Raw genomic sequence first — 113,041 nt, 5'->3', positions numbered from 1 at the left:
TGAATCCAACCGATTTTAATTTAAAAATTTCTAATTTTGGAATGTCCGAATCAAATCCGAAATCTGAAAATACCGAATTCCAAAAATTTTAAAAAAAATTTGATTGGAATTGGAATGTATCTGTAAATTTCGATCCAATCCGAATTTCGATTCGAAATTTTTCAAAAATATTCTGATTCGATATTTTCGAAATTATGCCAATTTATTCCATATTTATATTAATATTATATCATTTATTTAGTTTTTTACTATATGTTTCATTAATTTGTTATTTGTTTCAAACATACACATACATATATATTAAAAAAAAATAACTAATACTATTTATATAAACATATGTATATTATAAATAGGCTTATTTACTATTTCACCCCCTGAAAGTAACTTCAATTCTGACTTCACCCCATAAGGTTTATTTTGTATCACATTACCCCTTGAAACTAATTCTCGTATATCACTTTGCCCACTTCTTATTTTTACAAACTTTGAAAATTAATTAAAAATAGCTTTGAACTCAGAAAAATACATGAAAAAATTTCTACGAACTCGTCTTGACTAGTACTAATTAACTATGGGGTCAAGTTACCAATTTTCCATCCGAGTGTTTCCAGAAAATTAAAATACTTTAGACTCTTTTGAAATTCATAGGATAATTTTTCAAACTCCAAAAAATACGAGGTTTGCACTGTTGGTCTTTTAAACAATAACATTACCTTTCTTGTGAACACTTGCTACCCAAAAGACCTCTCGGTCTTATAGGGAAATAAATTTCTCTCTATAAAATAAATTCTAGAAAAATTCAAGAATTTCCATAAAGTCTCGAAAGAATTCTCTAAATCAGGTTTTTGGTAATTTCTAAAATATTTTTGAGAATTCATCCGAGACTTAACGGAAATTTAGAATTTTTATAGAAGGAAATTTATTTTAATTTTATAGAAATAAATTTGAACTTCCCAAATTTTCTGGAAACTCTCAGAGGGTAAATTGATAATTTGACCCTATAGTAAATTAGAACTAGTCAAGACGAATCCGTTGAAATTTTTCGTGTATTTTTCTGAATCCGGAGCTATTTATAATTAATTTTCAAAGTTTGTAAAAATAAAAAGTGAGCAGAGTGATACACGAGAATTAGTTTCAGGGGATAATGTGATACAAAATAAACCTTAGGGGGTAACGTGAGAATTGAAGTTACTTTCAGGGGACAAAATAGTAAATAAGCCTTATAAATATATGTGTTTCATAATAACATAAATATTAACAAAAACACCCACATTTTTTGTACGTGTAATTACTAATTTTTTTTTTTTTTACTAATAACAAAAAGTAACATGAATATTCCAATTTTTTATCTGAAAGTTTCGAAAATGTGATATTCCGAAAAAATCCGAAAATTTCGAGAAATCCAAAAAATTTCGAATTGAAATAAGTTGTTGAAATTCCGATTTTTTGGAATAAAAATTTCATTCCGAAATTTTTTGGATTGGAATTGGAACACCCTATTTCTGATTCGATCCGTCCGAAACACACCCCGTGGACCTCTATATACACCCAACCAGTTATAACTTTACACATGTCATTTGTACACCCAACTTTAAAATCAAACTTATATTTTCATAAAATAATTTAAAAATAAAAAATTCTTAATGGAATTAGCTCAGTTAGGAGAAGATCCAACCATTCAAGTCCATAAAAAAATGTTAGTTGTTTTCTCCTTTATATCTTATTTCTTTTCTGATTCATTATAAGTCTCATAAAATCATAAGCAGAAATGCATAATTATTCATTTTTTAAATCACCTTTTAAGAATCATTTCAAAAAACATTATGAAGAAATTGCACACGAACTTGAGAGCAGTGCCAGTCTTGGAATCTTCACAAAACAAATAAGTCAACACGCAGAGATAAAGAGGAATGGTTGAGGTTATGAATGACGTGGAGGCAGTCATGGGATGCCTAAAAATCAGATTAGTAATCAATTCCCAAAAGGAAGTTGTGAGTTAAAGCAGGTGATTAATTATGGTGTTGTTGATGGTTCCCAACCCAGGTACCTCATTAATTTCCTTCCATGCATTTCAACCCTGCCAAAATTGCTGCTCCAAAATTATGAGGTTTGCCTATTGCTATTGGCTTATTTGGGATATCATGTGGGTAGGCCGTAGGCATCATTTGACCCTATTTAATGGAATGGTGCAACTTGTATGGCATGGCATGTGTGGGGCAGTTGGTGATGGTGGCTCTAGCCTTCCAATGTAGTTTAACTCTTGCCCAAAAATAAGGGGTGTCACCGTTTCTTCCAATTCATAGAAAGAATCATAATGTCAAAGAGGCTAAGAGCAATTTTACTAGAGTTTAACCTTCTTTATGGAAGAAAAAAAAATGACCCAATAGGATCTGTAACTGTTTATGTTGTTTTATACTCACAAATTAATGGTTCTCAAAAAAATATACATATATTAACAAATTAATGGTATAATAACTAAATTTGTTTTATACTAAATATTACTCACGAAATAATGTGTCAATATACATGTTAGTATTTCACTTATAAATAAATTAGATTCAAAATGATACAATTTGAACACATAATACATCTTTAGTGAACAAAATTTAATAAAGAAATTTTGTTGTATGGCTCTTATACTAATATTGTACTTGTGTCAAAACTACCTCATTTTGGGGTATATAATTGAACTTTTTGGAAAAATGCTAAACACTCCCTTGCGGGAGCTTCTCTCAAAAAGAAATTCCAGGCGTTTGAATTTTGCTTTTCGATCCAAACCGAACAAAATTTTGTAAAATCCAATTATATTTGAAGTGAGTTCGCCTGTTTATTTATTTAATTTTCTGGAATTTGTATAATTATTTTTTGAGATTTTGTATGCATTCATTTCTTGTACTAGTGTATTAATTTTCAACATGCAACATGTAATAAAAAGACATTTGCATAAGTAATTTTGGAATTTAACTACAACTAAAATACGACCAAAATGACTATTTTGTTCCACATCGCCTTTTTTGCCCATCAGGGCTCCATTTTGTCTTTTATGTAACTGACCTTAAACTTTCTGGGTTTTAAGATTTATAATAAAAAAGAAAATTAAATGAAAACTTAAAACAACATTATTTTGGACATAAGGCTCCAAAAATACAAACAGAAGATTTGGACTCACGATAAAGAAATAAGCTGTCTTTCCTCACAACTCACGTTATGACCAATTCCTATACACGGGAAATACTACCAGAGAGAGAGAGCGAGCGAGGGTCTTTCCAAATCTGCCCACTTTCTGTGTATAAATAAGAGAGAGAGAGAGAGAGAGAGAGAGAGAGAGAGAGAGAGAGAGAGAACCACCCAAAAATCTGTATGTCCACATTCATGTTAACCCGTCAAAAAAAATACATAAAAGTACATACAAGGCAACGGAGATTCAAGGCTTCCATAACTTCATTGTGCAGTCTTCACTATATGTGGCAAGAAGATTCCTGTGAGGATGATGAGTGACACCAATTACATCCTTTTCATGGACCTGCAAATGACAAGAAAAAACACTCTAAAGTTTGAGTTCTTGACATAGTTTTAGTCACGCAGAAAGTAACATAAGTGCATTTTTCTGAGCCCATATATAAAGAACGCCTTCCATGTGCAGTCAAACTAGGCAAATCACCAGCGGTGCAATCCCAGCCGTCCAGACACGCACCCATGGGTGGGGAGCGGTGCAAGTCCCATGACCAGGAATGCCTGGAATTAGACTGGCATCCTATCACTCCTCTAACCCTAAGAGGCATGAGTGAAAAATAGCAGGTTGTCTGAAATTTATCACCAAAAACCTAACATATAAGTGCAAGCATTTGGAAAGATGTCATCTGTATGCTTACAATTATATGTAGATGACATTGGCCAAACTGTTATCAGCCAGCATGCAGAAAGATGTCATCAGATATCTCTCTGGGTCTTCTGACTGAGATCAGGCATAAAAAGATATCATTGGCCCGCCATAAAGGACCATACTTCAATAAGTGAAGCAACCAAAGCTGGTTGGAAAGGCTAAAAGATCCTGGTCTCAATCAAGTTTGGAAATGCTATTTTAAGTCAACCAAGGCAAAATCACCACTACATGCTATAAGCTATCTTCTAATGTCATTTGGCTCAATTTAGAGCAGTACCCACGTTTAAGAAAAACTGTATATGTATTCTTGATTATTGTTTGCGCAGATATGGAACAATTAGAGCAATCAAAATCCCTAGTTCAATACCAACTCAATCTCCATTAACAAAAGGCATACCTTCATTAGATGCTCTAGTTTACCAGATTGGTAACTGAAGCAGTACATATTCCTGCATAGAGATCAAATATTTTATCAGAGCTAATGATAGAATATTAAGTATGCCTAATGCTGATGATCACAACAAAAACAGGTAGCATCATTTTTGTAGTTTTAACTGTTGCAAGTACACATTGGACCTCCCTTAGAGATAAAAGGTACATATTGGACCTCATACTATTATTAGGACAGCAAAAATTTGATAGAATGAACGGATCCAGAAAAAATACGAAAAGAAGAAAATAGGGCTATTGAAGACAAGTGTAAACAGTGCATAAAATATCTTACGCTATGTTTGTTTCAAGGAATTCAATTCTAAGAATCTCATACCTATTCCTTGGAAAGGGGTTTTCAGACACCCAAAAACCCAACATTCTCATCCCAGTATTTGAATTGTTGGAAAGGGAAATGTTTTTAACAGGACAAGAACTGAAATTTATTTTTCATAACCATAAATATAAGGTATAGTTGTCATTATAATTTATTATAAAGCTAAAACTAGGGAACGAGAATGGGAATGGGAACCCACCTCTTCCCTTGGGAATACAAAACCTCCATTCTGTGGGCTTTGGATACCCATGCAAAGGGCAAATCAATACCCATTTGCACTTAAAGCAACATGGGAATCTCATGTAACCATTCCCGAGTACAACCAGAAGACAAATACAGCATTAAATTTGCAAAAATTTCATTCATAAAGGGGAAACATGCATACACAGAGATATATTGTATATAAGAATGCATATTAACATAAACCAATTTAATTAACAAATGGAATAAGAGCGTGATGAAAATTCTATATCTGAAGTTATATGTAATACCTGTCTTCACCAACACAGTAAATCCATTCCCCTTTCGGTGATACACAAGCTGCCAAAAAATCTCCACCTTCTCTTTTACCAGATGAAAAGCTCTTCACAACCTAAAACATAACAATCAGAAACAATTTTAATTAAAACAAATTCACTTGCACTCACCCAACAATGAACTCTGAAATAGATTACGAGTAGACAAGAATATGCCCATTAATACACTTCCCCTCGCCCCTCCCCCACCTCTTCTCATTTCACTAAAGAACTTCTGAATATGGGGTTTTGGCTCAGGTAATTTGAGATTTTATCTTCTTACTGGATTTAACATTGTATGTAAGGAGGGTGGGGGTGGGACGAGGGGATTTAGAGAAGAGGAGAGACCAAAAAAGAGGTGGAATGGGATTGAGCCAATGAGGTAGGTTCTAGTTACAATGTGAAAGACATAATGTCCTCCAACATGTTCTTCAGCAGGTTTCTATGTAAAATAAAATATCATGACTTAACATAAGTCACGTAACTTCAACATAATTCCTTTCTCATTACAGCTAAATTGAAAATTCAAGCAATTAAAATTCATACGATCAGACTAAATTCTCTTATGATGACACATTCCATCATTGCACATGTATGATGTACAAGGAGCTGAAATTACATTTCATGGAAGTAGCACCTAACTTTAGATAGAATAGAATACATAAAACTGAGTATTCTTGTCAACAAGACCTCAGGAAGTTTTTTTTTTTATTAAATCAGTTGAAACCAGCCTCACTAAGAATTAGATAAAGATATGAGAGTCCATAGGGTGATTAAATAAACTGCAGCTACAAATCAACCTTTATATTTCTCAGAAAAAAAAAATTATTTAAAATGTCAACTATACCAGTTAAAATAATAAGTAAGATAGGGTAAGGCCTTAATAGATGGTCCAGCTCCAGTACCAAATACATTGAAACAAGTTAAACAAAAATGTGTAAATATAAGTTTTCTTGCATTTGGTATAAGAAATATATACCTGTCCTTGAAGTGTCATGATATATATTGATGATGTCTTATTGCATACAATGATGTGATCGGTACTTTTTGGGAAAAGATGAACAGAATTCACGGAAGCATCACCTCCCTAAAAGTCCATAAAGAAGAAAAGAATAAATTAGATACAAAAACAATAAAAGAAAAGCAAAATCTCAAAGGCAATGAAGTTAGATTGCTCAAGCTCATAAAAGAAAATGCATAATAATATCTTCTTAAAACAAAAAGGAAAAAAGAAAAAGTGTATACCCTTAAAGGAGGAGGTGGTTTAAATGTCTGTAGACAGTCAGTAGTCTTCAAATCCCAGACCTATAAACAGAAATGTTCTGTTATGCCCCAAGAAAATGGAAAGGCTTGCCCTAACAACAGGGTCCATCAGAAAATACATCTCCCAAGAAACTTGCCTTGACTGTGCAATCACTAGATGCGGTAATTATACGAGCTCCATCACTTGTAAAGATTGCATCATTAACATAAGATGAATGACCACGAAATTCTTTCAACAACTTCCCAGATTTTAAGCCATGGATTCTACATCAGAACATGCTTAACTTTAAAATCATAGTGATCCTAAAATTTAAAAAAAAAACAAAAAAAGGAGATGCATGTGGCAACCAATAAGGTTACCAGTGATGTATAACTGTTCTTTAACCACTATATTTCACATGGATGTTGTATTAATAAAATAAAAAAAGATAAATAAAAAATAAAATAAGAATGGCAACAAATGCTGTACCACTCAAGGAAACATATGCAACTTTATGTGAAAAAAATTAATAAAACCTTGCAGAGCTGTCAAATGATGTACTAAGTAACTGAGTTCCATCCCGAGAGAAGGAAACACTGGTGACACCCTGTGAATGTGCACGTTCAAGACGGCGCAAGCACTGACCAGTCCTAATACGCCAAACCTGATGGGGAAATAATAAGACAAATTAAGCTTAGCTTCATAGCAAAAGGTGAATGAAGTAAACCAAAGTTTTGGGGGTCAATCAATCTTTCTACCAACTAGATCATAAATCACTTAAACCTACAACTTGAAGTAGACGCCAGAACCTAACATTAAAAACTCCATTTCTCACTGCTCATACAATTTTTTTTTTTTATCAGAACTGCTAATAAATTTTTTGGAACTCCTAAGAACACCATATTTACACAAACTTTTAACAATGACATGTAAGAAAATAATGGCACACAGCTAACAAATGCTTACAAAGTAGTAGAACAATCATAAGTGCCTATAAGAGTAACTATCTTAAACTAACATGAGTTTTTAAAACAATAAAGCAGCTGTCCCCATATTTTTCTCAGACATCTAAGCAAACCACAACTTAACGAGTCACATTACTGGTGCTGTTGGAAGAATTAGAGGGGCACTGGTCAGGGGATGTGAAAAGTATCCCCGAACAGTAACTTGGTGTCCAGGAAAGTTAAGTGGGTAAATGAAGGGGAACTCTGACAGTATTTGAAGGAAAATGTGGTAGTCTCATGGTTTCTTATGGGTTAAATAACACAAGTAAAACATATAGTGGATACTTCAAGGACTAAAAATAAGGATTTTCCCATGTCCAAGAAAACACAAGTAGAACGTACTTTGATCTTTCCATCTTGTGACCCAGATGCAATCATTTCTGAATCTCTGCTAAAATCAACACAGAGGACAGGATCGTCATGCATCATGAAAGTTTCCTGCAAAAAGTGATAGCATGTCAGAAGTGGTAACATAAAAATGATCACCACATGACACTTTTTCAAATTCTAGTATGAAGGGGAGATTGATAGAAAAAAAAGAAATTATAAAAGGGAGGGAAAGAGTGTTTAAATAATGGAGGAAAAAAAGGAAGAAAAAAGACCAAGGCTTATTCTCATTACGGCAACTTTTATCTGGGGTATGTTTCGATAGGAAACAGAACAACCTTACTAAGAAAAAGAGGGAACACAACATACACAGTGAACAAGACATCCACCTAAAGAAGACTCAAGCAAAACAAGAAAAGAACAGAAAAATACATATCATAATCGATTGACACCGGTTCAGCAACTTTTTTATATGATTTCCTTTTTACTCTAATGTCATAATAATTCGCATAAAGTTTAGCAAATTTCATGGCAATCTTAATATAAACAAACATCCCATCAATAAGATTCAATTTCTAGTATTAAAACATATAAGGAAAATACTATATTTAATGCAGTGCAAATCAAATGATTAGAGATATTGGATCAACCTAAATTTTCACATAGATGAGGTGCATGACCAGAACATTATATCTGACAGTGGGATCAACAAAAAAGAGAAGTTATTTAGTGGTGTAAGACTAGCTAGTATTATACCAATGCCAATTGATCCCATTATATTAGACCGGCGAGACGCCCACAAAATAGAATTAAATAAAAAAAATTAAAAAAAAGGACCCCACTGAAGTCCTTTGGTTTGACTCAAAAGGGATTCAATTTTAAATTAGGAAAAGAGCCCACAAAATCATGGGTTTCATTCCACAACCGAATCCCAATTAGCCAAACCAAAAGGGCTTTGGTTTGGTCTGTAAATTTTAAAATCTATATATATCTCATTCATTTGAAGATTTTTCACGTGTGTGTGTGTGTGTACATATATTCAAGAATATGACATGTGGCCCAGTTCACTAGGCTACTGCCATCACGGAGTCCACTTAGGCTGTTTTTCACCCATAACCTGTGACCTCCAGGTCATAATGGAACAACCTTACCTTACTTCTGAGGAATCTTGCCATTGAAATGAATACATACACACACAGATATGTATATATATATATATATATATTCAAGAATGTAGTAGTATCATAAATATTTTGATCAATAGACTTAGACAAGAAAAAATACTCACGTCAGCCTGGTACTGAAGGTCCTTCTTGAGTTTCCCACTTATGTAATCCCATACCTGGTAGTGACACAAATGTCAAAAAATAAAAATGCATTCATATTTCGTCAGATAGTTTCATCATTAACAAAAGCATCCCAAACATATATACCTCAATAAATCCATCAACAGAGCAGGAGATAAGAAACTGGCCATCTGGTGAGAACCGAGCACATTCTGCATGACTTTTCGTCCCAAACTGCAGCAAAACACAATCAAACAGATTAGAACTTCAAAACAAAAGGTTACAAATAGGAAAAAATTATAAGGATAAGAAATGGATTGTAAATTGCAAAGGGAAAGAAAAAGCTGAAGAGTTTAAGAATGTGTGCAGTGCAGGTACGTGTATGTGTGTCGTTTCCATCATTCATAGGGATTTCCTCATTTCCATGTGTTATCTGCCACAAATTCATTTTTCTTCCTTAGGATCCAATTATATGCTTAACACCAGAAAACATGTGTTTGAGAGGTCAATGGAAGCGCTGATAAATTCATTGTAACAGTATCATCGATAAACATTGCTGTAATGCTAGAATTTTTACATAAAAATGCATGCTTAGTACTTGGTAGTTGGAGAAGATTAGATGAATGCTCGAAGGATGAAGCATTCTACTTGGTAATTAAGTCGACTTTTTGGGGATTCCCCCTCTCCCCCCCCCCAAAAAAAAAATATAATGGACGAAGATGTTATATTAATCTAAGTTATCTAACCACTAGTTGTTCACCCACCTAGGCATACTGTTAATTAACTTGTCACTGTGCTTAGAAAAAGTAGTGCATTATATGAGAGATAATGAGCGACAAAATTGACCTACTAAAGCTTGATAGGAACAATCAAAAAAGCATTTATCTTGATCGGATTCTTAGAAGGATGTGAAAACTCCAACAGTTTATTAAAGCAATCTATCAGACTTAAAAAGGCAAAAGTTGATAATCCTTGTTAGGAAACGGGAGACACAAAAAATTTGACCAATGGGCCAATGGAAAAGTGCTTCAAACAGAGGGAGGAAAAAAATCCATATTACAGGTAGAGGAGCTGATTTTTATGCAGATTTTGACATATTAGAGGCCATAAGTCAATATGGATTATGGCTAGATTGTTGTTTCATGTGTAGTTAAGTTTTGAAAGCAACCCTGAGGACTAAATTGCTAGTTGTGTCCAAGATCCAAATAATCAGGCGCTTGAGTTAGTTTTCATTGGTAAGGTGCAAAATATTTAAACTTTCTCTACGCCAATGCATTAAGAGAACTACAATCTAAAATTTTCTGTTAAATATTTTGTTTAGTGTAGTCTCCATTCCTAAGATCTGATTTAAAATAAAGTTCAGTATCCAGACTAAGAATGCACAAGATTAGCAATATGCAGTTCATCATTCCTGAACCAATAAAAAAAAACTGTCAAAATGAATATTATATATATGTGTAAATGTATATGTATTTCTTGCCTTTATTGTATGTGAAATAGTTGTTGGATACAAGTCATCTACATCCTGTTTCATAGCAGCTGTTCCTCGAAATAAGTCAAACTGTGTTCCTGGAGGAAGTAATCCTGAAGAGAGAGAGAGAGAGAGAGAGAGAGAGAGAGAGAGAGAGAGACAATTAAACACATAAGTGATCCTATTTTTTCCTGATAGGAAGCTGATTAGGATATGCTGATAGAAAAAGAACCAATGCAAACAAAGTGAACCAGAAGTCAACCTTTTTTACAGGAAATTGATAACTTATATGGATAGAGAAGGCTAATACATGTACAGAGAACGAGCAGTGCACTTAACAAAAAGCACTCAAACAAGGCTGAGTGTAAAGTTGAAAGTATACCCAAAACAATAAAAAAACCAATCAACAAGCAAATAAAATACAGCCAAGCAGAACACAACATCCTCAGACACAGCAGCTTCCCAATCCAAGTTCAAAAGGAAGAACGGTCTCTAAACTTGGAGAACACCGACACAAAAGCAAGGCCGAAATCTAGTCTTGTCCCACAGGAAATCCACTGCCTCACCATCTTTATCTTCAAAAAGTAAACTGTTTCTTTTTGGCCAAGCCACCCAGAAAATAGCTGGCGCAGAGCACCTCAACAGCGCCTTAGCCTTCACCCCACCACCAAAGGCACAAAACCCCTAGACATATAAAGAATCACAAGAGGATGGTACCACCCAACTCACTTTAGCACCTTAGGCTTCAACCAGCAGTCCACTTTAACTAAAACGCACAAACAAGAACTGCTAAAAAGAACTAATTCTGTTGAACCATTCTGAAAAGAACCTCCAAAATACATCTGCTATAACCTCCTACCTCTGTAGCTTCTCTGGTCTTTTTGCAGCAAAATACTGCCTTATCTGATTGAAAAGATTTCAGAGTGACTCTGAACTCCAACATATTAGAGATAAAGCTATTTGTAATCTTCCCCATGAATCCGCTACAGTTTTATAGTGCACATCACTACCTTAGACCACTCCCCATACTTTAAGCTGTCTAGATAACCTCTCCCCTTCCGCAAAATCTCCTTATCTAGCCGGTTGATTGTAATTTTCTGTTACCATAGCCCTAACATTGATACTACCACCCCAACTGTACTCTGTAATTCTTGAACCCCTAGGATTTCCCCTCCTTTAGTATACCGATAAGCAAATTTTTGCATCTCTGTCCAACCATCCAACCTCCATCCTTGTGGCATAAAGACTTTCTTGAGCCTTCATCAACCCAAGTTTAGATATATAACTATTAAAAGTGCCTCTTTGATTACTTTATCTCTCCACCCAGATACCGTAGGAACTACCTCTATAGTTTCTAAAGAATCTGGCATGGATCGTAACTTGTGCTACCTCACTGAGACATTCTCCAAGCCAAGTAGCACAACCTAAATCAACTTTCATGGTGTAACTTCTCATCTGTTCCTCTCAGTAAATTTTATCATCCCACTTTATGAATCCTTATCAACTTCCACTATGAAGAATTTATATTCTATTCCTAAGATCCCTAGCTAAGTTTTTGTACCTCAGGTTCTCTCCTCTCAGTTCTCTATTGCAAAATTATATGACTTGAAGTGTGTCTAAATGTCTCTTTTATTTTTTGGGACAACTGAATACTACGTATCAGATGAATCTAGCTATATCACATAATCTTTCATATGCATAAGTGATCCATCAAGATAAAACATTATGCAACAAACTATTAAAAGATAGACATGTCATAGAAAGATACGTCAGGCTACATTGGCAACAAATCTTCCTCTCTCATCTAACATTATCGGAGGAAAAACTTGTTCCAATGGTACTTAAACTGGAATGCATAAAGGTCCAAACAGTTTTAGCAGCCATGAAGAACTATATCTAGATGAAATGAAAATTACTGCAAATCTCAAAGAGAGGAGAGAAAGAGAAAGGTGAAGAAGAGAGAGTAAAGCAGAAAAAAAAAAAAAAAAAAAAAACATTACGTAAAATATCCACAAGAACATAATTGGTTGAAGCTTCTTTCTGCCACATAAAAAATAACCAAGCAAGCAAAATTTGCAAAGGTTCACCTTGGTGCTGCTGCCACTTTAGAGCCTGACCAATTAGAGCCATTAATCTTGATGGTGGCACCACAGTAACTTCTGCAGCTAGTGCTGAGAATGCAAGGGAATATAAAATTCATCAATGAAACAGAAATTGCAAAGCAAAAACTTCAAAAACATTTACTGTGATCAATCCCTTTTCTATCTGTCTTTTGTCAGATTTCAGTGTCTGATACCTCTGACTGTAGCACACATTTATACTGTTCATATCCAGGGCTTTTCCAACCATAAACAGGTACAATGAAAACAATAAAAGGAAATTAGAAAAATCAGTAATACGAAATCTTTACTTTTCTTATGTATCCATTGTATGACATTATGCAAATTTTTAATAGTATTTTCCAGTTCCTAGAAGCTGTTAAGGCTGCAGCCATTCCGGGTTTCTTCCCATGAAACTATAAATTGAGCCTTCAGCTGAAGATTGAAGCCAATCCAAATTATGTCATTTTTTTCATTGTTTCATTTTTCTCCTGTTAGTTATGTACTTTCCAAAAAAAATCATTTCCTTCAATAAACCTTATCTCTAATTATAGAGGGAAGAAGACATTAAACCTGATGCATTCTTCAAGATTTATAACTTACTGGAAACATTTCTAACTAAATTTGATGACAGTGAGAGGGGAGATGGAGTAAAACCTTGAGCAATTTGCGTGCGCCGTTTCTCTTTAGTTGATTCTTGATAAGCCTGTAATAGACAACATAACCTTTAAATCTTTATTCGAGCATCAATCTTAATGAATTGAAAGCAGAATATACTCCAAGGGAATGGAGTCACTGAAAATAAATAATAGTCAAACAAAGATTCCAAGTGAGCCAGCAGCAACAGAAGGTGCACCATTTCATTAACCTTCAATTTATATTGGTGGCATTACAATGAAAAGGACAAAACTCTGATCACAACATAATCATTTTGTTTTTTCTCCAGCTCCAGCTGTATATGTGAGGTACATCATCAATTTATCTCATCTCTAGATTGACAGCTTCATGGGGAAAAAGACCATAAACGATTTACAAGGAAAACATGGTCAACTTTGTTAATAGTTCTGTAAAAGTAGAAACTAGGAACTGGAAGAGAAAAAAAAAGGTTAGGGCTCTTTAGATGGCTGTTTTCTGATGTAATGTTTCGGCTACTTCCTGATGTGGACTATTTGTCCACAGAGTAGTAATATTTTAGAAGCTTTTTAGGGAATAAAGAAAATTAGTTTCTATTTTTAAAAAGAAAACGAAACACAAGTATATTAATTAAGGAAAACTGACAGACAGTGGACCAGAGATCCACCATTGTAAAACAGCTAAGAACTACAAAGCTACAAAACAAAAAAATACAAATTACACCACATATACCCTGGCTAAATTTTAACACCCAGCTGCCCTCCAATCTAAATAAACAACGGGAAAAGAAAGATCCCTAAATTATGTCGTAACGGATGCCCAAAATCAGACTTTCTCCCATAGCTCCTCCATTTCTACTTCCTTATAATCTTCAAAGATTCTCTGATTTCTTTCCAGCCAAAGAACCCAAAACACTACTAACACCATGCATCCCCATTAAACTATAGCTTTCTTTCCCCTCCCGAACACTTTATGCCTTTCACATAGGAGAGGGAAAGAACTCCTAGAGATTACCCAACTCCTAGTGCTATTGGACAGGAGAGGAACACGGTCAGAACTTTCCTCCCCTTTTTTGCACCAATGTGGAGATAAACACGTATTTGGCCTTCTTCTTTGCATTAAGTTGCACGTATTAAGTATTAACCCTCCCATGCACCACAATGCAAGCAAACATCTTAACCTTGGGTGGAACTTTTGCCTTCCTTATCTGCCCCTAAGGCTGAAAAGAAGAGTTGTCTGCATTATCACTCAAATATCTACCAGAAGAGTTGTCTTTTCATTGGTTAAATAACTTTTTCTAACTAGTGCATGTATTGAAACTGTAATTGATTCTCTCTTAATTCATCTCTAACGGGTGTTACTTTAACCTTCTCATCTTATGAACATGTTTTCTAACTTCCTAGCATTCTATCCCATATAGCATGGCTAGTGTAATAGTTGTTCCATAAAATTTACCAGTCAATTCTAAAGGTACAAGATGATCAAACAATACGCTAGACACACTCCTCCATTTCACCCATCCTGCTCTGATTCTAAAATTTACCTAGAGTTGTTTCTACTACGGTCACAGCTCCATCATGCATTGCAGAAAAGAGGGAAATTTTATTTTTACTTGGGATTATGTAGCTCACTATCCAAGAAATGGAACTTCCAAACCTCATTCATCAAATTTTTGGGCATCTTCAATTAGCAGGATCACAATGGGTCTTTTTGTATGACTTTGATTTCAGGGGTTCGAGTATCTTCTTATTTCCAATTGCTGTTATTTGGCTCCATTGATGTGTTGCATTAAATGATTTGATCCTTTTTCTCTTGCTTCTTTTGCATGCTTCCGTATACAAGGGCGCAGGCCCTTTTTATGTGGTTTCTTCAATATAACCTCTTCCAGAAAGGGGAAGGAAATAAAAAATAAAATCTGACAAACATGTTTTTGGCAGGACCCTGTGCCACAGAGTTCTAATAGCAGATAGCAATAAAGAGAAAAAGGTTGAAATTCTATATTGTTATGACAAATATGCAATAACTAGTGAATCAAATAATCACACCAAAATTTTCATACCTCATTTGGATCAAAATAAGTTCTGACAAGGAGATGCTCAAGCCGCAAGTATCTTTCAGGTTGTTCTTGCTTCATTACACCCATCACCTGAGTTTGTCTTAATATAGCACGAGCTGTATCTAATTCTCGAAGTTCAATCATTTCCAGTACAATCTACACAATTTAAAAGGGAAAATCATAATGTGCCAAGCAGAAACATGACAGCAACAAATTACTTTAATGTTAATCCATTTAAATTAAACTGCCATGCAAGTAGAGCAAACTGAACCTGACAGAGGTATCATTGGGCTCATACCAACATTGAATGGTATTGTAAATATATCCGAAAGTGAAAGGACTGATGTTAGACTTGCAATTTACATATATAATGGTAAGTATTGCTACACACCTGCTCGTACAAATCCTCCAATTTATTTCTAGGAAGCTTAAGTTGAGCGACTTGAGGCAAAATAGCATCCCACCTTCCACTATTTATATCAGCAACAAATGTTTCAACGCTATCGACAGTGTTCAAAGACACCTGGCACTCACTCTGTAATGTATGAAACGTTTGGTGCAAGGAATTCTCTTTGCAAAATTGAAGCACAATCTTGATGACGCTGAAAGAACGAAAACAGATTTACCACGTCTAATTTTCTAGTACTTGAAACCGTATCAACATATGCATTCTTACTCAAATCTTTAGTGAACAAGCGTCTAAGGCATTCAGCTAAAGCCAACATACTGGAACATAGTAAAATATATACAGTGCAACCAAAAGAAATTTAACCCAGAAATTTCTCAGGCATTGTTTTACTTTGAAACGAACCCAATTTTACTTAACTTTAGTTCTAGAACCCACACCCCCGTTTGGTTGCCAAGAAAGTGAGAGAGAGAGAGAGAGAGAGAAGAAAGTAGAATTAAAACATTGAGCCCCAGAAAACAGAACTATATTGAGTTTATTTCTCATGGCTGTTGCAGCTGGCTGGAAAGCTGAACCACACCAAAATCATAATAGGAGGTTCTGTATTCTGTCTCTTAATTTTCGAGAACTTTTCTCAGCAACCAAACAGGGGAAATTGTAATCAGTGTAACAAAATATTATAATTCGAGCATTTTCAGAAGAATACATACTCTCGAGCTTCAATTTCTAAGGTAGACATCTTCTCTGTAACTGAAAGTCGAAGTTTGAGTGAGAAAGAAACGGAGAATGACACAGAGATTAGGGTTTACACTTTACAGCAACGTCCCCGACGGAAAAGAACAAAAGAAGTAACAATTGAAACAAATGGGAGGAAGTTTGTGAAAGAGTAATAAGGGTTAATTACATCTTTGTCCCTATCTTTTGGCCCAATTTTGAAATTGGCTTCCACATTTAAATGTTGGAGCTTAAGAATGGGTATGAGATTCTATTCGGAAAAGTTTGCAAAATGACCCGGTTTAATCTTTTTTTACCCTTACCTCCCAAAATAAATATTTATGACCTTTTTTCCATGTGCAATATCCATTATACCCCTGATATAAATACATCCTCACTTATGCTGTTATGCATTGTAGCTTTTTTTTTTAGTAGTACTAGACATCCCACATTTATATACCATAATTTTATATCATCTTATGTGGTAATTTACATGGCATTCATGCATTGGACACTAAAAAATAAAAACAAAAATCCAAAAAGAAAAAGAAAAACTTTATCCAATAAAATAATGACACGTAAGATGGTATAAAAATATGGTATAATAATGTGGTAAATATAGCATTATTCTTTTTTTTCCTTTATTTCACTGTCATCCCAGTTTTTCTCTCCCACCCCAATTGAGATCATAGTTGAAGATCTAAGAAATTTGAGTCAATGCTACTGAAATCCATTAATATCATGTATTTATTTTATACGGCTTTACACTTAGAGGTGTCCCAAACTTAAATTTTATTGGATTTAAAAAATTCAATGAAATTTAGGTGTTCCAACTCAAATTTTAGTAGATTCCAAATAAATCAAAGTGTTTCCCAACTCAGATTTTAATGGATTCCAATGAAATCCAGATGTCCTTAAAAAGTCATAAATTTCATTAAGTGAAAGATTTTATCATTTTAATAAATTTGGATGCATTTTTTACATATAACAAATTTCATAAAAATTTTAGTTAATTTCATTGAATTTTGATGGATTTTAAAATTCATAAAAATTTCAGTCAATTCCATTAGATTTTGATGGATTTTATGAATTTTAAAATCCATAAAAATATGAGTTGGAGACACCCTCTTAGATCTTGGGTTCATGTTTGCATGTAGACCTTGCTCTTGCATATATATAAAGGCCCTCGTTGAGTTAGATGGAGATGTCATTGAGGGCAGTGTATCTAAAATCGTACATTAAAGCGTCCTCAGTCTTATAATTTTTAATAAAATTCTTTGTTATCCGAAAATATTAGACAAGGTACTTATAATTCAATATAACAGTTTTGTTAGCTTAAATGAATTCACATTAATCCTAACAACAACAAATTAATATAGCAAGATGATTTAATACCAAACCACACCATAATATTCTTCTATTTATTAATAAATTGCAATACAGGTGTACTTAAGTAACGACACTAATATTATACAATATTACAATATATTGACATACATGTGATATTGTCAGCAAACCTAGCTAGCTAGATAATTATTAATACAAATGCTCATAGAGTTTTCGTTACTTGCACCACACCTTCCAATAAGAATTCTAATCATTGCTACTTCAAAGCAAAGCTGCTTCCTAAAATTGAAATATGTCATTTGGTATGGTTAGTGGATATGGGTCATCAGAGGCCATTGGTATAAAGTTAGTAACTCCAATGTTTTCTCCAATCTACAGAAATGTATAAATATATTTAATGTTAGTAAATTGAACAAAAAAAAACATACGTACATCTTCAGCAAAAATAATCCTCAACAAGATTTTTGATTACCTTGTCTTGAAGGTACTTATTTGCAGCTGTCAGTATTCCTTCCTTCAAAACATGAAATTTAATTTTTTGAGAAAATATAATATAATAAACCAACTCAATAATTAAAAACTTGTAAATCAATTAAGCTAATTAATTAAAAGTTGAGGGTTAATAAATTCAATTAACTAAGCTAAAAAGCCTAAAATTAAAATACGGCATTGTTATTATATTGTCTGAGTCAAATCTAAAATACTGATTATATAAAAGCTTATTCAAATATGTGATAAAAAGTAATAGTCTCATAATTGAACATGTGAGGCTGTTTGACCAGAGACCAGTATCTTGTGTATAATTGATCTTTATGATAATATCTCTTATATTACAATGATATATGGATTTCATTAAAACAATTTATTTACACACTGTGGAGTGCAAACTCACCGAATTCCTCAACAGCTGGATCTCTTGGAACAAAATGTCCATCTGTAATTATTTGACCACTTAGGTATAAGTTAGAATCAATTTAACTTATATAACATGAAAAAATTAATATACAAATATAACTGATGAAAAATATCATACGTACCTTTGCCGAGCGGACATGGTAAATCCAAATCTCAAGATGTTTTTCAAGCACTTGTAGTTCATCCAAGGTCATTGTCCCAGCACCTCCTCCAAACATACAACTGTAATTTTGTCATATATATAGTAATCCAATTCCATTAAATATTTATTTAATTTGTTGTTATATATTGTTAACAGAGTCAACTTTGATTTCAATTAACTTACAAAGAAAAGCTTATGAAGTAGATTCTACCACAAAGACACTTATTTATTCTTTTGGTTGCTGCTTGTTATGCTTTGAGTCATTGTATGGAGTTAATCATATATAAGATGATTGTTGGACTTGAAAAGGAAATTAATTGAATAATTTCAGATTTGGTTGAACTTAATTTTGATGCTTTTGTGATTAACACAGAGGAGATTCAAATTAATTAAGCTTGTCACCGACCCTCTTTTGAAAGGAATTCATCCCCCTTGGTGAATCCGTCAACTTGTTAAGGCTAGAGTGCTAGACATCCAAATTCTTTTTTCTCAAGCACAAGAGTTCACATCACAGCATATCTGAAATTCTGAATGGTGTGAAGGATTAGTTAGCCAGAAGTGGTCATTCTTGTCTAAGCGCTCATATTCGGACTACGAATTTTCCGTTTTTTTAGTGAATTTTGAAATCGTTTTATGATCAACTAAAACATGCGATTTTTTGTGTGTTTTTTTATACTAATTTACTATAAAATGAATTCTATTCCATGGTTGGTATCCAATTAGGTAGCCTGATAGAACAAGTTTGTCTTTCCCAATTTTCCACTTAAATATAATTATGAAAGCAAAAGAATTAAGGGTTTTTTGTTTTCATCAACGACATTAAAGATGACTTTATTTGTCAAATTCCGACATTCATAGAATACCAATACTATTCTCCCAAAAAAAATGGCAACTATATAGTCTATATGTAATTTGAAAAATCATATAGAGGTGAAATAAAAATAGAAAAGTTTTTAAAACAGTTTTGAATCGCAATTCGCAACCAAATGGAGCTGAACTTATTTATTGAAATCTGAAATCAGTAAAATACCATAATACCCTTTCCCCAAAGAAAATTGTACCTATATGTAATGTGAAAAACCATATGAGCAACTAATTGCTGCGCCCGAAATCAAGCCAAACCTTTTAGTAGTGGAGGCAATTTTCTTTATATATAATTAATGTGGATGTGCAGTAAATACTACTTATCATTGATATAAGATTCATAAGAATAAAATAAAAAATAGTATCGTGATGAGGTTGGTTTCCGTTTATAGTACCTGAGACCTTTTTGCAGTGTTTCAATCTCCTGCTTTAGCAGGTTAATCTCCTTTTTTGTATCCTATACCAATAAAATAAAAATTTAGAAAATAATAAATTCCACAATCACAAATTTTTGTTGTGAGAAATTTTTCATCCATATTACAATATGTTAATTGATTACACTACGTAATAGTGTTACGATTATATAAAATAAATTTTTGCCATCATAATAACAATGAAATTTTATTTTATTTTTTATGTATAAATATAAGGATGTAAATATCATTATTATTTATTATAAACTTAAAATTAAGGCATGGAGATTGGGGAACGAGAAACCCAACCTTATCACCTAGGAATGCAAAACTCTCTTGGAACAAATTTAGATACCAATGAGAATTAAAAGTACCTGATTTTCTAGCCTTTTTATATTTGTACTTACTGAACATGAGATTCTTACACCCTTAAATTCTGAGATTCTTAAAATTTAAACCTTATAAACTACTGCCGTTAATGATGCTAAGAGTAAAATAGGAGTTAAAAAAGACAAAAATTTAATGGGTTACTTTAAGAATTGTAAGCTAGCCCTCCCATGCAGCCCACACCGGATCTTTTATTTTGATGTGGTCGAGTAATATAGACTTATCCGAAACCTTATAAAACCCTAAATTTTAAACTCTTCTAAAAATTTCGTTCAAATCATATTAACTAAATTTTGTTCAAATGATACTTAAAAATGAAGTTCGTCTGTTGGGAAATTTAGCTAAAACTTTATGATAATTTAAATTAAAAACTCATGAAAACTCGCTGAGTTATTAATAATTTAAGAAAAATATGTCTGATTGGGTTAATTATATAGTCCAAGGGTCTAATCCAACAAGAAAAAGTTATTGGACTTTTGAAGGGTACTCAAGATCTAATTTTTCCATATAATTCTGTGTAATTTTCTCTTTCAGATTGCCAAATAGGACCACACATTGAGACATTGAGACATTGAGGATGCACATTTTAATCCCTAGTTCAGAGTGTGTCACATACTCACATGTACTAAGTAAACCATAAACTATTATGCCCGGACCTACGCAATAGCAAACATATAACCTAGGGATCGAGTCTAAGCACAGTAAACTTCAAGCTGTACTTGTTAGGCAATTAGAAGCAAACATGTAGTCTAGAGAGTTAAGTGATTGTGATTCTATGTGCTACTCTTGGTTGAAGAGTTCGTGCCAAATATATACCGCACTATTTAATTATTTATATAACTGTATAATATATATGTCAAACTATCTTATAAAAAAGAATACCATTTATAATTTTACCGGAAAGCAAATTTTACTGAGTGCTCGAAATGTATACAACCCCACGCATTAGAAAAGAAATTTCTAATTTATATGATTTATGCAGACAAAACCACATGCAACATATATTAATATATATATATATATAGTTGAAAATCAAAAGCGAACCAAAATCTTATAATTTTCATTGATGGGACAGACATCAGATGATCATCTGACAGACATGAGACATCTCTCAATCTACTACTTTCGAAGTATTTAATGGTCTAATAGCGATTCCCGTAACTAGGTGTCAAGACTTTAAGCCTTAGAAAAAAGTTGTGATCTGATAAACATTTATTGTATGTGTATGTTTGCATTTTTTTTTTGGGCTTCAATTAATTTTGTTATTCGATTTCTTGTAATGATTAATTAATTATTTATAATCAGCATCTGATGCTACCTGCACTAGCTTTCTGAATAATAATTATATTCGTTTTATACAACTTTTCGTGCCTGTGATCGAGGCTGCTAGCTGAGTTCTCGAGAAAAATTTATAATGCCTACGTGTCATTATACTGTCATATCAGGTCAGAATAATAACCCTACCCAAATTTTCTTCATGAGCTATATTATATATGAAGCAAATCTTTTTTTTTTTTTTTTTATATATATAAAGCAAATCACTGATACCGAAAAGAGGAATAAAAGGGCAAAATAAAATAAAAAACAAGTAGCAGAGGTCTGAGAGATGTATATAGTACCAGAGTTTGTGTTTCTATGACTTGTTCAGCCTGAGACATTCGGGTGGGAACCGTGGGATTCACCTTCATGTACTTCTCAATAAGCCCTTGCATGGTTCTAGCGCAATAGCAAATAAGAAAGCAAGCAAGTAATTCAACAAGAATATTGTTAAAGCTAGCTAGCTTTCAAAAAATCGAATAATTAAACATTATTTTTAGAAAAAAAAAAGATATTTATATACTAATAATGGAGTATGAAATTCAACAATACATGAATATTTAGAGATATTCTTACAATCATTGTATATAACATTTTTTTTTTTTTTTTGGGGCCAAGTATATAACATTTCTTAATCAAGAGAAACTTACCTATTTTTTATTATAAAGGACGTGATATCACAAATAAAAAAGAGAAAAAAAAAAAAGAAGAGAGAGAGAGAAAAGTTTTTTTCTTTTTATTTCTCTTGTCTTTGATGTCACGCCTCTTATAACAGATACATTGCAAGTTTTTCTATTTCATGGTCATATATAATTAACATCTATTAGCCAAAAGATATATGATTGACATCTGACAGATTGAGTGTAAGAAAAATTATATACAACGATATGTACAAAAATTGTTTGATCATTCATCGTAAATTCTTTATATTCTTAAGCGTATTAGATGATATTCTAAAAAAAAAAAACAAAAGAGTACTAGATGAACACATAGTGATTAATCAAATCAATCATGCATTTGAAACTACGAAATACAAATGTAATTTGCTAAAGAGAGAGACCCTTTGGTGGCTAGTTCAAAGAGCTTTCCATGGGAAGAGAAAATGAGAAGTCCAATATCTGCATCACACAGCACAGAGAGCTCCTTGGCCTTCTTCAGGAGCCCTGCTCGTCGCTTGCAGAAGGTGACCTGCCGGTGCACTGGGTTCTCGATCCTCTTCATCTGAACCTTTCCACGAGCCATATCGATCGATCAATCGACTACTCCTCACTACTTTTTGCTAAGATTATGATCGAATATGGTTTGAGTTGGTGGCTGTTTAATTTTTCTGTGCAGACAACCTCCCACTAGTTTGAACTAGCTTCGAGATTGCCGCTAGACCTTCTCTATTGGAACTTGTTGGAGTCCCGTTTGAGTCTAAGTATGGAGCTTGGGTGTTCAGTGCCTTATATACCTCACGTGGATTCTCTTCTATCTCTCTCTCTCTCTCTCTCTCTCTCTCTCTCTCTCTCTCTCTCTCTCTCTCTCTCTCTCTCTCTCTCTCTCTCTCTCTCTCTCCTGTCCATAAGAATATTAATTATTATTCGTCACCTACCTTTACAAATCACTAAGCTTTGTTTAAGAATTAATTCTGCTTAATCCCTCACATAAATAAGCTCGATCTCTCTTTAATTAAGTATCATGCTCTCTATCTTGGCCAAAAAAAAAAGTATCATGCTCTCTATCTTTAACAGAATTTTAATCCACTACCCCAAATTAAATCGCATTAGCCCACATCATGATGACCAGCAATGAACATGGTCACCATGGTTAGCCCAAGACTCTAAAATTTATTTCATGGACAAAGCGAGTGCTGCCATGAACCTAGGGACGTCGCACTTGTTAGACAAGTCAGGTTGCAAGCCTAGCTCAACCTGCACACATAATCGGGGTATAGAGGATTTGAACTGATCAGGACTTTCTACAAATAAGGGTTTATCACCTTGTTAGACAACTATTATATCTCAAAAAGTTAAACTGTCAATAATAAGTTAACAATATATATCAAGCTAACAAAACTACTTATATATTATAGTTGGATTATCGTGTCATATTTTCGATCTGTATGATACTAATCCAACTAGTTGGCAAATCTTGAGGTACGCCCATCTCGAGCCTCATGTACAACCCCATGGTGTATCATGCATACTATGGTCCATCTTGAGTATCATGCATAACGACTCTACTTTGGGTTGCCTCATTTATCATGTGTTTGCTCAATCTTGAATAATGTGTGTACCAACCGAATCGTCAGCTGTGATACCACAAATCAGCCTATGTAGACTCACTATTAATTATGATCCAACATCAATATTGTTCTGAACTAAACTATTTAGGTCCAAATAGACATATCCAAGTGTGGAGTTTAATATATCTTGAAAGACTTCAGTGTAATTAGTATGAGAGAGACTTGCTATCCCCGTTATTGGGGATGTGGCATCACTTCTCTCTCTCTCTCTCTCTCTCTCTCTCTCTCTCTCATGCCACATCCCCAATAACGGGGATTGGCAAGTTATTTCCAATTAGTAGTGGCCGGATACCAACCTACTAATATATTATAACTTATTGCTTTCTAATTTGTGATTAACTCCATCCCAATTATGACTCCCATGTAACCGCCCAACATTAACGAATTATTGAATCCTCTCTTGTTAGGGAAGTGGACAGTACTCACTTATATTTGGAAGTGATGAATTAAGGATAGCAGTTGTACGTAACTTGTAAGCACTCTGAAAGCACAGATCCGAAGCCTCACTCTACTAGCTTGCCCCTTACATATATGTATTTAATTAATATAATATATTAGCCTTAGCTGATGTGTAGGTCAACATGAGGGTATGGCCCTCACTCTGGATTTAGTATCCATAGGGAGACCATACAAAACACTCTCGATCAGGTGAAGGAAAAGGTGTATTGTGTGAGACAGTTGATCGAAATCTAGTCAGCCTGCAATATGTATGCCTTTTTTCATGTGCAGCCCATAATCAATCTCTTAATGAACCAATGAGCTGCCCATGTTGGATTGTTGCTTTGCTTAGCTTTTGCCTCTACTTTTTCCCATATCCCCTGTCCTTCCCTTCACGCATTGCCCTTTTTTTTTTGTGACAAAACCCTAATTCCACTGCTTGAACTTTCCAAGCTTATTAAACATTTTGCTTTATCCTTCAACTTTTTTTTTTTTTTCAAATTAAAAAACCTCCAAAGTCAGGTCAGCCTTCTCCACTGTCTCAGTATAACCTTTTCTTTAATTTGTTAAGAATTTCGTTATTGTTATTGTTATTTTTTTCATCTTAACTTTGAAGCAAGAATCTTGTCAAATCCGGGCAACACGTTCAACAAAATTCATAAAAGAGATTTTCTCTTTGACGTCTACGATCATAGGCTGCATGAAGGTACTTAAACTGCCGACACGTGGATGCATATAGTTCTTTTGCATAGGATTCCAAAATCTTTAGTTAACACACTCACTAAGCCACTTAGGTTTCAAAAGTTAAAGTCCACGGCCAAGAGAAATAAAGACTAAAGAATGCCTCTAGGCAAAAAGAGTTTGTATTAATTTTTCGATTTTTTTTTTTTTAATTCAAACTCTTGTGCGTATGAACTCATGAGAGTGTTCATCATCATTTTGGATTTTCCTGGGAAAGAAAAAAAGTGAATCCTTATAGAGCAGTTTAGTAACGTTGTTAATTCATTAATTTAAAGATAAAGAGGAAAAGTTAAAACAACTAACTTGGTTACATTTATTAATCTGCTAGTTGAATGAATAGAAGCATTAAGTATATTGAAAAAGCATTTTTAGACATAAGAAGTAGACCGTTCTGATTATCAAATTACAATGCACAACAAGTTTTTATTTGGCCCACTCTACATTTTAGTTTGATGGTCGATTAATTAGAATGATTTATTTTTTAAGTCTCCATTCAACTTTAAGGATCATTCATGAAAAAATATTAGACAAATCAAATACTAAGTAATCATGTTATTAAATGGTGATAATTTCAATGTTTATAAAATCATTGTGTTCGTCTGTTATTTTGTCACAATAAAATGTCTTAATTAATTAATAATTTCTAATTTGTATAACTTTTTGTAAAGATGATTATTGAATGAAAACTTATAAAGTAAATGGTTTTATAATGCAGAGCGAATCCCACAATTAATCTTTTCAATAAAATCATTCGATCACTTAAATAAACTTATTTAAGATATTCTGTAGCCATACACTCTAATTCTTTCTTCAAAATTAATTTTATAACGAAGCTAGGCATGCAACTCTATCACTTAGCTAGGGTGAGCACCGAAAAAAAAAAAATTCTATCACTTAGGGTAAAATTGTAAGCTTGTGCATATCCGTATTTATAGATTAAATAGAAACTTTGTTGAGCACTAGTTCCACTTTAATTGGGTTAAGCATCTATGCACTACTCATGAATTAAAAAAAAAAAAAAATGGCATCTATGCACTAAAATTACATATACCCATTGGATTTTTCCACTTAACAATTTAAGTTTTCGAGTTTGATATTCAATTTGGTATGACACCGTATGAGCCACCAAATTAAATGTAGATTAACTCAATATGAACCATATATATATAATAATTTTTAATCATCTAAAGAGAAACCACTTAATTGTCACATTTATAATTAAAAGCCCAATTAGAAAGGTTTCATGTGAGAAAATGTTGAGCACTAGTCTCACATTAATTAGGCTAAATATGTAATTAATAAAGTTTTATGTATTCATTCGATTTCTTCACTTAACAACTTATGCTCAGTCATCCAAAATTGGAATCACTTGTTCATGTGCATGTACAACCCCCAAAATAAATGCCGGATTCTACTTAATTGGGAAATTACGATGAGATTTGTTGAGCACTAATCTCACATTTTGGTTAAAGTAAAGAGCATCTCCAATGAAGGAAGGTGTAGCAAACATGCATACATGTTAGAAGTGCATACCATACTAGATTTTGGTACCTACTCAAGATAACAAATTTTGCTACCCATTTATAGCATATAGCAATTCTACTGTGGAGAAAGGTAGCAAACACATGTTAGAAAACTCGTCATTGAGCGAAATAACTCTCCAAAAACTTAGTGGCCAAAAACAAAAAACTCTCCAAAAACTGAAACAACAACTACAAGTACATATATCAAGAAATTAATTAGCACGAGATTTTATGAGGTTTTACCGGCATTGGTGAGAGTTCCATTAATTCACAGGCGAGCTACTTTAGGCCGGGGATCGAGCGAGACATGTGGCCCCACTTTAGTCTTTACCCAAGGCAGCCCTCTCTTAATTCTTATATATTTACAAAAGAGTTAAAGGAGTAGAACAAAGATTTGCACTAGGACATTTAGCTGTACGTTACACCTGTTTTCTTGTTTAGAATTTTTGGAACTTCAAGTTTGTAATCATAATTTTTGTAGTTTTAAATCTACAAAGTTTTAAATAAATATATATTACTTTATTCCCATCATGCACATACTTATGCATAACAAATATAAATTTTACCTGTAGTTAATGATTTTTTTTGTCTATTATAAATTTAAAGAACTTTGTATATTATATATAGTGCGCTTTGTGAAGTAAATCTGTGACTCCGCCACTAATTCATTGGTTCCATTAACAAAAGAAGAAAATTACAATTGAATAGGAAATAACATTTTCCACACTCTTAGATAATCTCTCTTCTCTTAACCTAATTCTCAACATAAAATTTCACTACACATCCAATCTCTCAAGCTTGCAAATCTCACTTAAGAAACCCTCAAATTCTATTAAATATCTCTCGCAAGAAGAGAATTCTCTAACCTCGATCGGATGCTAAGCAATTACAAATCTGTTTATAGGCTTACTAAAATGTACCCTAGCTAGAACACAAAATAGGAAACATTATAACTTTGAATTGATATTCCATGAGTTTTGAGCCACAAACCTAACAATATGGTGGACTGATTCAATATTGAAATACCAAAAAATGAGTAATACTAATGCTCGATCAAGAATCCATTACGACTGATGCCTACAATTCCGAAGACGTACAGCCTAAACAACGACCATGACCAAGAAAGAAGGGAAAATCTTGCTTTGCCTTTTTCGTAGCCTACTATTTCTGGTCAAAGGGATGTGAGCACTGAAATCCAATGGATGCAAAGAAAAGCCAAACTTTGTGGGATTCTCGATGAAAATGTTGACGGACAGAAAAGTGCAAATTATATATATATATATATATTATAATATATAAAACTATTTTAAAGCTAACTAGTTAGTAAGTTAATACAAAACTACCACCATGTTGAACCCCATATATATAGCCACTCTTTTTTGTGTTTTAGGAGCCTCGTTGGACATTGATGCTAATAATTTGTTGTCACCAAACTTTTCAATTAAAGGATTTGAATTGCATGGTAGTCTCTGTAATTTATGCTGACTTCCAGTTGTGGAACAATTTGCCTATGAACGACATGTTGTTACGCCCTATAACCAGTTACAAGAAATAGATTATTCAGAGGGCGCTTGGTACATTTCTAATGAATTCAGTTTTTTAATATCTGAATTTTGGTTGAGATGTGTACTTAGCTTCCATCTCGGTTAGGATTTATAACAAAACTACCAACTTTGGCCAAACACAAACTCGATTTTGTGGCATTTGGTGAGGTAGCCCAACTTCCTAGAAGGGTTGTAGAATTGCCCCTCTGCAACCAAATTCGATCCCCTCATCCACCTAACAAAAAAAAAAAAAAATACAAACTCTTGTGTGTTTCAATCAGGGCAAATAACCACTTTGTCCCCATAGTTTGGCTCTTATTTCACTTGAGTCCTGCAGTTTTAATTTTTTAGTTAAATAACTTAAATCTTTGTAGTTTACTTTTTGTTGCAATCAAATCTAAAATTAAAATTTTGTCTAAATTTTAAATGATGAATTACTTTTGTTAATTGAGGAGTGCAAACTGTGCAACTATTTAAATTTTTTTGACCGTTTTGCCCTTCATTCACAAAGACTAACGGCCCACGTGATCTCTGCATAAATATTTGAACGTGCGGATCGAATTTTAGTTTTGGACCTGATTGAAAATTTGAAACAGAAAGTAAACTATTGAGACTTCATTGAAAACATAAATAAAACTACAAGACCCAAGTAAAAGAATGACCAAATTACGAAACTAAATTGAGCATTTGTTCTAACTGAATTAATTATATCAATACTAAAATACTAGACATTATGATAATACACCCTGGCTCACTTTAATAGTCTTCCATTTTATTTTTTTTCGATGGATTGTCTTTTACTCTTTCCTGCATATGAAAGATTTGAGTTCACATAGTTGATTATACTGAATTAATTCAGTATATTAAGACTTTATTCTTTAAATTCTTTTCTCTTTTGTTTGTTTTTTTTTTTGTTTAAGTCCAAAATTGTCCCTTCCCAGGTATCTTGTCAGGAAGAATGCATCAATACAATATTATCAAAGAAAGTGAAGAAAGCATACAGTATATTGAGCATGATGCACGAAAGAATAAACCACAAAAAATGAACATGCGCATTTCCACTGGCACATTTGAAAACTATATAATTTTAGACAGCTATAGTGTGAGGTGAGAAAAATGTGTGAAGTGACACATTTGGAGCTATTCTCTATTGTGCAGCCTCGTGAATAGCCGTGGTCATAATTTGTGGAAAGCCGGAGCAGCCACATTAATTAAATATTTAGCAGTTGTACTTTTTTTTTTTTTTGCCCAAAATATTATTTTTCCACAACGTTTAGAAGATTACAAATTTGAATTCCCGTTCTGCCATAATAAAAGAAAAAAAAACTAAAAATTCACTTACTTAACGTTGCATATATTATCAACAAACCCATTTAATATTAATGATAATTAAACTATATCTGTCAAATCAAATATTTTTTGCTCCGTAAAACTCATTTAATATTTAGTGAGCAGTAATTTTGATGCAAAAGCAACGTTATTTTCTTCGATAGATTCCTAATCCATGAAAATTAAACATTTTAAAAACTCAGAATATAACCAATTGTCCAATAATTTGAGATATATTCCTTAAGCATAGTTTAGTGATGTAACACATCCACGGGGAATGGGGATCCAGCTAGTGTCTAGTGGACCCAAAATTCAATTTAATTTTTATAACATAATTACAATTTTTTTTTTTTTTTCAGCCGCGGCCCTTGCAGAAGAAAGCGGAAAAAAGAATAATCATTTTACCCCCAAATTCTAAATGATCATAAAAACAAAGCTCCCATTACAAAAAAAAAATCATTGAAGATTGTGGTGAAAATCAATTCAAAATTTCAAATGTACAATCGAATAGAATAGAAATCAATGGATGAATAATGATTTGATTGTATATCTTGTGTAAAACATATTTTAATTTTATTTGTACGAAATTATCATCCATTGTTTAGTTAGTTGACTATGAGCTTAAAGGGTTATGTGTAAGTGTAAATTTTGAAAGGACAAGTTACATAAGCTTTAAAAGGTGTTGGGCCAGATCTTAAGGAGTCCAGTCAATCGGCAAGACCTCTGATGGATCAGCGCAACTCATCAAATCTGCGCACTTCACTGATCACTCGTCACTGTTATATTATTATTGGGAAAAATTTATGAAAATGACATAAACTTTAGGGTCATTCGGATGTATATTTTGAACTGTGTCATACTGTCATTGGAGGAGGACTAAAACTTGCATTTTATGTCATCATGGGATATACGTTACTTCTGATGGAAAAAATATTAAAAAATTAAAACTTACAAAAAAAAAAAAGGAGAGGGAGATGTGCATATCGACCCCTTCCCCACCCCCCACGATGAGACATACTTAGTGTTAGTCCTCCAATGACACAATTCAAAATATATATTCGAAAATGCAACTGACTCAAAAGTCTTTTTCATTAAATATTAGTCCTCCAATGATACAGTTCAAAATATATAAACGAAAATGTAACTGACCCTAAAGTTTATGTCATTTTCATAAATTTTTTCCTATTATTATTATGGTATGTTAGTTACAGTATCTAGTTATTGTTGCTTAGTTACAATTGAAAAATCACATAAAATCTCTTTATCATCTATTGATTACCCAAAATCAGAGAGTCAGAAAGAATGAAGCACTTTATACGTACTCTTCTTCATACAACTAATAGGAGGCTTTTTGCAAGAGGGGTATCAGAATCGTTTGAAAAACGTACAATTAAACTTTCCTTGCTTTACAATTGTAGGAGTGATGTGAATATGCAAATGCTACATACCAAACCACCCAAATGAGGTTTCTGTTTTGAATTCTTTGAAGTGGCAGAAGTATCTCTTTCACTGTTCATGAACGAGAGGGAATAAATGCATGGTGGAAAAAAGATGCTATTACAGACATTTCACAAACACAACGAGTTAACTAAACAAGCCAGAGAGTACATATGACAACACACAAATACTAATTGGGTCTTTAGGCAGGGAATCAAATCACTGCAAAAGGCTCGCTAACCCTTTCTCCTGCAGAACCAGAAAAATTGTAGCCTAATTAATGCTTATGAGTTCATGTTTGCTTCTGTTACTTTTACTACACTAATCATACTTTCACTTGAAAAATTTAGAAGATATACTTCCATATTCTTGGGTAATTTGTAATCTGTACACTAATCATATTAAGATCATCATCTCAAACAGGAGATCCAGGGGTTGGTTAGAGTCGAAACACGAGCCACCTTTATTAAATTCATAAACCTGCAATCAGTTTGCTTGTTTAAGTAGCCACAAACTTCAAACAGATATTAGTCTCTCTTTTTCTATGCTGAAGAAACCAAAATTACAAATGACACTGCTTACGATATCAAATAACAGATGCAATACCAAATGAGAATGCTACAATCTGGTCAGCAAACCTCTGCCCCTTGAACTTTAGTCACCTTCAAATTAATGCAGGAATAAAAATAGAAGCGTGTTCAAGCCTCCATACACAGATGGAAAATTAAGCAGTGGTTTCAAGGAATGGATAATCAGTGTAACCAGTAACCGGATCTGATATGTAGAATGTATCTCTGTTGTACTTGTTTAGAGGAGCATTAAGCTGAAATCTCTTTGGCAAATCTGGATTAGCCAAGAACCAACGACCATAAGCAATAAGATCTGCACGACCCTCAGCCACAGCATTGTTCCCATCTTCCCTGTCAAAACCACCAGCAGCAATGAAGGTACCATTAAAAGCCTTTCTCATGGGTAGAAGATTGTGGGGGCTTTCACATATTTCTCCAACTGTCTTCATCCTTGGCTCAACCATATGGCAGTACAGGATCCCATATTTGTTCAAGGAATTGGCCATATACAGGCCCAATGCTTTTGGATTTGAATCCCCTGATTCCATATAGTCGGCAAATGGAGATAATCTAATTCCAACTTTATCTGCTCCTATCTCGTCAACAACAGCTTCAATGACTTCCAAAGCAAATCGGCAACGATTCTCTAGGGATCCACCATATTGGTCTGTTCGATCATTCACTTGGTCTTTCATGAACTGATCAACAAGGTAGCCATGGGCCCCATGAATTTCAACTCCATCAAAGCCTATATGTGAGACAAAAAATTTCAGTGCACCAAAGAAATTTGTAACTCATTTTAAGTTTAGGCAAAACTGAATCCACCTAAAAATAATGTTTAGGTAACATGTGATTGAAAGTTCGAAACAAGGAGAAGATGATAACTGATTAATCATATAATTTACTCAAAACTAAAGGAACTGGATATTCTTAGTAATGTTAGGTATCATGTCATTGAAACATTGGGAAGATGATAACTAATTGAACATATAACTTTCCCAAAATAAGGGAAATGGATATTCCAAGAAGACCTATACATTTTATTCTTCAATTACAACTTTTTGAAAACTAAACTTGTAAGTAAAACTTCTGCTAGCCATGGCTCCCCACTCTGATACAATACTGTTTCGGAAGTCCCCACTCTTAGAAGGGGGCATTTGGACACCCATGAATGTTTTACAAAATTAAAACATTAAATCATGGAAATCTAAAGCTAAATATGAACCACCCTTTTATTCATTAAGCAAAAAGCTACACCTTTTTTCTTATTTCATCTCTCAAAACTACTCAAATTAATCCTTTGACTTGGGCAGTCAAGAATAACTAATAGATTTTTTTAATAAGGGAGTTGTATTCAATCCAGCCATTATAAAATAAAGATAATATTTCTGGTTTGTCCCTATATCAACTGCAGATAGAACAATTATAGAATTAATCTAGAATGAATTATTGTCATATATATAGTCGAGTATATTAATTCCCTTTACTACATTTGGTGGATTATGGTTCATTTTGCTCAAGATTAAAAGCAATTTTGGGATCTCGCAAATTTTATTCCATATTTAACATAAAGACAAATTACCAGCTTCCATAGCATTTCTTGCAGCAAGTCTGAAATCATTGACAATTTTTGGAATTTCATCTGTCCTTAATCGCCTTGGAGGCGTGAATTGAGCAACATCAATGCCATTAGATCGTAATTGGGGGGTTAGTGGCTTGTCAGTACTAGAAATTGGATCTTGCCCATTTGGCTGAAAACCTGTAAGCAAAGAGAGCTATAATCACAATCTGATCACAATACATTGTTTTCAAGGAATATCAGATCCATTGATCAACAACAGCCACCGGAGCAAAATCAGCATTGGTAGTAATAATTAGGACTAACAAAAGAGTATAATTCTTCTCCAGATAAGTTTAGACCAACTAGTAGAATACAGAAATTAAGCATGGATATGCTCTGCAGACAACCAAACATATCCTTCTTTCATGTTATTTTACAATGGTCAGTATATAATGGTTCCAGCAAGACCAACCTCAGATCTTAACAATTCCTAGTTCTGCATTCGGAGTTATTTTAATATATCAAACTTCTTCCTCCCAAAAAAAAAAACCAAAAAAATAACAAAATTGATGCTGAAAACGTTGAATTTTTAGAATAAATTAAAAAGAAAAATCATGATTCTGATGCTGCAGTGGTGTAACTCTTGACCTATGCTCACAAGTCTTTCTATGATAAAAGTGAAGTCATAAAGGTATATGTCAGAAACTCACCAGTATTTGAAACCCTCCCCACATGCCAAATCTGACAGAAGAAGACACCACCTTTAGCATGAACAGCATCAACAATGGGTTTCCATGCTTCAACTTGCTCCTTTGTCCATATACCAGGAGTGTCTGGGTACCTTGACATATGAAAGGAAAAAAATATCATCAAACTTTGAGGTGAAGAGATTACACACTGAAATTCATGTTTTTCACTTAAAATCGAACATAAAAGATAATTGAAAGCTACTCTTTTTAAAATTACCCTTGAGCTGTGTCAGAAACTCCAGTGGCTTCACCTATGAGAAGACCCCCTTGAGACGTTCTCTGAGAGTAATATAAGATGGCATGTGGCTGAGGAACATTGCCATATGATCTCTGTCTAGTCAATGGTGCTAAAACAATTCTGGAGAAGACAAAGAAATTATAGATTATAAATACAAGCATCAAAACTTTCTTCGTAGGAAGAAGCAGTATACTATTCATAATTACACCTACATGGCCTGTCACAACACAAGTTTGAAAGAGAACCACGAAATATTATCATATCTTGCTAAACAAAACAAAATTTAAGAAATATAACCAAGCATTAAACCACGAAATGATCAAGGCAAAAAGAACACATGCTTTTACTGGTCAATTGCATCTAATATAAAAAATTAATTAAAGAATTCATGTCACCTATGACCTATACCAAGTACTAATTCAGGTGTAATGAATCTTTCAGTACTCACACCCCATGCATGTACCATTCATGTCTTGAGAAACATCAAACCATATGTCAGTTCTAAGCAACATCTATGCAGATACTTTGTTTCTAGTTTTGGGGCTTCTTGATGCTAATTGATGTCCTTTTCCCATTTGCACTATTTTAATTTCTTTGTAAGATTTGTACTATTTTATCTACAAAAATATAGTTCCATTACCAACACCAACTTCAAAGATTCCAAATGAATAAGAAGGAGAAAAGGGTATTCTGCATGAGCAAGCAGCTAGGAATTTGACAACTAAACAATCTTGGACACCGGGCAAGTATTTTTTTAGCTGTAGACATCAACAAAATCTGCCCCAAAAGTTGCAACACATTACCTATTATTACCCAAACTCAGAAAGAAGGCAGCACTCTAATATATATGTACTCTTCTTCATGCAACTACAAGACGCTTTTTGCAAGAGAGGTTTTACTATCCTTGAAAGGGGACGAAATAGACTTGGGAGAAAACCGGGATATCCAAATTATCTGACTAAATCAATTCGTTGCTTTAGAATTTTAGGATTGATGTGAATATGCTGAGGCTACATAACAAGCCACAAAAATGAAGCTGCCGTTCTGAATTCTGCAAAGTAACAAAGTATCTCCTTTCCTTGTTCATTAACAACTATGAGAGGAAATAAAAGCGTGGTGAAGAAGATGCTAATACAGGACAAGAGCACATAGGAAAACTACATTTGACAAACACAACCAGTTCAACTAAACAACCCAGTAAACTAAATTTGACAAAACACAAGCAGTAATTTCATTTTTCTTGTTTAGCCAACTTGGGACTTTCCAAAAACGCCTATTTCTAAGTGGACAAGACCCCATTTTCAGCAGAACAAGCTTATGCTATGGCTAATCCGTGCACCAACAGAATGACCCAACACCAGAAATTCACAAAAAAAAATTAAATACAACAATAAAACCAACATTCTTGGGCTCTTAGCCAGCAATATGAATGAATGCATAATGTAGAGAAGATCAAGTACCTATGAGAAAGATTGAACTTTCCCAATTTGTAAGGACTGAGTAGAGGGATCGTGGGAGCTTGAGCAGACATATCAGAGTTCACTTCCTCTGGTTTCTGATCTTGCACTTGGGTTCTGCTCCTGATTTTTGGGTTTTTGATTGTTTTGTACTTTGTAGTGGAAATGAATGGACACCCAATTGGGTCTTTATACGTCCAGTACGAACTAGAATCCAACACCAGAAGTTAGCTGCTTCCATTCCAATAATTTCGAAGGTGGGTCCCTCATCGCCACCTTTGTTCATTAGCTTCTTTTTTATTTGACTGAGACTTTTGGTGACGTATGTAATTACGCGTTTTTTTTTTTTTGGGCAAAGACGTATGTAATTACGTAGGTGGTAGATGTTGTTAACTTATTATTATTTTAATTTAATTTAATAGCTTCTTTTTTCTCAGAAGTCAGAACAAATTGTATCCATGCATTTTACTTGAGTCTAAGCATAACATTCGTCACCTCGCACGATAGGCAGACGTTACTCAAATAAACATATAAACCTTTTGGGCTTTTGGACGTTACTCAAATATTGAGTTCATGCCACATCTAAATTAAACGAATTTAATTTAGTGGTAGATAATCAATATTTTATTAGGGGGAGAAATGAAATTACCTTATGAACCTTCGCTCTTAATATATTTTTCAGCTACTTTAATTTTTAGGTAAAATTACTAATTTATTTAACTAGCAGGATAATTGGTTGCATTATTAGGTTTTTTAGCTCAATCATATTAGTATTTATGATTAAAAATTTTTAATTATTTTTTAGCTTAACTATGTTGTATACTTGTATTTATGGTGCTAGGGTAGGTGTTTTCTTTTTAAATGTTGTGCACTTGTGCAAAGGGCAAAATTAATTTTTAGAGGTTACAAAAAAAGTGTAGGGCATAGTCATCAAATTTTAGAGTATTAATAGAATTCCCTATTATTTTTACTTTTTTGGATGAGGTTTCAAGTTCAATAATGAGGCTAGAGGTGTCAATGTGTGATTGATTCACACCACTAGGTTAGAGGAGCTCTACTAATAAATTATTTGAAATGTTCAAAATGGCCACACAAGTGCCAAACATGTATTATCATATTAGATTTCAATCATCAACATAAACAAAATTAATAATTTGCATCCGTTTATAATTGTTATAATATTATGCTACTAAAATTGTCAAAATGGAAACCGAAAGGATAAAGCGGAAACTTGATCAAACTACAAGGACAGAAAATGTCATTTGCCCAAAAATTAAATAAAAATAAACGAATTTGAGAGTCTAGGTTGCAATTTTCTAAATACAAAGAGCGTTGAAAATATTTTTGTTTTTTTTATAACAGTGAAAATTGTACACTCGTATAGTCATATAGTTCAGTACTTCGGTGTTGAGGAGAGCGTTCGCTTTTTCATCACAGAGCCGCACCCACGCTCTCTGAGCTTTATCCCCCATCTCTTCGCACCCAAGTACCCAACCTCTCTACGCTCTACTCTCTCCCTCCCTCCCTCAAAACTTGAGCTCTTTCCTTTTTTTTTTTTGGGGGGTAAACTTGAGCTTTCTCCTTGCTGTGAAGGCAGCTGCCATGGTCTTGGGTAAATCCGTTTTTTTTTTTTTTATTAAATATTTTGTGTTCCATTTTTATCATCTAACCGGATTAATCGAATTCCCAAATCTTTTCATTTTCGGGATCGTGTATTGATTATAAGAAAACCTCAAGGAAGCCAAAGTATAGAGAAATGTATCACCAAAATTGATTTATACTTTTTAGGATTTTTTGTTTGTAATGCTTTATTTATTAACTTTGGGGCCACAATAGGTTGGAGAAGAAAAGAGAATTCAGTAATTGCACTGTATATTGAACAATGCTCTTGGGTACTTTAAGCTTTTTATCAAACTTAGCATTGACTATGGTTCTCCAGTTCCTTGGCTTAGTTGTTCTATGGTAGTTTTGTGAACCATCATTAGAATGATAGAATCCCGTTTGTTTGTATATCTTGTATCAGTCCAAGTGGCTACTTTAGAATCAACTAATCAAGTTTCTATTTTATGTTCGTGGAGAAGAAAAGAAAACCTTTTCTCAGCCCTTTCTCTCTAGTCACTTCTCTGAAAATTCCTGCAATAGCTAATAACCTCCTTGCAGTTTCAGTTAAGCTAAGAAGTATGTTTCTCAGCGTAATTTTCTCTTGGATGTTCCTAGTTTTCAATTTCTTTTCACCGATTTCCTTCTTTGTATTGTCTCTCCAGTTATTTTCAGACTTTTTTTTTGTTTGCGTTTTAGAATATTGGTCGCTAAGCAAGAAATTTTGATGGGAAAATGCTAAAATTATTATTTTTCACCTTGACTGTTTTGTTTTTCCTTGTATTTTTTCACAATTATTTGTGGCAGGAACTAGGAAGGTGATTATTTTTCCAAAATGATCTTTGAAAAGCAAATTTAATACATGGGTTTTATACACCTATTTTTTTTTGGGTTAAACAAACACAAGTTTAGTTCTAATGGCTGAAAAGTTCTATCTTCTTTGTCTTTGATTGATTGCTTCAATTGGGTTGGTTTTCAGGTTAATTTTTTTTGTTTCTTTAGTGAAAATTTATTATATTTCTGTTTAGGATTGTAAATTTTGATTCTGGTTCTGTTCAATCAATTAAATTCGACCAGAATTATGGGTAATGCTGTATGCATTTGACAAAAGAAAGACTGGGACTTTCCTGGTTCAGCTCCCCTCTAAAAATTCGTGGTTTCCCCCCTTTTGAATAATTATGAGTTTATAATTGGTTAGACATTTTCCAAAAAAAAGAAATTTTTTTTGTCTTGTTCATTTCTCAAATCTTGTATGAAACAATATACGGTTTCACACATGTTTCTCTTGTCTGTGCAAGAATCCCTTGGCTTAACAATTAATTGGAAATTTGCAAATTGGACAGAAAGTTATTCTTCAAATAATTAATTTTATTTTGACTTTTATGGTGATTGTGAACTTCACAATCTTATTTTATTATTTTGAGTTGATTTGTTTAGTTATTATTGTTGTGCTCTTTGTAATAACCCCTTTGTTTCATGCTCTCTGTAATAACTAATTTTTCTTCTTTTTATATTCAGTCCTTGTCTCAACTTGAAAACGAAGCATTGCAAGGTTTTGGGTTAGACAACCCATCTCAATGAGTCCTTTCCAACATACTTAGCATCTTCTTAGCTCTAGAGTTCAGTGCCATCTTGCCTGCTCATTGTAAAATAGAGCTTCAGTTCAGTCGTGGGTCAATTAATGTCATTCCAACGAAGATGATGACAATAATAGTTAAGCCCCTCTCATCCCAATCACCATTATTCAGGTATGTCTCGCAAACCCCAACTTTATTTCTCTCTCGGTTACTCTGCTCCAAAAGCTCAACTAACAATGACGTTGAGACTGTTTATCGCTTAGTCAGTTGCTCAACCCATTCCAAAAACTTGAAGCAAACATTGAAATCAAGTGGGGTTTTTCTCTCAAATGATTTGATAGATAAGGTTCTAAAACGGGTTAGGTTCAGCCATGGAAACCCTTTACAAACTTTGGAGTTTTTCAATTACACTGGGTCTAGAAGAGGGTTTTATCACACAGCTCTTTCGTTGGACACTATGCTGTATATCTTAGGAAGAAGTCGAATGTTTGAAAAAATTTGGGAGGTCTTGGTTGACATTAAGTATAAGGATCGAAATTTGATAACCCCACGTACTGTAATGGTTGTTTTAGCTAGAATTGCTAAGGTTTGTTCGGTTAGGCAGACTGTGGAGTCTTTTAGAAAGTTCAAAAAGCTTGTGCCAGAATTCGATACAACTTGTTTCAATTCTTTGCTGAGGACTCTTTGTCAGGAGAAGAGTATGACAGATGCTAGAAATGTGTATCATAGTCTGAAGCATAACTTTAGGCCTAATTTGCAAACTTTCAATATATTGTTATCCGGGTGGAAGTCATCTGAGGAAGCTGAGGAGTTCTTTAAGGAGATGAGGGAGATAGGTTGGAAACCTGATATTGTTTCATACAATTGTTTGATTGATGTCTATTGTAAGAGTAGAGAAATGGACAATGCGTTTAAGGTGGTTGAAAAAATGCGTGACGAGGATATATCACCTGATGTGTTCACCTATACTAGTATCATTGGGGGATTGGGGTTGGTTGGACAGCCTGATAAAGCCAGAGATGTATTGAAGGAAATGAAGGAGTATGGGTGCTACCCAGATGTTCCAGCATACAATGCTGCCATTAGGAATTTTTGCATTGCGAAGAGGCTTGGTGATGCTTATGGGTTGATGGGTGAGATGATAAAAAAGGGTTTGAGTCCAAATGCAACTACTTACAATTTGTTCTTTAGGGTTTTCTTCTGGTCAAATGACTTGCAAAGCTCTTGGAGTTTGTACGGGAGAATGATGCATACTGGGTGCCTGCCAAATACGCAGTCTTGTATGTTCCTGGTCAGGTTGTTTAGGAGACAGGAAAAGGTTGATATGGCATTGCAGCTGTGGAATGATATGGTTGAGAAGGGTTTTGGGTCTTATATATTGGTATCTGATGTGCTGTTTGATTTGCTTTGTGATTTGGGAAAATTAATGGAAGCAGAGAGGTGCTTCTTGCAGATGGTAGAGAAGGGGCATAAGCCAAGTAATGTTTCCTTTAGAAGGATCAAGGTGCTTATGGAACTTGCGAACAAGCATGAGGCCCTGAAGAACTTGACAGAGAAAATGGCACTTTTTGGCACTTCAATCCATCTTCCTGAGAACATGAAGAGCTCAACAGAGACATCACGGAATCATTTCCATGTTAAAGCATGTTTGTGAGTAATCATGAATCGGGGATGGTGTTATGGAACTACTGATGCAGCAAATGTTCCTGATTGATTCTTCAAAGGAGGTGCTTTACATGATTTGGGATTCAGAGGCTTGCCTTGGAAAGTGTTAAGAGCTAAGAACTGGATTTGGTTCTCAGAAATTGTTATTGGCTTGGGCCTTGTCCTGGCATGTGGCTATAATGTTTGTTGCAAATTCATTTGATTTAGCTAGTGTCCCCAGTGGGGTGGGGTGTTGATCTGGTTTCTCTCTGCTGATTTTGTTGAAAGGAGTAAAGTTGTCAATTTATAGCCTGGTTATGCTGTGATTTTATTGCTTTGCAGAAAAAGTGGTATTATGCATTTACATGCTTTTAATACGGCGCAGCCACCGACTTGGCCATTAAGACTGCTTGTTCCCAAAAATTATCCCAACTGCTCTCCAATACTTTTGGACAAATTTCCGGTTGAATCCAGGTGAGGAATAAGGTTCTGACTTTCTGTATATGCTTTTGTTGTTGCTGCCGCTATTGTTACACGTACATAAGAGATGTGGTATCTCCTATTGCAGATTATCAGCCATATGGGCTTGTGTCTTTTTTTCCCTCTATTTTGGTGAAATCCATTTGTTTTGATGAAAATATTTATCTATTAAACATGTATTCCAAATTGTTGCTGAAGAGTCTTGGTAAATTCTGTTAGCAAGTCTTCGCAAAGTATATTGTATTAATATAAACAGACCTTCATCTTTTCCTAAAGTTTCTACTAGAAACCTTTCTGGGAGGAAAAACTTCCCTTAAAGTTGAGCAGAAAATTTCCATTCGCCCTCATTTAGCTCTGGGTTGAAGATATTTCTTTTGGGAAGCATTTTTCTTATAAAGATATTCAGTTGAAACATGTTTTCCATAGTTTTGAAAACTTTAATTTGTGCTGAAATATTATCTATGCACACTCACACAAAAATATTTGCATGCACGCATGCCTGCACGCTTACATGCATACATATGTGTGTTTATAATTAGTGTGCAAAATGAAATTCATCCTTCCATGATCTACACGGATTTTTCCTTGTTCTTATCATTACTGTCTGGCATTGAGAAGAACAAGCATTATGTCAAAAGAAAAGAAGATAAAGATCTTCTATTATTCATCTTTTGGAAACAGAATACTGGATTGAACTCAGTAGTCAGTAGTCTTGTTTCAAGACCTCTAAATACCTACAACCACTAGTATTACTGTCATGCATCCCTTAACCTGTGCCACACCTGTCCCACTAGTATCACCACCACCACACCCACTATCAATTGTGAACTTGTGTTGTTTCCCTAACGTGTCTTTTGCCCCACCTTGTGAATCCTGACCCAATATTGCTGTAATTACACATCCACCACGACATTGCCACTTAACCAGCACAGCAATTCCTTTTTTTGGTTCTTGTGTCATTATTTTTCCAGTGCTGACATCAACAACTTCTCTGTGCATGGCATAAAGCACAAAGCATTCTTTATTCCACAGATCAATTAGTAATTTTGTCCGAAGTATGTGGACCTGTGGTGGCATAATAATCAACAAAAGAATTTTTAAATTTTTTCCTACGATGAATTTCTGATTTCTTGAATTTGTGTTTGTGTTCGAAACTTTTCATTTTATACGTAAATTTGACTATAATATCCTTTTTTTCACAGTAAGGAGTTTGAAGATTTATCTGTGAAGCCAAAATCTAGGTTTTAACATATCCTTCAAAGCCTTTCACAACCCATGTCCCTTGGGCAGATATCAGGGACTCGGGATGTTTGTGCATGTGCAATTATTCCCGAGCACGTGCAGCAGTCAGTAGAGTGGCGGAGGCAGCTTCAGTTCAGAGATCTGCTTGAGTGCTGCTTGCTTGATCATCTTTGCAGACCTAAACGAAGGCTTATTCCAAGGGTGGTTATGAACTTATGATAGCCATAATGCATTATTTGCTACAGCTGCTTTTCTGTGATGATTGGATCAGTTTTCGGATAGACTAGGTACCATATTGCGTAAGGGTAAATTTTCAAACTGAATAATATACGTTAACTCCGTCTGCATTGGGTTGAAATGCTTCATTGTGTATGCCAAAAAAAAAATTCACTCATGTGTGTTTGAAACAAAAGTGTGTCAATTTCCCAGGTTATTCTTTAAGATATTCCTTGATTAAATTTCATCGTAATGATTATTTTCTTATGGTTGATGTAGGAAATACACTTTTATGCAATGCCCATTAAGGTGTCTGATTAAATTTCATCGTATATGTCTGATCATAATATGGTCAATGCCCATTAAGGTGTATGCTTCAAATGGTTTGTCTAAGCTCACTTGATTCATTCTCTGCTTTCAAAAAACAAAAATTGATTTGCATTACTTATAGTTTTATCCAAAAGATTTTTTGTAGTGAATCTTTTGGCACTTCAAAGAATGAACTTGAGACCTACATATTTGATATGCAAGGTTGTTTAAGAATCTTTTGGCGTGCTGTGCCTTTTTTTTTTCATATCCAATTTTCTTTACTACACACTTATTTCTCACCTCACACCTCTTTTTTTTTTTTTTTTTAATTTTATTAATTTCTTAATACACACCCCAAAAATTTCTTAAAATACTCTTATTATGCAACAAAACCAAGCACACTCCCACAACCCGCCAGCCGTCAACCTTCTGCCATTATTGCTAGTGATTGGCCAGCCTCCCTTCCCATTATCTCCTTCCCTATGTCTCTCTCCTTCTCTCTCTCTCTTTCTCTTCTCTGCTTTTCTCTTACCTCTCATCTCCTTTGTCTATCTCTCTTTTTGATTCACTGTAGAGGCCGATGACCTTGTCAGCCTCCAAATTCGTGCCGACAAGGTTGCCAGCCTCTACAGCAGATCGAAGAGAGATAGACAAAGGAGAGAAGATAGGTGAGAGAAAGACAGAGAAGAGACAAAGGGAAGGGGAGAGAGAAAGGAGGTGGTGCGAAAGAGCGAAAGAGAGAGGGGAGGAGAGCGCCGGAGATCCACCTTCAGTTCTTTTTATTTATTTATTTGTCCTTTATGATTTTTTCATTTGGGTTAAATTTATAATTTCAAAAATTAAATGGAGAGGGTGTGTAGCCAGAGAAAATTGGGTGTGCATAAAGCAGCACTTTTTTTTTGTTCAAATACTTGATTTATTTTACACTTTTACCCTCATAAAATAAACAGATCCTACAATCAATTCATGCTTTTTAATGGTTTTTTTTTTAGGTTATTTTAGACAATTCAATTTGAGTTGTGACTTGTGAGAAGAAAATAATGCAATGTGCTATACTGCTATCACGGCTCGCATATTCTGAGAGCACCTTTTTATTTTTTATTTTATATATTTCCAAAATCCAAACATTATTAAAAAACAAACAAAACAAAAAAAGTTTTAAACCCTAAAAATCAATCAATCAATCACCGTCCATATATTTCCCTCCACAAACCCTACCCATCCCCAATAAGTTCAATAACACAGTTCTCAATTTCGCCCTCGCTTTCTCTCTCTGTGTCTCTTTCTCTTTGCAAGGGCTAGGGTTTCAAGGAGTGGACAATCATCGTTGACCCAATGGCTTTGGTAAGCGTTTTCCCACTCTGCGTCTTCGTTTTTTATGCTATTATCAACCCATTTTCATTATACTTTACAATGTGCTCTGGTAATCTGTTTGTGAAACATTGAGCATAGCCTCTATTGTTAAATCACATTGTTTCAATGTGGAATTTTTTTTTCTTTGTTGGGTTTTTCTTCTTTATATTTTTTTAATCTAATTTTCTAGTTGGAACCTTAATAATGCCCCCCCATTATATTTGATGAAGAAATTGTACTGCTATGGACTATGGTATGGTTATATGACTTTTACCCTCGGCAAATTGGTGCAAGACATGGTTATATACTTATATGATTACTTGTAAAGTAACCACCACATTTTTTTTTGGAATATTTATTGTTTATGATAAATGCTAATTATTGTCATTGAAAACATCAGAAGTAGCACAAAACTGATTGGGTGATGTTGGTAAATGTTATCTTATATGCATATGTACTATGTAGTTATGTGTGCAATTTTATTTACTTTTAGGTGCTGCACGCGGGGAACACTAATAAAAATGGTTTCAAGGCACTTATTGCTGCTGAGTACAGTGGTGTCCAAGTTGAATTGGTGAAGAATTTTGAGATGGGTGTCTCCAACAAAACTCCCAACTTTCTCAAAATGAACCCCATTGGCAAGGTGGGATTATTTCTTCTCACCTGTAGAAAAGTGCTACTTATTAAATGTATGCTTGGTATGTTTTGTGAACTGGTCTTTTGATGTGTAGGTTCCTGTGTTAGAAACACCTGATGGTCCTGTTTTTGAGAGTAATGCCATTGCACGCTATGGTGAGGCTAGATTTTTTAAGTTTTTGGTTTATATCTAGAAAGTGTTGTTAGATTGAATTTTAATATATGCTTTCACTTGCTGCAGTTACTCGCTTGAAGGCGGACAATCCTCTTTTTGGTTCTTCCTTAATTGAATATGTAAGTTATGTTGGGTATCTTGCATTGTTTCCAATTATTCAATTTTTGGACTTCATTAGTTCTCTATGTTTACTATCAAAATAACCTTTTCGTTGGGTTTATGAGATGTTAAAAATATACTGGCACAGATAGTCAGGTGACTTTGGATGTATAATTGGGTCATTTATTCTGATTGTAGGCTTAATATTCATGAATTTAAATGCATTTAAAACATACATCTAGAGATCTTTAGTGCTAGGGATCTTCAATAGAATGCTGATATGATTTGCGATGTTGGTAATCCACTTCCTGTTGAGATACTTATGATTTTACCCAGTCATTTTATTGGTTTTAACAGGCCCGTGTGGAGCAATGGATTGATTTTGCAACATTGGAGGTCGATGCTAATATTTTGCGATGGTTAATACCACGCATTGGTTTTGCTGTTTACCTTCCTCCGGTTAGACATTGCTGCATTTACTCCATTTAGTTTTCCAGATTTGTTATATATCATTGTTACCTTATGTATCTACATTTTTACTTAAAAGTAATTGACACCTTCGTTTTTTATTGGAACAAAGGCCGAGGAAGCTGCAATTTCTACATTGAAGAGAGCGCTAACTGCTTTAAACATTCACCTCGCTTCCAACACATTCCTGGTTGGGCATTCTGTGACGTTGGCTGATATCATTATGACATGCAATTTGACTCTGGGATTTAGCCGGTTATTGACAAAAAGTTTTACCTCTGAGTTTCCTCATGTTGAGAGATACTTTTGGACCATGGTTAATCAGCCAAATTTTCGCAAGATATTGGGTGAGGTGAAACAAGCTGAATCTGTTATACCTGTTCAGTCAGCGAAGACACCTTCACAGTCAAAGGAACCTGTGAAACCTAAGGATCTGCCAAAGAAAGAGACTGTGAAGAAAGAACCAGCAAAGCCTAAGGTAGAAGAGGCCGCCGAGGAAGAAGAGGCACCTAAGCCCAAGGCAAAGAATCCTCTTGATCTTTTGCCTCCTAGCAAGATGATTCTGGATGAATGGAAACGACTTTATTCAAACACAAAAACCAACTTCCGTGAGGTTGCTGTTAAAGGTGATTCCTGATTGGCTTTGAATATTTATGCTTTCAAGCACATCTTGTTTCTAATTTGTCATAAATCCTTGTATTTCTTGTTAATTGCATTTTCGGTTTTTTTGTTCTGCATACTTATACGGTCCAGAGGGTTATACTTATATTTATACTTACCTGTCACTTTTGCAGGATTCTGGGACATGTATGATCCAGAGGGTTACTCTCTTTGGTTTTGCGACTACAAGTACAATGATGAAAATACTGTTTCATTTGTGACTTTGAACAAGGTGGGTGGATTTTTGCAGCGGATGGATTTGGCTCGTAAGTATGCATTTGGGAAGATGTTGGTGATTGGTTCTGGGCCTCCCTTCAAGGTTAAGGGCTTGTGGCTCTTCCGCGGGCAAGAAATTCCTAAGTTCATCATGGATGAGTGCTATGACATGGAACTGTATGAGTGGCGTAAGGTTGACATCACTGATGAGGATCAAAAGGAGCGTGTCAATCAGATGATTGAAGATCATGAGCCTTTTGAGGGGGAAGCTTTATTGGATGCCAAATGCTTCAAGTGATAAGAGAAGTGCCCAAAGAAGTAGGTGTAACGTTTCAGGGGTTCCTTTAGATGAGCCTTCATTTTGGTGTGTTTCAAACATTGCCTTTTGCTTGTCCTAGCCTTTTTGTGACTTTGGTAGCATCTTGTATTTGTGCTCTCATATGACTTTGTTGGTCACATCAGGAATATCATTTGAACTATGTGCGATTAACTTTGCAGTTTATGTTAGATTGTTCAAATGGGTGTGTTTACCTGGTTCAGTATAAACTATCTATAGCAAAAGAGGTAGCTCGCAGAACATCTGAAAACAGAGAACATTTGTCTTTTACTCTGCATATGGAAAGAATATGCACTGCTTTTCTGAAGAATATTTAAGGAAAGCACAAATAGATACACTTTCTGTGAGATAAGGGGTTACCATCACTCCTTGATCCGATGGATCAGTTCCCCTTCCCGCTGCCTGTTCTTCATGCATCTAGCCCATTGAAACATGTTCTCATAGGATCACAATTTCTTAGTGAACACTGAACATCACAATCTCTCTCTCTCTCTCCCTCTCTCAAACAACTCCAGATCGCGAAACAGTGGTGGTAGTAAGAGATTTGAGAAAAAGGGGTTTCAGCAACAAGCAAGGAATCTTCAAAACGTGGCATTAGGCTCCCACGTGCATTAAGCTACGCAACACCCATCTACAAGAAAGGAAAGAAGATCGAAGAAGAAGGAAGGGGGAGAGAGGGTTACGATCTGGGTTGCTTTTGATGTTTGATTATTTTGTTGTTTATTAATATTTTTTTGGGTTGGTTTTTTGTTTTTTAATTTTAATTTATTTTATATTACATGGTATAGTGTTAGGCCAGTTGGCATTTTTTTAGGTCATTTGGCATCCCGTGGTTTGCCACATCATCATGGGGAAATGGATAGAAAACCTAACGAAGGTATCTTAGAAATAACCTTTAGTTGAAGTAGCTTAAAGTTAACTTTTAAATTTCGAGTATGGTCTTGTAACAAACCCCAAATTTAAGATAATTTTTTGCAGTTTGGCTATAACATAAAGAAAAAAGGATCTATGACATTATATTTTTGACACAAATTTTGATACAAGTTTTCAATGGAGCCTATTCTATATAGAATTTCAACGATCTAAATTATTTATTTTTTAGATTTTCATTAAAAAATTATTCTTGTAAAAAATTAGATAAATCGTAAATTATTTACCTACAAAAATTAAATGGTCAACATTTTAAGAGTTTATTTTATTGACCATTTAATCATTGTAAGTAAATGGTTTTCAATTTACCAAATTTTTTGTAAAGATAATCTTTTAATGGAGACTTAAAAAATAGACGGTTTGAATCGTTGAAATGCTATATGATATAGGCTCGATTAAAAACTTGTATCAAAATTTATGTAAAAAATATGATGTCATAGATCCGCCCTCTAATATAAAATATTAAAGTTAAATTGAAGTATGGTTATTATTCAACCATTTGAGAGTTGAGACATAAAGCATTTGATGGTCCATATTGTTCTCATCTCAGAATGAGAATACGGTACAAGTTTGTAATCACTTAGCATGCTTAGCAAACCACTCCAACATGTTGTTATGAGCCTCCTCGGCAGCTGCTTCATCCTCAACATTGTACCTCACGGTCCAACCATGTGCAACTTTTGGAAATATCTTCACATAGCTATCAATCTATAAGGAAACAAGATTGTTTAGTTTTTACACTAAATGCGGACAAATGCAAGATGAGAGAACTTGTGGAAAGTGGCTTGATCATGTACGTGCAATGTTAACATAGACAAAGCCCTGGTAAGGACTCAGCAAAAGATGACATGAATTCGTGAGTGTTACAAAGATTTAAGTCCCCAGGTTTCATACAGAGCTTTGCTGAATTACTAATGCAGCAGAACTCACTAAGAAAATTGTATTCCTATAACATTTTGAAGACAGATTATAAGCACACAAAAGTTCTTAGTTCTTACTCATTTCAGTTGAAGATCTAGCCAAGTACAAGAGGAATAAGACAATGGCATAAAACCTTCTAGAAATGTCCTTCACAGGTAGCATGAGGCATGTGAAGGCACGCACATACACACACATAATTCATGTGTTTATGTAAGCAAGCCCCAAATGTGAACGGGCATGTGTGTGTGTGAGATACATGAACGGCTGAAAATGCACTTCTTTTTCTTCCTAACATATGAAAGATAACTGTGATGACCCAAATCAAAACATTAGAGTTTTAGTTAGGAGCTTGCTCAATTTTGCTTAATTAGATGTTACAATTAGGCAATCATGCATTAGGTAAAATAAATTGAAGTGAGGTTCTGCACCACTCCCTTTTTAGGAAACCAAAAATAATGCTGAAATCACCTCTGGAAGGAATTACAAAAATTCTATATATACTAAACGCGCAGATGAGGCTTACTGTAGCTAGACTGTAGCTGGAAAATTCTTTTTCGCCCTTGGGTTTTTTTTGCTGTGTTGGTGGGGGTTGTAATTTTCGGGCTCAGTTTGGTCTTTTTTCGTCTTTTCGCGGTTTCGTAGTTTCGGCCCTTCGACTTTCCGTTTTTTTACCCATGCTGCCATTTGTTCATGGTTCTCTCACATCTTTTTTTTTTTTTGATCTAATTGCCACTGTGCAATTATCGGATTGGCCCTGCCCCTTTTAGTAATTCTGCCCCGTTTGCCTTTTGGTTTCTGGGTGTGACGGAAAAATCTATTTGGCCCTTGGGTTTTTGTTGGTCTGTTGGTGGGGGTTGTAATTTTCAGGGTGAGTTTGGCCTATTTTCGTCTTTGCAATTTTTTGTTATTTCTGGCCTTCGGTTTTCCCTTTTTTTACCATTGCTGCCATTTGTTCATGGTTGCCTCACATTTGTTATATTTTTTTATCTGATTGCCCCTGTGCAATTGTCGAATTGGGCCTGCCCCTTTTGGTAATTCTGCTCGATTTGGCTTTTGGTTTCTGGGTTTGGTCGGTTTCCAACTGTGCAATTCTTTTGTGACTGGATGAACGATGCATTTGAGAGAGGCGTTTGCTAACGAGATTTGCATTTCGTCGTCGCGCGACTGGGGTGGGTGATGAGTTCAGACTATCATGTCGTTGATTGACGTTGGAGGTAAGGTCTGCCACAAGTTTTTTAAAGAAATTTCCCTCTTTTAAAAAAAATTAATAATCAGTGATTGATGATAAGAAATGTTGCAGGCTCTGCATCCGAGGAGATAATCACTGTTTCATCCTGATCTGGCGTTGCGATCGTCGTTGATTTGTGTTTGTCATTGCGATGAGTGAATCTGTCCGTTCGCTGGTTCTTCAAGAGATAAGTCTAATTTCCATTACAGTGGCTCTGTTTTATTTGTGTGCTTATGTTTCCTTGCTTTCTGTATTTGTTCTGGGTTAATGTGATTGCCTCTCAAGGGTTTGTAAGTTTTCGATTCTCTTGGGTAATTCTCTTTTTAACTTATTTTGTTTCTGTTGCATGATTGTTTGTTCTCAGTTTTTGTTTATCTTGCTAACTGATGTTGTTCCTATGCAGTTATATCGGTGGAGTTGAGTGCTATTGTGTGATTTATTTTGGTTCTGTTTTTCTGTCGCTTTATTTTTATCTAAACCTCCACATGCATAGCTTTTGTTCATATGGGAATTTAATGGTTCATATAATACGCTATCATCTTATTTATGTTTTATGAATATATACTGGGTGTATACGGGCTAAGAGGTTCAAGAGATGTAGTAAAGTAAATGTATATACTTCATTTCATCCACATCGTCAGCGTTTCTCTTCATCTCTGCATTTAGTCTATTTCATTTCCTTCATTATCTTTTACTATTTTTTGAAATTTACAATTATTTGTTTTCTTTTATCTTCATTATTTATCATTTGTTTTCTTTTATCTTGGTTATTTATCATTTATAATTATCATTTCTTTTCTCAAATATCATTCTTCATTGTTCATGATTTTCTTTCTTTCAAAATTTTTTTTTTTTCTGTCTATTCCTCCTGTGGTTCATTTATTTTAATTTGTTGTTATTGTTTGGTCCATTTCTATGAGAGTCAGCGTTTCTCTTCATCTCTGCATTTAGTCTATTTGATTTCCTTCATTATCTTTTACTATTTTTTGAAATTTACAATTATTTGCTTTCTTTTATCTTCATTATTTATCATTTGTTTTCTTTTATCTTGGTTATTTATCATTTATAATTATCATTTCTTTTCTCAAATATCATTCTTCATTGTTTATGATTTTCTTTCTTTCAAAATTTTTTTTTTTCTGTCTATTCCTCCTGTGGTTCATTTATTTTAATTTGTTGTTATTGTTTGGTCCATTTCTATGAGAGTCATTTAATGTGTTTCGGCTTCTATCATAAGTGTATAATTTTTTTTTCTTTTCGCTGGAACTTATTGACAAACCTTTAGATGAAAAACTGTTACTCTGGAGGTTGTGTCTCTTTTGGTTCATCAGTACACTAAATGTTTTCACAAAGAACATATGGCACCCAGGCAATATCTTCGCTATCAAATTCACTTTCTCACTTTTGTGCTGCTTTACATATCGAATTATAATTTACACCTGCCTTTTGGATCATGCCACTGACGTCTGTATGTATTTTATTATCTTTATACTTCTGCTAATGTATGTTTTACTTTTTTGTAGGGACATAATATACCAATTGTTCATACGGCAGTTAAGGTAAGAATGAATAAGTCACTTTTTTCTTTTCTTTTTCCAGTATCATTATTAGAGAGAACCAATGGTTTATCTATTTTTCAAACCATTCCCATTTATGAATCTATTTTCATTTTTATATCTGCGCACAACTGACCATTTGGCTAAAAGGGTGTCCCCTGTATGACATTATATCACCTCCCCACAGCTTAGTTTATATTGTATTTAATCTTCATGGTCATTTTGTGGTAGGTTCATCAGTGAAAAGATATTGGAGACCTTTATATCGTCACAAAAGGTACTTTTTTTTTATCTACATAGATAGATTAAACCATTTTAATTGGTCTGTTCCTATCAATTGTTCCCAACAAATTCTTTGCACTTCAATCATTCTTATATGTAAAAAAAAAACAAGGTCAAACAAAACAAAAATCTTCATGTCATTGCATGATTGCATGGTGATACCTGATTAAGTTATATTCATATGTTTCGATAATTTTGGTTTCTTTGATCTTTTAATGATGTATATTTATAGTGACATAACTTCAGCTACAACTACTGAAATGCACCAAAGAAACATAATAGCACCAAATAATTTTAAAACCTAGCAATTAATTTTAATAATCATGAATCAATTTGACTAGATATTTTCAATCTTATGAAATGCATGTGCAATCAATTATTGTAAACCAGCCCTACATTAGTTTGTATGTATGTTAAGTGCATCAACTACCTAAAACATACATAACCAATTTTGATGGTTTAACAAGATCAATCATATCTCTATAGTATTATTATTTCACAATTAACATACTTGAACAGTTCCATGGATACATGTTCCTTAAAATGAAGACAATGCTGTGGAAGCTAACAATAACATTGTATGCTTAAATATGAAATCCTTAAATACAAACAAATGCTTATTAAGCAATTTCAATCAACCAAAACAAATTAGTTTCGGGTTATGCTGAAAAATTTTTTTTTGGAGCTGGAATTCAATTACTATTTTTCAGAGATTTGTCTTAATTTATTTAGTTTCAAATTTGTGCTAAAAAAAGAGTAAAAACTATCATTCAATGGCTTTTTCTTTTTCTCTGGAATTCAATTACTATATTTCACACATTTGTGTTAATTTATTTGGTTTCAAATTTCTGCTAAAAAATCAGCACAAACTATCATTCAATGGCTTTTTCTTTGCCTTTTTTTGTGTTTCCCTGATGGATGAGTCAAATCTATATATCTAATCATAAAAACAAAGCCAAACATTGAGAGGCTTTCAGTGAGCTCAATTTGTTTCCTTTTTTGGCTGAGATTTATATGATCTTTCACAACTGGCATTAATTTTTTTGGTCGCTGCAGCTTTGGATACATTCATTTAATCTTTAATAACTGTATACATTTTATTGACTTTGTTTTTCATATCAGTATTCAATTAAGTTTGTCAATCGAGCTTTTGTCAATTGTGACATAGGTTCTCTTTATTTTCTAATTTGGATAATATAATTTGATAGTTTCTTTTTATATTGTTATGGTTTCAATTTTTAAATTTATTTGGTGCTATTATGTTTCATAGGTATTATTGTCGTGCTTTTGCAACGGTCACCATTGAACTCACCTTTAGGGAATTCTGTTGGGCAGCAGGTTCGTTTTTATTCAATACTTTTTAAAGATGTACATGCACATTCATGTGTAAAACAATTCAATGAATAACCCTTAGTATTGGTTGATGTGTTATTTCGCTCTAACAAATTAACCTATAATTATGTATTGAGTCATCTTCTGTTAGCTTATGCATCTATATGGTTGTATGAACTAAGTTTTTGTTATGCCTCTATGATTTTGCTCACATTTAGAAGGTGCTCACTGGCTTTGCCGCAACCCACAATTTTATAAATCCATTATATATTATTTCTGCTTTTACTAAGTTTCTTGCCAAAGAATAAAGTTTATAAACACATAAACATATCATATTTTTTAAATAGTTCATCAGATGAGCAACAATAACATGCTTTGATAGTGAATATTCTCTACATTATAGATATAACTACAAATTCCAATTGGTTTAATCCCTTGAAGTGTTAACTATATCTATGCTTGATCTTCAAAGTAGCGAAACAAATATCTTACTCTTAGAAAACATCTGTTCAAATTATTTATCAATCTATTTAATTGTTTTTTGGCAACAGGTCAGTTTCTAACAAATATGTTTCAGTTGTTTACTGAATTTTTAATTTCATGAAAATGTAAAACATTGGTATGATGGTTCTTAATTCTTTGTACTAATATTGTGAATGTGTTTTTTAAATATGAATTTTACAATTTTAACTAAAAAGAAAATTTATTCTATAGGTGTTGTTATGTTCGCAGTGCAAAGGTTGTTGTGAGATTGTTTTCTTGGTGTTTGTAATTCTATCAACCAATAGGTGAGTTGTTATTAAATATCTTTCAATTCTTTTTTTTTAATTGCACTATTCAGTCAGCTTCAAAAAAACAGAAAAATGAACTTGGCCATTTTCATGGACATTGCTAATATGAACAAATATAAATTAGCATGATGTCAGTCACTGAAATTTAAAACTCAATGGGCAAATATCTTGCATCAAGTTTCATCATTCTATCACACTTTTTTCATATATGCATGTCAAACTCCTCCCAAAATTTTTGTTCAATCTTAATGTCATCGTAAGGTCTTTACTTCATATTAAACCTTTGTCTGATCCAGTGTTTCCAGAGTCCAAACTCTTCATATTCTCTAAACCCTAAACCCTTTACTTGCTGATCTAAACATTTATACAACCTGTTCTTTGCAAATGTCAATTTTATTTATGCCATAAAAAAAATACCAATCATCAAACTCAATATCAAATAATTTAAAAATAAGAAATTCTCATTTAAAAGAAAAATTTCGCTCATAAAGTTGTCAAAATTCTGCTTTGTAGGAATTCCTTTCCTGCTTTTGTGAGAGTTCTGCGCATTAAGCAAAAGGTAAGTATCTGTTTAATCTATTTTTCAAACATTTTATTTACAGTATCATTACAATGTGCATCTCTTACTTTTACAAGTAATGTATCATTTAGACATGCTGTTATATATTCATACACATTTCTTTTTTCCAGCCATCAATCTACTGCTTCCAATATTTTGCTTTGAATGCAATGCGTAAAAAGCCTAGGCTGTGTGATAGAACTTTAACAATAGAACAAAGCCATAGTTCCAATATATCAAGTAGCATTGATATAGCTAGCAAACAAGTGTGTGATACTAATTGTGGCAGTGGCTATAAAAAAAAACAAATAACTCAGAATAAAAGACAAAAAACTGCTGATAGTGGATTGTCTAGCTATGCAAATGCACTTGAAACAAGCACATATCAAATGCTTCTAGATCAAGTGGATTCTCATTCTAATGCTTTCACCTCTGATGAAAGTCATTTTGATTATGGTACTGGAGTTTCCAGTTCCTCAATCATTTCTGATTCTCATGTTTTAGCCTCTAATCAAAGTCACTTTGATTTGGCTATTGGAGCTTCGATTTCCTCACCTATTGAAGATAGCTCAAATCACATGAATAGGGGTCAAGCACATTATCATAAGAAGAGACAAAGTATGTCTTTTTTTTTGTTCCAGTTTTCCTTCCAATTTCAACATTGTTGATATATTAGTCATACTTTGTAATTCTGATTTTTCCCTCTTTTGTGTGTGTTTTTTTTTTTTTTTAGGAACTCTTCACGAATATGTTGATTTTGGAGATAAGAATTATAAGTGTATATATTGTAATGCACTGTTTTGGTTAAATGAATCTATTCTAAGAAAATCTAAAAAGAATGAGCCTCTATTCACTCTTTGTTGTCAAGAAGGAAAGGTAAAACTTCCAATTGTCAAGCCAACACCCCCTTTTTTAGACACTTTACTTAATCCAGCTAAAGGTCAGTCAAGTTTAGCATTTAGGGAGAACATTAGAGCATATAATTCTATGTTTGCATTCACTTCAATGGGAGCCAAAGTTGATAATTCCATTAACAATAGACCAGGCCCTTACATCTTTAAAATTAGTGGTCAAGTTCATCATTTAATGGGTTCATTAGTACCACCTGAAGGAGAATGTCCAAAATTTGCCCAGCTTTATGTTTATGATACAAATAATGAAGTAATTAATCGCCTTAGTGCTGTTAACCGTCTTCAGACTAATCAAAAGTTGGATGACAATATTGTTAAAAGTCTTATCAAGATGTTTGACGAATCAAATGAATTGGTTAAATTTTTCCGCACAATGAGGGACAAATTTGAAGAAAACTCTCTTTCTAATGTGAGAATCAAATTGTTAGCTAGGCAGCCAAATGACACCAAACAATATGAACAGCCAACATGTGATGAAATTGGTGGTCTAATTGTGGGAGATATAGGACTTTTTGATTCAAATAGAGATATAGTCATGGAATTGCAAGGTGGAGAATTACAAAGAATAACAAAATTACACCCAAAATTCATGTCTTTACAGTATCCTATTCTCTTTCCCTACGGTGAAGATGGTTATAGGCCTGATATCAAATGGAATAATATTTTGAAAAATCATCAAATGAAAAGAGGTAGAGTGCCTATGAGAGCTTTTATCGCTTATCAAATTCAAGAAAGAGAACTTGAATTCAGTACATTGTTAAAGGGTGGAAGATTATTTCAACAATTTTTGGTAGATGCTTACGCAACGCTTGAGGAAGACAGATTAGATTATATTCGAAAAAACCAAAAAGTTTTGAGAAGTGAGATATTTAAAGGCATTTATGATGCTATTTCAAAAGGTGATAAAAATGCAAATGATATAGGTCAAAAAGTAATATTGCCAAGTTCATATACTGGAAGTCCTAGAAACATGATAAATAACTACCAAGATGCTATGGCAATTTGTAGAAAATATGGAAATCCTGACCTATTCATTACATTTACTTGCAATGTAAAATGGCCTGAAATTGTTAGAGAATTGGATATAAAGCCTGGCTACAAACCAGAAGATAGACCTGATATTATTTCAAGGGTTTTCAAAATGAAATTAAGTGATATGATTAATTATATCAAATCAGGTAAACCTTTTGGAGACACTGTGGCAGGTACTATTTACAAAACTAAGAAGCTTCTTTTAATTACATTTTCTTTTTTCATTATAATCATACTAATTACACTTATATTTTTTTAACTTATTCCAAACAGAAATCTGCGCAATTGAGTTTCAGAAAAGAGGATTGCCTCACTGTCATTTGTTAGTTTGGTTAGAACAACAATATAAGTGCACTTCGCCAGTAGATTTAAATAGCATAATTTCGGCCGAAATACCAGATAGGACTGTGCATCCAACTCTTTACAATATTGTCAATCAATTTATGATTCATGGTCCCTGTGGAGAATTGAATTTTGAATCTCCTTGCATGCGAGGAGGTAAATGTTCCAAGTTTTTCCCAAAGCAATATAAGAGTGAAACAATTTTGGAAACAGATGGCTTTCCTGTGTATAGGCGTCGTGAAAATCCAGACAAATTTGTCTTAAAAAATGGAATTAAAATTGACAACAGATTTGTAGTTCCTTATAACCCAGAATTATTATTAAGATACAATGCTCATATCAATGTTGAATCATGTTGTCAATCAATGCTCATAAAGTATCTTTTTAAGTATATAAGCAAGGGTTCAGATAGAGCTAGAGTTGTTCTTGAAAATAAACCAGATGATGAAATCCTAGCCTATCTAAATTGTAGGTACATATCTCCATATGAAGCTGTTTGGAGATTGTTTCAATACCCTATTCATCTTAGAGAACCTGCTGTGGAACGATTGCCAATACATTTGCCTTTAGAGCAAAATGTTGTTTTTAGCGCTGATCAATCACTTGAGTCGATAGTTAATCGAGAAAGTGTTCAAATGACAATGCTTACAAGTTGGTTTGAAGCAAATAAAAACTATCCTCAGGCACGAGATGTATCTTATGCAGAATTCCCTTCAAAATTTGTGTGGGATTCTCGCAATAAAATTTGGAAACCTAGGCAAAGAGGAACATCTTTAGGTAGAATTGCTTATGTTCATCCTGCATCTGGTGAATTGTATTATCTTAGGATGCTTTTGAATTTGCAGAAAGGTGCCTTAAACTTCAATGATATCAAAACTGTTAACGGCATTCAACATTTGTCATATCAATCTGCATGCCAATCTTTAGGTTTATTAGGTGATGACAGAGAATGGCTTCAAGCCTTGGGAGATGTTATTAGTACAGCAACATGCTCTGAATTAAGACAACTATTTGTTACAATGATTTTGTTTTGTGATGTGGCCAATCCTAAACTACTTTTGGATACTTATTGGCAAAGTATGTCTGAGGATATTTTGTACAAAGTTAGAAAAATTTTTGACATGCCAAATCTAATTGTGCCAGAGTTTGAGCTCAAAAATTCTCTTTTGTATGAATTAGAACAACTTTTTAATGCATCATCTAGCTCTTTAAAAAATCATAATCTTCCACTGCCAGATGAAAATAAGATGTTAGAGCTAAAAAATAAACTTTTGACAGAGGAGCTAAATTACAATATTCATGAATTACAAAGTGAATGCTTGAGCTTAATCTCACAACTAAACATAGAGCAAAGAAATATCTATGATTCTGTCATAGCTGCTGTGAATGAAAAAAAACCAGGCCTATTTTTTGTCTATGGACATGGAGGAACTGGCAAAACTTTTTTGTGGCACACAATCATAAGCAAGATTAGATCTGAGAGCAAAATTGTTTTAGCTGTTGCATCATCAGGAATAGCATCTTTGTTATTACCAGGAGGTAGAACAGCTCATTCAAGATTTAAAATTCCATTAAATGCTACAGATTCTTCTATATGCCAAATAAAAAAAGGAACACATCTTGCCAAATTAATTCAAAAAGCTCATTTAATTATTTGGGATGAAGCACCGATGAATCATAAATATTGTTTTGAGGCATTGGACAAATCATTGTGTGATATCTTATCAGAAATACATGATTCATGTGATGCCAAACCATTTGGTGGAAAACCTGTTTTGCTAGGAGGTGATTTTAGACAAATCTTGCCAGTAATTCCAGGGGGAACAAGAGAGGAAATAGTGGATGCCTGTTTTAATAACTCTTATTTATGGCCTTACTTTAAAATTTTTTTTTTGAAGCAAAATATGAGATTATTAAAAAAAGATTTAGACATTAATGAAAAGCAAAGAATAGCAGATTTTGCCAGCTGGATTCTTAAAATTGGAGATGGTCAAATCAATGATATGGATGATTTAAATGATGAAGAAGCATCTTGGATAGAAATTCCTGAAGATTTGCTCATTCAGCCATCTAAAAATCCCATTCATTCAATCTTCTTGGCTGCATACCCAAATTTTGACAACAATTTTGAAAACATTGCTTATCTAAGAGAACGAGCCATCATTACTCCTAGAAATTCAACAGTTACAGAAATAAACAATTTTGTCATTGATTTAGTACCTGGAACTCATCGAACTTATATGAGTTCAGATTCTTTATGCTCTTCATCTAGCAATTTTGAAAATCTTAGTCTGATGTATCCTGTGGAATTTCTTAACCAACTTGAATTTAGTGGTCTGCCTCCACACATTTTGACATTAAAAGTAGGTATGCCTATCATGTTGTTAAGAAATTTAAATCAATCCTCAGGCCTTTGTAATGGAACAAGATTAGTTATTACTCAAATGCTTGACAAGGCCATTGAAGCAAAAATTGTCACTGGTAATAACATTGGCCACAAAGTATTCATACCTAGAATTATTCTTTCTGCCACCGAAAAAAAATGGCCTTTCATTTTTAAAAGGCGTCAGTTTCCAATCAGGTCATGTTATGCAATGACAATAAATAAAAGTCAGGGACAATCTCTCAAAACAGTTGGTTTGTATCTTCCAGAATCTGTCTTCACTCATGGGCAACTCTATGTTGCATTATCTAGAGTTACATCTAGGCAAGGACTGAAAATCATGATAGAAAATAATGGAGAAGCACCAAATAAATTTGCTAAAAACATAGTGTACAAAGATGTTCTCCAACCTTTCTTAACAGGTTAAGTACACTATGGACATATTATAAAAGAATGTCATTTTATTCATGCATATTTGCTATTACAAACATTTCATTGTTTTGTTTTTTTTCTAAGTCACAGTTATCTTATGTTTGCAGATCTGCAGCACAATGAGCTTGGTTCCAATCCGCAATCTGATACCCTTTGAAGACAATAAAAAAATCAGGGTCCGCATTTGCAGGCTTTGGAGGCCAAGGGCATATGGATCTGATGACCAGTTTGCTGGCTTGCACTGCGTGTTGGTAGATTCGATTGTAAGAAAATTATTTTCTTATACTAATTTATTCATGTTGTCCTTAATTTTCAAATACATAAATTTACAATCATTAATATCTGCTATATATTGCATTCACTATCCTTTAATCAATATTTACTTTTCATTTCTGTAAATTATAACTGTTTGTTATCCATGCATTGTATCAATTGTCTATGTTATTCATTTTCTTTATCAATTGTCTATGTTATTCATTTTCTTTCTATTTCACTTTCATTAATGACATTCAGTTCAACTTTTCTTTTTCTGCATTATCATACCAGACCTACCTTAGCATTTTACTTACAATTGTGTTTCATTCAATTTATGTTTTTTTATCAACTTACCTAATATTACAAAACATAAATCAATCATCTATCTAGCTGTGATAACATATAATAAAAATACACCAACTATAGTAAAATGGTCTCACAAAAATTTAACCACCCAAAGATGCTATTCACAATCTATCTATCATACTTAGCTAATTAATCTAATCCATACTAAATTTGCTGAAGTCAGTCAAATTAATCTTCTTATATCAATTTTTGTCTCATGTCTGGAAAACCATAATCAAATTTCGTTAACATCTATAACCAACTTATTTGCATTATTTCATATAGCCTAACCCATCGCATACATCTATCAAACAAATTCTATTACTTATTAATCGTATCCTTACTATTAATTTGGCTCATATATATATGTATATACATATATATATTAACTCAAACATTTCAGCAATCATAACTGTAAATGTATAATACTGCCTGACAATAATGCAACTTCCACATCACAATCCAATCACTAACTGAATGAAAATTAATCTTCCAAATTTTAACTCTTACCATAACAATTCTACACGAAAATAAGTCATCTCAACTAGACCCAACTAAAGCACCTTATGAAAAAGGAGAGCTAGATAATATTCTAAATACTTTTCTGCTCCACACACGCTATCAACTAAACCCTACAAAACTACATTTCGCTTTTTCACTTCCTTATTAGTTAGTCCACAACTAAACTACAATTCACTTTTTCACTTGCTTATTATCTACAATACTATCAAATTTTCGAAATCATCTATGAGTACAAGAAGTATACTTTTTATTCACTTTGTTACAATTCAGTACAAATCTACCCATAACACAAAAAGATTCATGTGATAAGATTACTTACTACTCAATTTATTTAGTGCATTGTCAATCTACATTCCCACAGTCAGTTTTGCTATTGCATGCCCCTCATTTATTTAAAACTGCTCCCCTGTGCCAAAATGACCCATGAATCACCAAATAAAAAAATTTAACAATTTATAAATTGATCACACAGCAATTTTCTACCTTCATTACCATACAATCTCCTGATTGGCAGCATCAACTGTGCAATCTACAAATTAATTATATTGTATATTTATACAAATAAACAGATTAGAACTTTCATATAAATGTAATACACTTACTACACATTTTATAGACTTTTAGAACATTTCTTAACCTTTGTATGTATCTCTACATTCTAAACGCTTCATACATCCACAATTATCCAATTACATCAGTCCACCTTTCTATACCTTTTATTCCAATCAACACTTGCGCTTATTTTTTATAACCTTACTCCATTACGCTTCTTTTTTAAAACCTTACTCCATATTTTATAGCTCTTTTATTCCATAATCATATTAAACCTACCATCAATTAATTAAAAAAATCCCTTATAATTAAACTTCCTAAATTACTAACAATTTCGAGCATCTTAACAATTTCAATGGCCAATTTCAATTTCCTAATACTAGCAAATTATCTTTCTATACATTGTTCACAAATTCTCAGCTTAACTTCATTCCTCTTTTCAAATTAGATTGCATTCCTTAAATTCCTGATCATTTAAATCAGTTATGATAAGCTCTTATAAACAACTCGCACTTAAAATAATATCCATTTCAATACATTCAATATCTTCAATTTATACTGCAAGTATAAAACATGAACTAACATCCACAGCCATTTAAAGAGTAAACCAATCACAAACAAATCCAAAATTCAATTGGTTTCCTTCTCTAATTAATTTGTGTTTTTAAACATTTGTTTTTTTCTTTTATTTTTTTGGTAAACCTTACAACATGACCATACTTATTGATGATTCTAAATTTTTTCCGCTAATTTTCTCTAACACATTTAAAAAATTTATTGTCCAATAATAATTTTCGTTTATCATGATTTTAAGTCTGATGCTTATGTGATTTACTTTATTTGCTCACCAACCCTATCTTTTTTGATTAAAACATAGTACTCTTAATCCGTAACTCCCATTTTAAATTCCAACATCTATCCTAATATCTTCTCAACTATATACTTAACATACTCTCTAATCCAATATACTCATATGCACAGCCAAATATTTATTTTCACACTACAAATTTCAATTAGTTCAATCCCTTCAAAACTTGGTTATATCTAACACTGCTCTTAAAAATAGCCAAACCAATCAAATAACCATATATCTCAGGCCCTCAGATATTTAAGAACCCAAAATTTTATATATCCATTACATGCTATGAGTTATATATGTTATATGATTATGTGGCAGTTAACAAACATTCTAGGTATTATGAGTTAAGGATATTACATATTATGACTTATATATCCATTACATATTATAAGTTATATATCCATTACATATTATGAGTTATATGTCTTATATGGTTATGTGATTAGGTATTTAAGAAACATGATATGCTATGTGTTTATTAACTTTGTTGTTTAGGATATATATGTGTTATATCCTCAGGTATTGTTGTTGATTGGGTATCCTTAACTGAATTCTCCAACGTAAAATGCACCTACAATCATCTCAAGCATGACTTTAAGTCTCTTAAAATACAGACTACACTTTCTGCTTTTCTTTTTTTTTTATGCTCAATCCTACTCTACAAAAGTCATTCCACTTTTTGCCTTCTTATATACCTTATAATTTAACTATGTATCTATTCTCAACAATTTTCCAGACCAACCTTACTTTTGTTCATTCATTATTATTAATATTTTAACTTTTCTTTCCATGTATTCATTATTCAATTATTTTTTTCCCAACCTTTTTTGTCTCTCACCATCAAGGGAGATGCAATCCAAGCAACAATTAAAGAGATAGATTATGATATTGTTGGTCCAAAAATTGAAGCTGGGTGTGTTTATGAGATTTCTCATTTCCATACTGTCAACAATCGATCATCTTACAAGATTGTACCTCACGTTGGATTGCTCATCTTCAATGAGAGAACAAATTTCAAAAAATTAACAGCCATTCACCCAGCCATCCCAATCCATCGTTTCCACCTCCTTGACTACAGTCAACTTCCATCACGGATCAATGTCCATACACTTCTTACAGGTAATCATGACACTTAATGTCATAGTTTTGGTTACAAATTTACTTAAGTTCAATTTGCTAATTCTCAGTTGCATTATTTGCTTCAAGATACAATAAATTATTTAACTTTGCTCACTTTGTAATGCCATCAAATACAAAATTATGTGCTGTCATTTGATTCTGCTACCTATTTTACAAACATATCAATTAATTATTTGCTTTTATGTTTTTTTCCAACTATCAAAATGCAAATTATCATTTCATTATGAATTCTTCCTAATAGTAACATAATAAATGCATGGCAAACTGTCAAATCAGTTCTCCTAGGTTTAAATTTTCACACTGGTGAAGAGTCATTTGAATTTAAACATCTTTCAAATATCATTTATCCAATTTCAAATCATTCAAACTGTTGAACATCTCATGCCAATGATTACCAGATTTAATGGGACGGATAATTGCTATCCAACCTTTGGAACACATGATGGTTGACAACGCAAGGATTGAGAACAAGTGTGAAATTCACATAGAGAATATGAGGTAAATTCTTAAAAACTGTGTATCAACTTTCAAATTTTTCATATTAATGCTTACACATGCTCTTTTATCTCTATTACTGTAGAAGAAATGAGATCAGAGTTACACTATGGAGTGATGCTGCCAAAGACTTTGATCATGAAGCTGTACAACAATTACCACCGCCAGTGTTCGTTGTTTTCACCAGTTTAAAAGTCAAGGAATACCAGAGTAAATAAGCAATTGTTTTATCCTTTTTCCTATTCAATTTATTTATAATCTTATAGTAAATATGATAAGTTCACCCTCTTATAAACATGTAGAAAAACCAGTTCTGAGCAGCACCAATGCCACTGCAATCTTCCTCAATCCAGAGATACCAGAAATTGATTCATATAAATTAGCGTATGATTCTCACACTTTTTCACTATACAAACGTTACTTTTTTTTCCTTTTAATTAACAATTTTCATTCCTTTTTAAATATGAAACTTGCAGTTTTCGTGGTTTTGCAATGCCTATCAACATCTTACCACCTTCCACAGCCCCACGAGAACCTCCTCAGCAGCTAGAAACTACTGACAGATTAACTGTCAAGGCTTTGAATCGTCTTGATCCACAACTTTGCAAGGTAAAGATTTATTTACATAATACATTTAACAATTTTCATGAACTTTATTTTCCTTTCTCATCTAAATTATCTTTAACTCTTGTTCTTTATCTCTAAATCTAATGCAGGATAAGATTCTTACCTGTAGAGCTACAATCACGCGTTTTGACACGCATGCTGGATGGTGGTATAAAGCTTGCCCAAGTTGCTTCAAACAACTAAGAATCACTGCCCAAAATGACAAACTCATCTGCCCGAAGCACAGTGCAATCAATCCAATCCCTTGGTATAATTAACAACTATTAACGTGGAAATTTCTTTACATGATTTATACTAATTTCAACAATTATACTTGATTGATGCAACATCTAACAAATTGAAATTACAGGTTCAAAGTAAGCTTTGTAATTGCAGACCAAACTGATGTGGCCAATGTGATTGTGATTGGAAAACAAGCAGAACAATTATTCCGAGTTTCATGCTACAATCTGGTTGTTGAAAGTGGTTTCATTGATCAAAACCAATTTCCAGAGGCACTGCTTCGGGTGAGAGGAAAGGCAAAAATTTTTCAGCTTCGATTTGGAACCCTGAAAAGTGATTTGAATAGGAATGATCTCCTTATACATGCTGTGTTTGATGAAGAACCCCTTCTGATTGAATCATCATCAACTCCACCTGCTGAGCAAGTACCCATTGCAAAAGAAAATCCATTACCTGAAAAATTGCTTCTCCATAGCCCATCACCTTCTGCTAAAATAGCTCCAGTTACACCCACTCCTAGCTCATCCACCAATTTGAGGAAAAGAACCATATCAAAAGCCAACCTCACAGTGAGAAGAGCTCTTTTCAGCGCTATCAAAAAACAAAGGAAAAAATACCAGAGGTAATTCCTCTTCCAATAATTTACATTTTTTTGTATTCTTACTCTTTACCTATAACTTACACACAAGCTCTAATACTTATTAACAGCTTTACATTTTTCTTTTGCTTTGCATCTCATTAACTGTTAGTGAAACTGAAGAAAAAGCTGAGGAAAGTGATGCTCCAAATCCTCCAGAACAATCTGATTCAACTTTCGATGATATTCCACTCAAGGAATTGAAGACTAAACCAGCAGCAAAGAAAGCTAAAATCAGGTTTGTTTTTCCCTACACAATGCTACACACTCTTGAATATATCCCCCTCCTATTTATAATTCATAATTTATTCAACTCCAATTAAATTATCTCAATTCTAATTTTTATTCATTACATTAGAACCAACCTAATTCAAAACCAACATAAATTTGGCTTCATTCACAGTATTCCTCAACTCAACCATCTTAAACAAACATAGAAAAAATATTAGAAATAAAACAAACTACAAGTTTTAACGCTGTGTATGTGTATCTATCTTTTGTAAACCATTTTCGCTGATTTCACAATTCCAAACATTTATAATCTCCTCAATATATATAACAAAGAAATTATTCAAATCAGCTTGCAAGCAATATACCAATATAGGAAACAATTCTAAAATTTCTTTCCCTTTAAACCATCTCTTTTCCATGTTTCTTTAAAATAGTTTAGCTGCTATATAAAATAATATAATTATCAAATAACTAAATCTATGCCAAAATATATTGGATAACATCAAACACACAACATACCTTCTCCCAACTATCTACTTTAGATGAAACATTCCACAATTTTTTTTGTTAACTAACTGCTTTAATAATACTGCTTACATTCATTCATTTATCTTTGACTCTTATTTACTTTATCATTAGTTTCCAAAAATCAATTCTTAATCTATTATGCAAAAACAAACTATATACTCTGCCATACAAATTATTTTTAGCCCAACATTGTTTTCAGAAAAAAGCATATACTCCACATTATTTTCACATCCACAATCCATTCAAACCATTCAATTCCTATTCAAAAATATCATAATGTTACTGAAAAATTGAATTCACATTACTTTCAACTACCAACTGTTCTTAACTCCACACAATCACAGTTTCACTATTCATGTACACCTAACAAATAACATATTCTAATTTTTCAGCAGAACAGAGGAGCATCCACCTGCAGGAGACAACAAAGAGGATGAGCAACCACCCAATGTTGAACAAAAATCTCCTCAAACTCATACATCAACCTCTCCAGATCCATGAAACAACTCTTCGACAGTGCATCTTGCTCTTTTTGTTATGTATCACATACAATTCTATAATCAAGTGTTGTAATATTTTTTGCATGCTGTTTGCTTTATTAAGATATCAGCGATATCTTAATCTCGCAACCAGCATAAAAAACATACTGTCAACCATCATTTTGTAACTTTAAATGCATCAGCAACATTGATGCTACTATTTACAAATATATTTGTTAAATTTTATTCAGTTATTACAGCTTAAAATTCAAGTTCTGCACATTTATCATATCTTCACAGTTTCATACTTCCATGCACTTCTAAAAAAATTCACATAATAGAGTCTTTACACATTTTCTCATTACAAATACTTTGTTTATTTATTGCTTCAAATAATTAATTTATGTTTATTGCTCTATTTATATTGCACACACATAACTATAACTTAATTACATTAAATATGAATTTAACAAACCTTAACAACATTTGCAAAACTTTAAACTTAAATATTATAACGTTCAAACACATTTTATAACTTTTTCAGACCCGCAGCATCGCGCGGGCACGAACCCTAGTGCAAACCTAATCAAGGAATGAAATCCTGTCCACTTCAGATCTCATGTAATAATCTGTTCTACAGTCTATGGAGAAAGAAATGTATGACCAAACACTATGAAGCAAGTATATGAACATTATAAAATAAGAATAAAAGAAAAAAGAACCCCTTTGCACCTCAGATTTAGCAGTTAATATCTCCTCAAACTGTTTCAAGAGTTCTGGTGGAGAATAGTTGTCAATCTCAGCTCCTAGCACCGCGATTGGAACTTTAACCCCTGCCAATAAGTTTATTCAAATTGAAAGTATGATGGAATCAGATTTCAAGAACTCTTCTCTCCTCTGGTCCTAGAGCATAATAATGATAAAGTAACAACAAAAACAACAATGACAATGCAAAACCAGTGAAGGGGTTTTTTGTTTTGTTTTTTTCAAATTCAAGGCAAATTGGCATCATTTAGGATTCAAATAATTGTCAATAGTCTGATGCAGTGCCTGCTTCAAATCAAACAGCAATAGCAGGGTGCATTGTGAACTAGCCCTCCCAACTCTTTTGTGTAGTCCACAATTAGACTGGACTCTGGAGGCTGTTAAAATGAAATGATATGATATAAACCTTGTAATTAGCAACCAGTTCACAAAATAAATGTTCTGCGACTAAGATAGCTTCCTTTATTTTCCATAACAGGCTCAAAAGAAGACATTTTAATGTATATGCAATTGCTCTATATTGCTAGATTATGATAAAAGCTGGAATTTTATGTCGGGATGATTTATGTACCATTTCATTTTCATACTTAAAGTTGCTCCAACAACAATGCTAGGCTGAAGTGCAGATATAACATAATGCAACTACAATATAGATTTGAAACATTTAAGAACTGGAATATCCATACCCTCAATATCATCCAAAGAAACAAATGAAGGATGTAAAAGCACAGCAGCTTGGATGAACGCAGACTTCGCAAGTTCAGTCACGACCTTGGCTGAGAACAACATCGAGTTTGTATATTAGCCAGCTGTAGCAATATATGAAGTATTTCCTTTTTCTTTTTCCTTCTTTTTTTTTTTTTCTTTTACTGGCTAAGAATAACAATATGTGAAGTACTAATGGTTCCAAGCATCCAGTTGAAGATATGATAAAGAATGCAAATTGTATATGAAAATGATTATGAAAAAAAACTAAAAAAAAACTAAAAAAAAACTAAATCAAGTTGTTTACAAGGAAATGAATATCATGCACGCCTGACAACAACTATAAGAAAAGAATCACTCACCACCCCAACAGAAGCCTGCAGCTCCAATTGCAGAAACACCTTTACCTTTAAGAGCATTAATAACTGATTTTGCATCTTCAAATCCCTTATCCTAGTAAAACACGTAACAAGCTTCAGCTTCAGACACTAAAATATTTAACATGAATCTGTAACCAAAATCTGCAGCAACATGTGGAAGTTAACAAAATTAGGGCCACCAATTTCAATGTCAAGTCAGACAATATGCAGTCCTTATCATTTTAAAACCTTTGAAACCATTAATTTAATAGTTTTTTTTTGCTAGAATAGAAACCATCTGTTGTGTGCAGGGTTAAGAAGGAAACCACACAGCCTAATCCACATAAATTTTCATGCAGCCAAAAAAGTGAAATTCTGAGTAATGCCCTTAAGATTATCTACGATGGACCTAAGTTGAGCATAAAAATAAACTCTAGGCATTCATGAAAAGGCTAGAGCGAACCGTTGCATGATCTTCTAACCAGACTGCTAGAGGCCTGTTATTGTCATATACAAATGGATCACCATGGAAGAAGTCTGGAACTACCACACAGAACCCAGCAGCAGCAACTTTTTGCGCAAGCTTCCTTAAAGTAGAAATCAGACTACATTAGTTCTCACTTATCAGGAAGTATGTTAGATTATACACACATATAGATAACCATATTTCAATACTGCAAATAATTGGTTAACTACAATCGATTAAAAATGATCATGGAGTTGCGCTTCAATCACAAACACTAAAGAAACTAACTTCTGGGCAGAAATTTGCTTCATTGAATCATAATTTTCATAATTATGAGTTTGACAAAGGACTTCCTATACACCAACATCTCTTCTTCTTTTCTTGTTTCACCTTTTCCATGAAATGAACATATAAAAACTAGAGCTTTTGTATCATCTTTTACATGAGCTATGTAATCCTGTGAAAAAATTCACAACATAAACTATCCAGATATCGCATCATTAGTCTCGAAGAGGTTCAGCATGAAATCCTAGCACTGTAAAGAGTAATCATCTTCCTGAATCTAAAACAGAACATAGTTCTATCTGATTTGACAAACACCCTCATTTACTCATTATAATACAGAGACATAAATTTTTTTTCAAAAACAAGAAGAGACAGCTCAAATTACAGTCAAAGACAAAAAGTTTTTTTAGAATTAGCCATATGGCCCATACCTCAAATTTGGAGCTTCATATCCTGCAGGACAAGTCAAATATGTAAATTCAGTGAATCATAGCAATGATGGAATTGATAAATCCAATATTTACATAGCAGGAGAGATGATCAATATGTATTATGTATTCTAAGTTCATAATGAAATATCACTGATTCTCCATTATTAAACAAGTTAAAACTTAAAAGAACTCTACTCATCACACTTCCCTCTTAATACTTCCCTTCAACATGAAATGAAAAATAGGTAGATAGCATTAGAACCAAAGAAGTAGAAGTTTAAAGTGCTAGGCAGGTACCAAAAACATCAGAGATGAGGACAATGGCAAGCTTGGAGTTAGGGGAGCCAGTGACATAGATGTTAAGGCCTCCAAGTTTTTCAACACAGTCTACTCCACAGTTTGGGTTGATAATTGGTGGATTAGAACAGCACTGAGGGCCTGACATTGTTTTTCTGATCAGTTAAGGCTAAAATTTTCAACCAAAAAAAAAACAGAGAGCACACACTCTTTCTCAGATACTAAATTTGGAAGAGAAAATATGGGGCAACGGAAAGTAGTGTTGGACCTGTTGATGCAAATTCTCGTAAGGTAGATGCAACAACTTAGATATGCTGATCTGGCTGATCAAGTGCTTCGCTGGATGATGAAGTGGATGCTGGTTGAGATCTTCCTGTAGACAAAAACAAGATCAAAGGAGATGGACCGGTGTGGTACCAGCCAAACACACTCCGATGATGAAATCAGTGGTGGTGTTTGATGGTGGATGAGGAAGAACAAAGGAAGAACTTGGGAGAATGGGAAGAACAAGGCAAATGTTCTGGGTTATTCTCAGCAAGTTGGGTAGGCTCTTTTTTGGATGGAAATGCAAAGTGTTTAGCGTGTGTATTGATAGATTGCTAGATGCTTCATTTTGTGCATATGTGGTGCCTTATATAGGCAAAGGAAAACTTAATGAATAAGTTACCTGCATGTGAATGAATGGTTGCCAGAGACCCACGCACCTGGTCAGACCTAGTTGCATGCTCAGCTGCTTGCTTCCTCAGCATTGAATGCTGCATTAAATGCAAGGTTGGAAGGTCCAGGCAAACTGTCCAGCAGTCATGAATGCAAGCCTGATATTCTGTCTGTCAGAAGATTGTGTCAGGTGCATTCAAGTGTGGCGGTTCGTCCCATCGTGATCTTCCTGGGAATGGCGGCGGAGAGCCGAGCCGAGCCGATACGAACACATGTTTTCATGTGAAGACACGAAGTCCATGTGTGGTCGGATCGGGCATGGGATTCCAGGCCGAGCCGGTCCCATAGACTGGGGCTCTTTCCGAGCTCTAACTGGTCGACGCCAGAACCCGAAAAGAGGCCATCTCCCGTGCCGAGCCGAGCCGGACCGGGATGATCGTGGGAAGATGGACACTCGATCCCACGGAAGATCATCGGTTCGGCTCGGACCGAACATGGAGGGCCGGCGTGGAGATCCGGTCTGAGCTGGCAGAGGCGATGCCGAGTGGTGATGACGTGGGGGTCAAAGTTTTGACCACTGAGAGTCAAACTCCGAGGTGGATGTTGACCAGCCACGTGTCGAGCTGTGATTGGCTGTTCGGATTGATGTGGATTTTCCCACAAACAGGAGTCCCCCAACTTCCGATCCGAGCGAGCAGTGGTGGATTGGAAGTTGGAGTGTAAGGACAATCCCAAAGGTAGTATGTTGCTTGATCCGAGCCGAACCCTACGAGCCCAGGTTCCCGAAGATCCGAACACAAGACGACTTGTGATTAGTCAAAATATCTCAGGGACAGGTGAAGAGACGTTTGATTTCTGCATGGGGGAACGTAAGGGTCACCTCGTTATGGGTATTTTTTTGAATGTTTGACAGGTGTCAAGATCTGGCATATGAAGCGCCAGAAATGAAGGGCTGAGATCGGTTTGCATGGGGGTATAAATCATGCCTTTCTCTCTCTTCCCTCTCACTTTCCAACTTTTTCAGAAACTCCCACTCTCTCTCTGCAAACTCTTCCCTCCTCCGCCGTGAATTTCCTCCTACCTCCGTCGTTAGTGCAGCAGTTCGGTCACGGTTTCGGGCAAGCGTAATCATAGACGAAGCCATTCCGAGTGTGTGAGGGGTGGAGGGATTGGCCGGACAAAAACCAGTAAGTGATTCTGTCCATTCTTGAGTTTTTGTGTTTTTCGGGTTTTTCTGGGTGTGTTCTTGGTGTTCTTGAGAAAAAGAACTTTTTGATCCATAAAGTGAGAGAGAGAAAGTAGAAAAACTGTTAGTAATGTCAGAGACTGATTCGAGTGGTCGGCTCGGATCGGGGGAAGCCTTCGAGGGAGACAGTGGGGCCGAGGTGAGCCGAAGCCCATCTGTGGGTGAGGCCGAGCCGAGCCGAAGCCCACCTGCGGGTGAGGCGAGTTGGGATGGCTTGTCCGAAGAGTTGGACGAGGCCGGCTCGGCATTGAACCGCAATCCGGGAGGAGAGCGCCGAGCCCGAGGGGATCAGGAAAACCCCGAGATACTGAGTTCCGACTGGGAACAAGGGACGGTCGAAGGAGGTGACGAAGAACCTCTCGACGTCGAGCCGATCGCCACCATTCCGAGCAGACTCACCTCGGGCTCGGATGAAAGGGATAGGGGGCACGAGGCGTCGACCTCGGCTCAGGGGGTGACGGGGAGTCCGATCGACCCGGACTTCTACGAGGAACTGCCGTGGAAGGCCGATCAGATCCCCAATGAGATGACCGAGTACCATCTCAGGGATTTGAGGAGTAGATACTCAGTCCCCGACTCCGTGCTGATGAGGTTGCCGACCGAGGGGGAGAAGCCGAGCCGACCCCCGATAGGATGGGTGACCATGTACCCGGAGATGTTTGAGAATGGGGTTCGGCTTCCCCTGCACACCTTCCTGCAGGACTGGCTCGCGACGATCGGCGCGGCGCCACACCAGCTGAACCCGAACGTATACAGGATCATCCTGTCCATGCACATCTTGTGGCACAAAGTGCACAAGTGTGTGCCACACAAGGATATCCTGTTCTGCAATTACGCACTGAGGTCGAAGCAGAGCGAGCTCGGATTCTACAACCTCCAGGCGTACTCGGGGCCACTCTTCGGTGGGAATCCCTCCTCCCAGAAGACATGGAAGAAAAGATATTTCTTTGTCTCTGGGGATTGGGAGTTCGCCGATCCGAACAGAATCACCTCGGCTCGGGTGCCCAGAGCTTTTAGAATTCCAGGTGGGCATTGGGAATTTGGGGCCGGTCCGAGGACAATTTGCATATGTCTTGTGTTAATTGTATTATATTTTTGTCTAACTCTTTTTGGTTTCGCCTTCGCAGTAAGCTGGGGCAAGTACAAGCTCCGAGGTGAGCTCAAGGACCAGATCGCCGCGATCAGGGACTCACCAGGAGAGTACTTGTCAACCAAGTTCCTGCTCGGGGAGACTCAGATCCGACAGAGCGGGATCTCCTGGTTTGTGCCCAGGTGGAATCCTAGAGCCGAGAGGGGAATGGCGCCCACCGAACTGGAGGTTCGCCTTAGGAAGAAAGCGGCTCGGAGCGTCCAGAAGAAGGCAGCGGGGCGGACCCCTGCCGAGCCGGTCCAGGCTCCTGCCCCGGCGGCAGCTCAGCCTAGATCTCCTGCGCCGAGACCGGTTCGGCAGGCAGAGAAGAGGAAGGCTCCCCAGGCCGAGGCCCCGGTGGAGAAGAGGGCTCGGGCCGAGCCCGGCGGTTCTGGTGCCGGAGCGTCCGGTTCGGCGCCCCTGAAGGCGATGGAGGTAGACCCCGGCCTCGAGCCGTTCGTCACGGGCCTTAAGCGCGTGATGACCGCGAGGGTGCAGGAGGGGCTGTGGACTGACCATGGCGAGCCGGGCTTCAGCCACCAGGCTCTGATCGTATCCCGCCAGGCCATGTTGGTAAGTCTTTTTTTACTTCGGACTTCGTCTTATTCGCTCGGTCCGGATTAGTAATGAATTTGTTTCTCTTGCAGCTCGCCATGAGGCAGTTCGAAGCTGCTAAGGCCGCCGTCGATGCCGAGGCGAAACTGGAGAGGTTTCGGGCACGGGTCGTAGAGCTGAAAGAGAAGTTGGCCGAGGCCGAGCGGACGGTCAATGCCGAGCGCGAACGGTCGGAGGGTCTGCAATCCAGGCTGGCCAGGAAGGAGGAGGAGGTCGGTCGGCTCGGCAAGGAGCTTGCCTCCTCGGAGCAAAATGTGGCGGACTTGAGGCATTATGTCGGCGATCTCCAGCGAGACATCGAGGCCGCTGAACGGAGGATCGAGAATGTCGAACTCCGACGTCGATCTGAAGTGCCGAGCGCCCAGGCACTGGCTGATGCCCATTTTGATGGGTATCAGGAGCTTTTGGAGGCGATCAAATCGAAGAGGCCGGACTGGGATGTATCATTCCTTGGCGAGTCCGAGGACGACGAAGACACCCAGGGAAGTCAACAGGATGAGCTTCCTCCTCTCGATCGCCAAGTCCGCGCCGAAGTCGAGCCGACTCCGGAAGATCCTCCACTGCCTGCATATGAGCCGACCCCGATTCCCCCGGTCCCCGAATCCGATCCCAATGCTGAGATGCAGATCGGCGGGGTTGAGGTGGTGCAGCTCGGCGAGGAGACGCCCGAGGAGTCTACCGAGCCGATCCAGGAGGGCCCTGCCGAGCGATCTGCATGATAGCATGATTTTATGTTGTCTTGTTTTTGTTTTTTGTTCCCGAGCCGAAGTGTGGCTCGGGTTTAATTGTTTTTGGAACAATTTGTATTTGGTTTTATGTTGTTTAATTTTATCAGAATTTTCTTTATATGATACAAGCTGCTGTCAGTTCGGCTCGGAAATTAAGCTAACGACAAAAACTAATAACACATGGAAAAGAAAAATGATAAAAGTGAAAACATAATAAGAACCAAGACATTTTGAGATCGGCTCGGCATGCCGATTAAAATGAAAATGAATGGTGATGATAAATTAGAACTTGTCCTCGGATCAGCTTGATAAGCATAACCAGGATAAGTAAAAATTTAAAAAACCCTAGTCATCTCGGATGGGCTCGGCATACCCATTGAGATATTTAGGAATGCAGTTTTTTGAGAAAAATATTCAAACCTACTTTCAGATCGGCTCGGCATGCACGATGAAAGTTTTGGTTGGAGTGTATATTTTTCTTTTAGAAATATCCTGTTGAACGTTAGGACTGTAGGAAGTCGCTTCGGCTCAGACAGGGATTTTTATAGACCTGATAAGTCTGTACCATGCCGAGCATTGGGCCGAAAGTGGCGCGCTAGTTCGGCACGGGAGTTTATAGACCTGATGAGTCTGTAATATGCCGAGCATCGGGCCGGAAATGGCGCGCCCGCTCGACACATGAGTTTATAGACCTGATGAGTCTGTAATATGCCGAGCATCGGGCCGGAAATGGCGCGCCCGCTCGACACATGAGTTTATAGACCTGATGAGTCTGTAATATGCCGAGCATCGGGCCGGAAATGGCGCTTCGGCTCGGCACATGGGTTTAGAATTTTTTCGAAGGAAACACTTAGATCTTTCCTCTTTGTTAGAAGTGTATAGGAGTAGAGTCCCCAGTGTTTACTTCGAAAAAATAAGAAGAAAAATGAGTAGAAATGTGCTCATCTTTTCATTGATTGGAATGGGTGTTAGGTCGGACAGTCCCCGATCCTAACTACATTTTTACTGGTAATAAGTCTTCAAGTGTTCAGCGTTCCAGCTATGCTTGAGAGGCTTCCCAGCCAGAGTGGCCAAGTTGTAAGTGCCGGGCTTGACTATGCCCGTGATTCTATATGGTCCGGTCCAGTTCGGATCAAATGAGCTCTCCTTGACGGCAAGGGGATTCTTTTTCATGACGAGGCTGCCCAATCCGAAGCTTCTGGGTCTGACCCTTTGATTGTAGTATTTGGCCACCCTCTGTTGATAAGCGGCTCGGCAGAGATTGGCGTCGGTTCGCCTCTCCTCGATTATGTCCAGGCCGAGCCGAAGTCCGGCATCATTGGTCTCGGGATTGTACGTGCCGGTTCGGAATGAAGGAGTCCCCATTTCGACCGGGACGACGGCGTCAGTTCCGAACGCCAATGCATAGGGTGTTTCCTTCGTCGAGTTGCGATAGGAAGTTCGATAAGACCAAAGCACCTCTGGCAAGAGTTCAGGCCAATTCCCCTTAGCATTATCAAGCTTAGTCTTGAGGGTTTTCTTGATGATTTTGTTGATGGCTTCGACCTGTCCGTTCGACTGCGGATGGTAAGGCGCGGTGAAGCGCAAGTTGATGTTCAGACGTGAACAAAAACTCCTGAACTTCTTGCAGTCGAACTGCTTGCCATTGTCCGCAATGATGGTGTGCGGCATGCCGAACCGGCAAATGATGTTCTTCCAGACGAAGGTCTCCATCCGTTCGGCCGTAGTTGTGGCTAGGGGCTCGGCCTCGGCCCATTTGGTGAAGTAGTCGACCGCTACCACCGCCATGGTGACTTGCCCCTTCGCCTTCGGCATTGGGCCGATCAGATCGAGTCCCCACTGCGCGAACGGCCAGGGACAGGATATGGAGGTCAGCAATTGGGGAGGTTGATGGGGAACCACGGCAAATTGCTGGCATTTGATGCAAGCGCGAGACAGATGGTGTGCGTCCTTGTTCAGCGTCGGCCAGAAGTAACCCTGTCTGATCGTCTTGTAGGCGAGGGCTCTTCCTCCAGAGTGGTTTCCGCATATCCCCTCGTGGATTTCTCTCAGCACGTCCTGACCTTCTTGGGGGGTGACGCACCGCAAGTAGGGCAGGGAGAAACTCCTTTTGTAAAGCTGACCGTTGATCATGCTGAACCGAGCCGACCTGGTTTTGATGAGACGTGCTTTGTCCCTCTCCGGGGGGAGAACCCCGGAGACCAAGTAGGTGATGATTGAAGTCATCCAGTTCGGCTCGGCCTCGGTTTGCATAACTGCGGCCTCGGTTTCGGCGGTGCTAGGTCTGTCCAGAATTTCGACTGGAACATGCCTGGCGGATCCGGTGTCTGTGGCCGAAGCCAGGCGTGCCAAGGCGTCGGCCCTGCAGTTTTCTGCCCTCGGGATTTGTGATATTTTGTATTCGCGGAAGTCTCCGAGCAGCAAAAGGGTCTTCTCGAGATAGGCAGTCATGCTGGGCTCCCGAGTCTCATACTCTCCCAAAATCTGATTGACGATTAGCTGGGAGTCGCTGAAGATGTTTAGTTTGGTCGCGCCGAGCTCCTTTGCCAATCTGAGCCCGGCGATGAGTGCCTCATACTCTGCTTCGTTGTTTGACGCTTGAAATCTGAAGCGAAGAGCATACTCCATCACAACTTGTTCCGGGGAGATCAGAACAAGCCCGGCTCCGCTTCCCATGGCGTTGGAAGATCCGTCCACATAGAGGGTCCAGGTGAGGAGATCTACCTGGCCGTGTTCGCCGATTGTGTTTGGATCGGACGCCGATGGCATAGCGTCGGTGCGCGGCGGATCCTCCGTCGAGGTGGTCGACTCACAGATGAAGTCGGACATGGCTTGACCTTTGATGGCCGTCCTGGGACGGTAGATGATGTCAAACTCGCCGAGCTCGATTGACCATTTGATGAGCCGACCCGAAGTCTCGGGTTTTGCTAAGATTTGTCTGAGCGGCTGATCCGTCAAGACAACGATTGAATGAGCCTGGAAGTAGGGTCTCAGCTTCCGAGCCGAGCTGACCAGGGCGAGAGCCATCTTCTCGAATTTTGGATACCTGGTCTCTGCATCGGCGAGGGCTCGGCTCGTGTAGAAGACGGGGTGTTGTACACCGCCGACCTCTCTCACCAAAACCGAGCTGAGAGCTGAGTCTGAAACAGAAAGGTAGAGGAAAAGTTCTTCACCTTCCTCCGGTTTGGATAATATGGGAGGTTCCCCCATGTGCCTTTTCAGATCTTGAAAGGCCTGCTCACATTGGGGGGTCCATTCTATGCTCTTCCCTGCTCCCCTTAAGGCTTTGAAGAAAGGGAGGCACCGGTCAGTAGATTTTGAGATGAACCGGTTCAGGGCGGCAACTCTTCCAGTCAGACTCTGGATTTCCTTGCGTGTCCTTGGGGACTTCATGTTGATCAAAGCCTGGATCTTCTCCGGATTGGCTTCAATCCCCCGTTGGCTGACCAGGTAGCCCAGGAACTTTCCTGACCGAACCCCAAAGACACATTTGGCTGGGTTCAGACGCATCTGATATTCCTTCAGGACTCCGAACATGTCTGAGAGGTCCCTGACGTGATCGTCCGCCTTGATGCTTTTGACCAGCATGTCATCCACGTAAACCTCTACGGATTTGCCGATGGAAGATCTGAACATGTGGTTGACCAGCCTTTGATAGGTGGCTCCGGCGTTCTTGAGGCCGAAGGGCATGACCTTGTAACAGTACATGCCGCGATCCGTTATGAAAGATGTGCCTTCCTGGTCGGACTTGTGCATCAGGATCTGGTTGTATCCAGAGTAGGCGTCCATGAAACTGAGGAGCTGATGTCCTGCTGTTGCATCGACGAGCTGATCTATTCTGGGCAAGGGAAAACTATCCTTGGGACAAGCCCTGTTCAGATCGGTGAAGTCCACGCACATCCTCCACTTCCCGTTGTTCTTTTTCACCATGACCACGTTGGCGAGCCAGTCGGGGTAGTTGACCTCCCGGATGAACCCGTTGTTTTGCAACTTGGTTACCTCTTCAGCCATGGCGGCGTATCGGACCGGATCGTATGACCTCCTCTTCTGACGGACCGGTTTGCATCCCGGGTCAGTGTTCAGCCTGTGGGTGATCACGTCAGACGATATGCCTGGCATGTCATCGTAAGACCAGGCGAACACTTCCGCGTTGGTACGGAGGAAGTCAATTATGGCGGAGCGCTGCTCGGGGCTGATCTGAGTCCCCACTCGGACGAGCCGATCCGGTGTCTCGGCCGAGATCGGCATTTCTTCCCAGGCCTCGGCGGGAAGGGGCCGAGATTCTGGGTTCGGCTCGGGAGTGAAATCGAACGTCTCCGCCCTCGGCCACCTGCCCGAATCAGCGATGGAGTCGAGTTCCTGTGAGTCCGGCAGCTGACCCTTCTGCTTGATCGAAGCGGCGTAGCATGACCGAGCCGAGCACTGGTCCCCCTGAATGACGATGCAGTCGTCGCCCACCGGACATTTGATGAGGAGGTTGGCGTAATGGACGATGCAGTCAAGGTCGACCAGAGCCGGTCTGCCCAGAATGATGTTGTAGGCTGACGGCCGCTTGACGACAATGAAGTACGTCATGCAGGTCTTCTTGATCGGCCCCTTCCCGAGCGAAAGGGGAAGGTAGATGTGTCCGAGGGGCTGAACCACTTCTCCCCCGAACCCGACCAAGGCAGGTGTATCGGTCTCCAGCTTATCCTCGCCGATGCCCATCTGCGCGAACGCAGAGTGGTAGAGGATGTTGACTGAGCTCCCTCCGTCGACGAAGGAGCGCGCGATGGTTGTCCCGGCGACCTCAGCCACTATGACGACCGGATCATAGTGGGGGAAGATGATCTCGTTTGCCTCGTTTGGCTCAAAGGTGACCGGTGCCCAGTCCTTCCGCTGTCTTTTGGAAGTGCTGGGTTGACCCGCCTGGATCGACAGGGACTCGTGTGCTTGAGCCGCCTGTCTGACATACTCCTTCTGGGATCGGTTCGAGTTCCCCACGAAGGTTGGTCCCCCCCCGATCGATCCGATGGCAGCATCCTGGACCTCGATGGTGTTGGTGGGCTTCTTCGGCGCGGCCTTGGGTACCCTAGGCCCACCGGCCAGGAATTGATTGATCTTACCCGCCCGGGCAAGAGTCTCAATCCCGTCGCGGAGGGCGTAGCAATCACCCGTGACGTGGCCGTGATTGGAATGATATTTGCAGAAGACGCCCTCCTTGATTTTGTCTGGGGGTGGTCCCTTGATCTCCCTTGCGACTGGGAGTTGGTCCTTGACCTTGGAGTAGATTGTCTCCAGACCGGCGTTGAGGGGAGTGTACTCCGTGTACTGGACAAACTTGGGTCCCTTGCCCAGAAGTTGGCGTGGCTCCTCGGTCCTGGTCTTCTTGGATTGGACCTGGGGTTTGGGAGTTGCAACCTCTCCCTCCTTCCTCTTGGCCGAGGTCGGCCTGGGATTCAGGGCCTCCACCTGAGCATCCCACTCCTCAGCCCGCGCCCACTTAGTGGCTTCGGCAGAAAGCTCATCGTAAGTGGAGGGAGGATTCCTCATCAAGTGGGAGCGGAGTCCCCCGGCGTGCAGGCCTTGCATGAGGGCATTCTTAGCTGACCTATCGTCGCAATCGTCGCACTTCGTATATTCGATGTTGAAGCGGATCAGATAGGCCTTGAGGCTCTCCCCCTCCTGCTGCTTGATGAGCGACATATCGTTCAAGTTGTAGAGTCGTTCGGATACAACCCGATATCTCGCCAGGAAGGCCCTCCGGAGGTCGGAGAAGGAGTCGATGGAGTTCGGTTGGAGGGTTCGGAACCAACCCCGAGCCGAGCCCTTCAAGGTCGAAGGGAAGATTCTGCACTTCGTGGCTTCAGATGCCTGGCGGGCCTCCATGGCGTATCTGAAGCTGTCAAGATGGTCGTAGGGATCCTTGGTCCCGTCATACTGATCCATCTTGGGGGGCTTGGTGTCGCGGGAGACCTCAGCATCCATGATTCTGCTGGTGTACGGGAGGGGAAGTTCCTCCCCGTGGTCGGCTCTACCGGTATACCCCCTGGAGACCTCGACATGTCCGAGCCGATCGTGGACGCTTCGGATCTGGTCCTGGACCAAAGTCCGAACAAGATTTTCCACATTGGGCGGGGTCGGCTCGGCCGCATTTTCCCCTGAGCACTCGGCCTGGTTGCCGAGTCTCTCACTCACCGGCTGACGAGTGAGCCTCTCGCTTGCCGGTTGTCGATCCGACATGATCATGGTGGACCCCAGTCGGTCGCTCACTGATCGCCTCCCCGAGTAAGTTCCTGATGGGGAAGGATCCTGACTGGCGATAGGGCCGAGTCTATTCCGAATCGGGCCCCTGGTTTCGGCCGAACCGGCAGGACTGTTGGCCCCCAACCTTGATTGGGCCGGGGGTCGTCGATTTGTATTCGGGTCGGCACGGTCTCCGCCCGAATCCCTGGGGGCACGTTTCCCGAAAGCCGCCTGTTTTTGCTGAAGAAGACGGTGGGCGTTCAGGCATTCAGCCTGTTCGGCCGGGGGCATGTCCTCGAAGCCCGGGAAGACGTGATCCGAGTCCTGCTGATCGGTCTGGTCGTTCGGCTCGGCAGGAGTGCTTTGCCGAGAAGGAGACGGCGAAAGGACCTCCTGCTCGGCTCGGGTCCGGCGTGATCGGAAGCCCGATCCCCCACTATTCTCGAGTTGAGCACGGTGGCGTGCAAGTTCCCCGGCCAGATCGGCCTGTTTTGCGAGCAGCTCATTATTCTGCTTCAGGAGTGCATTCTCAGCGGCCAGATGTCGCTGACTCTCCTTAAGGAGTTTGTGAGCGGCTCGGATTTTGGAGGAACCTTTGGACTTTGGCGTCCTGGGGAGTTGTGCTCCCCTCGTTTTCTCAGGTGTCTCAGGCTGATGTTGTTCATCATTCTGAGACGCTCCTGAAGAAGAACTGGTGTCCCGAAATATGGTAGTCATGATGACTTGCGTGGAGGAAGAGCTTAGCGTTTGCGGTGATGAACACAACGGCTGAAGTCAGCTTCCCACAGACGGCGCCAATCTGTTGATGCAAATTCTCGTAAGGTAGATGCAACAACTTAGATATGCTGATCTGGCTGATCAAGTGCTTCGCTGGATGATGAAGTGGATGCTGGTTGAGATCTTCCTGTAGACAAAAACAAGATCAAAGGAGATGGACCGGTGTGGTACCAGCCAAACACACTCCGATGATGAAATCAGTGGTGGTGTTTGATGGTGGATGAGGAAGAACAAAGGAAGAACTTGGGAGAATGGGAAGAACAAGGCAAATGTTCTGGGTTATTCTCAGCAAGTTGGGTAGGCTCTTTTTTGGATGGAAATGCAAAGTGTTTAGCGTGTGTATTGATAGATTGCTAGATGCTTCATTTTGTGCATATGTGGTGCCTTATATAGGCAAAGGAAAACTTAATGAATAAGTTACCTGCATGTGAATGAATGGTTGCCAGAGACCCACGCACCTGGTCAGACCTAGTTGCATGCTCAGCTGCTTGCTTCCTCAGCATTGAATGCTGCATTAAATGCAAGGTTGGAAGGTCCAGGCAAACTGTCCAGCAGTCATGAATGCAAGCCTGATATTCTGTCTATCAGAAGATTGTGTCAGGTGCATTCAAGTGTGGCGGTTCGTCCCATCGTGATCTTCCTGGGAATGGCGGCGGAGAGCCGAGCCGAGCCGATACGAACACATGTTTTCATGTGAAGACACGAAGTCCATGTGTGGTCGGATCGGGCATGGGATTCCAGGCCGAGCCGGTCCCATAGACTGGGGGTCTTTCCGAGCTCTAACTGGTCGACGCCAGAACCCGAAAAGAGGCCATCTCCCGTGCCGAGCCGAGCCGGACCGGGATGATCGTGGGAAGATGGACACTCGATCCCACGGAAGATCATCGGTTCGGCTCGGACCGAACATGGAGGGCCGGCGTGGAGATCCGGTCTGAGCTGGCAGAGGCGATGCCGAGTGGTGATGACGTGGGGGTCAAAGTTTTGACCACTGAGAGTCAAACTCCGAGGTGGATGTTGACCAGCCACGTGTCGAGCTGTGATTGGCTGTTCGGATTGATGTGGATTTTCCCACAAACAGGACCCAACCACTCACTTATTCAGTCTTACCTAGACTGTGAGCTTCATACACACGATTGGTCTATTCCTAACAAGTGAATTTTTTGAAGTTTATTGGTTGCCTAACATGATCACCACATATTGTTCTGTTATTTGTTGGTAAAAAATATTTAAAAAGGGGTGTTGTGAGAATCGAACTCGTGACCTCTCGCACCCAAAGCGAGAATCATACCACTAGACCAAACTCCCAATTTCCCCCAATATTTGCTTTCAATAAATAATTTATCTGCTTGTTTTTGTTGATGAAGGTATAATTTGTTTACTTAAACCCCATTAAGTACAGATGTAATGTAATGCTTGTGTCACACAACTAGTTAGAACATGACAACATAAACAAAGGAAAATTGAAACTAATGCTTGTCAAACATGATGTCACATATTATATTTGCCAAAAAAAGAAAAGATGTCACATATTATATGTTATACCATGGGACCGGAGCCCGGAAGAAACAAATTAAAGGAAGGGTTTTAAATCTTCAAAGAGTTCTGTAAGATATCTCACTTGAAATTTTATGTAGTGGTACCTGCTGATAGATTCCTATACAAGAATTTCGTGTGGGTTATATACCTGACACAATAATCAGCATAAAATGTTCATAATTTTTGTTTGGATTTATGAATTAGTATAATTGTAAGATATATCTCAAGTTTTGAAATGCAGTTGCTTAATTATATTTTTTTACTATGTTGGAGAGGATCGAAACTATTTTCCCATAATTTTTCACTACTTAGACTGACTCCATCCTCTCAACTTTTAATAGAAGAAAAAAGAGAAAAAGAGACTCATACATTTGGAGGGCTGTGATCCCAGCATTCTGAACTGGTCAATGTTCAACTTTGGAAACAGAATCTTCACAGGTTAAGAATTTTTATATTGCTAATAGTTAACATTTTATCTTTTTTACTTATTGGACAAGTTAGTTTGACTAAGACCATCTTGTTTTATTCATATTGTACATCTTCACAATCACTCATTTCACACACCACAAACAATATTTTTTTCTTCCTTTACAGGTTTTTTTATATCTTTTAAATTTGACAAATCTCGTTAATTAAAAAATAAAAAATCTGTCCAAATCTCAAAAGGAAAAAAGAAGAAGCAAGGTTTACAACGCACTTGTAAAGTTATAAATTTATAATCTTCATGCATGACATATTTGGTCATGCAGTGAAGTTCCAGTTAAATTTTCTATGTATAGGATTTCTAGGCCCTTGGGCAAGACTTGAGCCCGCCTATTTAGAATAGGATCGGCCCAACCTGGCCCATTGAACTTAATCCTAAAAAGCCCAGGACTGGATAGGGCCTGAATCCTCCTTTCCTAGGGCCGCCTATTTTACAAGCCTAATTTTCAGAATATGGATTTTGATTTTTGTTTTGAGTGCTGCTATATGCACACCCTTTAAAACAAAAACCCAAGAGAAAAGACCACCTTGCCCCTCTTTAATTTCCTCTCTTTCTCATTTCCTCATCCACACACCCCATCCCCCGTACACACACATCCCCATTTTCTTCTTCCACCTACACCTACACCTACACCATTTCTCTTCTTCTTCTTCCCCCACCCCCACCTGCACCTTTCTCTTCTTTTTCCCCCCACCCCGACCACCTCCCCCTGAGCCCTCCCTTCCTCTCCGGCTCCTTTGTCCCTGCCGCCTCCCCCCGAGCCAATCCCTCATCTTTCTCTCCTTCCCTCTCTCTTCTCGCCCCGCAAACAGCCAAAATCTTCCAACAACAAAAATTGCAGGGGCTGGACAAACAGAGAAAGAGAAAGAAGAGAAAGAAAGAGAAGGGGAGAGAGGAGAGAGGAGAGAGGGGTGTAGAGGGGGTGGGGTGGTCGCCGGCAGTGGTGGGCTTCGACGGTGGTGGGTTGCTCAGCATGGTCAGGATGAGATGTGTGTGTTGGGTGTTTGTTTTTTTTTTTTTTCTTTTGTTTAAGAGGGGTGTGCAAAAAGAAAAATAAATGGGGTATAAAGTCTTTTCCTAATGATTTTTTTTAGAAGGGGTGTTCAAAAAGAAAAAAAAAAAAAAAAAGTGTGGAAATCCCTCTTTGTTTTTAAGCTTATGTTTCAGTTATTTATTTAATTTTTTTTTAATTGGAAGTATTCATTAGTTTGGAGTTGAGTCGTTACTCGTTAGAAAGGCAGAAAAAAGAAGAAAGCAAGCAAATGGAGACACTTTACCATTCACCATAGTCCATAGACTTCCAAGGTATCGATTTGAAGATTTGAAAATCCAACATCGAAAACTTTGTCCGCTATTTACTTCATTATTAGGTTTCACGACCCGAGAGAAAGAGAGAGAGAAAGAAGCCATTTTTAAGACATGAATGGATTTCAAAGCCGCCAAGGATCTCTGCAACAATTCCCATTTATCCTCTTCTCCATCTCCCTCCTCTTCGTTTTAGCTTTGGCAAGCGACCCACCAACTCAAAAAGCTTCTTCTTCTTCAAGTGGGTCGGTGGCGCTCAAGGTGGTCATTATATTGCTGGGTGTGGCTGCGGTATTGGGCTTCTCTTTGTTTCTATACAGAATATGGCAGAAGAAGAAGAGAGAAGAACAGCACGCCCGTCTTCTTAAGCTCTTTGAAGATGATGATGAACTGGAGGTTGAACTTGGCATCAGGGATTGACATCAGGTGCGCCAACTCATAGTCAGTCATCCCTTTATAATTGGGGCATTTTGAGCTTTGTGTTTATACACTAGTTTGTACATCTTATATTTGATTGTGTTGTAGCAGCGTAGCTGGTGATACATTTCTCCTTATTGGGAAATCAGATTTTTTTACTTCTGTAATCGTTTGTTGATGTTTTGTTGCTTTCTATCATTGTTGGAATTCGAAAATACTTTGTATGCATTGGAAGATAATACCATCTGATGTATAGTGTCAGATCTGCTTTTGTCTTGTGAAAATTGTGCATTGGAGGAAAATCTATGTACCTCAAGATATACATCACCTTCCAACTATTGTAAATCTTAGAATTTTGATTGAGAGGTAGAAAATGACATTAAAGACTTAAATTTATGGACAAGTTACGTCTGCCAAGTGCAATAAACTGCCACCAAAGTTTTCAGAAATTTTCTTTTGTTAGGTTGGTTGAACATGATAACTGCTGAACATTTAAATGGATTTGTGATAACATTTAAGTAATGTTTCTGTCAATATGCAATTTGAAAATTTGTATATTGTCAGTAAGATTAAGAGAGTATTTAAAGAATTAGGATTCTATAGAATTTGAATTGTATTTTATATGACATTTTTACTTGGAAAAGGAAGTCATTTGGGATAAAATTTGATCCTTTGTTAGTAAGAATTCTGGATCATTCTTCAATTATGTTTAAATTTGTCTGGGAAGCAGAACCATTGCAGCATGAATTATTCTGCTAGGAAGTTAGTGATGTGGTGCATCTGTTATGCTAATGTCTTCCACATTTTTTTGATCATCTAAAGATTGTTGTTGAATTTGGGTGATTTTATGATGAAATATTGAGGTTCTTCTAATGCTGAGCTGTAAATGAAATTAGTAAAATTGGAAAATTACTACTGGATTCATGGATTTTTGGGTGTGTGTAAAGTCAAATTCATGGATTCATTACCTTTAGGTTTGTAATAGGATTCAACAAGTAAAAACAAGCACAACAGAGAATCCATTTCCATTATGAATATCAAGGAATTTAATTTTTATGTCAATTGAAAGTATTTCTATCACTTTCTCTTCATAGTTGTGTAATATTGAGAATTAAGTTGTGGGTATGCCTTTGCAATTTGGGATTTGAAACCCTACAGGTGATGAATCATCTTTATTTAGAGTGGGAGATGGTAGATGGGTTTGCTTCTGGCATGTTGATGTTGTTTTGAAGCGTCTTCTCTATTTATTTGTTTTAAAATTTAACTACTGATAACATGGGATGGTATGGGATGATGTGTTCTTGTATGGAGGGTTTGGGTTTTGATATTAAGTGGAATCCTATCTTCATTCAGAATTGAATGATCAGGATCTGGAAGATATTATTATTAGTTTTTATACCACCCCCCCAAGGGATGTGGGTGAGGTGATGGAGTCATGATTTTTTTGGAGGATAGCTAAAGTTTGGTTTGAAGTCTTACTATTTTTCTCTTTTGTGGGATCTGACCACCATTTGTTCCCCTGGAAAAGTGGAGAGTAATCTGGTGTGTAAAGGTTGCTCTTCAAGTAATTTTTATATTTTTTACTGCCACTTTTCAGAGAATTATTGTAAATTGGTGTTGTATATGTAAGCAAGCAGGGGAGATATTTGATCCTCCTCTGTTATGTTGCCCTTTAGCATGTGATCTATGGAGTTCTGTCTTCTCTTTGGTACATCTTCTGCTACAGTTGTCCATAGAAGACTTTTTTGTTGTGAGAGTATTAGCAGCATTTTACATTACAAAGAGACCTATATCGTGAAAGGTTTTAAATTTTTGAATGGTGTGTGTGGGGAGTGAGAATGTCAAAATTGTTTCAGAAAGAACTGTATATGGAAAACATATTTTGTCACCTTATTGAGTTTGAGTGCATTATTGGCATTAAAATTTCTTAGGGGAACAGAGAAAGAAAGAAGAAAAGCAGTGTACTTTTGTAAGTTGAGCACTTCTTAAACTGCAGTAGGCCACGGTTAATCTACATAGGCTTATCATAAGTTAAAAATCTGCTTCCGAAACTGATTGGAAGCCTTCATGATACCTGTTTCTTGCTTACTATACATATAATGATAACTGCTTAAAAAGTGGCTAGTTTCCAGATTGCTTTCATCCCATCTCTGTTGTATTAGCCTCTATTTTGACACGTTACCTATGATTTTTCTTGTTAGGCTATCATCATCTTCAATGATGTATATACCTAGTCATGTATTATAATGCTTTTCTGTCAAATTAAATGAATTTTGTATTGCATTTCAGAGTAGAAGATTGTTTAAATATTTATTTAGACTGGTATTTTAACATTTCGAGTGTATGGTGTTGTTACTAACTCCATCATTCCTTGCTGAAAAACAAGGACGATATTAAGTTGGTTATTAGTGTTGATGCTGATATTCTAGACCAAAAGATTAAATAAATGCTAATGGAGAATTGGTGCCAAGCTCAAATCATTCATGTTTAATGAATTATTTTGCTCCTCTTGATGGGGGGTTGAGGAGGGGTAAGAGTTAGCTTTCAATACCATCCCATGTTATTGGCCCATCTATGCATCGACTCGTGCCTAAGGCATTCCTATACCATCCCATGTTATTAGTAGTTAAATTTTAAAACAAATAAATAGAAGACGCTTCAAAACAATATCAACATGCCAAAAGCAAACCCATCTACCATCTCCCACTCTAAAGGAATTAAATCTGGCAAAGTCTTCCCACCCCCTTCTGAGCCCATCCAAAATTCCAACCCCATGAGGCATTCTAATGAAGTCGGGTATAGGATATACATAATTTTATAATAACTTCAGTTAAAATGCAGGGGAAGGAGAAAAAAAAAAAGAAGACTAGTTACAGCTCACTAAGTAGAGTTTGAATTAATAATTTTCTTGAAATTAATAATTCAATTAGCCTCTTGACACGCGCTTCCCCGTGTGTGTCAATGAGCACTTTTTTATAAATTACAACATGTTGTTTATCATAAGAGAAATAAATAAAAGAAAAAGTGAGAGTGACAAGTTTTACTCTTGTTTAAAATTGTAAATGTCTTTTCATTTGTTTGATTCTTTAACATCTGTGCAGGCTTCCATGTGAATGGCATCAGAATATGTCACATCATTGACAACCATCAAAGTGGTTACAAGAGATCGTAGAGTGAGTCTTCGGTGGGGCTTGCCCCATAGAAGATTTATCCAGAGATCGTACGTAGTTTATGAGAGTATTATTTCAAATTTTTGGACTTCAGATCAGTTTTCACATAAGTTACCTGGAATTGATATCACTTGATTATCAACTGTCATTAATAGATATATGGTACAAGTACAACACATGATTTTATGTTACTTTTGTTTTCCGTTGCTTCTTCATAATAGTGACTTGAAACCTAATAAGTCAATTTCATGCATGTTTCTTGAAGGTTTTGAGAATCCCTTCTCCAACTCCCTCCCCGGCCCATCAAGGAGGATCTTCATCACAGAATTTGTAGTCTAAAAGTATATGAAAACAAAGTTTGTTCATCCCATCACCAAAATCATGCATATGCAATGAGAGAGATAGTGGAGGCTTAATTAATCATTTTCATATTTACATAAAAATTCGATTTTCGTTCTCTCTTTTCCTGCATATATAAAAGAAAATTGGCCGAATTACATATTTAATCCTTATAGTTTGTCATTTTCAATTTCCTCTATATAGTTGAAGTGACAATTTCACTTATGTAGTTTGCACTAGATTGCGTTCAAGTCCAAATTCATAACTAACCTTGTCAATGATATGGACGGAATGGGGATGTATCCATCACTAAATTTCAAATGTTCTAACACACATCGATCCTTCCAAATTGATGTTTATGGTGATAGCAGCCTCATCATATATTCCGTTTTCATTGGCGAACTTACGAATTCGGACTTAGATTGCCATCTAATATATGCGAGCTACAAGAGTATGGTTCTAAGTTGTTAGGGATGAAATTCAAAACTCTCAAAGCAATCATCATGCACAAATTAACCAAGAAGAAAATAGACAATGCTTTTTCAATTTTCGTTGATGCTGGATGCTAATGGGAAATGACTAAGCTTTTGGACCACCCAAGGCCCCTTTTTTAGAAGAATATTGTGTATAAACAGCACCCTCTTGTTATGGAAATAATTACCATCTTTGGCAAATGCCAAACTTGTAAAATTAAATTGGACTAAATGCCATACAACACCAACCAATAGCTGATCGCTATCACAATTAAACAAAAACAAAGAAAGAAGATAAAGAAAAGAAAGTGGTCCTTACTTGAAAACCTCGGGAATTTTACCTTGAGCAAGTAAAGTGCAAGAACCACATTAATTGTTTTTGAAATAGAAATGAAAACGAAAGATTGTGATGCCTAGAAAATCATGAAGTAATTGAAGCTGACATCTTTATCACATTTTATATGCACAGGCAAACTAGTGTTCCAGCCTTCTTAGACAAATTTAACAACATAATACATGCTTGGTCTGCTAGTTAATTTACCAAGTTATGTACTCAAAATCTAAAGTTATAAATTTGGTTATGAACTTTTTCTCTTTTCGGTTATGAGTGAGAAATTTAGTATTTTACTTTGGTTTAACAATTAGTGATGTCATTTAATATGGAGTTGGTGATTATTAAGTCCATCTTAGAATTTGTATTGTTCAAGTAATTCAACTAATGTTTTACAGAGCCCATTGATGGAATGATTGGGTTTTTTTTTTTTTCCTTCAATTTTGGCTGTCTTGATCATATGTATCTGACAAGCTATTTTGATGTCCCAAAACTTCGAATCTTAAACCTAAGCTTTAAGCGATTAACAGGCATCGATGGGTATCGATGGGTCAAAACGATGTTTTATTATTTTTAAAAAGACGTCTGTTTTTGAAATTTTTTTCTAAAAATTGTTTTAGAAAATGGTCTATCAAAGATGTTTTCTTGACTAAAACATGTTTTTTTGTTTTTGAAAAATAAAAAATTTTTTGAATATTATATCAAACAGACCCTTGTGTTTTAAGTTTTTATTTTTTTACCACTATCAGTAAGGAGCCATCTATCGGTATATAAAAAAGGAAACCACGCACACTAATGTTGAAGTCTTTTGGTAAAACCTCATATATGTTTGATGATACAAGTCACTAAATTGAGAGGAATATGGGCATGCCTGTGGTGTGTGGGGGCTCAAGATCATCAAGTTTTTTTTTTTTTTTTTTTTTTTCTGTTGCTTTTTCTTCCCATTTTTAAGCAATAGTGCAAACATATGTGAAGAAATTATCTATATCCGATACATCGCCAAGTAGTGTAACAATCCAATGTGTCATAATATGGGTGGATGTTATTAATACTATAATCTACTAATATAAATATATAGTTCAATAATACTCTTACACGTTGGATTGGTTACACTACATGACAGTGTATCAGATACATCCAATAATTTTTCGTGAAAAGCACATACCCTAATCAGCCAAACTGTGTGTAATTTAGCATTAGATATATATTTTGCTCCCACACATATTATTAATTCGGGAAGAACCAAATCGCACGCAGCATTAGATGCATTGGCATATAATTAGCTAAATAGAATGTAAGATTCTTGAAGGGCATATTAGTCAGTTTCTTACATTACCCCAAATCTAATAAAAATTAAAGAAGTTAAGAAATGAACAAAATTTGCAGTTTATGGTGCGAATTTGAACCTGCAAAGCTGGCTAAATTAGCTAAAACTACAACGTCTTCTATCAGCTTTTGGAAACACACCTTCCCCAGGTCTTTTTCTTCTCTCTCTCTCTCTCTCTCTCTCTCTCTCTCTCTCATAGACACAGAGACACAAATAATACACATAGATAAAAAATAGACAAAGAAAGAAAGAGAGCTATAAATGGAGGAGAACAGTGGACAAGGCTACATACTTGGGTTTCTTTGGGATTAGAAATTTTCCGAAAGCTGAAGTGGCCGGAGCACTGCAACTCAAACCAAACTAAAGGTAGACTCTCTGTTGTTTGTTTGGTTTTTAAACAAAAATGTTGGCTTACAGCACAATATCATCCAATGGAATTAAATTATTATATGTACGTTTCTTACCTAGTTTCAAATATAAATATATACATAAAATAGTAACAAAATTAATTATTTTGTTTTGTTTTTTTACAAATAATATATTAATTGTTTAAGTTCATGCAGTAGCAGTCACCTTAGATCTGTTTTGCAGACAAGAGAATCTTCTTGTGACCTTTTCCTTTCTTTCTTCTCCAGAAATATTTCCTCCTTTATTTATTTATTTATTTATTTTTGTAAAACTCTGAAAAGAAATCTCTGGGTTTTAGTGTATGTTCATGATGTTGCTTCATCTTTCAATCTTGTTTTCTAGCTTTTATTCACAGTTTTTTTGTACGTTTTTACTCACAGTTTATATGTATATAGATATATAATCTTTTTTTGCTTATTATATAGAAGATGATGGGAGCTATATATCAAAATTTTCTCAAGCCCCAGTTTCCTTGATCCCTGATCTGAGTTCAAGAGCAAAATATGCAAATTAAATCCTTCCATGTGTATATATATATATATATATATATATGTTTTTCATTAATATTTCTAATTATTCCTTGTTTTGAATACCCTTTTAAAAGTTTTCTTTAAATATATATTAAATCAGTACTTGTTCATTAACTTTATTTGGTGTCCATGGAGTTCATCAGTGTTCAGGGTGATCATACACACCATTAATAATATTGTCCCCATCAGAGAGAGAGAGAGAGTACTTGGGAAGAAAAGGGTTAATTATATGCACCATATATATTAATAATAATGGTGGCCATGACTGGCACCAAAATCTTGTTCAGAATGTTAGATTCTAGGTCGACCATCAGATGATCGATATGGATATAAGATTAATTCAAACTGATGTTTTCTCAGTGGCCTACACCCTCCATATATACTTTTATCCATCTCCGCTAGCTGGATCCATCGCCCTGCTTCATTTCTAGATCTCCTGTCAACTTTTTCTTTGACTTCCTCCCTCATATGTATTTTGTACATTATATATCATGTCCTTAATTTCTACATGTAGTTATCATCCAATCACCTCATGTATATGTTCACCATCCTCTTCATACAAGTCTTTTTGGAGCTGCATGTATTAATAATATATATATATATATAATTATATGCTTCTCCTCTACATCTAGCTCCTGTATCTAAAATTTTAATTTTTCCTTCTAAATATTATATATTTTTCAGATTAATTAATAATTCCTTAATAAAGATCTTTCTTGATATATAGACTGTCAAATTAATGAAATTTTCTTAAAACTTTGAGATTTGTGGGTTTCAATAATTTGGGACTGTCTCCACCAATAAACCCACGAGAAAACTTCTTTCATTCTGCAGATTATTTAATTTTTCTTCTCTTTACATGATCTGCTTAGAGAGATGCCAAAAAGGGGATTTCAATTTTTTTGTCTATCTAGTAATTTATTTTCTATTTGGTAAATTTAAGTAAAAAAAAAAAAGTTATTAATTTAATCACATATGAAAGCATGAGCAGTACGTTTCAAGGGTATATATATGGTTAATATATATTGTTTGATATGCAGGTTGAAATTAATTAAGATGGGGAGAGGAAAGATAGAGATAAAGAGGATCGAGAACACAACAAATCGGCAAGTGACGTTCTGCAAACGAAGAAATGGGCTGCTGAAGAAAGCTTATGAACTCTCCATTCTCTGTGACGCTGAGGTTGCCCTCATTGTCTTCTCCAGTCGTGGCCGCCTCTATGAGTACTCTAACAACAAGTAATTAAGCTACCTACCTAGTAATTATTTTCCATCCATATATCCATAATTCCCAATTTTTTCGTCCAATTAAATTTTGATAAATGCATAAATTAAAATTAATTTTCACGTACACACACACACATATATTTATATATTTACATACATTTTATATATGGTTATTCTAGCTCTTGATTTCTTTCTACTCTCATTTATTGCATATTAATTATGAGATATGATATGAGGGCATTGACTCAAGTTGACTACCCGTGAGCTTTGGCTTTTCCTTAATTAGGTTGTGGGATAACCATCAAGTGCATTCTGTGATATGAGCATATAATGAAGTTCTCCTCTAGCATAATTAAGTGAATAACTGATAGAAGACGTTTGTGGGTATTCCCCACTCACTCACGTGGACATCTTTTCACTTCATTCTCTATCGATCCGCAAAGCTGACGAACATTCTATGTTAAGCCAAACTGTGAGTCTACGTACGCACGAGCCGATTGAGCCAATTAATTAAGCCAAATTTTCGTTAGTTAATATAAACAACATTCAGCTATGCTTGAGCAGATCAACCAAAAACCCATCTTCTTAAACCTCCTTGGACCTTATTCCCTTGAGTCCACAAAGAGCAATGACATATACATGTACATATTAATTTCATGACATTACAAAATTGGGTATCATCGCTGAAAATTAATTACATGGCATATTCATCTCCGATCTTCATCACTTGGTTTTCGTGTGCTGCTGATCATCATGTTTGAGGGTTTAGTTACGTATATAGAGATCATTGAATAACACGGGAAGGCTGGAATAGCTACGATACCTAGTAAGCTCTTATGATTTAATTTCATACTGGATAAATAGTGGAGCCAAGAATTTGGTCACATCACACATTTGCCATTACGATCATAGAATTAATGCTAAGGCCTAAGCCTCAGCGCATGCCGTTCAAGTCTAGCTAGAGATGAGATGCCCAATTATGTTACTTTAATATATGTCTTGATCATATTCATATATGTAGTGTTTCTCCTCTCTAGGCTTGACTTAAAGAAATCCTCTATATATACTCTCTTTGTTATATCCTATAAATATAAATTGTTAATTATAGTTAGAACAATATATGAACATTAATCTAGCTAATTTCTATGTCAGAAAATAATTGAAATGGAAGATGACTGTAATAGTTAAGCTATATAAATATGGCTACATTAATGATGTGTGTGTCAGTGTGTAAGTAAAACCACAACAGCTTTAAGTTAATGTTTCATATATATATGATTGTGGGGATATATTGACTTGTATGTATTGGTTTACAAGACCAATGTACCCTCATAGTCGCTTTAGACCGAAAGCTACGTTAAGCAGAAGCAAACATACAGCATATATATTGTTGCACCAATTTAGACCTACTTTCATCTACAAGTCTCAGTACGTTGCTGGGTATATTTGGTGCTTCTTTTTCTTCATTTTCAGTGCTGCAATCTATAAGAAAATCTGCAATCAATAATGCATGGCATCAAATCGCATAAACAAATTAAAAGCTTGGGGTTGCTTCTAGCAGGAGTTGTAATATTGTACGTACTATATAGTAATTGTCTTCTTTTATTTTTCCTGCATTTGCTGTGATGAATCGATTTTCGTGTTGATGGTCTTCCCTTTCCATTTTTGGCTTTCAAAACTGGCTTCCTACCCTTCTGTACTACTTACTGTGAATTTCAACTTCAACTTTTTCGTTTTGCTTTTCACTCAAAAGGCCTAAAACTTTAATATTCAATGGCCTCTTTGCTTTGTAAAAGAATGAATGAAACTCTGCATTGTTTTAGACTTTTAGTTTTAGGGTTTCCATTTTGATGGTTTATGGCGCGTGCTATGCATGCCATGCTGCGTTTTTGGGGTTATGGAACAAGTTAATTTACCCATACATACTCTTTTGCCTCTTTCATGGGTTGTTAAGTGAACTGAATATCTCATAGATAGACTACTACTCTGTGTTATTCTGAGTTCTCATGTTTTCTTAATTTGGAATGTGAAGCACTGTCTGTGTGGGACTGCATGCATGCCCATCTTTCATCAATCATGGGACCCACATTGCCACACAAGTATGAGTGGCTGGTGTTCATAATGAATGTTAATTTATGTAGTTCAAATATTAGTTTTTTATTAATTTTGAAATGAAGATTTGTACTTGAGACATTCAATATTGTAAAAAAGGATTGTACAAAAGTTACATTTAATTCAAAGAGCCTTCATGAACTCTCTTCCATGATCTAAAAATAAGACAAAACAAATTTGACTGTATGTCCCACTTAATAACATTTAGAATATGAAATAAACCTTGCACATGATCAAAATTCCTTAATTGTCTTTCACAAGAACCCCATCCTGAGCTCACCATTCTTCAGGATCCCAGCATATGTTTAATTTCTTAATTAAGTTTAAAGAATTAATGGAAATCGAATTAAATATATTCTAGTTTTGTAGGTTGGTTCTTATTTTATATATGACTATTAACATTTAATATTGGTTAACAAATAACAATTAATAATGTCCTGCATGGTTTTCATTCACTCTTTAAAAATTCAAAACTTTGAAAATGATTGTTGTTTTATTAATAATTTGCCGCTCTTATTTTTTGTGTTTTGTTTTTCTAATTTGGAGAAGGAAATTTAATTTGAGAGCGATAAATAAAAATATCACAAAACTAATAATTAGTTGATACTTTTCATTCTTATGTGATCGAAGTGGTGAATGTTTGCATAGCCCAAAAAATTGTACAAAAAACATTGTTTTTCTTCTGTGGCTGTGGTGCCTCTATAGTGCATATGCCCATTGCCTTCCATAAAAGAATTGAACTGACATGAGTCACACCATAGTACCTTATGTTTAATCTGATTCCTTGGCATTCCCATCACCACTTACATATGTTTTCCCCTTAATTGTCTTGCACCTGGCATGTGTTGTACAATTAAGGCTTTTTGCCTCCAATTAGTCAAAGATATTCAAATCTATTTGTGCTAATATATAAGAATAGAATAAGAATGTTTACAAAAGGAACTTATATATTAGTTAAAGCCCCTTAAAGAATTGGCATATTTTCACTTTTGAGAGATAAAAAATGAAAAACAAAATATGAACGTACATACCATTTTTCTCAAATATATTAAGGAAGATGAGTTTTCTTCCTATATATATATATTATATATGTTAAGATATTCAAACTCACAATTTATATGCTCAATTTTTTTGATTAAATTAAATATCACTTGAAGTTATATATATATCTCATTTAGATGTATGCCTTCGAATATTCATAAAACATAATGTAGAACTTTATGATAGAGTACATATCTGATAGTGAAGCCATGGCAGCTGAGAAAATGAAGAAGAAGATATTGCAGAGAAGAAAGAGGAAACGAGAGAAAACTGTTATAGTATATTAGATCGATCTGAATGTGTAGTTACAACTGAATGAATGGGCTTACACAGCTTATATGCTAGTTCTAGAAACTAAGCTTAACGCCTTCAACAACTAACAGAACTAATTCCTAACAGAATGCTGAGTCATCAAGTTAGCACAAAGCACATCACGTGAAGCTTGCTTTGACCAACTATATTGATTATTGACTAGTATATATGCTATCTCTTACAATATCCTCACCCCATGCACTTGTCCTTCTAGATCCCTCTCAATAAAAATGTTTCAAATTAAGAAGTAATCGAACAGTTGGATTACTAGCTTATTTTATTGCTCAACTCTGTTTTTTTTCTCTCTTCTTTTCTTTTGAATGAATGCATATATTCATTTTTATTTTTTTTTGTAAAATAACTCAAGTTGAATATCTGCATTGCCTTTTGACACTTGCATTTTAAATATTTTTGACATATATATAGCAGCATAAGAAACACTATAGAGAGGTACAAGAAGGCATGTTCAGATAGCTCAAGTGCAACCTCCATTCAAGAAATTAATGCTCAAGTAAGATATCTCTCTCGATATATATATATATGTATATTCATTATAATTTATGTTTAACCAGCTACGGTAGCTGTATAGATATGTTAATCACGTGTCTTTCTGTTAATGTTTGATATATATAATTTTCCCATCTATTTAATGGGTTACAATTATTTTGTATAAAACATTAATTTGTCAAATTGACAGAAATACTGTATGGCTTTTGATTTGTAGATATAACGTACCATAATCATAATATGCAATTCTAGTACACGTTATGGCGGTCAATCCAAATTGAAGCCCTAAGTGAAAATTATAAATGAGACTCTTAATTTTGACATTTACTGCAATCTTTTCACTAAGGTTTCTAATCTTATCAATGATATATGTTGTAATTTAAAACAATCATTAAGCGTATTTGTGATTTTAGACCAAAAAAAAAAAAAAGAGCATATATGTGATGTACATGAATAATTCACATTCATGACTAATGTATGCTCATAATAATAATTATAAATTAAGAAATTTTAATAAAACTAATTAATTGTTTTGAAGAGCTTATACTACAACACTAGCTAGTCACATTGATGCAATATATACCTCAAAAATAGAAGTGGCTAATTAATTAATAGATGAGCTCTCCTTATTAGTTTTTTAGCATACATATATATAGGTGCTACTGCATGTAAAGCTAACAGTATATTAATTACTTTCTTTTGTGTTGATGTAGTATTATCAACAGGAATCTGCAAAGCTGAGGCAACAAATTCAAATGCTGCAGAATTCTAACAGGTGATCGATCAATCTAGCTATACCATTCATTCTTTCTACATGCAACTGGCATAAGAACATATATAGAACATGTATTTGTTAATTAATTACCTTATGACATTATAAATAAACACAAAACCAACAAATGAGATAATAGAGTGAATATATGTGGACATTCAAGCGTTACACTGAATCATTTTGAAACATATATTGAGAGGTGGTTTTGCGCATGCACAAAGACTTCCTCAATCATACGTACAGTACAAATTAAATCACCTTCAATTCATGATTTCCCTAATTTACATATCAAGTCCATTGCAATATTGGATCAAGACGTACGTACTACAAAAAATTAATCTTAGCTAGGTGTAACGTCCGGGTGTGTATACAATGTTCATTTTACATATACATCTCGGTTTTTGGTCATGCATATGATTAATTATTGGAATTAAGAAAGACAATGTAGACGCTTATTACACCTAATTAACATCTTTGCAAAGGGGTATTAATTACTTCATATAATCCTTTATAATATAATATTTCTTTGGTTGTAGGCACTTAATGGGAGATTCCTTGAGTACTCTGACTGTGAAAGAACTTAAGCAGCTGGAGAATAGGCTTGAACGAGGCATTACTAGAATCAGGTCCAAGAAGGTATAATATCATTAAAATATTGAATATATGTCAATGCCAATCACCAAAATGCATGCATGCATCCATCATGGTCACGACAAATATACTACATTAGATGACCAATTGATCGATGTGGGTACGTGTTGATACTGTATCACGTACGTACATTCGGATAGCCTTCTTGTATGACCTTCAAAGTCTGATTAATACGCCTTAATTATTATGATTTACACATCAATTAATTGTCACATTATTATGTGATCCTCTAATGTATGTTGTCTCTCAAACATTCATATAAAGCTAGCTAGCTAGCTAGGGTTATTCATAACCACATGGTCCACATTATGCGTCAATTGATGCATATGTCTATTTTTCATATACATTATTATGGCGCACATACTGATAATTGATAACATCAACTACTACATAATACACGGTCGGCTAATTTTGTGGTGCTTGGCGTTCCTAAACCTCCTTGGCTTGGTAGGCCTATAGGGTGCCCCATCCACAGTGAGAGTGGGTAGCAAATTAAGTCAGTTCTGTGCTATATACGTGAGTGTGCACATGCACATACCCACGTGTGTTTTTTATTCCCCTTTCTGTTTAATTCTGAATTATTATGTCTATTTTTTTACTTGCTTGACAAAAGTAATTAGCTATGTAAATTAACTTTTCATCACTCTTAATGTTTTCTTTTTCCTGTTATATTCACTGGCCTCTTGCAACAGCATGAAATGTTACTTGCAGAAATTGAATATATGCAAAAACGGGTAAATCTCCTTGATCGATCTCCTTTTAATCTCAACTTTTAATGCATATACGTGTGCTCTTGTTCTACCTTTTAGGACAATTGGTCAAGCTTTTTATGAAATGATGTGATGAATGTTCTAAAAAAATATTTCTGCGTAGGAGATTGAGCTGGAAAACGAAAATGTGTGTCTTCGAACTAAGGTATGGGAAGAAGTTAATATTATTAATTAGTTCACCTTCTTGAAACTTATATATTGGAGAGCTAGCTTTATATGAATTAAATCTTATGTATGATAGGAAAAGTTGCTTGCAAATAATTTTCTTAATGAAAATTCAAAACTATGTGGATTTACTTAATTTGATGGTTTTCTTATCTAAAGGCTACCAATGCGAATTAAATGGAAAAAAGAAGAAGCACAATTTAGTTAATTAAGTAATTAGCTGAAAATGTTCATTCTTTGACAGACACAGTACAATAGTACATGTACCATCACCTCTTCTACAAATGCATATAGAGCATCATGCAGTAGAGACAGTCGACTCTTAAAATCACTCAAACTATGCATGGCATAGTTCTATGTTTTCAGTTCTTATTTTTCTTTCCAATAAATGGTGTTAATTACTTGCATATATGTGAAGATTTACATATACATATATATATATATTATATCTTTTCCAATTAATCTTTAGATAACAGAAGTTGAGAGGCTTCAGCAAGCAGACATGGTTTCTGGGCCAGAGCTCAATGCAATTCAGGCATTAGCTTCTCGCAATTTCTTTGGCTCCAATATGCTTGACGCTGGATCTGTCTTCTCACAGCAAGACAAGAAGATACTCCATCTTGGGTAATTATTTATATCCTTTTCTATGACCTGTATCACTATATATTGTTCTTTGATTTATGGAATCTGAAATTTTCACATATGTACCACAAATTTAAAATGATTACTAATAGCAAATACATAATGAAAAATATAGCACTCTATCAAAGAATGATCTCGTATTAAATGTCTAGTATATTATGTTGTCAAGTTATGAATCATCACCGTAAGTTTGGACATTATATTATATTCTACATGATTATCAAAGGTGCTAACTAATACATAATTTGAGTACAATACATAATATAATATGTCAAACTGTTTTGTGAAAGAAATTAAGAAAACTTTTCATTTACTCTGGTTTATAAATCATGCATAAATGTGACTCTGACTATACATGTAAATAAATCACATTCAAGCTTCTTTGGATCGTTAATACTGGTTCGTTATAGTGAATGTTGAGTGTACAAACTGTACAATTGCACAGTATAAAAGAGAGGGTTTATGATTTTGACTTCATTTTGTTCTGTGTCATGCATGCAGGTGAACTTTTTGGACAGAGAATCATTCTGCTAAAGCTACCTCAGTCTTATCTAGAATAATGATAATCATTGTCTAGTACTATCCCTTTATTGTTTTGTATCCTTGTGCCTTATCTTTTGAAATAGTAATGTCCAACAGTTATGGATATACATCATTGGCCTTTTTTAACAAGCACCTATGCACTTCTAGCTTTAGCATGAAATTATATGAATATGGAGACGCGCGTATTTGTATTTGTATTTAATGACTATCATATGACTAGTAGTCTGGTTCAATCCCCAGAATAATTACTACTAAGGCCAGTAATTAATTAAAATTAAGTTAGTTACCTAACTAGTATTGCACAAATTTTATCATTTATCTATGGCAGTGATTATATATGAGATGTCTTTAACCAATGGTATGGTTGCAGAGATCCCCAACTTATGAGATGAAATAAGTAGAACCTGTCCTCCTCTGTTTGAACTATGATGTCATGCACATATGTTTAAGCATAAATGTTCTCTTTTTAAACTGTGAATTTGAATAATTTATTAGGCTGACACTTTCATTTGCCCCCAGTTCAATGCTTTCATTTGCCCCCGCGCTTCCCTCTGCCCCTGTTCAAAGCTTCTCTCTTCCTAGTTCAAAGTTTATCTCTTCTCCGGTTCAAAGCTTATGTATTCTCTAGTCCATAATTTCTCTTGGCCTCGATTCAAAGCTTCTCTTTGTCTCGGTTTAAAACTTGACTCAGCCCTAGTTCAACGCTTTTACTTGCCTCTGTTCAATGCTTCTCTCTGCCCCGGTTCAAAGCTTCTCTCTTCCTAGCTAGTTCAAAACTTATCTTTGCTCCGGTTCAAAGCTTATGTTTGCTCTAGTTCAGAACTGCTCTCTGCCCCGGTTCACAGCTTCTCCTTGTCCCGGTTCAAAGCTTCTCCTTGGTTGATACATAATTTACAGTGGGTTCTTTTATTTTTATCAATTGTACTATTCAAATATACCCTTTATGTCGAGTAAGGAGAAAAACAGTAGTTGAATTTCATTGTAGATGTGGTGGTAAGAACTATCACTAAGATATAAGCCTCTACATTTAAGTTTACCTTTTGAACCATTGTTATTGACCCCTAAAAAAATAATTTAAAAAAAACTTGCTATTGGTGGTACGTAATAGAAATTGCCAAATTGGACCCCATATATGAGCATGTGTGACATAGGCAACGTCTAAATAATTACGATGGCTCTTGAGTTATTGACTTAATTTGAGTTCCTCTTTTGTAAAAGAAATTTTCCAACTACCTGGTCAAAGAAGAAAGAAGGAAATTTTCCAACTAGTGAGTAATGACAAAATCATCATTACTCTGTAATATTCAAATTAGAAGTGGATTTACAGATAATGTATATTCATCAATGCAGTTGTACAAATAATGTATATTCCCTTTCTTTGGAAACAGTAACTGCATTAACCTCCAAAACTTATAACACTATTTAGAGATCATAAATTATGTACACATTAATATTTACATTATCGGGAGGCTGCTAAACTACTGATAACACTACATTACCTTTCCAAAGCCTTGAAGAGTTGCTCTATTTTTTAAGGCACTCACATAATGGAAGGAAAAACTATATACATATATGTAACCAAAGAAAAAAAAAACAGAAGGCTATATACATATGGAACCAATGGAACCAGTTCCATATGGGGTAAACAAAAAACACAAGGGCAGGAAAAGGTTGGTCACTCTTTCTCCCTACATGAGGTTAGATGCTACTTGAACGTAGCAAAGCCTAATGGGGAAATGAAGACTACTTAATGAGTTGTTAGAATGAATTAATTGATATTTTGATAAATCACCAGCGTCGCCTAGAGAGGAAGAACTCATAGTCCGGATGCCTGTTTACAGATGTAGTACTTCCTTTGTTCACAACAGCTCTTGCCATAAGAGATGCTGTCTTCTCAAGCGTCCTCAATCGCTCCTCTAGTACTCCACAAGGGTTTGAGGCTGGTGTTACCGTTATCTGCCATGGTGCTGAGGGTCTTTGCTGGAACCAGCATTCACCCTGTTCATGTGGCATACAATCTATATTAATTAATTAAGCTTCACAGATCTTACAGTATGGATTAATTACATGCCAAATAGACACATAAAATCTGCATAATGTTTCTGCAATGTATGCACAACTAGCCATGACTACCTGAGCATTGTAACTTTGAAGACCCACAACTGGAGATACTATACAAGCGTCCACACTAGGAGACTCAAATGTGGCACTTCTACGGACCAAATGACCAAGTGAATGGTAAGTCAAAAATGTTGCGCGGAAGTTACCATCAGGTATCCTGTAAATAGGATACCATGCCACTGAATACCTGAAAATCATATGGCACTTGAAAGTTAACTATTTAGAATTCACTCTGTGTCAACTGAATATATGAATGCTCTGAAACATGTAAGATAATAATTTTGCTTCATTCTATGAAACTAACGAGGGGCCTATTAAAAAGATTAATTTACATTATGGAGAGTCTTAGCCTGCAATATTACTAACCAGGAACTGGGATGCAGATCATTTATATTTATAGAGTCTAGTTTAGTTGGATCTCCATACACTTTGGAAGGCGACGATTCATCACCTGTAACCAGCTCCTTTATCCTGAAACAGAGGGAAAAAGAACAAGATAAATGTAGGCCATTCTTTAAGATCACTGTAGAGCTACTTACAAAGTAGAGACTTACAAACACCAACTGAAAAAACAATCGTCTTCATTTTTCCCTTTTTTGTTGAGAAGCAAAAAAAAAATAGTTTGTGCCCACTATCTTAATAACATTTCCAGAAAGTAGAAAGACATTTAAATATATTATGAGATACTTACTTGTCATATAAAGGTAGCCTCTCCTGAGGTTGTGCAGATTCAAAATATTCAAAAAGTAGCTCTAAATCACTGGACCCTGCTGTGTCAGCTAATTGAACAGATACATCTTCGGCAGAAGCTGAAGATTGTTCCGAAGTACACAATTGATTTACAAGTGGGGGGGCGATTGCATCTTCCTTGCAACCAGGCTGAGGACAAAGTACTGAAAATATTGGATGACTACCAATACTACAGGATGTTTTGGATGTCTCACTCTTACCACATGCGCTGAACACCTCAGAACTACGAAGCCTATGGTTAATATCTACAGAATCAGTACTCCTACCATTCCTGAAAAGCTGAATTCCTGACAAAAAAGGAACAAAATAAGCACGAAAAGCAAAACGATCAGCACCCAGTCTCTTTGAATTTCCAAATTCCTCTGCCCTTATTTCCAACCCATAGCTCCCATATTTCTCATACCACTGCCATAGGCACCCTAAATTGATGTTAGGTATCTCATGTCTGCACAATGATACCCCACCAACCTCGTCAACCTGGTTCCGTGAGCAGCAAGTATGACAACTTATAAAACTGGGTGATTGATGGATAATCGGGGATGAAAAATAAAGAAGTCTTTCAAATTCAGCAATTGGACCACCAGTAGCCATTTGAACAGCTTCAGATGCCAGTTGTGCCCTACAAACGTTGTTCACTGCTTCTAGTATTCTGTTTGAATCAGCTTCAAATGCATTTAGATCTTTATACATTTCAGAATTATTCATGCAGTTAGCTGCATCAAGCTTCTTATTGATCAGCTCTTTAATTGTACTTGATTTCGGAAGCCTGCCCTCAACTTTGTCGGAAGAACAATTTAGGTCTCCAAAACTCTGACCTGTGGACACTACTGCCGCTTCAGAAACAAGATTTTGAGTATTGGAAACCACATTCCCTTTAAAAGAGTCTCTAAGGGTCCATCTCTTAGAAGCTGCTTCATCAGAATGTTCAAGAGATGAATTGTCAAATCTAGTAGAGCTTGTCAACCCAGGATCCTTCAACCCAATCGGCATCCATTTGTGTGTAAGAGATCCAGAGCCACTAGGGTTTTGCCTGCCGCTTTCCAAAAAAGAGATTTCTTTCTGTACTTCTTGACTGGCTGCATTACAAACTAGATGAGGAAGGTAGACTGGAGACTGCACCTTTAGCAGATTTGATCCATTCAAGGAATCACATATTTTTTGCATTGAGTTATCCTCATTTCCTATACTTTGATTCTTCTTCATGCCAGAAACAGTATTACAGACACTTTCAAGATGACCCATTTCATTTGGACAGAGTTGCATGCTGTGGACTGATTCAGAGGTCATGCATTCTACTTTGCTGCTCTGAAATCCAGCCCTTGGACAACTAGACTGAGAGGAAGATCTTGAAACAAGACTTAATCCTTTATTGTCCTTCACCTGAGACGAGATATCCAATAGATGATTCTGTTCCATCCTAACCTTCACACAAGCATCTGAGCCAGCCATGTTGGCATGAAATCCCTTCCTGGAATAACAGTTGTATTCTTGTTTCGATGCTGGACCATTTTTTCTTTTCAACTTCTTAGAAACCTTATCCTTTTGCTGTTTTTTATCCTCACTCTTCAAAAAGACATTTTCATCAACAGCATTACAGGTTCTTTTAAGTAAAGGAGCCTCTCTCAAAGGGAGATCAAACGGTGAGTAAACAGAACTTGCTTTCTTCAACTCACCAGTGCAGTCATTGGCATCATTCCTCTGGACCTTTTTCCAGACAGAATGATTGTTTTCCTTCCCTGTGGCTGTACGAATATGCAGATTTCCAATACCTCCAAATTTAGGGACATTCACACTTCGTGGTGTTACTTTGTTTTGTTTACTTCTCTTGTTAGGCACAACCAATTGCATGTCACCACTGCTACAAACCTGAATACCATGCCCTGTTCCCTCAGTGTGATCATATGTGTCTACAACATCATTTAAAGAGCTTTGACAAGAGAAATTTCCCTTTCTGGAACTCATACCTGGTGGTTCAGAACTATCTATTTTGCAAATTTCCTTCTCAGTGTGTTTTTCATTATGACCAGCCTTAGTACTGTCATCACTGTTTGAACCCACCGAAGCTGAATCGAAAATGGACTCCTGCATATCAGAGTAACCTTTGTTATACATATCATTGTAACAGTTCACCTGCGCAGTATGATGAACACCCTCCACCCTATTGAAGATGGGAAATCCAGAGTCTTTGAGTAGAATCTGATTTCCAAAATTACCCACAGAAGGTATACCAACCTCATCACTGGAAGAGGTGTATGTCTTTGTTGTTTCAAAATTCTTGACAGCACTATCTGGCAATGGTCCGTCCCCATCATTGTTACCACAGGTTTCAGAAGCTGAACTTCCATCGGCATATTCCTCAGACAACACTTCCGGTTCAGTAGAGCCAGTGTTGCATGAAAACTTCTTGTTCTGTTTACCCTTTTTTCTAGTCTTCTTTCTTGAACTTCTCTTTACAATGCTGTCCATTTTCTTATTACCATTAATCATATCTGACGAGTTAATAGCATTAGAACAGTTTGGGATGGTACTTGAGGAATCACTGCAGGTTAATGACTTCTGAAAAGATCTCCTAGAAAGTTCATTCCATTTAGTAGCTTTATTTGCCAAGGTCGTATTTCGAGATTGGTGTCGCACAGTTGAACCAGTATAGCTTCTATTGGCAAATGACTTGACAGAATAAGTAACATCATGGGGAGGTCCTTTCTGCACCTTTTGTCGACTAACCTTGAATGGATTAATCGGTTGTGGGTGAACCAAATGCAGACTATCCATATTCACCAGAGCACCAGATACCAAGTGATTAATATTGTCAGGACATTGCAACGGCAGTGCTGCAATTCTCCAGAATCCCTCACGTTCAAGGGAAGGGAATGCAAGGATTGCACACCTGAGAAGTTAAATTTGGATATAAAATAACAGTCCTTCCCAAGCCATAACAGAAGGAACTCTAAGTGAAAAGGTTAAAATGCATTACTGATCTAGCAATGTCCATCAAAGATATACTGATTAGGAGATATGCATATCCATAAAAGAAAAAAAGTTACAGTCATACATAGCTTAACATTGATTCAAAAGACAGAAAACATGCGAATTGATTTTATTGGATTAGTTTCACCATGTAGCTGTGAGAAACAAGCAATTAGGAAATGACAAGTAAAACAACTTTACCTACGATCAGAGTTCCTCCACGTGACAGAAGGCACTTCACAATCCTGAAAAAAGGAGGCAACCCACAGAAAAATTATACTCAAGTCATAGAAGAAAATGAAGTATATCCAACTTAATTTGTAAAATAAATATACATTACCTTTAAAGATGTTATGAAACTGTTTTGTTCTTTCCTTGATAAGGAATCTCTTCCTCTACTTGAATATTTATGGATATCACTATTGGTTCTTAGAAGGCCACAATGCATCTTTTGCTGTGCCTATCCACATCATTAGCAAAAATATAAAAATAGATAATGATGCTCTAATGCAAAATTAGAAGGTGTGAATCCAATAAATTGTATTCAAAATATAAGCAGTTGACAGTATCAACGGATAGATTACACAATCACGATTCTCTTTTTACATTGTCATGTAATCATGGTGCCTTAAGGCATCACATTTATAGGGTTTGCATAACTCCCATCAGCTACTGAAGAAGGATTTTTATATTCTACTATTTCTTCTGGGTAAGTACGACAGGACAAACAAACAATTCAATAATGAAAAAACAACAGTAATAGTGTAATACCTTAACACAGTCAAATAACGACAGTGTGTCAATCTGGTCGAATCAATACAAGGATCATTGATAAATTAATCATGTAAAGGAGAAATCTTCATAAGTACCAAGTCAAAGCATGAATTCCAAATATTCATAAACTACAGATATGGCTAGTGAGAGACTAAATGAATGAATGACATGAACATACATGAAGCAAAGTACCTCAAGCTGTTCAAGATGAGGCTCCAATCACAAAAGCGCTAAGAACAGTCTGAGACCTTTGATCCTTCTATCCCCAACAAGTAAAAGCCGTTGCTTGATATCACACAAGCCTACAACCAAACTCACCTTCACCAAAATCATAAATACAATGGTACATTAAAGGAATAAACCAGAGAAAACAGAACCCAAATTGGCTTGCTCACAATCCAAAACAGTAAGAGATTGAATTCCACCAGAAATGCTCAGACTACTAATTAAATTTAGACGCAAACACAGATGACCAACAAACAAAACCCAACTAAATTTATCCAATAAAATTCCCCAAAAAAGAAAAAGAAATGGGAAAAAAGCCTGCATGGTTATTTTTTTCTGCTTAAGCACCCTGAAAAATTCCTACAAAATAATTCAAAAAAAGAAATTGATTAACTTGAACCGTTGAATAGGAATCTAGTACTAAATTTGACTAGAACCCATAAATCAAAATCACCGAATTTAGCTCCCCAAATTTAGCTGTGAGGTTTCAGATTACGAGAATGTATACCAACAGCTAAAATTACTCCGAATTTTCCTTACTTAGATTTACCATCCCGAATCATAGCATTCATCCACCAGACAAATTTTAACTAATAATCAGAAAACAAAAATTAGGAAATATTCTTTTTATTCAATGTTTCATAGAACAAAATCCACAATTTCGATTTCTCTCGTAATTAAGAAAAAGAAGGATACATAAATAAATTGGATTAGTATTGTGTTGACTAACTTGTTATGTAATAAAAAGTGCATATTATGTTACGATAAAAAAAAAAAAAAAAGCATTTTATGTTTAAAGAAATTATTATATATTTTAAGATGGAAAATTTTATTTTGAGGACAAGTGTCAAATACGTATCCAAATTGGCGCAAAAGACAAAAATTGGCGTCAGAAAATAGAAACAGAGAGCGTGAGATGAAATGAAGCGAAATGTTGTGCAGTCGCAGCTTCTCCATTCCTCTGATTAACAAAAACACCTTCACCTTCACACACAAACACCGACGCCTTCTCACTCTCACACTGCTGCACTCTCAGCATCAGATTCACTCCATGGAAGCGGAGGCCAACACCAACACTATGTCGGTGGGTTTGGACTTCCTGGCAAACAAGGCCTACACCCCTCCTTCTTGGGCAACCCATATCAACCCCATCCCTTCTCACACCTTCTCTCTCGGACACGTAAAACCCAATTCTGTTCTTCCTCTGCTCTTATTTTCTATATGATTATCGTTTCTGTTTGTATTGAATATTGATTAGCAGTTGCTTTGTGAATTGTGTGTGTTATCACTGATCACTGTCAGCTTCCAACCCCAATTCACAAATGGAATCTTCCTAATTTGCCCAACAATACTGAGGTCTGGTTGAAGGTATTTCCCTTTCATACACTTTTTCTTTTATGTTTTGCTTTCTGTCGCCATATTTGCTTTCACATAGTAAAATCCCATTTGGGTTTTGCCATTTGTGATATTTATGATGATTTTTCCAACTGTAAGTTCATTCAGTTGTTCGTCCCCGTGAGAGACTGATGAATACTTAAACTTCCACTTGATCAAATGTTGAGACCTTTAAATGCAAACTAGTAAATTAGCAATAGGCTGCATCTTATATTTATATGCAAGTTTTCTTTATTAAAACTTCAATGTTTCATTTTGGATTTGATGTCATCCGTGACTGATGTGCATTGATTTTCAATAAGATCTTTTCAAGTGTAATTCTTGAGTTGTTGCTTTGGTTTTATGCCTTCACTTTTCTGGTTTACACTGACAGAATGTTTGCAAATATCTAGCGTGATGATCTTACGGGAATGCAACTGAGTGGAAACAAAGTCAGAAAATTGGAATTCTTGATGGCAGATGCTGCAGCAAAAGGTGCCGACTGTATCATAACGATAGGGGGAATCCAAAGCAACCACTGTCGTGCAACTGCTGTGGCTGCAAAGTATCTTAATCTTGACTGTTACCTCATTCTACGCACCTCTAAGGTCAATTTCCTTCTCTTAATTTTACTACTTTTTTACAATATCCTTTTTCTTATCAAATAAGTTATTTTTTTCCCCTCTTTGCTACATGCTCATGATCTATTGCAGGTCCTTGTAGACCAAGATCCTGGATTGACAGGCAATCTTCTGGTGGAGCGTTTAATTGGAGCTCATATCGAACTAATTTCAAAAGAAGAGTATGCAAAAGTCGGGAGTGTGGTGTGTTTCCTTTATTGCCAATGATGTACTTTTTTAATGCTTATCAAGTCTGTTTTAATTAGGCATGCATTTCTGATAGCTTATCAAATGCTCTTTGAGTCTTTTTAGAAATGTTATGTTACCATCTAAGGTTGAAGTCTGAAGTTTCAGTACTGATCTATGGCTAAGTGATTCTTTTGATAGGTATTTATTATGAATTGCATATTAAGCAATATTTGTGGTTTAAATGGAGTGTGACTCAACAGACAGGGGAAAAAAGAGTATGGGCAGCTATCATGCTGTTGAACAACATGTATATCTGATATGAATAAACTTATATATTTTCATTGCTAATAATTGTGTAATTTAGATCTCTATTTTAAATTTGGTCTCAGGCTCTTACTAAGCTCTTAGAGGAAAAGCTGCTAAAAGAAGGAAGAAGACCATATGTTATTCCTGTTGGTGGATCAAACTCCCTAGGAACCTGGTGAGATGGGTTTGTCTTTCTATCCAAACCTCTTTGGATTGTTTGTTTTTTAGTTTATTTTTTATTTTTATGATGATTTTTTTTTTCCCCATTTTCACCGTCCCCCCCCCCTCCCCCCTCCCCCCTCTATTTCCTTCCTATGTTCCATATCGTTTTTTATTTATTTTTGGAACTCCTTCAATTGGGTGGAATATCTTTTCTTAATATTGGAATGAAAATAATTTCCTATTTTCCAACATAAAAATTCCTATTTGTCTTCACTTCTTTTAAGCTTTAATCCATATCCATAATGTGGTATCTGGTACCTGTTCTTCACAATACCCTTCTCATCACATGGCATAAATCTTAATTGGGTCCTTCAAGATGAGAAGGGAGAAGGGAGGGGTGAGGGTTGAAAGGTGTCATTTCTCTTATTGATTTTATGCATGTATTTGATTGCAAAAGTCTTAAACTTGCACACTTTTATTCCTTTCCCTTTCTTGTTTGTTTTTGTTTTTCTATTTAAAATCGAACATTTCTTGATTTCCTGTTCAATGTTAAGGGGCTATATTGAAGCTGTTCGAGAGATTGAGCAGCAGCTTCACAGTGGGACTGGCAAAATGAAGTTTGATGATATTGTTGTAGCATGTGGCAGGTTCTGCTCTATGCCATCTCTTGTTGAGTATAATATAATTATATTAAGCATCAATTTATTGTATAAGTTAGCTCTATATCAATTTACTGTACAAGTGAGGTTCATTGATATTGTTGAGGACATAATTACCTTAGTGGTGAGGGAATAGTAGCTCCAAGCTGATGGGTTTAACTGCAAAGTACAACCAGACATTGAATGGGCATTGATCCATTTAAGTCTATAATCAGTGCCAGCTTTATTTGGTTTAGTAAGGACATTTCATTGTGTACTATGCTTATACAGTAATAGAGGGTTGCCATGTGTTATAGATTTTTTTGACTGCGGCAAGTTGAATCCTTGAATTGAAACCATTCATTATTATTTTATACAGAACCTTGTTTCTCTATTTGACAACACTCACTTTCCTTTATGTTGATGATGATTAATATGTATTTCCATCAGTTTAATATTTTACTTTATTGATTTCTAGTGGGGGTACAATTGCTGGTTTGTCATTGGGGTCTTGGTTGAGTTCGTTGAAGGCAAAAGTATGTCATTGGAATCCTTTCAATAGAATATCAATTTGCTGCTCTGGACATGTTATGCAATTAGTTCTTCCTTTTTCTCTGCAGGTTCATGCATACTCTGTCTGTGATGACCCTGATTACTTCTACGACTTTGTTCAAGGCCTACTTGATGGACTTGAAGCAGGCGTTGATTCACGTAATATTGTTAACATTCAAAATGTGAGTGTCAAAGCAGATTAGATTAGTTCTGTAAATATGTAGTACATGCTCTTGCAAGGCTGATCTTGCGGTAGTTTTCCTGCACCATACTAGTTATATGTATGTTAAAAGGAAAAATTTTATAAACAGGACACATACTTTGGGGTCAGTTTCATTGCAGGTAAGGCACCCGCTGGCGGGTAGGGCCGCCGGAGGTGGGGTGCGGAGGGGGGTGCGATCTGCATCCCCTCTTCTTTCTTTTTTGTTTTTTGTTTTTTGTCCTGAAATGAAACTGACCCCAAAGTATGTGTACTGTTTGAACAATTTTCCCTATGAACAGACATATAACATGCTATCATACGAAGCTGTCTCTATTACAAAAATGTGCATACAATTTTACACACACAATGTATATGCTGATCAATTGCTAATAAAACATGAAGTACTAATGTATTGTAAACACCAAAAAAGAAGTATTTATATGTTGTGGTCTGACAGGCCAAAGGTCTAGGGTATGCAATTAACACCTCTGAGGAGCTTAATTTTGTCAAAGAGATTGCTGCAACCACTGGGGTTGTTCTGGATCCAGTTTACAGGTCTGTATCAATCATATTTTGTAGTCCGTTATTTCAAACATCTTGGTGCATGCGATGAAATCTTTACTATGTATATTTTACTTTTCCCGTCTATTTACAAAGAATCTCAACTAATTATGTTCTATTTTTCGATTAGTTAAAAACCATATTTTTGCATGACATGTTTTTTGAGAGTTTATATGTAGAGACATTGTGGAAACTGTATTACTGGTGAACCATGAACCACTTGATTATTGATTTTTTTTGCAGAATGGCAAGATCAATGATTTAATTAAGTTCAAGTTTTTGGTTGTAACTTTTCAGTGGCAAAGCTGTTTATGGAATGATGAAGGACATGACAGAGAATCCAAAGAAGTGGGAAGGAAGGAAGATCCTATTCATACACACAGGTGGGCTACTTGGGTTGTTTGACAAGGTAGAGCAGATGGCTCCGCTGTTGGGAAATTGGCGTCGGATGGATGTCCATGAATCTGTTCCACGGAACGATGGTATCGGCAAAATGTTCTAGTCTTTAGCCTCTAGTCCACTACTCTCTATGGCTCGACTCTCTAGATAAACCAACAGTGCTCTGTGCATCAAAGTGTATCCTTTGATTAATAATCAATACAGCTCTATTTCATGGATGTTATAAATGAAAAGCTCTGTGCACCGAAGTTTCTTAGGCATTTCTGTTTCAGAATTCGGATATGATTATAATTATAGGTAGGTCCAGGTCCAATTTTAGCTCCCGTTTGGACTAAAACCATATAACTTTTTTAGTTTTTATAAACTGAGGTCCAAAAATCCATGACACATCAACAATAATTTATTTAAAGAAAAAAAAACATAAAAATGTAATACCTATATTAGCCCTCACATTGTTTTCTGAATTTTGATTCACATTATCTACAAAAATTAACGTAATTAATATGATATATTTAAAAAATAATTAAAGATAATATGTGTTTAAGACGTTATCACATCTTCAGTCTTCACGTGGTTAACTTATGATGCAAAATTAGTAGGGAAAAAAAAAAAAAAAAAAGAGCTTATGATGCAAAATTGAGAGCCTTGAGACCTACGCCAAACTGACATCTTCTTGTCTTCCTCAACATAATTATTATTTATAAAAAACAGATAATCCCAAAAAATTGAAAATAATACTAAAGATAATACCAACAAAAGAAGACATGTACCAAGTCACTAGGATTCACCAGTAAAAATTCCTTATAGTTTCTGAAGTCGTGATTTGAGAGTTGAGATGTAATTAGATATAATTTGGAATACATTAAGGGTATAAACAATTAAAATGTATAAAGCTACGAATTGAAATTCTCAATGAACCACTTGAGATGCATTTTAAATTGTAACTAGTGACATCTCAAGTCATGTCTTGATGCTTCCAAAGTCAAATCGTAGAGTTTATCAAGTCGTAGCTTAAGGCATCTCAAGTCTTTTCTTAAGGCATCCCAAGTCGTTCCTTAAGAATTTCAGTTTGTAACTCGAGACATTTTAAATGTTTATAGCCTTAATGCATTTCAAATTGTACCTAATAACATCACAAGTCAAGTTTTGACACTTCTAAAGTCATACCCTAAAGTCATACCCTAGAGTTTCT

At 36.0% G+C, this 113,041-nt stretch overlaps 11 protein-coding genes across 15 annotated transcripts; 6 read left to right on the top strand and 5 right to left on the bottom strand.

The window, feature by feature from the left end:
- Positions 1-3,143: 3,143 nt before the first annotated feature.
- On the bottom strand, positions 3,144-16,553 carry SMU1 (transducin family protein / WD-40 repeat family protein). 2 transcript variants are annotated; one of them, XM_086256545.1, is made up of 17 exons: positions 16,400-16,553; positions 15,675-15,885; positions 15,287-15,439; positions 13,252-13,300; positions 12,583-12,666; positions 10,505-10,608; positions 9,172-9,258; positions 9,027-9,080; positions 7,754-7,849; positions 6,944-7,071; positions 6,565-6,691; positions 6,410-6,469; positions 6,144-6,251; positions 5,141-5,241; positions 4,281-4,332; positions 3,873-3,955; positions 3,144-3,523 (listed from the first exon to the last, which is right to left on the bottom strand). In XM_086256545.1, exons 1-16 carry the CDS (start codon positions 16,426-16,428, stop codon positions 3,875-3,877), a joined length of 1,524 nt encoding a protein of 507 aa, XP_086112671.1. In that variant the 5' UTR covers positions 16,429-16,553; the 3' UTR covers positions 3,144-3,523; positions 3,873-3,874. The 2 variants fall into 2 exon arrangements, with proteins under 2 accessions (XP_086112671.1, XP_086112670.1); XM_086256544.1 differs by lacking the exon at positions 3,873-3,955.
- Positions 16,554-17,854: 1,301 nt separating this feature from the next.
- Positions 17,855-23,183, bottom strand: AGL12 (AGAMOUS-like 12). Its single transcript, XM_086257359.1, has 7 exons — positions 22,849-23,183; positions 22,091-22,187; positions 20,067-20,128; positions 18,788-18,887; positions 18,643-18,684; positions 18,223-18,264; positions 17,855-18,122 (listed from the first exon to the last, which is right to left on the bottom strand). The coding sequence occupies exons 1-7, from the start codon at positions 23,028-23,030 to the stop codon at positions 18,030-18,032; spliced, it is 618 nt and encodes a 205-aa protein (XP_086113485.1). The 5' UTR covers positions 23,031-23,183; the 3' UTR covers positions 17,855-18,029.
- An 8,343-nt stretch (positions 23,184-31,526) lies between these two features.
- Positions 31,527-35,825, bottom strand: LOC147275399 (12-oxophytodienoate reductase 2-like). The gene is made up of 5 exons (XM_086228471.1): positions 35,665-35,825; positions 34,184-34,324; positions 33,928-34,058; positions 33,239-33,415; positions 31,527-32,404 (listed from the first exon to the last, which is right to left on the bottom strand). The coding sequence occupies exons 1-5, from the start codon at positions 35,733-35,735 to the stop codon at positions 31,812-31,814; spliced, it is 1,113 nt and encodes a 370-aa protein (XP_086084597.1). The 5' UTR covers positions 35,736-35,825; the 3' UTR covers positions 31,527-31,811.
- Positions 35,826-37,116: 1,291 nt separating this feature from the next.
- On the top strand, positions 37,117-42,935 carry LOC147275398 (Pentatricopeptide repeat (PPR) superfamily protein). 2 transcript variants are annotated; one of them, XM_086228469.1, is made up of 3 exons: positions 37,117-37,273; positions 38,779-40,955; positions 42,164-42,935. In XM_086228469.1, exon 2 carries the CDS (start codon positions 38,959-38,961, stop codon positions 40,489-40,491), a length of 1,533 nt encoding a protein of 510 aa, XP_086084595.1. In that variant the 5' UTR covers positions 37,117-37,273; positions 38,779-38,958; the 3' UTR covers positions 40,492-40,955; positions 42,164-42,935. The 2 variants fall into 2 exon arrangements, with proteins under 2 accessions (XP_086084595.1, XP_086084596.1); XM_086228470.1 differs by lacking the exon at positions 37,117-37,273 and adding an exon at positions 37,334-37,839.
- Positions 42,936-43,941: 1,006 nt separating this feature from the next.
- LOC147275397 (elongation factor 1-gamma-like) lies at positions 43,942-47,412 on the top strand. Its single transcript, XM_086257310.1, has 7 exons — positions 43,942-44,072; positions 44,575-44,724; positions 44,813-44,873; positions 44,959-45,011; positions 45,349-45,450; positions 45,572-46,085; positions 46,254-47,412. Exons 1-7 carry the CDS (start codon positions 44,064-44,066, stop codon positions 46,631-46,633), a joined length of 1,269 nt encoding a protein of 422 aa, XP_086113436.1. The 5' UTR covers positions 43,942-44,063; the 3' UTR covers positions 46,634-47,412.
- A 766-nt stretch (positions 47,413-48,178) lies between these two features.
- Positions 48,179-69,719, bottom strand: LOC147275395 (endo-1,3;1,4-beta-D-glucanase-like). 2 transcript variants are annotated; one of them, XM_086256054.1, is made up of 7 exons: positions 69,572-69,719; positions 69,275-69,296; positions 68,556-68,679; positions 68,075-68,186; positions 67,715-67,837; positions 66,996-67,096; positions 48,179-48,310 (listed from the first exon to the last, which is right to left on the bottom strand). In XM_086256054.1, the coding sequence occupies exons 5-7, from the start codon at positions 67,815-67,817 to the stop codon at positions 48,179-48,181; spliced, it is 336 nt and encodes a 111-aa protein (XP_086112180.1). In that variant the 5' UTR covers positions 67,818-67,837; positions 68,075-68,186; positions 68,556-68,679; positions 69,275-69,296; positions 69,572-69,719. The 2 variants fall into 2 exon arrangements, with proteins under 2 accessions (XP_086112180.1, XP_086112181.1); XM_086256055.1 differs by having other exon boundaries at positions 67,715-67,804; positions 68,096-68,186.
- On the top strand, positions 54,230-66,285 carry LOC147275396 (uncharacterized). The gene is made up of 11 exons (XM_086256580.1): positions 54,230-54,271; positions 59,479-59,634; positions 62,750-63,023; positions 63,443-63,542; positions 63,625-63,749; positions 63,842-63,923; positions 64,016-64,148; positions 64,256-64,413; positions 64,516-65,010; positions 65,138-65,263; positions 66,177-66,285. The coding sequence occupies exons 2-11, from the start codon at positions 59,491-59,493 to the stop codon at positions 66,283-66,285; spliced, it is 1,746 nt and encodes a 581-aa protein (XP_086112706.1). The 5' UTR covers positions 54,230-54,271; positions 59,479-59,490.
- A 14,668-nt stretch (positions 69,720-84,387) lies between the features above and the next one.
- On the top strand, positions 84,388-84,693 carry LOC147275394 (uncharacterized). Its single transcript, XM_086228409.1, has one exon. It carries the CDS (start codon positions 84,388-84,390, stop codon positions 84,691-84,693), a length of 306 nt encoding a protein of 101 aa, XP_086084535.1.
- A 7,610-nt stretch (positions 84,694-92,303) lies between these two features.
- STK (K-box region and MADS-box transcription factor family protein) lies at positions 92,304-99,452 on the top strand. 2 transcript variants are annotated; one of them, XM_086228093.1, is made up of 7 exons: positions 92,304-92,506; positions 96,389-96,470; positions 97,180-97,241; positions 97,775-97,874; positions 98,582-98,623; positions 98,763-98,804; positions 99,294-99,452. In XM_086228093.1, the coding sequence occupies exons 1-7, from the start codon at positions 92,325-92,327 to the stop codon at positions 99,450-99,452; spliced, it is 669 nt and encodes a 222-aa protein (XP_086084219.1). In that variant the 5' UTR covers positions 92,304-92,324. The 2 variants fall into 2 exon arrangements, with proteins under 2 accessions (XP_086084219.1, XP_086084218.1); XM_086228092.1 differs by having other exon boundaries at positions 92,325-92,506; positions 96,386-96,470.
- A 2,062-nt stretch (positions 99,453-101,514) lies between these two features.
- On the bottom strand, positions 101,515-106,295 carry LOC147275392 (uncharacterized). The gene is made up of 6 exons (XM_086227837.1): positions 106,188-106,295; positions 106,049-106,092; positions 102,822-105,767; positions 102,497-102,601; positions 102,143-102,317; positions 101,515-102,007 (listed from the first exon to the last, which is right to left on the bottom strand). The coding sequence occupies exons 1-6, from the start codon at positions 106,293-106,295 to the stop codon at positions 101,798-101,800; spliced, it is 3,588 nt and encodes a 1,195-aa protein (XP_086083963.1). The 3' UTR covers positions 101,515-101,797.
- A 1,439-nt stretch (positions 106,296-107,734) lies between these two features.
- Positions 107,735-112,109, top strand: D-CDES (D-cysteine desulfhydrase). Its single transcript, XM_086255834.1, has 10 exons — positions 107,735-108,026; positions 108,149-108,214; positions 108,634-108,828; positions 108,934-109,044; positions 109,419-109,510; positions 110,052-110,144; positions 110,614-110,671; positions 110,756-110,869; positions 111,347-111,444; positions 111,748-112,109. The coding sequence occupies exons 1-10, from the start codon at positions 107,778-107,780 to the stop codon at positions 111,950-111,952; spliced, it is 1,281 nt and encodes a 426-aa protein (XP_086111960.1). The 5' UTR covers positions 107,735-107,777; the 3' UTR covers positions 111,953-112,109.
- The last annotated feature ends 932 nt before the right edge of the window (positions 112,110-113,041 follow it).

Source organism: Dryas octopetala, chromosome 9, assembly GCF_963921425.1.
Source record: "Dryas octopetala chromosome 9, drDryOcto1.1, whole genome shotgun sequence".
In the NCBI taxonomy this organism is placed as follows: Eukaryota; Viridiplantae; Streptophyta; class Magnoliopsida; order Rosales; family Rosaceae; genus Dryas; species Dryas octopetala.
This window is presented reverse-complemented; position numbering and strand designations above follow the sequence as displayed.

What these genes read in the sequence shown, in the direction of transcription:
- SMU1 (XM_086256544.1), bottom strand. Translation starts at nt 16,428, where the DNA reads ATGTCTACCTTAGAAATTGAAGCTCGAGA. An exon ending in TTAGAAATTGAAGCTCGAGA is followed by an intron (nt 15,886 to 16,399) that starts GTATGTATTCTT and finishes TCGTTCTTTCAG; the next exon opens with CGTCATCAAGATTGTGCTTC. An exon ending in CTAGTGATTGCACAGTCAAG is followed by an intron (nt 6,470 to 6,564) that starts GCAAGTTTCTTG and finishes TTCTGTTTATAG; the next exon opens with GTCTGGGATTTGAAGACTAC.
- AGL12 (XM_086257359.1), bottom strand. Translation starts at nt 23,030, where the DNA reads ATGGCTCGTGGAAAGGTTCAGATGAAGAGGATCGAGAACCCAGTGCAC. An exon ending in ACACTGCAAAAAGGTCTCAG is followed by an intron (nt 18,888 to 20,066) that starts GTACTATAAACG and finishes ACAAAATTACAG; the next exon opens with TTGTATGTTTGGAGGAGGTG. An exon ending in TCCAGCTGTTGAGGAATTCG is followed by an intron (nt 18,265 to 18,642) that starts GTGAGTTTGCAC and finishes CATGTTTTGAAG; the next exon opens with GAAGGAATACTGACAGCTGC.
- LOC147275399 (XM_086228471.1), bottom strand. Translation starts at nt 35,735, where the DNA reads ATGTCTGCTCAAGCTCCCACGATCCCTCTACTCAGTCCTTACAAATTG. An exon ending in AAGTTCAATCTTTCTCATAG is followed by an intron (nt 34,325 to 35,664) that starts GTACTTGATCTT and finishes TGTCTTCTCCAG; the next exon opens with AATTGTTTTAGCACCATTGA. An exon ending in AAGAAATGCTATGGAAGCTG is followed by an intron (nt 32,405 to 33,238) that starts GTAATTTGTCTT and finishes TCTCACATATAG; the next exon opens with GCTTTGATGGAGTTGAAATT.
- LOC147275398 (XM_086228469.1), top strand. Translation starts at nt 38,959, where the DNA reads ATGATGACAATAATAGTTAAGCCCCTCTCATCCCAATCACCATTATTC.
- LOC147275397 (XM_086257310.1), top strand. An exon ending in TTGCTGTTTACCTTCCTCCG is followed by an intron (nt 45,451 to 45,571) that starts GTTAGACATTGC and finishes ATTGGAACAAAG; the next exon opens with GCCGAGGAAGCTGCAATTTC. An exon ending in CCGTGAGGTTGCTGTTAAAG is followed by an intron (nt 46,086 to 46,253) that starts GTGATTCCTGAT and finishes TCACTTTTGCAG; the next exon opens with GATTCTGGGACATGTATGAT.
- LOC147275396 (XM_086256580.1), top strand. Translation starts at nt 59,491, where the DNA reads ATGAGCTTGGTTCCAATCCGCAATCTGATACCCTTTGAAGACAATAAA. An exon ending in ATTCACATAGAGAATATGAG is followed by an intron (nt 63,543 to 63,624) that starts GTAAATTCTTAA and finishes CTATTACTGTAG; the next exon opens with AAGAAATGAGATCAGAGTTA. An exon ending in AAAAGTCAAGGAATACCAGA is followed by an intron (nt 63,750 to 63,841) that starts GTAAATAAGCAA and finishes ATAAACATGTAG; the next exon opens with AAAAACCAGTTCTGAGCAGC.
- LOC147275395 (XM_086256055.1), bottom strand. Translation starts at nt 69,719, where the DNA reads ATGTCAGGCCCTCAGTGCTGTTCTAATCCACCAATTATCAACCCAAAC. An exon ending in CCTCATCTCTGATGTTTTTG is followed by an intron (nt 69,297 to 69,571) that starts GTACCTGCCTAG and finishes CTTGTCCTGCAG; the next exon opens with GATATGAAGCTCCAAATTTG. An exon ending in TGCAGGCTTCTGTTGGGGTG is followed by an intron (nt 67,805 to 68,095) that starts GTGAGTGATTCT and finishes TGTTGTTCTCAG; the next exon opens with CCAAGGTCGTGACTGAACTT.
- LOC147275394 (XM_086228409.1), top strand. Translation starts at nt 84,388, where the DNA reads ATGAATGGATTTCAAAGCCGCCAAGGATCTCTGCAACAATTCCCATTT.
- STK (XM_086228092.1), top strand. Translation starts at nt 92,325, where the DNA reads ATGGGGAGAGGAAAGATAGAGATAAAGAGGATCGAGAACACAACAAAT. An exon ending in TATGAGTACTCTAACAACAA is followed by an intron (nt 92,507 to 96,385) that starts GTAATTAAGCTA and finishes ACATATATATAG; the next exon opens with CAGCATAAGAAACACTATAG. An exon ending in TTCAAGAAATTAATGCTCAA is followed by an intron (nt 96,471 to 97,179) that starts GTAAGATATCTC and finishes GTGTTGATGTAG; the next exon opens with TATTATCAACAGGAATCTGC.
- LOC147275392 (XM_086227837.1), bottom strand. Translation starts at nt 106,295, where the DNA reads ATGCATTGTGGCCTTCTAAGAACCAATAGTGATATCCATAAATATTCA. An exon ending in GATCTGCATCCCAGTTCCTG is followed by an intron (nt 102,318 to 102,496) that starts GTTAGTAATATT and finishes TATGATTTTCAG; the next exon opens with GTATTCAGTGGCATGGTATC. An exon ending in TTCAAAGTTACAATGCTCAG is followed by an intron (nt 102,008 to 102,142) that starts GTAGTCATGGCT and finishes CCACATGAACAG; the next exon opens with GGTGAATGCTGGTTCCAGCA.
- D-CDES (XM_086255834.1), top strand. Translation starts at nt 107,778, where the DNA reads ATGTTGTGCAGTCGCAGCTTCTCCATTCCTCTGATTAACAAAAACACC. An exon ending in ACACCTTCTCTCTCGGACAC is followed by an intron (nt 108,027 to 108,148) that starts GTAAAACCCAAT and finishes GATCACTGTCAG; the next exon opens with CTTCCAACCCCAATTCACAA. An exon ending in ATTGTTGTAGCATGTGGCAG is followed by an intron (nt 110,145 to 110,613) that starts GTTCTGCTCTAT and finishes ATTGATTTCTAG; the next exon opens with TGGGGGTACAATTGCTGGTT.